Raw genomic sequence first — 144,179 nt, forward strand, 5'->3', positions numbered from 1 at the left:
TATAAGCCCACAAATGTGTAACTGGACTACTTCTTTAAAGTGACACCAGATCCGGTGACCTTTGGGACATGGTTTGACCCACTTAGGAATGTGCGATCATCATGAAACTTTCAGATCACTTACAACTCAATAGATTCTACCTTCTTGTAACGTTTCAGCCTGATTGGACCTTGTTTTCACACAAATGGACCCAGAATGATGTGAAATTGTGCTTCGTTTAACATAATTCTGGGTGCCATTTACAAACCATAAGTGCTAATGACTCCATTCCTTTTTGTAGTTGTAGGGGCTGTTGATTGGAGTACACTAAAACAAACCTGATCTCTCTAGGACATTCAGAAGCCAGGTTATAAAGCCACAAATGTGTAACTGGACTACTTCTTTAAAGTGACACCAGGCCCGGTGACCTTTGGGACATGGTTTGACCCACTTAGGAATGTGCGATCATCATGAAACGTTCATATCACTTACAACTCAATAGATTCTACCTTCTTGTAACGTTTCAGCCTGATTGGACCTTGTTTTCACACAAATGGACCCAGAATGATGTGAAATTGTGCTTCGTGCAACATAATTCTGGGTGCCATTTACAAACCATAAGTGCTAATGACTGAATTCTTTTTTGTGGTTGTAGGGGCTGTTGATTGGAGTGCACTAAAACAAATATGATCTCTCTAGGACATTCAGAAGCCAAGTTATAAGCCCACAAATGTGTAACTGGACTACTTCTTTAAAGTGACACCAGATCCGGTGACTTTTGGGACATGGTTTGACCCACTTAGGAATGTGCGATCATCATGAAACGTTCAGATCACTTACAACTCAATAGATTCTACCTTCTTGTAACGTTTCAGCCTGATTGGACATTGTTTTCACACAAATGGACCCAGAATGATGTGAAATTGTGCTTCGTGCAACATAATTCTGGGTGCCATTTAAAAACCATAAGTGCTAATGACTCCATTCCTTTTTGTGGTTGTAGGGGCTGTTGATTGGAGTACACTAAAACAAACCTGATCTCTCTAGGAAATTCAGAAGCCAAGTTATAAGCCCACAAATGTGTAACTGGACTACTTCTTTAAATTGACACCAGATCCGGTGACCTCTGGGACATGGTTTGACCCCCTTAGGAATGTGCGATCATCATGAAACGTTCAGATCACTTACAACTCAATAGATTCTACCTTCTTGTAACGTTTCAGCCTGATTGGACCTTGTTTTCACACAAATGGACCCAGAATGATGTGAAATTGTGCTTCGTGCAACATAATTCTGGGTGCCATTTAAAAACCATAAGTGCTAATGACTCCATTCCTTTTTGAGGTAATATGGGCTGTTAATTGGAGTACTCTAAAACAAACCTGAACTCTCTAGGATATTCAGAAGCCAAGTTATAAGCCCACAAATGTGTAACTGGACTACTTCTTTAAAGTGACACCAGATCCGGTGACCTTTAGGACATGGTTTGACCCCCTTAGGAAAGTGCTATCGTCATGAAACGTTCAGATCACTTACAACTCAATAGATTCTACCTTCCTGTAACGTTTCAGCCTGATTGGACCTTGTTTTCACACAAATGAACCCAGAATGATGTGAAATTGTGCTTTGTGCAACATAATTCTGGGTGCCATTTAAAAACCATAAGTGCTAATGACTCCATTCCTTTTTGGGGTAATGGGGGCTGTTAATTGGAGTACTCTAAAACAAACCTGACCTCTATAGGATATTCAGAAGCCAAGTTATAAGCCCACAAAGGTGTAACTGGACTACTTCTTTAAAGTGACACCAGGCCCGGTGACCTTTGGGACATGGTTTGACCCCCTATAGGAATGTGATATCATCATGAAACTTTCAGATCACTTACAACTCAACAGATTCTACCTTCTTGTAACGTTTCAGCCTGACTGGACCTTGTTTTCACACAAATGGACCCAGAATGATGTGAAATTGTGCTTCGTGCAACATAATTCTGGGTGCCATTTAAAAGCCATAAGTGCTAATGACTCCATTCCTTTTTGAGGTTGTAGGGGCTGTTGATTGGAGTACACTAAAACAAACCTGATCTCTCTAGGACATTCAGAAGCCAAGTTATAAGCCCACAAATGTGTAACTGGACTACTTCTTTAAATTGACACCAGATCCGGTGACCTCTGGGACATGGTTTGACCCCCTTAGGAAAGTGCTATCATCATGAAACGTTCAGATCACTTACAACTCAATAGATTCTACCTTCCTGTAACGTTTCAGCCTGATTGGACCTTGTTTTCACACAAATGAACCCAGAATGATGTGAAATTGTGCTTTGTGCAACATAATTCTGGGTGCCATTTAAAAACCATAAGTGCTAATGACTCCATTCCTTTTTGTGGTTGTAGGGGCTGTTTATTGAAGTACACTAAAACAAGCCTGACCTCTCTAGGACATTCAGAAGCCAAGTTATAAGCCCACAAAGGTGTAACTGGACTACTTCTTTAAAGTGGCACCAGGCCCGGTGACCTTTGGGACATGGTTTGACCCCCTTTGGAATGTGCTATCATCATGAAACGTTCAGATCACTTACAACTCAATAGATTCTACCTTCCTGTAACGTTTCAGCCTGATTGGACCTTGTTTTCACACAAATGAACCCAGAATGATGTGAAATTGTGCTTCGTGCAACATAATTCTGGGTGCCATTTAAAAACCATAAGTGCTAATGACTCCATTCCTTTTTGTGGTTGTAGGGGCTGTTGATTGGAGTACACTAAAACAAACCTGATCTCTCTCGAACATTCAGAAGCCAAGTTATAAGCCCACAAATGTGTAACTGGACTACTTTTTTAAATTGACACCGATCCGGTGACCTTTGGGACATGGTTTTACCTCCTTAGGAAAGTGCTATCATCATGAAACGTTCACATCACTTACAACTCAATAGATTCTACATTCTTGTAACGTTTCAGCCTGATTGGACCTTGTTTTCATACAAATGGACCCAGAATGATGTGAAATTGTGCTTCGTGCAACATAATTCTGGGTGCCATTTACAAACCATAAGTTCTAATGACTCCATTCTTTTTTGTGGTTGTAGGGGCTGTTGATTGGAGTACACTAAAACAAACCTGATCTCTCTAGGACATTCAGAAGCCAAGTTATAAGCCCACAAATGTGGAACTGGACTACTTCTTTAAAGTGACACCAGGCCCAGTGACCTTTGGGACATGGTTTGACCCCCTGTAGGAATGTGCGATCATCATGAAACGTTCAGATCACTTACAACTCAATAGATTCTACCTTCTTGTAACGTTTCAGCCTGATTGGACCTTGTTTTCACACGAATGGACCCAGAATGATGTGAAATTGTGCTTCGTGCCACATAATTCTGGGTGCCATTTACAAACCATAAGTGCTAATGACTCTATTCCTTTTTGTGGTTGTAGGGGCTGTTGATTGGAGTACACTAAAACAAACCTGATCTCTCTAGGACATTCAGAAGCCAAGTTATAAGCCCACAAATGTGTAACTGGACTACTTCTTTAAAGTGACACCAGATCCGGTGACCTTTGGTACATGGTTTGACCCACTTAGGAATGTGCGATCATCATGAAACGTTCAGATCACTTACAACTCGATAGATTCTACCTTCTTGTAACGTTTCAGCCTGATTGGACCTTGTTTTCACCCAAATGGACCCAGAATGATGTGAAATTGTGCTTCGTGCAACATAATTCTGGGTGCCATTTAAAAACCATAAGTGCTAATGACTCCATTCCTTTTTGAGGTAATAGGGGCTGTTAATTGGAGTACTATAAAACAAACCTGACCTCTCTAGGATATTCAGAAGCCAAGTTATAAGCCCACAAATGTGTAACTGGACTACTTCTTTAAAGTGACACCAGATCCGGTGACCTTTAGGACATGGATTGACACCCTTAGGAAACTGCTATCATCATGAAACGTTCAGATCACTTACAACTCAATAGATTCTACCTTCCTGTAACGTTTCAGCCTGATTGGACCTTGTTTTCACACAAATGAACCCAGAATGATGTGAAATTGTGCTTTGTGCAACATAATTCTGGGTGCCATTTAAAAACCATAAGTGCTAATGACTCCATTCCTTTTTGGGGTAATGGGGGCTGTTAATTGGAGTACTCTAAAACAAACCTGACCTCTTTAGGATATTCAGAAGCCAGGTTATAAGCCCACAAATGTGTAACTGGACTACTTCTTTAAATTGACAACAGATCCGGTGACCTCTGGGACATGGTTTGACCCCCTTAGGAAAGTGCTATCATCATGAAATGTTCAGATCACTTACAACTCAATAGATTCTACCGTCCTGTAACGTTTCAGCCTGACTGGACCTTGTTTTCACACAAATGGACCCAGAATGATGTGAAATTGTGCTTCGTGCAACATAATTCTGGGTGCCATTTAAAAACCATAATTGCTAATGACTCCATTCCTTTTTGTGGTTGTAGGGGCTGTTGATTGGAGTACACTAAAACAAACCTGATCTCTCTAGGACATTCAGAAGCCAAGTTATAAGCCCACAAATGTGTAACTGGACTACTTCTTTAAATTGACAACAGATCCGGTGACCTCTGGGACATGGTTTGACCCCCTTAGGAAAGTGCTATCATCATGAAATGTTCAGATCACTTACAACTCAATAGATTCTACCTTCCTGTAACGTTTCAGCCTGATTGGACCTTGTTTTCACACAAATGAACCCAGAATGATGTGAAATTGTGCTTCGTGCAACATAATTCTGGGTGCCATTTACAAACCATAAGTGCTAATGACTCCATTCCTTTTTGTGGTTGTAGGGGATGTTGATTGGAGTACACTAAAACAAACCTGATCTCTCTAGGAAATTCAGAAGCCAAGTTATAAGCCCACAAAGGTGTAACTGGACTACTTCTTTAAAGTGACACCAGGCCCGGTGACCTTTGGGACATGGTTTGACCCCCTATAGGAATGTGCAATCATCATGAAACATTCAGATCACTTACAACTCAATAGATTCTACCTTCTTGTAACGTTTCAGCTTGATTGGACCTTGTTTTCACACAAATGGACCCAGAATGATGTGAAATTGTGCTTCGTGCAACATAATTCTGGGTGCCATTTACAAACCATAAGTGCTAATGACTCCATTCCTTTTTGTGGTTGTAGGGGCTGTTGATTGGAGTACATAAAACAAACCTGATCTGTCTAGGACATTCAGAAGCCAAGTTATAAGCCCACAAATGTGTAACTGGACTACTTCTTTAAAGTGACACCAGATCTGGTGACCTTTGGGACATGGTTTGACCCACTTAGGAATGTGCGATCATCATGAAACGTTCAGATCACTTACAACTCAATAGATTCTACCTTCTTGTAACGTTTCAGCCTGATTGGACCTTGTTTTCACACAAATGGACCCAGAATGATGTGAAATTGTGCTTCGTACAACATAATTCTGGGTGCCATTTACAAACCATAAGTGCTAATGACTCCATTCCTTTTTCTGGTTGTAGGGGCTGTTGATTGGAATACACTAAAACAAACCTGATCTCTCTAGGACATTCAGAAGCCAAGTTATAAGCCCACAAAGGTGTAACTGGACTACTTCTTTAAAGTGACACCAGGCCCGGTGACCTTTGGGACATGGTTTGACCCCCTATAGGAATGTGCGATCATCATGAAATGTTCAGATCACTTACAACTCAATAGATTCTACCTTCTTGTAACGTTTCAGCCTGAATGGACCTTGTTTTCAAACAAATGGACCCAGAATGATGTGAAATTGTGCTTCGTGCAACATAATTCTGGGTGCCATTTACAAACCATAAGTGCTAATGACTCCATTCCTTTTTGTGGTTGTATGGGCTGTTGATTGGAGTACACTAAAACAAACCTGATCTCTCTAGGACATTCAGAAGCCAAGTTATAAGCCCACAAATGTGTAACTGGACTACTTCTTTAAAGTGACACCAGATCCGGTGACCTTTGGGACATGGTTTGACCCACTTAGGAATGTGCGATCATCATGAAACTTTCAGATCACTTACAACTCAATAGATTCTACCTTCTTGTAACGTTTCAGCCTGATTGGACCTTGTTTTCACACAAATGGACCCAGAATGATGTGAAATTGTGCTTCGTTTAACATAATTCTGGGTGCCATTTACAAACCATAAGTGCTAATGACTCCATTCCTTTTTGTAGTTGTAGGGGCTGTTGATTGGAGTACACTAAAACAAACCTGATCTCTCTAGGACATTCAGAAGCCAGGTTATAAAGCCACAAATGTGTAACTGGACTACTTCTTTAAAGTGACACCAGGCCCGGTGACCTTTGGGACATGGTTTGACCCACTTAGGAATGTGCGATCATCATGAAACGTTCATGTCACTTACAACTCAATAGATTCTACCTTCTTGTAACGTTTCAGCCTGATTGGACCTTGTTTTCACACAAATGGACCCAGAATGATGTGAAATTGTGCTTCGTGCAACATAATTCTGGGTGCCATTTACAAACCATAAGTGCTAATGACTGAATTCTTTTTTGTGGTTGTAGGGGCTGTTGATTGGAGTGCACTAAAACAAATATGATCTCTCTAGGACATTCAGAAGCCAAGTTATAAGCCCACAAATGTGTAACTGGACTACTTCTTTAAAGTGACACCAGATCCGGTGACTTTTGGGACATGGTTTGACCCACTTAGGAATGTGCGATCATCATGAAACGTTCAGATCACTTACAACTCAATAGATTCTACCTTCTTGTAACGTTTCAGCCTGATTGGACATTGTTTTCACACAAATGGACCCAGAATGATGTGAAATTGTGCTTCGTGCAACATAATTCTGGGTGCCATTTAAAAACCATAAGTGCTAATGACTCCATTCCTTTTTGAGGTAATAGGGGCTGTTAATTGGAGTACTCTAAAACAAACCTGACCTCTTTAGGATATTCAGAAGCCAAGTTATAAGCCCACAAAGGTGTAACTGGACTACTTCTTTAAAGTGACACCAGGCCCGGTGACCTTTGGGACATGGTTTGACCCCCTATAGGAATGTGCGATCATCATGAAACTTTCAGATCACTTACAACTCAACAGATTCTACCTTCTTGTAACGTTTCAGCCTGACTGGACCTTGTTTTCACACAAATGGACCCAGAATGATGTGAAATTGTGCTTCGTGCAACATAATTCTGGGTGCCATTTAAAAACCATAAGTGCTAATGACTCCATTCCTTTTTGTGGTTGTAGGGGCTGTTGATTGGAGTACACTAAAACAAACCTGATCTCTCTAGGAAATTCAGAAGCCAAGTTATAAGCCCACAAATGTGTAACTGGACTACTTCTTTAAATTGACACCAGATCCGGTGACCTCTGGGACATGGTTTGACCCCCTTAGGAATGTGCGATCATCATGAAACGTTCAGATCACTTACAACTCAATAGATTCTACCTTCTTGTAACGTTTCAGCCTGATTGGACCTTGTTTTCACACAAATGGACCCAGAATGATGTGAAATTGTGCTTCGTGCAACATAATTCTGGGTGCCATTTAAAAACCATAAGTGCTAATGACTCCATTCCTTTTTGGGGTAATGGGGGCTGTTAATTGGAGTACTCTAAAACAAACCTGACCTCTGTAGGATATTCAGAAGCCAAGTTATAAGCCCACAAAGGTGTAACTGGACTACTTCTTTAAAGTGACACCAGGCCCGGTGACCTTTGGGACATGGTTTGACCCCCTATAGGAATGTGATATCATCATGAAACTTTCAGATCACTTACAACTCAACAGATTCTACCTTCTTGTAACGTTTCAGCCTGACTGGACCTTGTTTTCACACAAATGGACCCAGAATCATGTGAAATTGTGCTTCGTGCAACATAATTCTGGGTGCCATTTAAAAGCCACAAGTGCTAATGACTCCATTCCTTTTTGAGGTTGTAGGGGCTGTTGATTGGAGTACACTAAAACAAACCTGATCTCTCTAGGACATTCAGAAGCCAAGTTATAAGCCCACAAATGTGTAACTGGACTACTTCTTTAAATTGACACCAGATCCGGTGACCTCTGGGACATGGTTTGACCCCCTTAGGAAAGTGCTATCATCATGAAACGTTCAGATCACTTACAACTCAATAGATTCTACCTTCCTGTAACGTTTCAGCCTGATTGGACCTTGTTTTCACACAAATGAACCCAGAATGATGTGAAATTGTGCTTTGTGCAACATAATTCTGGGTGCCATTTAAAAACCATAAGTGCTAATGACTCCATTCCTTTTTGTGGTTGTAGGGGCTGTTTCTTGAAGTACACTAAAACAAGCCTGACCTCTCTAGGACATTCAGAAGCCAAGTTATAAGCCCACAAAGGTGTAACTGGACTACTTCTTTAAAGTGGCACCAGGCCCGGTGACCTTTGGGACATGGTTTGACCCCCTTTGGAATGTGCTATCATCATGAAACGTTCAGATCACTTACAACTCAATAGATTCTACCTTCCTGTAACGTTTCAGCCTGATTGGACCTTGTTTTCACACAAATGAACCCAGAATGATGTGAAATTGTGCTTCGTGCAACATAATTCTGGGTGCCATTTAAAAACCATAAGTGCTAATGACTCCATTCCTTTTTGTGGTTGTAGGGGCTGTTGATTGGAGTACACTAAAACAAACCTGATCTCTCTCGAACATTCAGAAGCCAAGTTATAAGCCCACAAATGTGTAACTGGACTACTTTTTTAAATTGACACCGATCCGGTGACCTTTGGGACATGGTTTTACCTCCTTAGGAAAGTGCTATCATCATGAAACGTTCACATCACTTACAACTCAATAGATTCTACCTTCTTGTAACGTTTCAGCCTGATTGGACCTTGTTTTCATACAAATGGACCCAGAATGATGTGAAATTGTGCTTCGTGCAACATAATTCTGGGTGCCATTTACAAACCATAAGTTCTAATGACTCCATTCTTTTTTGTGGTTGTAGGGGCTGTTGATTGGAGTACACTAAAACAAACCTGATCTCTCTAGGACATTCAGAAGCCAAGTTATAAGCCCACAAATGTGTAACTGGACTACTTCTTTAAAAGTGACACCAGGCCCGGTGACCTTTGGGACATGGTTTGACCCCCTGTAGGAATGTGCGATCATCATGAAACGTTCAGATCACTTACAACTCAATAGATTCTACCTTCTTGTAACGTTTCAGCCTGATTGGACCTTGTTTTCACACGAATGGACCCAGAATGATGTGAAATTGTGCTTCGTGCCACATAATTCTGGGTGCCATTTACAAACCATAAGTGCTAATGACTCTATTCCTTTTTGTGGTTGTAGGGGCTGTTGATTGGAGTACACTAAAACAAACCTGATCTCTCTAGGACATTCAGAAGCCAAGTTATAAGCCCACAAATGTGTAACTGGACTACTTCTTTAAAGTGACACCAGATCCGGTGACCTTTGGTACATGGTTTGACCCACTTAGGAATGTGCGATCATCATGAAACGTTCAGATCACTTACAACTCGATAGATTCTACCTTCTTGTAACGTTTCAGCCTGATTGGACCTTGTTTTCACCCAAATGGACCCAGAATGATGTGAAATTGTGCTTCGTGCAACATAATTCTGGGTGCCATTTAAAAACCATAAGTGCTAATGACTCCATTCCTTTTTGAGGTAATAGGGGCTGTTAATTGGAGTACTATAAAACAAACCTGACCTCTCTAGGATATTCAGAAGCCAAGTTATAAGCCCACAAATGTGTAACTGGACTACTTCTTTAAAGTGACACCAGATCCGGTGACCTTTAGGACATGGATTGACACCCTTAGGAAACTGCTATCATCATGAAACGTTCAGATCACTTACAACTCAATAGATTCTACCTTCCTGTAACGTTTCAGCCTGATTGGACCTTGTTTTCACACAAATGAACCCAGAATGATGTGACATTGTGCTTTGTGCAACATAATTCTGGGTGCCATTTAAAAACCATAAGTGCTAATGACTCCATTCCTTTTTGGGGTAATGGGGGCTGTTAATTGGAGTACTCTAAAACAAACCTGACCTCTTTAGGATATTCAGAAGCCAAGTTATAAGCCCACAAAGGTGTAACTGGACTACTTCTTTAAAGTGACACCAGGCCCGGTGACCTTTGGGACATGGTTTGACCCCCTGTAGGAATGTGCGATCATCATGAAACGTTCAGATCACTTACAACTCAATAGATTCTACCTTCTTGTAACGTTTCAGCCTGATTGGACCTTGTTTTCACACGAATGGACCCAGAATGATGTGAAATTGTACTTCGTGCCACATAATTCTGGGTGCCATTTACAAACCATAAGTGCTAATGACTCTATTCCTTTTTGTGGTTGTAGGGGCTGTTGATTGGAGTACACTAAAACAAACCTGATCTCTCTAGGACATTCAGAAGCCAAGTTATAAGCCCACAAATGTGTAACTGGACTACTTCTTTAAATATACACTGATCCAGTGACCTTTGGGACATGGTTTGACCCCCTATAGGAAAGTGCTATCATCATGAAACGTTCAGATCACTTACAACTCAATAGATTCTACCTTCCTGTAACGTTTCAGCCTGATTGGACCTTGTTTTCACACAAATGAACCCAGAATGATGTGAAATTGTGCTTCGTGCAACATAATTCTGGGTGCCATTTAAAAACCATAAGTTCTAATGACTCCATTCCTTTTTGGGGTAATGGGGGCTGTTAATTGGAGTACTCTAAATTAAACCTGACCTCTCTAGGATATTCAGAAGCCAAGTTATAAGCCCACAAAGGTGTAACTGGACTACTTCTTTAAAGTGACACCAGGCCCGGTGACCTTTGGGACATGGTTTGACCCCCTTAGGAATGTGCGATCATCATGAAACGTTCAGATCACTTACAACTCAATAGATTCTACCTTCTTGTAACGTTTCAGCCTGATTGGACCTTGTTTTCACACAAATGGACCCAGAATGATGTGAAATTGTGCTTCATGCAACATAATTCTGGGTGCCATTTACAAACCATAATGACTCCATTCCTTTTTGTGGTTGTAGGGGCTGTTGATTGGAGTACACTAAAACAAACCTGATCTCTCTAGGACATTCAGAAGCCAAGTTATAAGCCCACAAATGTGTAACTGGACTACTTCTTTAAAGTGACACCAGGCCCGGTGACCTTTGGGACATGGTTTGACCCCCTATAGGAATGTGCGATCATCATGAAACGTTCATATCACTTAAAACTCAATTGATTCTACCTTCTTGTAACGATTCAGCCTGATTGGACCTTGTTTTCACACAAATGAACCCAGAATGATGTGAAATTGTGCTTTGTGCAACATAATTCTTGGTGCCATTTAAAAACCATAAGTGCTAATGACTCCATTCCTTTTTGGGGTAATGGGGGCTGTTAATTGGAGTACTCTAAAACAAACCTGACCTCTGTAGGATATTCAGAAGCCAAGTTATAAGCCCACAAAGGTGTAACTGGACTACTTCTTTAAAGTGACACCAGGCCCGGTGACCTTTGGGACATGGTTTGACCCCCTATAGGAATGTGCGATCATCATGAAACTTTCAGATCACTTACAACTCAACAGATTCTACCTTCTTGTAACGTTTCAGCCTGACTGGACCTTGTTTTCACACAAATGGACCCAGAATGATGTGAAATTGTGCTTCGTGCAACATAATTCTGGGTGCCATTTAAAAGCCATAAGTGCTAATGACTCCATTCCTTTTTGTGGTTGTAGGGGCTGTTGATTGGAGTACACTAAAACAAACCTGATCTCTCTAGGACATTCAGAAGCCAAGTTATAAGCCCACAAATGTGTAACTGGACTACTTCTTTAAATTGACACCAGATCCGGTGACCTCTGGGACATGGTTTGACCCCCTTAGGAAAGTGCTATCATCATGAAACGTTCAGATCACTTACAACTCAATAGATTCTACCTTCCTGTAACGTTTCAGCCTGATTGGACCTTGTTTTCACACAAATGAACCCAGAATGATGTGAAATTGTGCTTTGTGCAACATAATTCTGGGTGCCATTTAAAAACCATAAGTGCTAATGACTCCATTCCTTTTTGTGGTTGTAGGGGCTGTTTATTGAAGTACACTAAAACAAGCCTGACCTCTCTAGGACATTCAGAAGCCAAGTTATAAGCCCACAAAGGTGTAACTGGACTACTTCTTTAAAGTGGCACCAGGCCCTGTGACCTTTGGGACATGGTTTGACCCCCTTAGGAATGTCCTATCATCATGAAACGTTCAGATCACTTACAACTCAATAGATTCTACCGTCCTGTAACGTTTCAGCCTGACTGGACCTTGTTTTCACACAAATGGACCCAGAATGATGTGAAATTGTGCTTTGTGCAACATAATTCTGGGTGCCATTTAAAAACCATAAGTGCTAATGACTCCATTCCTTTTTGGGGTAATGGGGGCTGTTAATTGGAGTACTCTAAAACAAACCTGACCTCTTTAGGATATTCAGAAGCCAGGTTATAAGCCCACAAATGTGTAACTGGACTACTTCTTTAAATTGACAACAGATCCGGTGACCTCTGGGACATGGTTTGACCCCCTTAGGAAAGTGCTATCATCATGAAACGTTCAGATCACTTACAACTCAATAGATTCTACCGTCCTGTAACGTTTCAGCCTGACTGGACCTTGTTTTCACACAAATGGACCCAGAATGATGTGAAATTGTGCTTCGTGCCACATAATTCTGGGTGCCATTTAAAAACCATAAGTGCTAATGACTCCATTCCTTTTTGTGGTTGTAGGGGCTGTTGATTGGAGTACACTAAAACAAACCTGATCTCTCTAGGACATTCAGAAGCCAAGTTATAAGCCCACAAATGTGTAACTGGACTACTTCTTTAAATTGACAACAGATCCGGTGACCTCTGGGACATGGTTTGACCCCCTTAGGAAAGTGCTATCATCATGAAACATTCAGATCACTTACAACTCAAAGATTCTACCTTCATGTAACGTTTCAGCCTGATTGGACCTTGTTTTCACACAAATGGACCCAGAATGATGTGAAATTGTGCTTCGTGCAACATAATTCTGGGTGCCATTTAAAAACCATAAGTGCTAATGACTCCATTCCTTTTTGTGGCTGTAGGGGCTGTTGATTGGAGTACACTAAAACAAGCCTGACCTCTCTAGGACATTCAGAAGCCAAGTTATAAACCCACAAATGTGTAACTGGACTACTTCTTTAAAGTGACACCAGGCCCGGTGACCTTTGGGACATGGTTTGACCCCCTATAGGAATGTGCGATCATCATGAAACGTTCAGATCACTTACAACTGAATAGATTCTACTTTCTTGTAACGTTTCAGCCTGAATGGACCTTGTTTTCACACAAATGGACCCAGAATGATGTGAAATTGTGCTTCGTGCAACATAATTCTGGGTGCCATTTACAAACCATAAGTGCTAATGACTCCATTCCTTTTTGTGGTTGTAGGGGCTGTTGATTGGAGTACTCTGAAACAAACCTGATCACTCTAGGACATTCAGATGCCAAGTTATAAGCCCACAAATGTGTAACTGGACTACTTCTTTAAATTGACACCGATCCGGTGACCTAAGGGACATGGTTTGACAACCCTTAGGAAAGTGCTATCATCATGAAAAGTTCAGATCACTTACAACTCAATAGATTCTACCTTCCTGTAACGTTTCAGCCTGATTGGACCTTGTTTTCACACAAATGAACCCAGAATGATGTGAAATTGTGCTTCGTGCAACATAATTCTGGGTGCCATTTACAAACCATAAGTGCTAATGACTCCATTCCTTTTTGTGGTTGTAGGGGCTGTTGATTGGAGTACACTAAAACAAACCTGATCTCTCTAGGACATTCAGAAGCCAAGTTATAAGCCCACAAAGGTGTAACTGGACTACTTCTTTAAAGTGACACCAGGCCCGGTGACCTTTGGGACATGGTTTGACCCCCTATAGGAATGTGCGATCATCATGAAATGTTCAGATCACTTACAACTCAATAGATTCTACCTTCTTGTAACGTTTCAGCCTGATTGGACCTTGTTTTCACACAAATGGACCCAGAATGATGTGAAATTGTGCTTCGTGCAACATAATTCTGGGTGCCATTTACAAACCATAAGTGCTGACTCCATTCCTTTTTGTGGTTGTAGGGGCTCTTGATTGGAGTACACTAAAACAAACCTGATCTCTCTAGGACATTCAGAAGCCAAGTTATAAGCCCACAAATGTGTAACTGGACTACTTCTTTAAATTGACACCAGATCCGGTGACCTCTGGGACATGGTTTGACCCCCTTAGGAAAGTGCTATCATCATGAAACGTTCAGATCACTTACAACTCAATAGATTCTACCTTCCTGTAACGTTTCAGCCTGATTGGACCTTGTTTTCACACAAATGAACCCAGAATGATGTGAAATTGTGCTTTGTGCAACATAATTCTGGGTGCCATTTAAAAACCATAAGTGCTAATGACTCCATTCCTTTTTGTGGTTGTAGGGGCTGTTTATTGAAGTACACTAAAACAAGCCTGACCTCTCTAGGACATTCAGAAGCCAAGTTATAAGCCCACAAAGGTGTAACTGGACTACTTCTTTAAAGTGGCACCAGGCCCTGTGACCTTTGGGACATGGTTTGACCCCCTTAGGAATGTCCTATCATCATGAAACGTTCAGATCACTTACAACTCAATAGATTCTACCGTCCTGTAACGTTTCAGCCTGACTGGACCTTGTTTTCACACAAATGGACCCAGAATGATGTGAAATTGTGCTTTGTGCAACATAATTCTGGGTGCCATTTAAAAACCATAAGTGCTAATGACTCCATTCCTTTTTGGGGTAATGGGGGCTGTTAATTGGAGTACTCTAAAACAAACCTGACCTCTTTAGGATATTCAGAAGCCAGGTTATAAGCCCACAAATGTGTAACTGGACTACTTCTTTAAATTGACAACAGATCCGGTGACCTCTGGGACATGGTTTGACCCCCTTAGGAAAGTGCTATCATCATGAAACGTTCAGATCACTTACAACTCAATAGATTCTACCGTCCTGTAACGTTTCAGCCTGACTGGACCTTGTTTTCACACAAATGGACCCAGAATGATGTGAAATTGTGCTTCGTGCCACATAATTCTGGGTGCCATTTAAAAACCATAAGTGTTAATGACTCCATTCCTTTTTGTGGTTGTAGGGGCTGTTGATTGGAGTACACTAAAACAAACCTGATCTCTCTAGGACATTCAGAAGCCAAGTTATAAGCCCACAAATGTGTAACTGGACTACTTCTTTAAATTGACAACAGATCCGGTGACCTCTGGGACATGGTTTGACCCCCTTAGGAAAGTGCTATCATCATGAAACATTCAGATCACTTACAACTCAAAGATTCTACCTTCATGTAACGTTTCAGCCTGATTGGACCTTGTTTTCACACAAATGGACCCAGAATGATGTGAAATTGTGCTTCGTGCAACATAAATCTGGGTGCCATTTAAAAACCATAAGTGCTAATGACTCCATTCCTTTTTGTGGCTGTAGGGGCTGTTGATTGGAGTACACTAAAACAAGCCTGACCTCTCTAGGACATTCAGAAGCCAAGTTATAAACCCACAAATGTGTAACTGGACTACTTCTTTAAAGTGACACCAGGCCCGGTGACCTTTGGGACATGGTTTGACCCCCTATAGGAATGTGCGATCATCATGAAACGTTCAGATCACTTACAACTGAATAGATTCTACTTTCTTGTAACGTTTCAGCCTGAATGGACCTTGTTTTCACACAAATGGACCCAGAATGATGTGAAATTGTGCTTCGTGCAACATAATTCTGGGTGCCATTTACAAACCATAAGTGCTAATGACTCCATTCCTTTTTGTGGTTGTAGGGGCTGTTGATTGGAGTACTCTGAAACAAACCTGATCACTCTAGGACATTCAGATGCCAAGTTATAAGCCCACAAATGTGTAACTGGACTACTTCTTTAAATTGACACCGATCCGGTGACCTAAGGGACATGGTTTGACAACCCTTAGGAAAGTGCTATCATCATGAAAAGTTCAGATCACTTACAACTCAATAGATTCTACCTTCCTGTAACGTTTCAGCCTGATTGGACCTTGTTTTCACACAAATGAACCCAGAATGATGTGAAATTGTGCTTCGTGCAACATAATTCTGGGTGCCATTTACAAACCATAAGTGCTAATGACTCCATTCCTTTTTGTGGTTGTAGGGGCTGTTGATTGGAGTACACTAAAACAAACCTGATCTCTCTAGGACATTCAGAAGCCAAGTTATAAGCCCACAAAGGTGTAACTGGACTACTTCTTTAAAGTGACACCAGGCCCGGTGACCTTTGGGACATGGTTTGACCCCCTATAGGAATGTGCGATCATCATGAAATGTTCAGATCACTTACAACTCAATAGATTCTACCTTCTTGTAACGTTTCAGCCTGATTGGACCTTGTTTTCACACAAATGGACCCAGAATGATGTGAAATTGTGCTTCGTGCAACATAATTCTGGGTGCCATTTACAAACCATAAGTGCTGACTCCATTCCTTTTTGTGGTTGTAGGGGCTCTTGATTGGAGTACACTAAAACAAACCTGATCTCTCTAGGACATTCAGAAGCCAAGTTATAAGCCCACAAATGTGTAACTGGACTACTTCTTTAAAGTGACACCAGATCTGGTGACCTTTGGGACATGGTTTGACCGCCTATAGGAATGTGCGATCATCATGAAATGTTCAGATCACTTACAACTCAATAGATTCTACCTTCTTGTAACGTTTCAGCCTGAATGGACCTTGTTTTCAAACAAATGGACCCAGAATGATGTGAAATTGTGCTTCGTGCAACATAATTCTGGGTGCCATTTACAAACCATAAGTGCTAATGACTCCATTCCTTTTTGTGGTTGTATGGGCTGTTGATTGGAGTACACTAAAACAAACCTGATCTCTCTAGGACATTCAGAAGCCAAGTTATAAGCCCACAAATGTGTAACTGGACTACTTCTTTAAAGTGACACCAGATCCGGTGACCTTTGGGACATGGTTTGACCCACTTAGGAATGTGCGATCATCATGAAACTTTCAGATCACTTACAACTCAATAGATTCTACCTTCTTGTAACGTTTCAGCCTGATTGGACCTTGTTTTCACACAAATGGACCCAGAATGATGTGAAATTGTGCTTCGTTTAACATAATTCTGGGTGCCATTTACAAACCATAAGTGCTAATGACTCCATTCCTTTTTGTAATTGTAGGGGCTGTTGATTGGAGTACACTAAAACAAACCTGATCTCTCTAGGACATTCAGAAGCCAGGTTATAAAGCCACAAATGTGTAACTGGACTACTTCTTTAAAGTGACACCAGGCCCGGTGACCTTTGGGACATGGTTTGACCCCCTATAGGAATGTGCGATCATCATGAAACGTTCATATCACTTACAACTCAATTGATTCTACCTTCTTGTAATGTTTCAGCCTGATTGGACCTTGTTTTCACACAAATGGACCCAGAATGATGTGAAATTGTGCTTCGTGCAACATAATTCTGGGTGCCATTTACAAACCATAAGTGCTAATGACTGAATTATTTTTTGTGGTTGTAGGGGCTGTTGATTGGAGTGCACTAAAACAAACCTGATCTCTCTAGGACATTCAGAAGCCAAGTTATAAGCCCACAAATGTGTAACTGGACTACTTCTTTAAAGTGACACCAGATCCGGTGACTTTTGGGACATGGTTTGACCCACTTAGGAATGTGCGATCATCATGAAACGTTCAGATCACTTACAACTCAATAGATTCTACCTTCTTGTAACGTTTCAGCCTGATTGGACATTGTTTTCACACAAATGGACCCAGAATGATGTGAAATTGTGCTTCGTGCAACATAATTCTGGGTGCCATTTAAAAACCATAAGTGCTAATGACTCCATTCCTTTTTGAGGTAATAGGGGCTGTTAATTGGAGTACTCTAAAACAAACCTGACCTCTTTAGGATATTCAGAAGCCAAGTTATAAGCCCACAAATGTGTAACTGGACTACTTCTTTAAAGTGACACCAGGGCCGGTGACCTTTGGGACATGGTTTGACCCCCTATAGGAATGTGCGATCATCATGAAACTTTCAGATCACTTACAATTCAACAGATTCTACCTTCCTGTAACGTTTCAGCCTGATTGGACCTTGTTTTCACACAAATGGACCCAGAATGATGTGAAATTGTGCTTCGTTTAACATAATTCTTGGTGCCATTTACAAACCATAAGTGCTAATGACTCCATTCCTTTTTGTGGTTGTAGGGGCTGTTGATTGGAATACACTAAAACAAACCTGATCTCTCTAGGACATTCAGAAGCCAAGTTATAAGCCCACAAAGGTGTAACTGGACTACTTCTTTAAAGTGACACCAGGCCCGGTGACCTTTGGGACATGGTTTGACCGCCTATAGGAATGTGCGATCATCATGAAATGTTCAGATCACTTACAACTCAATAGATTCTACCTTCTTGTAACGTTTCAGCCTGAATGGACCTTGTTTTCAAACAAATGGACCCAGAATGATGTGAAATTGTGCTTCGTGCAACATAATTCTGGGTGCCATTTACAAACCATAAGTGCTAATGACTCCATTCCTTTTTGTGGTTGTATGGGCTGTTGATTGGAGTACACTAAAACAAACCTGATCTCTCTAGGACATTCAGAAGCCAAGTTATAAGCCCACAAATGTGTAACTGGACTACTTCTTTAAAGTGACACCAGATCCGGTGACCTTTGGGACATGGTTTGACCCACTTAGGAATGTGCGATCATCATGAAACTTTCAGATCACTTACAACTCAATAGATTCTACCTTCCTGTAACGTTTCAGCCTGATTGGACCTTGTTTTCACACAAATGAACCCAGAATGATTTGAAATTGTGCTTTGTGCAACATAATTCTGGGTGCCATTTAAAAACCATAAGTGCTAATGACTGAATTATTTTTTGTGGTTGTAGGGGCTGTTGATTGGAGTGCACTAAAACAAACCTGATCTCTCTAGGACATTCAGAAGCCAAGTTATAAGCCCACAAATGTGTAACTGGACTACTTCTTTAAAGTGACACCAGATCCGGTGACTTTTGGGACATGGTTTGACCCACTTAGGAATGTGCGATCATCATGAAACGTTCAGATCACTTACAACTCAATAGATTCTACCTTCTTGTAACGTTTCAGCCTGATTGGACATTGTTTTCACACAAATGGACCCAGAATGATGTGAAATTGTGCTTCGTGCAACATAATTCTGGGTGCCATTTAAAAACCATAAGTGCTAATGACTCCATTCCTTTTTGAGGTAATAGGGGCTGTTAATTGGAGTACTCTAAAACAAACCTGACCTCTTTAGGATATTCAGAAGCCAAGTTATAAGCCCACAAAGGTGTAACTGGACTACTTCTTTAAAGTGACACCAGGGCCGGTGACCTTTGGGACATGGTTTGACCCCCTATAGGAATGTGCGATCATCATGAAACTTTCAGATCACTTACAACTCAACAGATTCTACCTTCTTGTAACGTTTCAGCCTGACTGGACCTTGTTTTCACACAAATGGACCCAGAATGATGTGAAATTGTGCTTCGTGCAACATAATTCTGGGTGCCATTTAAAAACCATAAGTGCTAATGACTCCATTCCTTTTTGAGGTAATAGGGGCTGTTAATTGGAGTACTCTAAAACAAACCTGACCTCTTTAGGATATTCAGAAGCCAAGTTATAAGCCCACAAAGGTGTAACTGGACTACTTCTTTAAAGTGACACCAGGGCCGGTGACCTTTGGGACATGGTTTGACCCCCTATAGGAATGTGCGATCATCATGAAACTTTCAGATCACTTACAACTCAACAGATTCTACCTTCTTGTAACGTTTCAGCCTGACTGGACCTTGTTTTCACACAAATGGACCCAGAATGATGTGAAATTGTGCTTCGTGCAACATAATTCTGGGTGCCATTTAAAAACCATAAGTGCTAATGACTCCATTCCTTTTTGTGGTTGTAGGGGCTGTTGATTGGAGTACACTAAAACAAACCTGATCTCTCTAGGAAATTCAGAAGCCAAGTTATAAGCCCACAAATGTGTAACTGGACTACTTTTTTAAATTGACACCGATCCGGTGACCTTTGGGACATGGTTTTACCTCCTTAGGAAAGTGCTATCATCATGAAACGTTCAGATCACTTACAACTCAATAGATTCTACCTTCCTGTAACGTTTCAGCCTGATTGGACCTTGTTTTCACACAAATGAACCCAGAATGATGTGAAATTTTGCTTCGTGCCACATAATTCTGGGTGCCATTTACAACCCATAAGTGCTAATGACTCCATTCCTTTTTGTGGCTGTAGGGGCTGTTTATTGGAGTACACTAAAACAAGCCTGACCTCTCAAGGACATTCAGAAGCCAAGTTATAAGCCCACAAAGGTGTAACTGGACTACTTCTTTAAAGTGACACCAGGCCCGGTGACCTTTGGGACATGGTTTGACCCCCTATAGGAATGTGCGATCATCATGAAACGTTCAGATCACTTACAACTCAATAGATTCTACCTTCTTGTAACGTTTCAGCCTGAATGGACCTTGTTTTCACACAAATGGACCCAGAATGATGTGAAATTGTGCTTCGTGCATCATAATTCTTGGTGCCATTTACAAACCATAAGTCCTAATGACTCCATTCCTCTTTGTGGTTGTAGGGGCTGTTGATTGTAGTACTCTGAAACAAACCTGATCACTCTAGGACATTCAGAAGCCAAGTTATAAGCCCACAAATGTGTAACTGGACTACTTCTTTACATTAACACCAGGCCCGGTGACCTTTGGGACATGGTTTGACCCCCTTAGGAATGTGCGATCATCATGAAACGTTCAGATCACTTACAACTCAATAGATTCTACCTTCTTGTAACGATTCAGCCTGATTGGACCTTGTTTTCACACAAATGGACCCAGAATGATGTGAAATTGTGCTTCATGCAACATAATTCTGGGTGCCATTTACAAACCATAATGACTCCATTCCTTTTTGTGGTTGTAGGGGCTGTTGATTGGAGTACACTAAAACAAACCTGATCTCTCTAGGACATTCAGAAGCCAAGTTATAAGCCCACAAAGGTGTAACTGGACTACTTCTTTAAAGTGACACCAGGCCCGGTGACCTTTGGGACATGGTTTGACCCCCTATAGGAATGTGCGATCATCATGAAACGTTCATATCACTTAAAACTCAATTGATTCTACCTTCTTGTAACGATTCAGCCTGATTGGACCTTGTTTTCACACAAATGAACCCAGAATGATGTGAAATTGTGCTTTGTGCAACATAATTCTGGGTGCCATTTAAAAACCATAAGTGCTAATGACTCCATTCCTTTTTGGGGTAATGGGGGCTGTTAATTGGAGTACTCTAAAACAAACCTGACCTCTGTAGGATATTCAGAAGCAGAGTTATAAGACCACAAAGGTGTAACTGGAATACTTCTTTAAAGTGACACCAGGCCCGGTGACCTTTGGGACATGGTTTGACCCCCTATAGGAATGTGCGATCATCATGAAACTTTCAGATCACTTAAAACTCAACAGATTCTACCTTCTTGTAACGTTTCAGCCTGACTGGACCTTGTATTCACACAAATGGACCCAGAATGATGTGAAATTGTGCTTCGTGCAACATAATTCTGGGTGCCATTTAAAAGCCATAAGTGCTAATGACTCCATTCCTTTTTGTGGTTGTAGGGGCTGTTGATTGGAGTACACTAAAACAAACCTGATCTCTCTAGGACATTCAGAAGCCAAGTTATAAGGCCACAAATGTGTAACTGGACTACTTCTTTAAATTGACACCAGATCCGGTGACCTCTGGGACATGGGTTGACCCCCTTAGGAAAGTGCTATCATCATGAAACGTTCAGATCACTTACAACTCAATAGATTCTACCTTCCTGTAACGTTTCAGCCTGATTGGACCTTGTTTTCACACAAATGAACCCAGAATGATGTGAAATTGTGCTTTGTGCAACATAATTCTGGGTGCCATTTAAAAACCATAAGTGCTAATGACTCCATTCCTTTTTGTGGTTGTAGGGGCTGTTTATTGAAGTACACTAAAACAAGCCTGACCTCTCTAGGACATTCAGAAGCCAAGTTATAAGCCCACAAAGGTGTAACTGGACTACTTCTTTAAAGTGGCACCAGGCCCGGTGACCTTTGGGACATGGTTTGACCCCCTTAGGAATGTCCTATCATCATGAAACGTTCAGATCACTTACAACTCAATAGATTCTACCGTCCTGTAACGTTTCAGCCTGACTGGACCTTGTTTTCACACAAATGGTCCCAGAATGATGTGAAATTGTGCTTTGTGCAACATAATTCTGGGTGCCATTTAAAAACCATAAGTGCTAATGACTCCATTCCTTTTTGGGGTAATGGGGGCTGTTAATTGGAGTACTCTAAAACAAACCTGACCTCTTTAGGATATTCAGAAGCCAGGTTATAAGCCCACAAATGTGTAACTGGACTACTTCTTTAAATTGACAACAGATCCGGTGACCTCTGGGACATGGTTTGACCCCCTTAGGAAAGTGCTATCATCATGAAACGTTCAGATCACTTACAACTCAATAGATTCTACCGTCCTGTAACGTTTCAGCCTGACTGGACCTTGTTTTCACACAAATGGACCCAGAATGATGTGAAATTGTGCTTCGTGCAACATAATTCTGGGTGCCATTTAAAAACCATAAGTGCTAATGACTCCATTCCTTTTTGTGGCTGTAGGGGCTGTTGATTGGAGTACACTAAAACAAGCCTGACCTCTCTAGGACATTCAGAAGCCAAGTTATAAGCCCACAAATGTGTAACTGGACTACTTCTTTAAAGTGACACCAGGCATGGTGAACTTTGGGACATGGTTTGACCCCCTATAGGAATGTGCGATCATCATGAAACGTTCAGATCACTTACAACTGAATAGATTCTACTTTCTTGTAACGTTTCAGCCTGAATGGACCTTGTTTTCACACAAATGGACCCAGAATGATGTGAAATTGGGCTTCGTGCAACATAATTCTGGGTGCCATTTACAAACCATAAGTGCTAATGACTCCATTCCTTTTTGTGGTTGTAGGGGCTGTTGATTGGAGTACTCTGAAACAAACCTGATCACTCTAGGACATTCAGATGCCAAGTTATAAGCCCACAAATGTGTAACTGGACTACTTCTTTAAATTGACACCAGGCCCGGTGACCTTTGGGACATGGTTTGACCCCCTATAGGAATGTGCGATCATCATGAAACGTTCAGATCACTTACAACTCAATAGATTCTACCTTCTTGTAACGTTTCAGCCTGATTGGACCTTGTTTTCACACAAATGGACCCAGAATGATGTGAAATTGTGCTTCGTGCAACATAATTCTGGGTGCCATTTACAAACCATAAGTGCTAATGACTCCATTCCTTTTTGTGGTTGTAGGGGCTGTTGATTGGAGTACAATAAAACAAACCTGATCTCTCTAGGACATTCAGAAGCCAAGTTATAAGCCCACAAATGTGTAACTGGACTACTTCTTTAACCCTTTGATGCATAATGGTCACTACAGTGGACAGGTACTCAAAATTGTTATTTATTTATTTTTCCTATTAAGCACAGCTGTTGAAGACTTTATTGCATTTGAGCCCCTCCATTTGGACTTCAGTAAGTCAAGCCAACACATTTCATGTTCAGAATGCACGCTGCCCACTGAGGTGGACATGTAATAAATTATTTGTAAATTATTAAATGTTACAAAAATTTGTTTCATTCACACAAAGATGAATGAAAAAAAATTGTTAAAAAAATCATGGTTGAACATTTCATAATTCATGCATCAAAGGGTTAAAGTGACACCAGATCTGGTGACCTTTGGGACATGGTTTGACCCACTTAGGAATGTGCGATCATCATGAAACGTTCAGATCACTTACAACTCAATAGATTCTACCTTCTTGTAACGTTTCAGCCTGATTGGACCTTGTTTTCACACAAATGGACCCAGAATGATGTGAAATTGTGCTTCGTGCAACATAATTCTGGGTGCCATTTACAAACCATAAGTGCTAATGACTCCATTCCTTTTTGTGGTTGTAGGGGCTGTTGATTGGAATACACTAAAACAAACCTGATCTCTCTAGGACATTCAGAAGCCAAGTTATAAGCCCACAAAGGTGTAACTGGACTACTTCTTTAAAGTGACACCAGGCCCGGTGACCTTTGGGACATGGTTTGACCCCCTATAGGAATGTGCGATCATCATGAAACGTTCAGATCACTTACAACTCAATAGATTCTACCGTCCTGTAACGTTTCAGCCTGACTGGACCTTGTTTTCACACAAATGGACCCAGAATGATGTGAAATTGTGCTTTGTGCAACATAATTCTGGGTGCCATTTAAAAACCATAAGTGCTAATGACTCCATTCCTTTTTGGGGTAATGGGGGCTGTTAATTGGAGTACTCTAAAACAAACCTGACCTCTTTAGGATATTCAGAAGCCAGGTTATAAGCCCACAAATGTGTAACTGGACTACTTCTTTAAATTGACAACAGATCCGGTGACCTCTGGGACATGGTTTGACCCCCTTAGGAAAGTGCTATCATCATGAAACGTTCAGATCACTTACAACTCAATAGATTCTACCGTCCTGTAACGTTTCAGCCTGACTGGACCTTGTTTTCACACAAATGGACCCAGAATGATGTGAAATTGTGCTTCGTGCAACATAATTCTGGGTGCCATTTAAAAACCATAAGTGCTAATGACTCCATTCCTTTTTGTGGTTGTAGGGGCTGTTGATTGGAGTACACTAAAAAAAAACCTGATCTCTCTAGGACATTCAGAAGCCAAGTTTTAAGCCCACAAATGTGTAACTGGACTACTTCTTTAAATTGACAACAGATCCGGTGACCTCTGGGACATGGTTTGGCCCCCTTAGGAAAGTGCTATCATCATGAAACATTCAGATCACTTACAACTCAAAGATTCTACCTTCATGTAACGTTTCAGCCTGATTGGACCTTGTTTTCACACAAATGGACCCAGAATGATGTGAAATTGTGCTTCGTGCAACATAATTCTGGGTGCCATTTAAAAACCATAAGTGCTAATGACTCCATTCCTTTTTGTGGCTGTAGGGGCTGTTGATTGGAGTACACTAAAACAAGCCTGACCTCTCTAGGACATTCAGAAGCCAAGTTATAAGCCCACAAATGTGTAACTGGACTACTTCTTTAAAGTGACACCAGGCCCGGTGAACTTTGGGACATGGTTTGACCCCCTATAGGAATGTGCGATCATCATGAAACGTTCAGATCACTTACAACTGAATAGATTCTACTTTCTTGTAACGTTTCAGCCTGAATGGACCTTGTTTTCACACAAATGGACCCAGAATGATGTGAAATTGTGCTTCGTGCAACATAATTCTGGGTGCCATTTACAAACCATAAGTGCTAATGACTCCATTCCTTTTTGTGGTTGTAGGGGCTGTTGATTGGAGTACTCTGAAACAAACCTGATCACTCTAGGACATTCAGATGCCAAGTTATAAGCCCACAAATGTGTAACTGGACTACTTCTTTAAAGTGACACCAGGCCCGGTGACCTTTGGGACATGGTTTGACCCCCTATAGGAATGTGCGATCATCATGAAACGTTCAGATCACTTACAACTCAAAGATTCTACCTTCATGTAACGTTTCAGCCTGATTGGACCTTGTTTTCACACAAATGGACCCAGAATGATGTGAAATTGTGCTTCGTGCAACATAATTCTGGGTGCCATTTAAAAACCATAAGTGCTAATGACTCCATTCCTTTTTGTGGCTGTAGGGGCTGTTGATTGGAGTACACTAAAACAAGCCTGACCTCTCTAGGACATTCAGAAGCCAAGTTATAAGCCCACAAATGTGTAACTGGACTACTTCTTTAAAGTGACACCAGGCCCGGTGAACTTTGGGACATGGTTTGACCCCCTATAGGAATGTGCGATCATCATGAAACGTTCAGATCACTTACAACTGAATAGATTCTACTTTCTTGTAACGTTTCAGCCTGAATGGACCTTGTTTTCACACAAATGGACCCAGAATGATGTGAAATTGTGCTTCGTGCAACATAATTCTGGGTGCCATTTACAAACCATAAGTGCTAATGACTCCATTCCTTTTTGTGGTTGTAGGGGCTGTTAATTGGAGTACACTAAAACAAACCTGATCTCTCTAGGACATTCAGAAGCCAAGTTATAAGCCCACAAATGTGTAACTGGACTACTTCTTTAAAGTGACACCAGATCTGGTGACCTTTGGGACATGGTTTGACCCACTTAGGAATGTGCGATCATCATGAAATGTTCAGATCACTTACAACTCAATAGATTCTACCTTCTTGTAACGTTTCAGCCTGATTGGACCTTGTTTTCACACAAATGGACCCAGAATGATGTGAAATTGTGCTTCGTGCAACATAATTCTGGGTGCCATTTACAAACCATAAGTGCTAATGACTCCATTCCTTTTTGTGGTTGTAGGGGCTGTTGATTGGAGTACACTAAAACACACCTGATCTCTCTAGGACATTCAGAGGCCAAGTTATAAGCCCACAAAGGTGTAACTGGACTACTTCTTTAAAGTGACACCAGATCCGGTGACCTTTGGGACATGGTTTGACCCACTTAGGAATGTGCGATCATCATGAAACTTTCAGATCACTTACAACTCAATAGATTCTACCTTCTTGTAACGTTTCAGCCTGATTGGACCTTGTTTTCACACAAATGGACCCAGAATGATGTGAAATTGTGCTTCGTTTAACATAATTCTGGGTGCCATTTACAAACCATAAGTGCTAATGACTCCATTCCTTTTTGTAGTTGTAGGGGCTGTTGATTGGAGTACACTAAAACAAACCTGATCTCTCTAGGACATTCAGAAGCCAGGTTATAAAGCCACAAATGTGTAACTGGAGTACTTCTTTAAAGTGACACCAGGCCCGGTGACCTTTGGGACATGGTTTGACCCCCTATAGGAATGTGCGATCATCATGAAACGTTCATATAACTTACAACTCAATAGATTCTACCTTCTTGTAACGTTTCAGCCTGATTGGACCTTGTTTTCACACAAATGGACCCAGAATGATGTGAAATTGTGCTTCGTGCAACATAATTCTGGGTGCCATTTACAAACCATAAGTGCTAATGACTGAATTCTTTTTTGTGGTTGTAGGGGCTGTTGATTGGAGTGCACTAAAACAAACCTGATCTCTCTAGGACATTCAGAAGCCAAGTTATAAGCCCACAAAGGTGTAACTGGACTACTTCTTTAAAGTGACACCAGGGCCGGTGACCTTTGGGACATGGTTTGACCCCCTATAGGAATGTGCGATCATCATGAAACTTTCAGATCACTTACAACTCAACAGATTCTACCTTCTTGTAACGTTTCAGCCTGACTGGACCTTGTTTTCACACAAATGGACCCAGAATCATGTGAAATTGTGCTTCGTGCAACATAATTCTGGGTGCCATTTAAAAACCATAAGTGCTAATGACTCCATTCCTTTTTGAGGTAATAGGGGCTGTTAATTGGAGTACTCTAAAACAAACCTGACCTCTTTAGGATATTCAGAAGCCAAGTTATAAGCCCACAAAGGTGTAACTGGACTACTTCTTTAAAGTGACACCAGGGCCGGTGACCTTTGGGACATGGTTTGACCCCCTATAGGAATGTGCGATCATCATGAAACTTTCAGATCACTTACAACTCAACAGATTCTACCTTCTTGTAACGTTTCAGCCTGACTGGACCTTGTTTTCACACAAATGGACCCAGAATGATGTGAAATTGTGCTTCGTGCAACATAATTCTGGGTGCCATTTAAAAACCATAAGTGCTAATGACTCCATTCCTTTTTGTGGTTGTAGGGGCTGTTAATTGGAGTACACTAAAACAAACCTGATCTCTCTAGGAAATTCAGAAGCCAAGTTATAAGCCCACAAATGTGTAACTGGACTACTTTTTTAAATTGACACCGATCCGGTGACCTTTGGGACATGGTTTTACCTCCTTAGGAAAGTGCTATCATCATGAAACGTTCAGATCACTTACAACTCAATAGATTCTAACTTCCTGTAACGTTTCAGCCTGATTGGACCTTGTTTTCACACAAATGAACCCAGAATGATGTGAAATTTTGCTTCGTGCCACATAATTCTGGGTGCCATTTACAACCCATAAGTGCTAATGACTCCATTCCTTTTTGGGGTAATGGGGGCTGTTAATTGGAGTACTCTAAATTAAACCTGACCTCTCTAGGATATTCAGAAGCCAAGTTATAAGCCCACAAAGGTGTAACTGGACTACCTCTTTAAATTGACACCAGGCCCGGTGACCTTTGGGACATGGTTTGACCCCCTTAGGAATGTGCGATCATCATGAAACGTTCAGATCCCTTACAACTCAATATATTCTACATTCTTGTAACGTTTCAGCCTGATTGGACCTTGTTTTCACACAAATGGACCCAGAATGATGTGAAATTGTGCTTCGTGCAACATAATTCTGGGTGCCATTTACAAACCATAAGTGCTAATGACTCCATTCCTTTTTGTGGCTGTAGGGGCTGTTTATTGGAGTACACTAAAACAAGCCTGACCTCTCAAGGACATTCAGAAGCCAAGTTATAAGCCCACAAAGGTGTAACTGGACTACTTATTTAAAGTGACACCAGGCCCGGTGACCTTTGGGACATGGTTTGACCCCCATAGGAATGTGCGATCATCATGAAACGTTCAGATCACTTACAACTCAATAGATTCTACCTTCTTGTAACGTTTCAGCCTGAATGGACCTTGTTTTCACACAAATGGACCCAGAATGATGTGAAATTGTGCTTCGTGCATCATAATTCTGGGTGCCATTTACAAACCATAAGTCCTAATGACTCCATTCCTTTTTGTGGTTGTAGGGGCTGTTAATTGTAGTACTCTGAAACAAACCTGATCACTCTAGGACATTCAGAAGCCAAGTTATAAGCCCACAAATGTGTAACTGGACTACTTCTTTACATTGACACCAGGCCCGTTGACCTTTGGGACATGATTTGACCCCCTATAGGAATGTGCGATCATCATGAAACGTTCATATCACTTACAACTCAATAGATTCTACCTTCTTGTAACGTTTCAGCCTGATTGGACCTTGATTTTAACATATATGGACCCAGAATGATGTGAAATTGTGCTTCGTGCAACATAATTCTGGGTGCCATTTACAAACCATAAGTTCAAATGACTCCATTCTTTTTTGTGGTTGTAGGGGTAGTTGATTGGAGTACACTAAAACAAACCTGATCTCTCTAGGACATTCAGAAGCCAAGTTATAAGCCCACAAATGTGTAACTGGACTACTTCTTTAAAGTGACACCAGATCCGGTGACCTTTGGGACATGGTTTGACCCACTTAGGAATGTGCGATCATCATGAAACGTTCAGATCACTTACAACTCAATAGATTCTACCTTCTTGTAACGTTTCAGCCTGATTGGACCTTGTTTTCACCCAAATGGACCCAGAATGATGTGAAATTGTGCTTCTTGCAACATCATTCTGGGTGCCATTTAAAAACCATAAGTGCTAATGACTCCATTCCTTTTTGAGGTAATAGGGGCTGTTAATTTGAGTACTCTAAAACAAACCTGACCTCTCTAGGACATTCAGAAGCCAAGTTATAAGCCCACAAATGTGTAACTGGACTACTTCTTTAAAGTGACACCAGATCCGGTGACCTTTAGGACATGGATTGACACCCTTAGGAAAGTGCTATCATCACGAAACGTTCATATCACTTACAACTCAATAGATTCTACCTTCCTGTAACGTTTCAGCCTGATTGGACCTTGTTTTCACACAAATGAACCCAGAATGATGTGAAATTGTGCTTTGTGCAACATAATTCTGGGTGCCATTTAAAAACCATAAGTGCTAATGACTCCATTCCTTTTTGGGGTAATGAGGGCTGTTAATTATAGTAATCTAAAATTAACCTGACCTCTTTAGGATATTCAGAAGCCAGGTTATAAGCCCACAAATGTGTAACTGGACTACTTCTTTAAATTGACAACCGATCCGGTGACCTCTGGGACATGGTTTGACCCCCTTAGGAAAGTGCTATCATCATGAAACATTCAGATCACTTACAACTCAAAGATTCTACCTTCCTGTAACGTTTCAGCCTGATTGGACCTTGTTTTCACACAAATGGACCCAGAATGATGTGAAATTGTGCTTCGTGCAACATAATTCTGGGTGCCATTTAAAAACCATAAGTGCTAATGACTCCATTCCTTTTTGTGGCTGTAGGGGCTGTTGATTGGAGTACACTAAAACAAGCCTGACCTCTCTAGGACATTCAGAAGCCAAGTTATAAGCCCACAACTGTGTAACTGGACTACTTCTTTAAAGTGACACCAGGCCCGGTGACCTTTGGGACATGGTTTGACCCCCTATAGGAATGTGCGATCATCATGAAACGTTCAGATCACTTACAACTCAATAGATTCTACTTTCTTGTAACGTTTCAGCCTGAATGGACCTTGTTTTCACACAAATGGACCCAGAATGATGTGAAATTGTGCTTCGTGCAACATAATTCTGGGTGCCATTTACAAACCATAAGTGCTAATGACTCCATTCCTTTTTGTGGTTGTAGGGGCTGTTGATTGGAGTACTCTGAAACAAACCTGATCACTCTAGGACATTCAGAAGCCAAGTTATAAGCCCACAAATGTGTAACTGGACTACTTCTTTAAATTGACACCGATCCGGTGACCTTTGGGACATGGTTTGACCCCCTTAGGAAAGTGCTATCATCATGAAAAGTTCAGATCACTTACAACTCAATAGATTCTACCTTCCTGTAACGTTTCAGCCTGATTGGACCTTGTTTTCACACAAATGAACCCAGAATGATGTGAAATTGTGCTTCGTGCAACATAATTCTGGGTGCCATTTACAAACCATAAGTGCTCATGACTCCATTCCTTTTTGTGGTTGTAGGGGCTGTTGATTGGAGTACACTAAAACAAACCTGATCTCTCTAGGACATTCAGAAGCCAAGTTATAAGCCCACAAAGGTGTAACTGGACTACTTCTTTAAAGTGACACCAGGCCCGGTGACCTTTGGGACATGGTTTGACCCCCTATAGGAATGTGCGATCATCATGAAACGTTCAGATCACTTACAACTCAATAGATTCTACCTTCTTGTAACGTTTCAGCCTGATTGGACCTTGTTTTCACACAAATGGACCCAGAATGATGTGAAATTGTGCTTCGTGCAACATAATTCTGGGTGCCATTTACAAACCATAAGTGCTAATGACTCCATTCCTTTTTGTGGTTGTAGGGGCTGTTGATTGGAGTACACTAAAACAAACCTGATCTCTCTAGGACATTCAGAAGCCAAGTTATAAGCCCACAAATGTGTAACTGGACTACTTCTTTAAAGTGACACCAGATCCGGTGACCTTTGGGACATGGTTTGACCCACTTAGGAATGTGCGATCATCATGAAACGTTCAGATCACTTACAACTCAATAGATTCTACCTTCTTGTAACGTTTCAGCCTGATTGGACATTGTTTTCACACAAATGGACCCAGAATGATGTGAAATTGTGCTTCGTGCAACATAATTCTGGGCGCCATTTACAAACCATAAGTGCTAATGACTCCATTCCTTTTTGTGGCTGTAGGGGCTGTTTATTGGAGTACACTAAAACAAGCCTGACCTCTCAAGGACATTCAGAAGCCAAGTTATAAGCCCACAAAGGTGTAACTGGACTACTTATTTAAAGTGACACCAGGCCCGGTGACCTTTGGGACATGGTTTGACCCCCTATAGGAATGTGCGATCATCATGAAACGTTCAGATCACTTACAACTCAATAGATTCTACCTTCTTGTAACGTTTCAGCCTGAATGGACCTTGTTTTCACACAAATGGACCCAGAATGATGTGAAATTGTGCTTCGTGCATCATAATTCTGGGTGCCATTTACAAACCATAAGTCCTAATGACTCCATTCCTTTTTGTGGTTGTAGGGGCTGTTAATTGTAGTACTCTGAAACAAACCTGATCACTCTAGGACATTCAGAAGCCAAGTTATAAGCCCACAAATGTGTAACTGGACTACTTCTTTACATTGACACCAGGCCCGTTGACCTTTGGGACATGATTTGACCCCCTATAGGAATGTGCGATCATCATGAAACGTTCATATCACTTACAACTCAATAGATTCTACCTTCTTGTAACGTTTCAGCCTGATTGGACCTTGATTTTAACATATATGGACCCAGAATGATGTGAAATTGTGCTTCGTGCAACATAATTCTGGGTGCCATTTACAAACCATAAGTTCAAATGACTCCATTCTTTTTTGTGGTTGTAGGGGTAGTTGATTGGAGTACACTAAAACAAACCTGATCTCTCTAGGACATTCAGAAGCCAAGTTATAAGCCCACAAATGTGTAACTGGACTACTTCTTTAAAGTGACACCAGATCCGGTGACCTTTGGGACATGGTTTGACCCACTTAGGAATGTGCGATCATCATGAAACGTTCAGATCACTTACAACTCAATAGATTCTACCTTCTTGTAACGTTTCAGCCTGATTGGACCTTGTTTTCACCCAAATGGACCCAGAATGATGTGAAATTGTGCTTCTTGCAACATCATTCTGGGTGCCATTTAAAAACCATAAGTGCTAATGACTCCATTCCTTTTTGAGGTAATAGGGGCTGTTAATTTGAGTACTCTAAAACAAACCTGACCTCTCTAGGATATTCAGAAGCCAAGTTATAAGCCCACAAATGTGTAACTGGACTACTTCTTTAAAGTGACACCAGATCCGGTGACCTTTAGGACATGGATTGACACCCTTAGGAAAGTGCTATCATCACGAAACGTTCATATCACTTACAACTCAATAGATTCTACCTTCCTGTAACGTTTCAGCCTGATTGGACCTTGTTTTCACACAAATGAACCCAGAATGATGTGAAATTGTGCTTTGTGCAACATAATTCTGGGTGCCATTTAAAAACCATAAGTGCTAATGACTCCATTCCTTTTTGGGGTAATGAGGGCTGTTAATTATAGTAATCTAAAATTAACCTGACCTCTTTAGGATATTCAGAAGCCAGGTTATAAGCCCACAAATGTGTAACTGGACTACTTCTTTAAATTGACAACCGATCCGGTGACCTCTGGGACATGGTTTGACCCCCTTAGGAAAGTGCTATCATCATGAAACATTCAGATCACTTACAACTCAAAGATTCTACCTTCCTGTAACGTTTCAGCCTGATTGGACCTTGTTTTCACACAAATGGACCCAGAATGATGTGAAATTGTGCTTCGTGCAACATAATTCTGGGTGCCATTTAAAAACCATAAGTGCTAATGACTCCATTCCTTTTTGTGGCTGTAGGGGCTGTTGATTGGAGTACACTAAAACAAGCCTGACCTCTCTAGGACATTCAGAAGCCAAGTTATAAGCCCACAACTGTGTAACTGGACTACTTCTTTAAAGTGACACCAGGCCCGGTGACCTTTGGGACATGGTTTGACCCCCTATAGGAATGTGCGATCATCATGAAACGTTCAGATCACTTACAACTCAATAGATTCTACTTTCTTGTAACGTTTCAGCCTGAATGGACCTTGTTTTCACACAAATGGACCCAGAATGATGTGAAATTGTGCTTCGTGCAACATAATTCTGGGTGCCATTTACAAACCATAAGTGCTAATGACTCCATTCCTTTTTGTGGTTGTAGGGGCTGTTGATTGGAGTACTCTGAAACAAACCTGATCACTCTAGGACATTCAGAAGCCAAGTTATAAGCCCACAAATGTGTAACTGGACTACTTCTTTAAATTGACACCGATCCGGTGACCTTTGGGACATGGTTTGACCCCCTTAGGAAAGTGCTATCATCATGAAAAGTTCAGATCACTTACAACTCAATAGATTCTACCTTCCTGTAACGTTTCAGCCTGATTGGACCTTGTTTTCACACAAATGAACCCAGAATGATGTGAAATTGTGCTTCGTGCAACATAATTCTGGGTGCCATTTACAAACCATAAGTGCTAATGACTCCATTCCTTTTTGTGGTTGTAGGGGCTGTTGATTGGAGTACACTAAAACAAACCTGATCTCTCTAGGACATTCAGAAGCCAAGTTATAAGCCCACAAAGGTGTAACTGGACTACTTCTTTAAAGTGACACCAGGCCCGGTGACCTTTGGGACATGGTTTGACCCCCTATAGGAATGTGCGATCATCATGAAACGTTCAGATCACTTACAACTCAATAGATTCTACCTTCTTGTAACGTTTCAGCCTGATTGGACCTTGTTTTCACACAAATGGACCCAGAATGATGTGAAATTGTGCTTCGTGCAACATAATTCTGGGTGCCATTTACAAACCATAAGTGCTAATGACTCCATTCCTTTTTGTGGTTGTAGGGGCTGTTGATTGGAGTACACTAAAACAAACCTGATCTCTCTAGGACATTCAGAAGCCAAGTTATAAGCCCACAAATGTGTAACTGGACTACTTCTTTAAAGTGACACCTGATCTGGTGACCTTTGGGACATGGTTTGACCCACTTAGGAATGTGCGATCATCATGAAACATTCAGATCACTTACAACTCAATAGATTCTACCTTCTTGTAACGTTTCAGCCTGATTGGACCTTGTTTTCACACAAATGGACCCAGAATGATGTGAAATTGTGCTTCGTGCAACATAATTCTGGGTGCCATTTACAAACCATAAGTGCTAATGACTCCATTCCTTTTTGTGGATGTAGGGGCTGTTGATTGGAATACACTAAAACAAACCTGATCTCTCTAGGACATTCAGAAGCCAAGTTATAAGCCCACAAAGGTGTAACTGGACTACTTCTTTAAAGTGACACCAGGCCCGGTGACCTTTGGGACATGGTTTGACCCCCTATAGGAATGTGCGATCATCATGAAATGTTCAGATTACTTACAACTCAATAGATTCTACCTTCTTGTAACGTTTCAGCCTGAATGGACCTTGTTTTCAAACAAATGGACCCAGAATGATGTGAAATTGTGCTTCGTGCAACATAATTCTGGGTGCCATTTACAAACCATAAGTGCTAATGACTGAATTCTTTTTTGTGGTTGTAGGGGCTGTTGATTGGAGTGCACTAAAACAAACCCGATCTCTCTAGGACATTCAGAAGCCAAGTTATAAGCCCACAAATGTGTAACTGGACTACTTCTTTAAAGTGACACCAGATCCGGTGACTTTTGGGACATGGTTTGACCCACTTAGGAATGTGCGATCATCATGAAACGTTCAGATCACTTACAACTCAATAGATTCTACCTTCTTGTAACGTTTCAGCCTGATTGGACATTGTTTTCACACAAATGGACCCAGAATGATGTGAAATTGTGCTTCGTGCAACATAATTCTGGGTGCCATTTAAAAACCATAAGTGCTAATGACTCCATTCCTTTTTGAGGTAATAGGGGCTGTTAATTGGAGTACTCTAAAACAAACCTGACCTCTTTAGGATATTCAGAAGCCAAGTTATAAGCCCACAAAGGTGTAACTGGACTACTTCTTTAAAGTGACACCAGGGCCGGTGACCTTTGGGACATGGTTTGACCCCCTATAGGAATGTGCGATCATCATGAAACTTTCAGATCACTTACAACTCAACAGATTCTACCTTCTTGTAACGTTTCAGCCTGACTGGACCTTGTTTTCACACAAATGGACCCAGAATGATGTGAAATTGTGCTTCGTGCAACATAATTCTGGGTGCCATTTAAAAACCATAAGTCCTAATGACTCCATTCCTTTTTGTGGTTGTAGGGGCTGTTAATTGTAGTACTCTGAAACAAACCTGATCACTCTAGGACATTCAGAAGCCAAGTTATAAGCCCACAAATGTGTAACTGGACTACTTCTTTACATTGACACCAGGCCCGTTGACCTTTGGGACATGATTTGACCCCCTATAGGAATGTGCGATCATCATGAAACGTTCATATCACTTACAACTCAATAGATTCTACCTTCTTGTAACGTTTCAGCCTGATTGGACCTTGATTTTAACATATATGGACCCAGAATGATGTGAAATTGTGCTTCGTGCAACATAATTCTGGGTGCCATTTACAAACCATAAGTTCAAATGACTCCATTCTTTTTTGTGGTTGTAGGGGTAGTTGATTGGAGTACACTAAAACAAACCTGATCTCTCTAGGACATTCAGAAGCCAAGTTATAAGCCCACAAATGTGTAACTGGACTACTTCTTTAAAGTGACACCAGATCCGGTGACCTTTGGGACATGGTTTGACCCACTTAGGAATGTGCGATCATCATGAAACGTTCAGATCACTTACAACTCAATAGATTCTACCTTCTTGTAACGTTTCAGCCTGATTGGACCTTGTTTTCACCCAAATGGACCCAGAATGATGTGAAATTGTGCTTCTTGCAACATCATTCTGGGTGCCATTTAAAAACCATAAGTGCTAATGACTCCATTCCTTTTTGAGGTAATAGGGGCTGTTAATTTGAGTACTCTAAAACAAACCTGACCTCTCTAGGATATTCAGAAGCCAAGTTATAAGCCCACAAATGTGTAACTGGACTACTTCTTTAAAGTGACACCAGATCCGGTGACCTTTAGGACATGGATTGACACCCTTAGGAAAGTGCTATCATCACGAAACGTTCATATCACTTACAACTCAATAGATTCTACCTTCCTGTAACGTTTCAGCCTGATTGGACCTTGTTTTCACACAAATGAAGCCAGAATGATGTGAAATTGTGCTTTGTGCAACATAATTCTGGGTGCCATTTAAAAACCATAAGTGCTAATGACTCCATTCCTTTTTGGGGTAATGAGGGCTGTTAATTATAGTAATCTAAAATTAACCTGACCTCTTTAGGATATTCAGAAGCCAGGTTATAAGCCCACAAATGTGTAACTGGACTACTTCTTTAAATTGACAACCGATCCGGTGACCTCTGGGACATGGTTTGACCCCCTTAGGAAAGTGCTATCATCATGAAACATTCAGATCACTTACAACTCAAAGATTCTACCTTCCTGTAACGTTTCAGCCTGATTGGACCTTGTTTTCACACAAATGGACCCAGAATGATGTGAAATTGTGCTTCGTGCAACATAATTCTGGGTGCCATTTAAAAACCATAAGTGCTAATGACTCCATTCCTTTTTGTGGCTGTAGGGGCTGTTGATTGGAGTACACTAAAACAAGCCTGACCTCTCTAGGACATTCAGAAGCCAAGTTATAAGCCCACAACTGTGTAACTGGACTACTTCTTTAAAGTGACACCAGGCCCGGTGACCTTTGGGACATGGTTTGACCCCCTATAGGAATGTGCGATCATCATGAAACGTTCAGATCACTTACAACTCAATAGATTCTACTTTCTTGTAACGTTTCAGCCTGAATGGACCTTGTTTTCACACAAATGGACCCAGAATGATGTGAAATTGTGCTTCGTGCAACATAATTCTGGGTGCCATTTACAAACCATAAGTGCTAATGACTCCATTCCTTTTTGTGGTTGTAGGGGCTGTTGATTGGAGTACTCTGAAACAAACCTGATCACTCTAGGACATTCAGAAGCCAAGTTATAAGCCCACAAATGTGTAACTGGACTACTTCTTTAAATTGACACCGATCCGGTGACCTTTGGGACATGGTTTGACCCCCTTAGGAAAGTGCTATCATCATGAAAAGTTCAGATCACTTACAACTCAATAGATTCTACCTTCCTGTAACGTTTCAGCCTGATTGGACCTTGTTTTCACACAAATGGACCCAGAATGATGTGAAATTGTGCTTCGTGCAACATAATTCTGGGTGCCATTTACAAACCATAAGTGCTAATGACTCCATTCCTTTTTGTGGTTGTAGGGGCTGTTGATTGGAGTACACTAAAACAAACCTGATCTCTCTAGGACATTCAGAAGCCAAGTTATAAGCCCACAAATGTGTAACTGGACTACTTCTTTAAAGTGACACCTGATCTGGTGACCTTTGGGACATGGTTTGACCCACTTAGGAATGTGCGATCATCATGAAACATTCAGATCACTTACAACTCAATAGATTCTACCTTCTTGTAACGTTTCAGCCTGATTGGACCTTGTTTTCACACAAATGGACCCAGAATGATGTGAAATTGTGCTTCGTGCAACATAATTCTGGGTGCCATTTACAAACCATAAGTGCTAATGACTCCATTCCTTTTTGTGGATGTAGGGGCTGTTGATTGGAATACACTAAAACAAACCTGATCTCTCTAGGACATTCAGAAGCCAAGTTATAAGCCCACAAAGGTGTAACTGGACTACTTCTTTAAAGTGACACCAGGCCCGGTGACCTTTGGGACATGGTTTGACCCCCTATAGGAATGTGCGATCATCATGAAATGTTCAGATTACTTACAACTCAATAGATTCTACCTTCTTGTAACGTTTCAGCCTGAATGGACCTTGTTTTCAAACAAATGGACCCAGAATGATGTGAAATTGTGCTTCGTGCAACATAATTCTGGGTGCCATTTACAAACCATAAGTGCTAATGACTGAATTCTTTTTTGTGGTTGTAGGGGCTGTTGATTGGAGTGCACTAAAACAAACCCGATCTCTCTAGGACATTCAGAAGCCAAGTTATAAGCCCACAAACGTGTAACTGGACTACTTCTTTAAAGTGACACCAGATCCGGTGACTTTTGGGACATGGTTTGACCCACTTAGGAATGTGCGATCATCATGAAACGTTCAGATCACTTACAACTCAATAGATTCTACCTTCTTGTAACGTTTCAGCCTGATTGGACATTGTTTTCACACAAATGGACCCAGAATGATGTGAAATTGTGCTTCGTGCAACATAATTCTGGGTGCCATTTAAAAACCATAAGTGCTAATGACTCCATTCCTTTTTGAGGTAATAGGGGCTGTTAATTGGAGTACTCTAAAACAAACCTGACCTCTTTAGGATATTCAGAAGCCAAGTTATAAGCCCACAACTGTGTAACTGGACTACTTCTTTAAAGTGACACCAGGCCCGGTGACCTTTGGGACATGGTTTGACCCCCTATAGGAATGTGCGATCATCATGAAACGTTCAGATCACTTACAACTCAATAGATTCTACTTTCTTGTAACGTTTCAGCCTGACTGGACCTTGTTTTCACACAAATGGACCCAGAATGATGTGAAATTGTGCTTCGTGCAACATAATTCTGGGTGCCATTTAAAAACCATAAGTGCTAATGACTCCATTCCTTTTTGTGGTTGTAGGGGCTGTTGATTGGAGTACACTAAAACAAACCTGATCTCTCTAGGAAATTCAGAAGCCAAGTTATAAGCCCACAAATGTGTAACTGGACTACTTCTTTAAATTGACACCAGATCCGGTGACCTCTGGGACATGGTTTGACCCCCTTAGGAAAGTGCTATCATCATGAAACGTTCAGATCACTTACAACTCAATAGATTCTACCTTCCTGTAACGTTTCAGTCTGATTGGACCTTGTTTTCACACAAATGAACCCAGAATGATGTGAAATTGTGCTTCGTGCAACATAATTCTGGGTGCCATTTATAAACCATAAATGCTAATGACTCCATTCCTTTTTGTGGTTGTAGGGGCTGTTTATTGAAGTACACTAAAACAAGCCTGACCTCTCTAGGACATTCAGAAGCCAAGTTATAAGCCCACAAAGGTGTAACTGGACTACTTCTTTAAAGTGACACCAGGCCCGGTGACCTTTGGGACATGGTTTGACCCACTTAGGAATGTGCGATCATCATGAAACGTTCAGATCACTTACAACTCAATAGATTCTACCTTCTTGTAACGTTTCAGCCTGATTGGACCTTGTTTTCACACAAATGGACCCGGAATGATGTGAAATTGTGCTTCGTGCAACATAATTCTGGGTGCCATTTAAAAACCATAAGTGCTAATGACTCCATTACTTTTTGAGGTAATATGGGCTGTTAAATGGAGTACTCTAAAACAAACCTGACCTCTCTAGGATATTCAGAAGCCAAGTTATAAGCCCACAAATGTGTAACTGGACTACTTCTTTAAAGTGACACCAGATCCGGTGACCTTTAGGACATGGTTTGACCCCCTTAGGAAAGTGCTATCATCATGAAACGTTCAGATCACTTACAACTCAATAGATTCTACCTTCCTGTAACGTTTCAGCCTGATTGGACCTTGTTTTCACACAAATGAACCCAGAATGATGTGAAATTGTGCTTTGTGCAACATAATTCTGGGTGCCATTTAAAAACCATAAGTGCTAATGACTCCATTCCTTTTTGGGGTAATGGGGGCTGTTAATTGGAGTACTCTAAAACAAACCTGACCTCTGTAGGATATTCAGAAGCCAAGTTATAAGCCCACAAAGGTGTAACTGGACTACTTCTTTAAAGTGACACCAGGCCCGGTGACCTTTGGGACATGGTTTGACCCCCTATAGGAATGTGATATCATCATGAAACTTTCAGATCACTTACAACTCAACAGATTCTACCTTCTTGTAACGTTTCAGCCTGACTGGACCTTGTTTTCACACAAATGGACCCAGAATGATGTGAAATTGTGCTTCGTGCAACATAATTCTGGGTGCCATTTAAAAGCCATAAGTGCTAATGACTCCATTCCTTTTTGTGGTTGTAGGGGCTGTTGATTGGAGTACACTAAAACAAACCTGATCTCTCTAGGACATTCAGAAGCCAAGTTATAAGCCCACAAATGTGTAACTGGACTACTTCTTTAAATTGACACCAGATCCGGTGACCTCTGGGACATGGTTTGACCCCCTTAGGAAAGTGCTATCATCATGAAACGTTCAGATCACTTACAACTCAATAGATTCTACCTTCCTGTAACGTTTCAGCCTGATTGGACCTTGTTTTCACACAAATGAACCCAGAATGATGTGAAATTGTGCTTTGTGCAACATAATTCTGGGTGCCATTTAAAAACCATAAGTGCTAATGACTCCATTCCTTTTTGTGGTTGTAGGGGCTGTTTATTGAAGTACACTAAAACAAGCCTGACCTCTCTAGGACATTCAGAAGCCAAGTTATAAGCCCACAAAGGTGTAACTGGACTACTTCTTTAAAGTGGCACCAGGCCCGGTGACCTTTGGGACATGGTTTGACCCCCTTTGGAATGTGCTATCATCATGAAACGTTCAGATCACTTACAACTCAACAGATTCTACCTTCTTGTAACGTTTCAGCCTGACTGGACCTTGTTTTCACACAAATGGACCCAGAATGATGTGAAATTGTGCTTCGTGCAACATAATTCTGGGTGCCATTTACAAACCATAAGTGCTAATGACTCCATTCCTTTTTGTGGATGTAGGGGCTGTTGATTGGAATACACTAAAACAAACCTGATCTCTCTAGGACATTCAGAAGCCAAGTTATAAGCCCACAAAGGTGTAACTGGACTACTTCTTTAAAGTGACACCAGGCCCGGTGACCTTTGGGACATGGTTTGACCCCCTATAGGAATGTGCGATCATCATGAAATGTTCAGATTACTTACAACTCAATAGATTCTACCTTCTTGTAACGTTTCAGCCTGAATGGACCTTGTTTTCAAACAAATGGACCCAGAATGATGTGAAATTGTGCTTCGTGCAACATAATTCTGGGTGCCATTTACAAACCATAAGTGCTAATGACTGAATTCTTTTTTGTGGTTGTAGGGGCTGTTGATTGGAGTGCACTAAAACAAACCCGATCTCTCTAGGACATTCAGAAGCCAAGTTATAAGCCCACAAATGTGTAACTGGACTACTTCTTTAAAGTGACACCAGATCCGGTGACTTTTGGGACATGGTTTGACCCACTTAGGAATGTGCGATCATCATGAAACGTTCAGATCACTTACAACTCAATAGATTCTACCTTCTTGTAACGTTTCAGCCTGATTGGACATTGTTTTCACACAAATGGACCCAGAATGATGTGAAATTGTGCTTCGTGCAACATAATTCTGGGTGCCATTTAAAAACCATAAGTGCTAATGACTCCATTCCTTTTTGAGGTAATAGGGGCTGTTAATTGGAGTACTCTAAAACAAACCTGACCTCTTTAGGATATTCAGAAGCCAAGTTATAAGCCCACAAAGGTGTAACTGGACTACTTCTTTAAAGTGACACCAGGGCCGGTGACCTTTGGGACATGGTTTGACCCCCTATAGGAATGTGCGATCATCATGAAACTTTCAGATCACTTACAACTCAACAGATTCTACCTTCTTGTAACGTTTCAGCCTGACTGGACCTTGTTTTCACACAAATGGACCCAGAATGATGTGAAATTGTGCTTCGTGCAACATAATTCTGGGTGCCATTTAAAAACCATAAGTGCTAATGACTCCATTCCTTTTTGTGGTTGTAGGGGCTGTTGATTGGAGTACACTAAAACAAACCTGATCTCTCTAGGAAATTCAGAAGCCAAGTTATAAGCCCACAAATGTGTAACTGGACTACTTCTTTAAATTGACACCAGATCCGGTGACCTCTGGGACATGGTTTGACCCCCTTAGGAAAGTGCTATCATCATGAAACGTTCAGATCACTTACAACTCAATAGATTCTACCTTCCTGTAACGTTTCAGTCTGATTGGACCTTGTTTTCACACAAATGAACCCGGAATGATGTGAAATTTTGCTTCGTGCCACATAATTCTGGGTGCCATTTACAACCCATAAGTGCTAATGACTCCATTCCTTTTTGGGGTAATGGGGGCTGTTAATTGGAGTACTCTAAATTAAACCTGACCTCTCTAGGATACTCAGTAGCAGAGTTATAAGCCCACAAAGGTGTAACTGGACTACTTCTTTAAAGTGACACCAGGCCCGGTGACCTTTGGGACATGGTTTGACCCCCTTAGGAATGTGCGATCATCATGAAACGTTCAGATCACTTACAACTCAATAGATTCTACCTTCTTGTAACGTTTCAGCCTGATTGGACCTTGTTTTCACACAAATGGACCCAGAATGATGTGAAATTTTGCTTCGTGCAACATAATTCTGGGTGCCATTTACAAACCATAAGTGCTAATGACTCCATTCCTTTTTGTGGTTGTAGGGGCTGTTGATTGTAGTACTCTGAAACAAACCTGATCACTCTAGGACATTCAGAAGCCAAGTTATAAGCCCACAAATGTGTAACTGGACAACTTATTTACATTGACACCAGGCCCGTTGACCTTTGGGACATGGTTTGACCCCCTATAGGAATGTGCGATCATCATGAAACGTTCATATCACTTACAACTCAATAGATTCTACCTTCTTGTAACGTTTCAGCCTGATTGGACCTTGTTTTCACACAAATGGACCCAGAATGATGTGAAATTGTGCTTCGTGCAACATAATTCTGGGTGCCATTTACAAACCATAAGTTCTAATGACTCCATTCTTTTTTGTGGTTGTAGGGGCTGTTGATTGGAGTACACTAAAACAAACCTGATCTCTCTAGGACATTCAGAAGCCAAGTTATAAGCCCACAAATGTGTAACTGGACTACTTCTTTAAAGTGACACCAGATCCGGTGACCTTTGGTACATGGTTTGACCCACTTAGGAATGTGCGATCATCATGAAACGTTCAGATCACTTACAACTCAATAGATTCTACCTTCTTGTAACGTTTCAGCCTGATTGGACCTTGTTTTCACCCAAATGGACGCAGAATGATGTGAAATTGTGCTTCGTGCAACATAATTCTGGGTGCCATTTAAAAACCATAAGTGCTAATGACTCCATTCCTTTTTGAGGTAATAGGGGCTGTTAATTGGAGTACTCTAAAACAAACCTGACCTCTCTAGGATATTCAGAAGCCAAGTTATAAGCCCACAAATGTGTAACTGGACTACTTCTTTAAAGTGACACCAGATCCGGTGACCTTTAGGACATGGATTGACACCCTTAGGAAACTGCTATCATCATGAAACGTTCAGATCACTTACAACTCAATAGATTCTACCTTCCTGTAACGTTTCAGCCTGATTGGACCTTGTTTTCACACAAATGAACCCAGAATGATGTGAAATTGTGCTTTGTGCAACATAATTCTGGGTGCCATTTAAAAACCATAAGTGCTAATGACTCCATTCCTTTTTGGGGTAATGGGGGCTGTTAATTGGAGTACTCTAAAACAAACCTGACCTCTTTGGGATATTCAGAAGCCAAGTTATAAGCCCACAAAGGTGTAACTGGACTACTTCTTTAAAGTGACACCAGGCCCGGTGACCTTTGGGACATGGTTTGACCACCTGTAGGAATGTGCGATCATCATGAAACGTTCAGATCACTTACAACTCAATAGATTATACCTTCTTGTAAAGTTTCAGCCTGATTGGACCTTGTTTTCACACAAATGGACCCAGAATGATGTGAAATTGTGCTTCGTGCCACATAATTCTGGGTGCCATTTACAAACCATAAGTGCTAATGACTCCATTCCTTTTTGTGGTTGTAGGGGCTGTTGATTGGAGTACACTAAAACAACCCTGATCTCTCTAGGACATTCAGAAGCCAAGTTATATGCCCACAAATGTGTAACTGGACTACTTCTTTAAATTGACACCGATCCAGTGACCTTTGGGACATGGTTTGACCCCCTATAGGAAAGTGCTATCATCATGAAACGTTCAGATCACTTACAACTCAATAGATTCTACCTTCCTGTAACGTTTCAGCCTGATTGGACCTTGTTTTCACACAAATGAACCCAGAATGATGTGAAATTGTGCTTCGTGCAACATAATTCTGGGTGCCATTTAAAAACCATAAGTTCTAATGACTCCATTCCTTTTTGGGGTAATGGGGGCTGTTAATTGGAGTACTCTAAATTAAACCTGACCTCTCTAGGATATTCACAAGCCAAGTTATAAGCCCACAAAGGTGTAACTGGACTACTTCTTTAAAGTGACACCAGGCCCGGTGACCTTTGGGACATGGTTTGACCCCCTTAGGAATGTGCGATCATCATGAAACGTTCAGATCACTTACAACTCAATAGATTCTACTTTCTTGTAACGTTTCAGCCTGATTGGACCTTGTTTTCACACAAATGGACCCAGAATGATGTGAAATTGTGCTTCATGCAACATAATTCTGGGTGACATTTACAAACCATAATGACTCCATTCCTTTTTCTGGTTGTAGGGGCTGTTGATTGGAGTACACTAAAACAAGCCTGACCTCTCTAGGACATTCAGAAGCCAAGTTATAAGCCCACAAATGTGTAACTGGACTACTTCTTTAAAGTGACACCAGGCCCGGTGACCTTTGGGACATGGTTTGACCCCCTATAGGAATGTGCGATCATCATGAAACGTTCAGATCACTTACAACTCAATAGATTCTACTTTCTTGTAACGTTTCAGCCTGAATGGACCTTGTTTTCACACAAATGGACCCAGAATGATGTGAAATTGTGCTTCGTGCAACATAATTCTGGGTGCCATTTACAAACCATAAGTGCTAATGACTCCATTCCTTTTTGTGGTTGTAGGGGCTGTTGATTGGAGTACTCTGAAACAAACCTGATCACTCTAGGACATTCAGAAGCCAAGTTATAAGCCCACAAATGTGTAACTGGACTACTTCTTTAAATTGACACCGATCCGGTGACCTTTGGGACATGGTTTGACCCCCTTAGGAAAGTGCTATCATCATGAAACGTTCAGATCACTTACAACTCAATAGATTCTACCTTCCTGTAACGTTTCAGCCTGATTGGACCTTGTTTTCACACAAATGAACCCAGAATGATGTGAAATTGTGCTTCGTGCAACATAATTCTGGGTGCCATTTACAAACCATAAGTGCTAATGACTCCATTCCTTTTTGTGGTTGTAGGGGCTGTTGATTGGAGTACAATAAAACAAACCTGACCTCTCTAGGACATTCAGAAGCCAAGTTATAAGCCCACAAAGGTGTAACTGGACTACTTCTTTAAAGTGACACCAGGCCCGGTGACCTTTGGGACATGGTTTGACCCCCTATAGGAATGTGCGATCATCATGAAACGTTCAGATCACTTACAACTCAATAGAGTCTACCTTCTTGTAACGTTTCAGCCTGATTGGACCTTGTTTTCACACAAATGGACCCAGAATGATGTGAAATTGTGCTTCGTGCAACATAATTCTGGGTGCCATTTACAAACCATAAGTGCTAATGACTCCATTCCTTTTTGTGGTTGTAGGGGCTGTTGATTGGAGTACACTAAAACAAACCTGATCTCTCTAGGACATTCAGAAGCCAAGTTATAAGCCCACAAATGTGTAACTGGACTACTTCTTTAAATTGACACCAGATCCGGTGACCTTTGGGACATGGTTTGACCCCCTTAGGAAAGTGCTATCATAATGAAACGTTCAGATCACTTACAACTCAATAGATTCTACCTTCCTGTAATGTTTCAGCCTGATTGGACCTTGTTTTCACACAAATGAACCCAGAAATATTTGAAATTGTGCTTCGTGCAACATAATTCTGGGTGCCATTTACAAACCATAATGACTCCATTCCTTTTTGTGGTTGTAGGGGCTGTTGATTGGAGTACACTAAAACAAACCTGATCTCTCTAGGAAATTCAGAAGCCAAGTTATAAGCCCACAAATGTGTAACTGGACTACTTCTTTAAATTGACACCAGATCCGGTGACCTCTGGGACATGGTTTGACCCCCTTAGGAAAGTGCTATCATCATGAAACGTTCAGATCACTTACAACTCAATAGATTCTACCTTTCTGTAACGTTTCAGTCTGATTGGACCTTGTTTTCACACAAATGAACCCAGAATGATGTGAAATTGTGCTTCGTGCAACATAATTCTGGGTGCCATTTAAAAACCATAAGTGCTAATGACTCCATTCCTTTTTGTGGTTGTAGGGGCTGTTTATTGAAGTACACTAAAACAAGCCTGACCTCTCTAGGACATTCAGAGGCCAAGTTATAAGCCCACAAACGTGTAACTGGACTACTTCTTTAAAGTGACACCAGATCCGGTGACTTTTGGGACATGGTTTGACCCACTTAGGAATGTGCGATCATCATGAAACGTTCAGATCACTTACAACTCAATAGATTCTACCTTCTTGTAACGTTTCAGCCTGATTGGACCTTGTTTTCACACAAATGGACCCAGAATGATGTGAAATTGTGCTTCGTGCAACATAATTCTGGGTGCCATTTAAAAACCATAAGTGCTAATGACTCCATTCCTTTTTGAGGTAATATGGGCTGTTAATTGGAGTACTCTAAAACAAACCTGACCTCTCTAGGATATTCAGAAGCCAAGTTATAAGCCCACAAATGTGTAACTGGACTACTTCTTTAAAGTGACACCAGATCCGGTGACCTTTAGGACATGGTTTGACCCCCTTAGGAAAGTGCTATCATCATGAAACGTTCAGATCACTTACAACTCAATACATTCTACCTTCCTGTAACGTTTCAGCCTGATTGGACCTTGTTTTCACACAAATGAACCCAGAATGATGTGAAATTGTGCGTTGTGCAACATAATTCTGGGTGCCATTTAAAAACCATAAGTGCTAATGACTCCATTCCTTTTTGGGGTAATGGGGGCTGTTGATTGGAGTACTCTAAAACAAACCTGACCTCTGTAGAATATTCAGAAGCCAAGTTATAAGCCCACAAAGGTGTAACTGGACTACTTCTTTAAAGTGACACAACTCAACAGATTCTACCTTCTTGTAACGTTTCAGCCTGACTGGACCTTGTTTTCACACAAATGGACCCAGAATGATGTGAAATTGTGCTTCGTGCAACATAATTCTGGGTGCCATTTAAAAGCCATGAGTGCTAATGACTCCATTCCTTTTTGTGGTTGTAGGGGCTGTTGATTGGAGTACACTAAAACAAACCTGATCTCTCTAGGACATTCAGAAGCCAAGTTATAAGCCCACAAATGTGTAACTGGACTACTTCTTTAAATTGACCCCAGATCCGGTGACCTCTGGGACATGGTTTGACCCCCTTAGGAAAGTGCTATCATCATGAAACGTTCAGATCACTTACAACTCAATAGATTCTACCTTCCTGTAACGTTTCAGCCTGATTGGACCTTGTTTTCACACAAATGGACCCAGAATGATGTGAAATTGTGCTTCGTGCAACATAATTCTGGGTGCCATTTAAAAACCATAAGTGCTAATGACTCCATTCCTTTTTGTGGCTGTAGGGGCTGTTGATTGGAGTACACTAAAACAAGCCTGACCTCTCTAGGACATTCAGAAGCCAAGTTATAAGCCCACAAATGTGTAACTGGACTACTTCTTTAAAGTGACACCAGGCCCGGTGACCTTTGGGACATGGTTTGACCCCCTATAGGAATGTGCGATCATCATGAAACGTTCAGATCACTTACAACTCAATAGATTCTACTTTCTTGTAACGTTTCAGCCATAATGGACCTCTTTTTCACACAAATGGACCCAGAATGATGTGAAATTGTGCTTCGTGCAACATAATTCTGGGTGCCATTTACAAACCATAAGTGCTAATGACTCCATTCCTTTTTGTGGTTGTAGGGGCTGTTGATTGGAGTACTCTGAAACAAACCTGATCACTCTAGGACATTCAGAAGCCAAGTTATAAGCCCACAAATGTGTAACTGGACTACTTCTTTAAATTGACACCGATCCGGTGACCTTTGGGACATGGTTTGACCCCCTTAGGAAAGTGCTATCATCATGAAACGTTCAGATCACTTACAACTCAATAGATTCTACCTTCCTGTAACGTTTCAGCCTGATTGGACCTTGTTTTCACACAAATGAACCCAGAATGATGTGAAATTGTGCTTCGTGCAACATAATTCTGGGTGCCATTTACAAACCATAAGTGCTAATGACTCCATTCCTTTTTGTGGTTGTAGGGGCTGTTGATTGGAGTACACTAAAACAAACCTGATCTCTCTAGGACATTCAGAAGCCAAGTTATAACCCCACAAAGGTGTAACTGGACTACTTCTTTAAAGTGACACCAGGCCCGGTGACCTTTGGGACATGGTTTAACCCCCTATAGGAATGTGCGATCATCATGAAACGTTCAGATCACTTACAACTCAATAGATTCTACCTTCTTGTAACGTTTCAGCCTGATTGGACCTTGTTTTCACACAAATGGACCCAGAATGATGTGAAATTGTGCTTCGTGCAACATAATTCTGGGTGCCATTTACAAACCATAAGTGCTAATGACTCCATTCCTTTTTGTGGTTGTAGGGGCTGTTGATTGGAGTACACTAAAACAAACCTGATCTCTCTAGGACATTCAGAAGCCAAGTTATAAGCCCAGAAATGTGTAACTGGAGTACTTCTTTAAATTGACACCAGATCCGGTGACCTTTGGGACATGGTTTGACCCCCTTAGGAAAGTGCTATCATAATGAAACGTTCAGATCACTTACAACTCAATAGATTCTACCTTCCTGTAATGTTTCAGCCTGATTGGACCTTGTTTTCACACAAATGAACCCAGAAATATTTGAAATTGTGCTTCGTGCAACATAATTCTGGGTGCCATTTACAAACCATAATGACTCCATTCCTTTTTGTGGTTGTAGGGGCTGTTGATTGGAGTACTCTAAAAAAACCTGACCTCTTTAGGATATTCAGAAGCCAGGTTATAAGCCCACAAACGTGTAACTGGACTACTTCTTTAAATTGACAACAGATCCGGTGACCTCTGGGACATGGTTTGACCCCCTTAGGAAAGTGCTATCATCATGAAACGTTCAGATCACTTACAACTCAATAGATTCTACCTTCTTGTAACGTTTCAGCCTGAATGGACCTTGTTTTCACACAAATGGACCCAGAATGATATGAAATTGTGCTTCGTGCAACATAATTCTGGGTGCCATTTAAAAACCATAAGTGCTAATGACTCCATTCCTTTTTGTGGTTGTAGGGGCTGTTGATTGGAGTACACTGAAACAAACCTGATCTCTCTAGGAAATTCAGAAGCCAAGTTATAAGCCCACAAATGTGTAACTGGACTACTTCTTTAAATTGACACCAGATCCGGTGACCTCTGGGACATGGTTTGACCCCCTTAGGAAAGTGCTATCATCATGAAACGTTCAGATCACTTACAACTCAATAGATTCTACCTTCCTGTAACGTTTCAGTCTGATTGGACCTTGTTTTCACACAAATGAACCCAGAATGATGTGAAATTGTGCTTCGTGCAACATAATTCTGGGTGCCATTTAAAAACCATAAGTGCTAATGACTCCATTCCTTTTTGTGGTTGTAGGGGCTGTTTATTGAAGTACACTAAAACAAGCCTGACCTCTCTAGGACATTCAGAAACCAAGTTATAAGCCCACAAATGTGTAACTGGACTACTTCTTTAAAGTGACACCAGATCCGGTGACTTTTGGGACATGGTTTGACCCACTTAGGAATGTGCGATCATCATGAAACGTTCAGATCACTTACAACTCAATAGATTCTACCTTCTTGTAACGTTTCAGCCTGATTGGACCTTGTTTTCACACAAATGGACCCAGAATGATGTGAAATTGTGCTTCGTGCAACATAATTCTGGGTGCCATTTAAAAACCATAAGTGCTAATGACTCAATTCCTTTTTGAGGTAATATGGGCTGTTAATTAGAGTACTCTAAAACAAACCTGACCTCTCTAGGATATTCAGAAGCCAAGTTATAAGCCCACAAATGTGTAACTGGACTACTTCTTTAAAGTGACACCAGATCCGGTGACCTTTAGGACATGGTTTGACCCCCTTAGGAAAGTGCTATCATCATGAAACGTTCAGATCACTTACAAATCAATAGATCCTACCTTCCTGTAACGTTTCAGCCTGATTGGACCTTGTTTTCACACAAATGAACCCAGAATGATGTGAAATTGTGCTTTGTGCAACATAATTCTGGGTGCCATTTAAAAACCATAAGTGCTAATGACTCCATTCCTTTTTGGGGTAATGGGGGCTGTTAATTGGAGTACTCTAAAACAAACCTGACCTCTGTAGGATATTCAGAAGCCAAGTTATAAGCCCACAAAGGTGTAACTGGACTACTTCTTTAAAGTGACACCAGGCCCGGTGACCTTTGGGACATGGTTTGACCCCCTTAGGAAAGTGCTATCATCATGAAACGTTCAGATCACTTACAACTCAATAGATTCTACCTTCCTGTAACGTTTCAGCCTGATTGGACCTTGTTTTCACACAAATGAACCCAGAATGATGTGAAATTGTGCTTTGTGCAACATAATTCTGGGTGCCATTTAAAAACCATAAGTGCTAATGACTCCATTCCTTTTTGTGGTTGTAGGGGCTGTTTATTGAAGTACACTAAAACAAGCCTGACCTCTCTAGGACATTCAGAAGCCAAGTTATAAGCCCACAAAGGTGTAACTGGACTACTTTTTTAAATTGACACCGATCCGGTGACCTTTGGGACATGGTTTTACCTCCTTAGGAAAGTGCTATCATCATGAAACGTTCAGATCACTTACAACTCAATAGATTCTACCTTCCTGTAACGTTTCAGCCTGATTGGACCTTGTTTTCACACAAATGAACCCGGAATAATGTGAAATTTTGCTTCGTGCCACATAATTCTGGGTGCCATTTACAAGCCATAAGTGCTAATGACTCCATTCCTTTTTGGGGTAATGGGGGCTGTTAATTGGAGTACTCTAAATTAAACCTGACCTCTCTAGTATATTCAGAAGCAGAGTTATAAGCCCACAAAGGTGTAACTGGACTACTTCTTTAAAGTGACACCAGGCCCGGTGACCTTTGGGACATGGTTTGACCCCCTTAGGAATGTGCGATCATCATGAAACATTCAGATCACTTACAACTCAATAGATTCAACCTTCTTGTAACGTTTCAGCCTGATTGGACCTTGTTTTCACACAAATGGACCCAGAATGATGTGAAATTGTGCTTCGTGCAACATAATTCTGGGCGCCATTTACAAACCATAAGTGCTAATGACTCCATTCCTTTTTGTGGCTGTAGGGGCTGTTTATTGGAGTACACTAAAACAAGCCTGACCTCTCTAGGACATTCAGAAGCCAAGTTATAAGCCCACAAAGGTGTAACTGGACTACTTATTTAAAGTGACACCAGGCCCGGTGACCTTTGGGACATGGTTTGACCCCCTATAGGAATGTGCGATCATCATGAAACATTCAGATCACTTACAACTCAATAGATTCTACCTTCTTGTAACGTTTCAACCTGAATGGACCTTGTTTTCACACAAATGGACCCAGAATGATGTGAAATTGTGCTTTGTGCATCATAAATCTGGGTGCCATTTACAAACCATAAGTGCTAATGACTCCATTCCTTTTTGTGGTTGTAGGGGCTGTTGATTGTAGTACTCTGAAACAAACCTGATCACTCTGGGACATTCAGAAGCCAAGTTATAAGCCCACAAATGTGTAACTGGACAACTTATTTACATTGACACCAGGCCCGTTGACCTTTGGGACATGGTTTGACCCCCTATAGGAATGTGCGATCATCATGAAACGTTCAGATCACTTACAACTCAATAGATTCTACCTTCCTGTAACGTTTCAGCCTGATTGGACCTTGTTTTCACACAAATGAACCCAGAATGATGTGAAATTGTGCTTTGTGCAACATAATTCTGGGTGCCATTTAAAAACCATAAGTGCTAATGACTCCATTCCTTTTTGGGGTAATGGGGGCTGTTAATTGGAGTACTCTAAAACAAACCTGACCTCTGTAGGATATTCAGAAGCCAAGTTATAAGCCCACAAAGGTGTAACTGGACTACTTCTTTAAAGTGACACAACTCAACAGATTCTACCTTCTTGTAACGTTTCAGCCTGACTGGACCTTGTTTTCACACAAATGGACCCAGAATGATGTGAAATTGTGCTTCGTGCAACATAATTCTGGGTGCCATTTAAAAGCCATAAGTGCTAATGACTCCATTCCTTTTTGTGGTTGTAGGGGCTGTTGATTGGAGTACACTAAAACAAACCTGATCTCTCTAGGACATTCAGAAGCCAAGTTATAAGCCCACAAATGTGTAACTGGACTACTTCTTTAAATTGACCCCAGATCCGGTGACCTCTGGGACATGGTTTGACCCCCTTAGGAAAGTGCTATCATCATGAAACGTTCAGATCACTTACAACTCAATAGATTCTACCTTCCTGTAACGTTTCAGCCTGATTGGACCTTGTTTTCACACAAATGGACCCAGAATGATGTGAAATTGTGCTTCGTGCAACATAATTCTGGGTGCCATTTAAAAACCATAAGTGCTAATGACTCCATTCCTTTTTGTGGCTGTAGGGGCTGTTGATTGGAGTACACTAAAACAAGCCTGACCTCTCTAGGACATTCAGAAGCCAAGTTATAAGCCCACAAATGTGTAACTGGACTACTTCTTTAAAGTGACACCAGGCCCGGTGACTTTTGGGACATGGTTTGACCCCCTATAGGAATGTGCGATCATCATGAAACGTTCAGATCACTTACAACTCAATAGATTCTACTTTCTTGTAACGTTTCAGCCTGAATGGACCTCTTTTTCACACAAATGGACCCAGAATGATGTGAAATTGTGCTTCGTGCAACATAATTCTGGGTGCCATTTACAAACCATAAGTGCTAATGACTCCATTCCTTTTTGTGGTTGTAGGGGCTGTTGATTGGAGTACTCTGAAACAAACCTGATCACTCTAGGACATTCAGAAGCCAAGTTATAAGCCCACAAATGTGTAACTGGACTACTTCTTTAAATTGACTCAAGACTCAAGACTCAAGACTCAAGACAACTTTATTAGTCCCCGAGGGGCAATTCGAGACAGCATTGTGAAGCAGCCGGCACTAAAATCTCTAAATTCTAAAAACACATCCAAATTACACATTTGTAAAACCCATAAAAACCTATATACACAATCATATCATAAACTCACATGTGAATGACCAACAATGATTAAAACTTTGGCTCACTCACACACACACACACACACACACACACACACACACACACACACACACACACACACACACATGTAACTATATGCACGCACACATACAAGTAATGCACACGCCCCCTATCTGCACTGAGAATTAAGAAGAAGCACAGCTCTGGGAACAAAGGAACTTCTCCTCCTCTGTGTTTTACAGCATGGGCATCGAAGTCGGCGTTTGGAGGGCAGCCACTCGAAAACAGTATGAAGAGGGTGTGATGGGTCTTTAATGATTTTCTGTGCTAAACTTCCTGTATGCTGGTCACATTGAGAAGTTAAGCTTCGCAGTGGTAGTCCAATGATCCGAGAGCACACCTTGACGGTGCTTTGTAGACGGCTTCTATACTGCAGGCTGACAGAATAAAACCAACAGGGGATGGAAAATGTGATAACACTCTCTATAAAAGAATAATAGAAAGTCTGTAAAATGTCCTTCCTGACTCTAAATGAATTCAACTTCCTCAGGAGGTAGAGTCGTTGCTGGCACCTTCTGAGGATGTCCTCGGTGTTGGAAGCAAATTTCAGGAGGTGATCAATGGTGGTCCCTAGATATTTATACTCTTCAACCAGCTCCACTGGCTGTCCATGAATGATAGTGGAGGCAGCGGTAACCAGCGCTCTCTGTTTGTTTGAGAAGGACACCACCATCTCCTTGGTTTTGGTCACATTCAGCTCCAGGCATGCAGTGTCACACCAATCCACAAACTTCTGCAGGACCTGCCCGTGGTAAACAGTAGGGCCTGACAGAAGAGACAGGAGCACAGTGTCATCAGCATATTTTACCATGTAACTGTCAGGCTGGATCGATCTACAGTCATCTGTGTAGAGAATGAAGAGTAGAGGAGACAACACGCAGCCTTGTGGGGTGCCAGTAGAGGTGTAAAGAAGGTCCGAGAGAGTGTTGTTAACCAGAACTCTTTGTGATCTGTTAGTTAAGAAATCCAGGATCCATAGGATTATCTGATCATCCAGGTGAAAAAGAGAAGTGAGCTTGCCAGCCAGGATGTGAGGTTGTAGGGTGTTAAACGCTGAAGAGAAGTCAACAAACAGCAGTCTAGCTGAAGAGTTTGGGATCTCCAGATGTCGGTGAACCATGTCTAAGAGGAATGTTTTTGCATCATCAACACTTCTCCCTTTCCGATACGCAAACTGAAGTGGATCTAACTGAGGGTGTAAGGCTCTGATAATGTGATGTTTCAAGATCCTCTCCATAGCCTTCATCGGTAAAGAGGTCAAAGCCACAGGTCGAAGATCATTGAGAGCCTTAACCCTGCTGGTCTTGGGGATGGGTATGACCGTAGAGTGCTTCCAGAGCTGGGGAACTGTACTTGTATCCATGGAACTCTGGAACAAGGTCTGAAACACACCCCCTAGTTGCTGTGCACAGTTTCTGAGAACTCTGCCGCTGATGTGGTCTGGGCCAGGTGCACTTTTCTCCTTAGTCTGCTTAAGAGCTTTCACAACCTCCTGCATGGTAAATTTAAATCTGAATGCAGGGTTCCCAGGGTTTAATTTAGATTTTATTTCCTGGAGCTGGACGTGATTATCAGACTCGAACCGAGTATAAAAAGAGTTGAGATCATCAGGCAGAGATGTCGGTGTGCTGCTCTCCACCTGAATTGACCTGCCACTAGGTGTTGCTATTGCTGTATTTGCTGAGGCCATGGTCTTCAAACCCAGCCAAGCGGAGCAGAGGTTTCCCTCCGTGAACTTTTCCTCCACTTTATCTTTGTATTTTAATTTGGCCATTTTTATGGCTCGCTTGACCTCTCTGTTGATTTCCTTTTTCTCATGTTCAGAACCTGTGAAGAAAATCTTTTTTTTCTTATTTAAGATTTCTTTCAGTTCTTTAGTTATCCACGGTTTATTGTTGGGAAAGATGGAAACTGTTTTGGATGGAATAATACTGTCGACACAGAAGGAGATGTATGAGGAAACTGTGTCAACCTGCTCATCTATATTGCTGGATGTGGAAAGTAGGCTATTCCAGTCTGTAGATTCAAAGCATTCTTTTAGATTAGAGATGCCTTCCTCTGTCCATTGTTTGATATCTTTAACAGTCTTTTTAACTCTTTTGATCACTGGAATGTATGCTGGGGCGAGCAGAATAGCCAAATGATCAGCAGAGCCAAGGGGGGGGAGAGGAAAAGCTCTGTAAGCATCCTGGACCGAACCATAACATTTGTCGAGGATCTTACCCATTCTGGTGGGGCACCTGATATATTGCTGATAGCCTTTCAGGGTCTTATCAACAAGACAGTGATTGAAGTCACCCAGAATAAATTTGGGAGAGTCTGGTGATAACTGTTCAATTTTGTTTAACACAGTAGAAATGTGTTTGGTTGCTGTAGAGGCATTAGCTTTTGGATGAATGTAGACCAGCATGATAAAAAGCTGAGGAAATTCTCTCGGGAGATAAAAAGGGCGAAGGGAAACGACCAAGAGTTCAATGTCTGTGGAACATAGCTGTTCCCTCACTACAATAGTGGAACACCATTGAGTGTTTATATAGAGACATACTCCGCCGCCATGTTGTTTGCCTGTGAGCTCACGGCTCCGATCTAGGCGTATTGGGGGGCTAAAACCATCAATGTGTAGCGAATCATCACTAACGTTCTCATTTAACCATGTTTCAGTAAATGCAAGGATTGAAGCAGTCCTATATTCATGCATATGATTGACATTAGCTTGTAGCTCATCTGTTTTGTTACAGAGAGAGCGCACGTTGGCCAAAATGATGGAAGGGAGGGCCCGCTGTTTAAGAGTCTCTCTTTTGAGTCTGGCTCTAACACCACCTTTCTTCCTTCCCCTTCTGGTTACCTTATTGTATGTAGGTCTTTGCTGGTTGGAGAAGTTTTTGCGAATGATTTCTTTTGGAAAGCAGTCCGTGTTTGTCATGATGTGGGTTTGTAATCCAAGTTGCACCAGCTGGTCTCTGTGGTAGATGAGGCGCGGTCCGTCAGGTAGCTGACTTCTAACAGCAGACACAATCTCATAAGAGATGAGGCAAAATGTGCCTACAATTGCCAGGATCCTCAGAATATCCATTCCAGAAGAAGTTGTAGTCCAGAGTAAGGAGTCAGCGGAGTAAGAGGGATAAAAAGGGAAGCCAGGTAAGTAAACAAAGCTTCAGCTAGTGCCTGAGCCAGGCTACATTTAGCATCCAGGAAGATCCGGTGACCTTTGGGACATGGTTTGACCCCCTTAGGAAAGTGCTATCATCATGAAACGTTCAGATCACTTACAACTCAATAGATTCTACCTTCCTGTAACGTTTCAGCCTGATTGGACCTTGTTTTCACACAAATGAACCCAGAATGATGTGAAATTGTGCTTCGTGCAACATAATTCTGGGTGCCATTTACAAACCATAAGTGCTAATGACTCCATTCCTTTTTGTGGTTGTAGGGGCTGTTGATTGGAGTACACTAAAACAAACCTGATCTCTCTAGGACATTCAGAAGCCAAGTTATAACCCCACAAAGGTGTAACTGGACTACTTCTTTAAAGTGACACCAGGCCCGGTGACCTTTGGGACATGGTTTAACCCCCTATAGGAATGTGCGATCATCATGAAACGTTCAGATCACTTACAACTCAATAGATTCTACCTTCTTGTAACGTTTCAGCCTGATTGGACCTTGTTTTCACACAAATGGACCCAGAATGATGTGAAATTGTGCTTCGTGCAACATAATTCTGGGTGCCATTTACAAACCATAAGTGCTAATGACTCCATTCCTTTTTGTGGTTGTAGGGGCTGTTGATTGGAGTACACTAAAACAAACCTGATCTCTCTAGGACATTCAGAAGCCAAGTTATAAGCCCAGAAATGTGTAACTGGAGTACTTCTTTAAATTGACACCAGATCCGGTGACCTTTGGGACATGGTTTGACCCCCTTAGGAAAGTGCTATCATAATGAAACGTTCAGATCACTTACAACTCAATAGATTCTACCTTCCTGTAATGTTTCAGCCTGATTGGACCTTGTTTTCACACAAATGAACCCAGAAATATTTGAAATTGTGCTTCGTGCAACATAATTCTGGGTGCCATTTACAAACCATAATGACTCCATTCCTTTTTGTGGTTGTAGGGGCTGTTGATTGGAGTACTCTAAAAAAAACCTGACCTCTTTAGGATATTCAGAAGCCAAGTTATAAGCCCACAAAGGTGTAACTGGACTACTTCTTTAAAGTGACAACAGATCCGGTGACCTCTGGGACATGGTTTGACCCCCTTAGGAAAGTGCTATCATCATGAAACGTTCAGATCACTTACAACTCAATAGATTCTACCTTCTTGTAACGTTTCAGCCTGAATGGACCTTGTTTTCACACAAATGGACCCAGAATGATATGAAATTGTGCTTCGTGCAACATAATTCTGGGTGCCATTTAAAAACCATAAGTGCTAATGACTCCATTCCTTTTTGTGGTTGTAGGGGCTGTTGATTGGAGTACACTAAAACAAACCTGATCTCTCTAGGAAATTCAGAAGCCAAGTTATAAGCCCACAAATGTGTAACTGGACTACTTCTTTAAATTGACACCAGATCCGGTGACCTCTGGGACATGGTTTGACCCCCTTAGGAAAGTGCTATCATCATGAAACGTTCAGATCACTTACAACTCAATAGATTCTACCTTCCTGTAACGTTTCAGTCTGATTGGACCTTGTTTTCACACAAATGAACCCAGAATGATGTGAAATTGTGCTTCGTGCAACATAATTCTGGGTGCCATTTAAAAACCATAAGTGCTAATGACTCCATTCCTTTTTGTGGTTGTAGGGGCTGTTTATTGAAGTACACTAAAACAAGCCTGACCTCTCTAGGACATTCAGAAACCAAGTTATAAGCCCACAAATGTGTAACTGGACTACTTCTTTAAAGTGACACCAGATCCGGTGACTTTTGGGACATGGTTTGACCCACTTAGGAATGTGCGATCATCATGAAACGTTCAGATCACTTACAACTCAATAGATTCTACCTTCTTGTAACGTTTCAGCCTGATTGGACCTTGTTTTCACACAAATGGACCCAGAATGATGTGAAATTGTGCTTCGTGCAACATAATTCTGGGTGCCATTTAAAAACCATAAGTGCTAATGACTCAATTCCTTTTTGAGGTAATATGGGCTGTTAATTGGAGTACTCTAAAACAAACCTGACCTCTCTAGGATATTCAGAAGCCAAGTTATAAGCCCACAAATGTGTAACTGGACTACTTCTTTAAAGTGACACCAGATCCGGTGACCTTTAGGACATGGTTTGACCCCCTTAGGAAAGTGCTATCATCATGAAACGTTCAGATCACTTACAAATCAATAGATTCTACCTTCCTGTAACGTTTCAGCCTGATTGGACCTTGTTTTCACACAAATGAACCCAGAATGATGTGAAATTGTGCTTTGTGCAACATAATTCTGGGTGCCATTTAAAAACCATAAGTGCTAATGACTCCATTCCTTTTTGGGGTAATGGGGGCTGTTAATTGGAGTACTCTAAAACAAACCTGACCTCTGTAGGATATTCAGAAGCCAAGTTATAAGCCCACAAAGGTGTAACTGGACTACTTCTTTAAAGTGACACCAGGCCCGGTGACCTTTGGGACATGGTTTGACCCCCTTAGGAAAGTGCTATCATCATGAAACGTTCAGATCACTTACAACTCAATAGATTCTACCTTCCTGTAACGTTTCAGCCTGATTGGACCTTGTTTTCACACAAATGAACCCAGAATGATGTGAAATTGTGCTTTGTGCAACATAATTCTGGGTGCCATTTAAAAACCATAAGTGCTAATGACTCCATTCCTTTTTGTGGTTGTAGGGGCTGTTTATTGAAGTACACTAAAACAAGCCTGACCTCTCTAGGACATTCAGAAGCCAAGTTATAAGCCCACAAAGGTGTAACTGGACTACTTCTTTAAAGTGGCACCAGGCCCGGTGACCTTTGGGACATGGTTTGACCCCCTTTGGAATGTGCTATCATCATGAAACGTTCAGATCACTTACAACTCAATAGATTCTACCTTCTTGTAACGTTTCAGCCTGATTGGACCTTGTTTTCACACAAATGAACCCAGAATGATGTGAAATTGTGCTTCGTGCAACATAATTCTGGGTGCCATTTAAAAACCATAAGTGCTAATGACTCCATTCCTTTTTGTGGTTGTAGGGGCTGTTGATTGGAGTACACTAAAACAAACCTGATCTCTCTAGGACATTCAGAAGCCAAGTTATAAGCCCACAAATGTGTAACTGGACTACTTTTTTAAATTGACACCGATCCGGTGACCTTTGGGACATGGTTTTACCTCCTTAGGAAAGTGCTATCATCATGAAACGTTCAGATCACTTACAACTCAATAGATTCTACCTTCCTGTAACGTTTCAGCCTGATTGGACCTTGTTTTCACACAAATGAACCCGGAATAATGTGAAATTTTGCTTCGTGCCACATAATTCTGGGTGCCATTTACAAGCCATAAGTTCTAATGACTCCATTCCTTTTTGGGGTAATGGGGGCTGTTAATTGGAGTACTCTAAATTAAACCTGACCTCTCTAGTATATTCAGAAGCAGAGTTATAAGCCCACAAAGGTGTAACTGGACTACTTCTTTAAAGTGACACCAGGCCCGGTGACCTTTGGGACATGGTTTGACCCCCTTAGGAATTTGCGATCATCATGAAACGTTCAGATCACTTACAACTCAATAGATTCAACCTTCTTGTAACGTTTCAGCCTGATTGGACCTTGTTTTCACACAAATGGACCCAGAATGATGTGAAATTGTGCTTCGTGCAACATAATTCTGGGCGCCATTTACAAACCATAAGTGCTAATGACTCCATTCCTTTTTGTGGCTGTAGGGGCTGTTTATTGGAGTACACTAAAACAAGCCTGACCTCTCTAGGACATTCAGAAGCCAAGTTATAAGCCCACAAAGGTGTAACTGGACTACTTATTTAAAGTGACACCAGGCCCGGTGACCTTTGGGACATGGTTTGACCCCCTATAGGAATGTGCGATCATCATGAAACATTCAGATCACTTACAACTCAATAGATTCTACCTTCTTGTAACGTTTCAACCTGAATGGACCTTGTTTTCACACAAATGGACCCAGAATGATGTGAAATTGTGCTTTGTGCATCATAAATCTGGGTGCCATTTACAAACCATAAGTGCTAATGACTCCATTCCTTTTTGTGGTTGTAGGGGCTGTTGATTGTAGTACTCTGAAACAAACCTGATCACTCTGGGACATTCAGAAGCCAAGTTATAAGCCCACAAATGTGTAACTGGACAACTTATTTACATTGACACCAGGCCCGTTGACCTTTGGGACATGGTTTGACCCCCTATAGGAATGTGCGATCATCATGAAACGTTCAGATCACTTACAACTCAATAGATTCTACCTTCCTGTAACGTTTCAGCCTGATTGGACCTTGTTTTCACACAAATGAACCCAGAATGATGTGAAATTGTGCTTTGTGCAACATAATTCTGGGTGCCATTTAAAAACCATAAGTGCTAATGACTCCATTCCTTTTTGGGGTAATGGGGGCTGTTAATTGGAGTACTCTAAAACAAACCTGACCTCTTTAGGATATTCAGAAGCCAAGTTATAAGCCCACAAAGGTGTAACTGGACTACTTCTTTAAAGTGACACCAGGCCCGGTGACCTTTGGGACATGGTTTGACCACCTGTAGGAATGTGCGATCATCATGAAACGTTCAGATCACTTACAACTCAATAGATTATACCTTCTTGTAAAGTTTCAGCCTGATTGGACCTTGTTTTCACACAAATGGACCCAGAATGATGTGAAATTGTGCTTCGTGCCACATAATTCTGGGTGCCATTTACAAACCATAAGTGCTAATGACTCCATTCCTTTTTGTGGTTGTAGGGGCTGTTGATTGGAGTACACTAAAACAACCCTGATCTCTCTAGGACATTCAGAAGCCAAGTTATATGCCCACAAATGTGTAACTGGACTACTTCTTTAAATTGACACCGATCCAGTGACCTTTGGGACATGGTTTGACCCCCTATAGGAAAGTGCTATCATCATGAAACGTTCAGATCACTTACAACTCAATAGATTCTACCTTCCTGTAACGTTTCAGCCTGATTGGACCTTGTTTTCACACAAATGAACCCAGAATGATGTGAAATTGTGCTTCGTGCAACATAATTCTGGGTGCCATTTAAAAACCATAAGTTCTAATGACTCCATTCCTTTTTGGGGTAATGGGGGCTGTTAATTGGAGTACTCTAAATTAAACCTGACCTCTCTAGGATATTCACAAGCCAAGTTATAAGCCCACAAAGGTGTAACTGGACTACTTCTTTAAAGTGACACCAGGCCCGGTGACCTTTGGGACATGGTTTGACCCCCTTAGGAATGTGCGATCATCATGAAACGTTCAGATCACTTACAACTCAATAGATTCTACCTTCTTGTAACGTTTCAGCCTGATTGGACCTTGTTTTCACACAAATGGACCCAGAATGATGTGAAATTGTGCTTCATGCAACATAATTCTGGGTGCCATTTACAAACCATAATGACTCCATTCCTTTTTCTGGTTGTAGGGGCTGTTGATTGGAGTACACTAAAACAATCCTGATCTCTCTAGGACATTCAGAAGCCAAGTTATAAGCCCACAAATGTGTAACTGGACTACTTCTTTAAATTGACAACAGATCCGGTGACCTCTGGGACATGGTTTGACCCCCTTAGGAAAGTGCTATCATCATGAAACGTTCAGATCACCTACAACTCAAAGATTCTACCTTCCTGTAACGTTTCAGCCTGATTGGACCTTGTTTTCACACAAATGGACCCAGAATGATGTGAAATTGTGCTTCGTGCAACATAATTCTGGGTGCCATTTACAAACCATAAGTGCTAATGACTCCATTCCTTTTTGTGGCTGTAGGGGCTGTTGATTGGAGTACACTAAAACAAGCCTGACCTCTCTAGGACATTCAGAAGCCAAGTTATAAGCCCACAAATGTGTAACTGGACTACTTCTTTAAAGTGACACCAGGCCCGGTGACCTTTGGGACATGGTTTGACCCCCTATAGGAATGTGCGATCATCATGAAACGTTCAGATCACTTACAACTCAATAGATTCTACTTTCTTGTAACGTTTCAGCCTGAATGGACCTTGTTTTCACACAAATGGACCCAGAATGATGTGAAATTGTGCTTCGTGCAACATAATTCTGGGTGCCATTTACAAACCATAAGTGCTAATGACTCCATTCCTTTTTGTGGTTGTAGGGGCTGTTGATTGGAGCACTCTGAAACAAACCTGATCACTCTAGGACATTCAGAAGCCAAGTTATAAGCCCACAAATGTGTAACTGGACTACTTCTTTAAATTGACACCGATCCGGTGACCTTTGGGACATGGTTTGACCCCCTTAGGAAAGTGCTATCATCATGAAACGTTCAGATCACTTACAACTCAATAGATTCTACCTTCCTGTAACGTTTCAGCCTGATTGGACCTTGTTTTCACACAAATGAACCCAGAATGATGTGAAATTGTGCTTCGTGCAACATAATTCTGGGTGCCATTTACAAACCATAAGTGCTAATGACTCCATTCCTTTTTGTGGTTGTAGGGGCTGTTGATTGGAGTACAATAAAACAAACCTGACCTCTCTAGGACATTCAGAAGCCAAGTTATAAGCCCACAAAGGTGTAACTGGACTACTTCTTTAAAGTGACACCAGGCCCGGTGACCTTTGGGACATGGTTTGACCCCCTATAGGAATGTGCGATCATCATGAAACGTTCAGATCACTTACAACTCAATAGATTCTACCTTCTTGTAACGTTTCAGCCTGATTGGACCTTGTTTTCACACAAATGGACCCAGAATGATGTGAAATTGTGCTTCGTGCAACATAATTCTGGGTGCCATTTACAAACCATAAGTGCTAATGACTCCATTCCTTTTTGTGGTTGTAGGGGCTGTTGATTGGAGTACACTAAAACAAACCTGATCTCTCTAGGACATTCAGAAGCCAAGTTATAAGCCCACAAATGTGTAACTGGACTACTTCTTTAAATTGACACCAGATCCGGTGACCTTTGGGACATGATTTGACCCCCTTAGGAAAGTGCTATCATAATGAAACGTTCAGATCACTTACAACTCAATAGATTCTACCTTCCTGTAATGTTTCAGCCTGATTGGACCTTGTTTTCACACAAATGAACCCAGAAATATTTGAAATTGTGCTTCGTGCAACATAATTCTGGGTGCCATTTACAAACCATAATGACTCCATTCCTTTTTGTGGTTGTAGGGGCTGTTGATTGGAGTACACTAAAACAAACCTGATCTCTCTAGGAAATTCAGAAGCCAAGTTATAAGGCCACAAATGTGTAACTGGACTACTTCTTTAAATTGACACCAGATCCGGTGACCTCTGGGACATGGTTTGACCCCCTTAGGAAAGTGCTATCATCATGAAACGTTCAGATCACTTACAACTCAATAGATTCTACCTTCCTGTAACGTTTCAGTCTGATTGGACCTTGTTTTCACACAAATGAACCCAGAATGATGTGAAATTGTGCTTCGTGCAACATAATTCTGGGTGCCATTTAAAAACCATAAGTGCTAATGACTCCATTCCTTTTTGTGGTTGTAGGGGCTGTTTATTGAAGTACACTAAAACAAGCCTGACCTCTCTAGGACATTCAGAAGCCAAGTTATAAGCCCACAAATGTGTAACTGGACTACTTCTTTAAAGTGACACCAGATCCGGTGACTTTTGGGACATGGTTTGACCCACTTAGGAATGTGCGATCATCATGAAACGTTCAGATCACTTACAACTCAATAGATTCTACCTTCTTGTAACGTTTCAGCCTGATTGGACCTTGTTTTCACACAAATGGACCCAGAATGATGTGAAATTGTGCTTCGTGCAACATAATTCTGGGTGCCATTTAAAAACCATAAGTGCTAATGACTCCATTCCTTTTTGAGGTAATATGGGCTGTTAATTGGAGTACTCTAAAACAAACCTGACCTCTCTAGGATATTCAGAAGCCAAGTTATAAGCCCACAAATGTGTAACTGGACTACTTCTTTAAAGTGACACCAGATCCGGTGACCTTTAGGACATGGTTTGACCCCCTTAGGAAAGTGCTATCATCATGAAACGTTCAGATCACTTACAACTCAATACATTCTACCTTCCTGTAACGTTTCAGCCTGATTGGACCTTGTTTTCACACAAATGAACCCAGAATGATGTGAAATTGTGCTTTGTGCAACATAATTCTGGGTGCCATTTAAAAACCATAAGTGCTAATGACTCCATTCCTTTTTGGGGTAATGGTGGCTGTTAATTGGAGTACTCTAAAACAAACCTGACCTCTGTAGGATATTCAGAAGCCAAGTTATAAGCCCACAAAGGTGTAACTGGACTACTTCTTTAAAGTGACACAACTCAACAGATTCTACCTTCTTGTAACGTTTCAGCCTGACTGGACCTTGTTTTCACACAAATGGACCCAGAATGATGTGAAATTGTGCTTCGTGCAACATAATTCTGGGTGCCATTTAAAAGCCATAAGTGCTAATGACTCCATTCCTTTTTGTGGTTGTCGGGGCTGTTGATTGGAGTACACTAAAACAAACCTGATCTCTCTAGGACATTCAGAAGCCAAGTTATAAGCCCACAAATGTGTAACTGGACTACTTCTTTAAATTGACCCCAGATCCGGTGACCTCTGGGACATGGTTTGACCCCCTTAGGAAAGTGCTATCATCATGAAACGTTCAGATCACTTACAACTCAATAGATTCTACCTTCCTGTAACGTTTCAGCCTGATTGGACCTTGTTTTCACACAAATGGACCCAGAATGATGTGAAATTGTGCTTCGTGCAACATAATTCTGGGTGCCATTTAAAAACCATAAGTGCTAATGACTCCATTCCTTTTTGTGGCTGTAGGGGCTGTTGATTGGAGTACACTAAAACAAGCCTGACCTCTCTAGGACATTCAGAAGCCAAGTTATAAGCCCACAAATGTGTAACTGGACTACTTCTTTAAAGTGACACCAGGCCCGGTGACCTTTGGGACATGGTTTGACCCCCTATAGGAATGTGCGATCATCATGAAACGTTCAGATCACTTACAACTCAATAGATTCTACTTTCTTGTAACGTTTCAGCCTGAATGGACCTCTTTTTCACACAAATGGACCCAGAATGATGTGAAATTGTGCTTCGTGCAACATAATTCTGGGTGCCATTTACAAACCATAAGTGCTAATGACTCCATTCCTTTTTGTGGTTGTAGGGGCTGTTGATTGGAGTACTCTGAAACAAACCTGATCACTCTAGGACATTCAGAAGCCAAGTTATAAGCCCACAAATGTGTAACTGGACTACTTCTTTAAATTGACACCGATCCGGTGACCTTTGGGACATGGTTTGACCCCCTTAGGAAAGTGCTATCATCATGAAACGTTCAGATCACTTACAACTCAATAGATTCTACCTTCCTGTAACGTTTCAGCCTGATTGGACCTTGTTTTCACACAAATGAACCCAGAATGATGTGAAATTGTGCTTCGTGCAACATAATTCTGGGTGCCATTTACAAACCATAAGTGCTAATGACTCCATTCCTTTTTGTGGTTGTAGGGGCTGTTGATTGGAGTACACTAAAACAAACCTGATCTCTCTAGGACATTCAGAAGCCAGGTTATAACCCCACAAAGGTGTAACTGGACTTCTTCTTTAAAGTGACACCAGACCCGGTGACCTTTGGGACATGGTTTAACCCCCTATAGGAATGTGCGATCATCATGAAACGTTCAGATCACTTACAACTCAATAGATTCTACCTTCTTGTAACGTTTCAGCCTGATTGGACCTTGTTTTCACACAAATGGACCCAGAATGATGTGAAATTGTGCTTCGTGCAACATAATTCTGGGTGCCATTTACAAACCATAAGTGCTAATGACTCCATTCCTTTTTGTGGTTGTAGGGGCTGTTGATTGGAGTACACTAAAACAAACCTGATCTCTCTAGGACATTCAGAAGCCAAGTTATAAGCCCAGAAATGTGTAACTGGAGTACTTCTTTAAATTGACACCAGATCCGGTGACCTTTGGGACATGGTTTGACCCCCTTAGGAAAGTGCTATCATAATGAAACGTTCAGATCACTTACAACTCAATAGATTCTACCTTCCTGTAATGTTTCAGCCTGATTGGACCTTGTTTTCACACAAATGAACCCAGAAATATTTGAAATTGTGCTTCGTGCAACATAATTCTGGGTGCCATTTACAAACCATAATGACTCCATTCCTTTTTGTGGTTGTAGGGGCTGTTGATTGGAGTACTCTAAAAAAACCTGACCTCTTTAGGATATTCAGAAGCCAGGTTATAAGCCCACAAACGTGTAACTGGACTACTTCTTTAAATTGACAACAGATCCGGTGACCTCTGGGACATGGTTTGACCCCCTTAGGAAAGTGCTATCATCATGAAACGTTCAGATCACTTACAACTCAATAGATTCTACCTTCTTGTAACGTTTCAGCCTGAATGGACCTTGTTTTCACACAAATGGACCCAGAATGATATGAAATTGTGCTTCGTGCAACATAATTCTGGGTGCCATTTAAAAACCATAAGTGCTAATGACTCCATTCCTTTTTGTGGTTGTAGGGGCTGTTGATTGGAGTACACTAAAACAAACCTGATCTCTCTAGGAAATTCAGAAGCCAAGTTATAAGCCCACAAATGTGTAACTGGACTACTTCTTTAAATTGACACCAGATCCGGTGACCTCTGGGACATGGTTTGACCCCCTTAGGAAAGTGCTATCATCATGAAACGTTCAGATAACTTACAACTCAATAGATTCTACCTTCCTGTAAAGTTTCAGTCTGATTGGACCTTGTTTTCACACAAATGAACCCAGAATGATGTGAAATTGTGCTTCGTGCAACATAATTCTGGGTGCCATTTAAAAACCATAAGTGCTAATGACTCCATTCCTTTTTGTGGTTGTAGGGGCTGTTTATTGAAGTACACTAAAACAAGCCTGACCTCTCTAGGACATTCAGAAACCAAGTTATAAGCCCACAAATGTGTAACTGGACTACTTCTTTAAAGTGACACCAGATCCGGTGACTTTTGGGACATGGTTTGACCCACTTAGGAATGTGCGATCATCATGAAACGTTCAGATCACTTACAACTCAATAGATTCTACCTTCTTGTAACGTTTCAGCCTGATTGGACCTTGTTTTCACACAAATGGACCCAGAATGATGTGAAATTGTGCTTCGTGCAACATAATTCTGGGTGCCATTTAAAAACCATAAGTGCTAATGACTCAATTCCTTTTTGAGGTAATATGGGCTGTTAATTGGAGTACTCTAAAACAAACCTGACCTCTCTAGGATATTCAGAAGCCAAGTTATAAGCCCACAAATGTGTAACTGGACTACTTCTTTAAAGTGACACCAGATCCGGTGACCTTTAGGACATGGTTTCACCCCCTTAGGAAAGTGCTATCATCATGAAACGTTCAGATCACTTACAACTCAATAGATTCTACCTTCCTGTAACGTTTCAGCCTGATTGGACCTTGTTTTCACACAAATGAACCCAGAATGATGTGAAATTGTGCTTTGTGCAACATAATTCTGGGTGCCATTTAAAAACCATAAGTGCTAATGACTCCATTCCTTTTTGGGGTAATGGGGGCTGTTAATTGGAGTACTCTAAAACAAACCTGACCTCTGTAGGATATTCAGAAGCCAAGTTATAAGCCCACAAAGGTGTAACTGGACTACTTCTTTAAAGTGACACCAGGCCCGGTGACCTTTGGGACATGGTTTGACCCCCTTAGGAAAGTGCTATCATCATGAAACGTTCAGATCACTTACAACTCAATAGATTCTACCTTCCTGTAACGTTTCAGCCTGATTGGACCTTGTTTTCACACAAATGAACCCAGAATGATGTGAAATTGTGCTTTGTGCAACATAATTCTGGGTGCCATTTAAAAACCATAAGTGCTAATGACTCCATTCCTTTTTGTGGTTGTAGGGGCTGTTTATTGAAGTACACTAAAACAAGCCTGACCTCTCTAGGACATTCAGAAGCCAAGTTATAAGCCCACAAAGGTGTAACTGGACTACTTTAAAGTGGCACCAGGCCCGGTGACCTTTGGGACATGGTTTGACCCCCTTTGGAATGTGCTATCATCATGAAACGTTCAGATCACTTACAACTCAATAGATTCTACCTTCCTGTAACGTTTCAGCCTGATTGGACCTTGTTTTCACACAAATGAACCCAGAATGATGTGAAATTGTGCTTCGTGCAACATAATTCTGGGTGCCATTTAAAAACCATAAGTGCTAATGACTCCATTCCTTTTTGTGGTTGTAGGGGCTGTTGATTGGAGTACACTAAAACAAACCTGATCTCTCTAGGACATTCAGAAGCCAAGTTATAAATCCACAAATGTGTAACTGGACTACTTTTTTAAATTGACACCGATCCGGTGACCTTTGGGACATGGTTTTACCTCCTTAGGAAAGTGCTATCATCATGAAACGTTCAGATCACTTACAACTCAATAGATTCTACCTTCCTGTAACGTTTCAGCCTGATTGGACCTTGTTTTCACACAAATGAACCCGGAATAATGTGAAATTTTGCTTCGTGCCACATAATTCTGGGTGCCATTTACAAGCCATAAGTGCTAATGACTCCATTCCTTTTTGGGGTAATGGGGGCTGTTAATTGGAGTACTCTAAATTAAACCTGACCTCTCTAGTATATTCAGAAGCAGAGTTATAAGCCCACAAAGGTGTAACTGGACTACTTCTTTAAAGTGACACCAGGCCCGGTGACCTTTGGGACATGGTTTGACCCCCTTAGGAATGTGCGATCATCATGAAACGTTCAGATCACTTACAACTCAATAGATTCAACCTTCTTGTAACGTTTCAGCCTGATTGGACCTTGTTTTCACACAAATGGACCCAGAATGATGTGAAATTGTGCTTCGTGCAACATAATTCTGGGCGCCATTTACAAACCATAAGTGCTAATGACTCCATTCCTTTTTGTGGCTGTAGGGGCTGTTTATTGGAGTACACTAAAACAAGCCTGACCTCTCTAGGACATTCAGAAGCCAAGTTATAAGCCCACAAAGGTGTAACTGGACTACTTATTTAAAGTGACACCAGGCCCGGTGACCTTTGGGACATGGTTTGACCCCCTATAGGAATGTGCGATCATCATGAAACATTCAGATCACTTACAACTCAATAGATTCTACCTTCTTGTAACGTTTCAACCTGAATGGACCTTGTTTTCACACAAATGGACCCAGAATGATGTGAAATTGTGCTTTGTGCATCATAAATCTGGGTGCCATTTACAAACCATAAGTGCTAATGACTCCATTCCTTTTTGTGGTTGTAGGGGCTGTTGATTGTAGTACTCTGAAACAAACCTGATCACTCTGGGACATTCAGAAGCCAAGTTATAAGCCCACAAATGTGTAACTGGACAACTTATTTACATTGACACCAGGCCCGTTGACCTTTGGGACATGGTTTGACCCCCTATAGGAATGTGCGATCATCATGAAACGTTCATATCACTTACAACTCAATAGATTCTACCTTCTTGTAACGTTTCAGCCTGATTGGACCTTGTTTTCACACAAATGGACCCAGAATGATGTGAAATTGTGCTTCGTGCAACATAATTCTGGGTGCCATTTACAAACCATAAGTTCTAATGACTCCATTCTTTTTTGTGGTTGTAGGGGCTGTTGATTGGAGTACACTAAAACAAACCTGATCTCTCTAGGACATTCAGAAGCCAAGTTATAAGCCCACAAATGTGTAACTGGACTACTTCTTTAAAGTGACACCAGATCCGGTGACCTTTGGTACATGGTTTGACCCACTTAGGAATGTGCGATCATCATGAAACGTTCAGATCACTTACAACTCAATAGATTCTACCTTCTTGTAACGTTTCAGCCTGATTGGACCTTGTTTTCACCCAAATGGACCCAGAATGATGTGAAATTGTGCTTCGTGCAACATAATTCTGGGTGCCATTTAAAAACCATAAGTGCTAATGACTCCATTCCTTTTTGAGGTAATAGGGGCTGTTAATTGGAGTACTCTAAAACAAACCTGACCTGTCTAGGATATTCAGAAGCCAAGTTATAAGCCCACAAATGTGTAACTGGACTACTTCTTTAAAGTGACACCAGATCCGGTGACCTCTAGGACATGGATTGACACCCTTAGGAAACTGCTATCATCATGAAACGTTCAGATCACTTACAACTCAATAGATTCTACCTTCCTGTAACGTTTCAGCCTGATTGGACCTTGTTTTCACACAAATGAACCCAGAATGATGTGAAATTGTGCTTTGTGCAACATAATTCTGGGTGCCATTTACAAACCATAAGTGCTAATGACTCCATTCCTTTTTGTGGTTGTAGGGGCTGTTGATTGGAGTACACTAAAACAAACCTGATCTCTCTAGGACATTCAGAAGCCAAGTTATAAGCCCACAAATGTGTAACTGGACTACTTTTTTAAATTGACACCGATCCGGTGACCTTTGGGACATGGTTTTACCTCCTTAGGAAAGTGCTATCATCATGAAACGTTCAGATCACTTACAACTCAATAGATTCTACCTTCCTGTAACGTTTCAGCCTGATTGGACCTTGTTTTCACACAAATGAACCCGGAATAATGTGAAATTTTGCTTCGTGCCACATAATTCTGGGTGCCATTTACAAGCCATAAGTGCTAATGACTCCATTCCTTTTTGGGGTAATGGGGGCTGTTAATTGGAGTACTCTAAATTAAACCTGACCTCTCTAGGATATTCAGAAGCAGAGTTATAAGCCCACAAAGGTGTAACTGGACTACTTCTTTAAAGTGACACCAGGCCCGGTGACCTTTGGGACATGGTTTGACCCCCTTAGGAATGTGCGATCATCATGAAACGTTCAGATCACTTACAACTCAATAGATTCTACCTTCTTGTAATGTTTCAGCCTGATTGGACCTTGTTTTCACACAAATGGACCCAGAATGATGTGAAATTGTGCTTCGTGCAACATAATTCTGGGCGCCATTTACAAACCATAAGTGCTAATGACTCCATTCCTTTTTGTGGCTGTAGGGGCTGTTTATTGGAGTACACTAAAACAAGCCTGACCTCTCTAGGACATTCAGAAGCCAAGTTATAAGCCCACAAAGGTGTAACTGGACTACTTATTTAAAGTGACACCAGGCCCGGTGACCTTTGGGACATGGTTTGACCCCCTATAGGAATGTGCAGTCATCATGAAACATTCAGATCACTTACAACTCAATAGATTCTACCTTCTTGTCACGTTTCAACCTGAATGGACCTTGTTTTCACACAAATGGACCCAGAATGATGTGAAATTGTGCTTCGTGCATCATAAATCTGGGTGCCATTTACAAACAATAAGTGCTAATGACTCCATTCCTTTTTGTGGTTGTAGGGGCTGTTGATTGTAGTACTCTGAAACAAACCTGATCACTCTGGGACATTCAGAAGCCAAGTTATAAGCCCACAAATGTGTAACTGGACAACTTATTTACATTGACACCAGGCCCGTTGACCTTTGGGACATGGTTTGACCCCCTATAAGAATGTGCGATCATCATGAAACGTTCATATCACTTACAACTCAATAGATTCTACCTTCCTGTAATGTTTCAGCCTGATTGGACCTTGTTTTCACACAAATTAACCCAGAAATATTTGAAAATGTGCTTCGTGCAACATAATTCTGGGTGCCATTTACAAACCATAATGACTCCATTCCTTTTTGTGGTTGTAGGGGCTGTTGATTGGAGTACTCTAAAAAAACCTGACCTCTTTAGGATATTCAGAAGCCAGGTTATAAGCCCACAAATGTGTAACTGGACTACTTCTTTAAATTGACAACAGATCCGGTGACCTCTGGGACATGGTTTGACCCCCTTAGGAAAGTGCTATCATCATGAAACGTTCAGATCACTTACAACTCAATAGATTCTACCTTCTTGTAACGTTTCAGCCTGAATGGACCTTGTTTTCACACAAATGGACCCAGAATGATGTGAAATTGTGCTTCGTGCAAAATAATTCTGGGTGCCATTTAAAAACCATAAGTGCAAATGACTCCATTCCTTTTTGTGGTTGTAGGGGCTGTTGATTGGAGTACACTAAAACAAACCTGATCTCTCTAGGAAATTCAGAAGCCAAGTTATAAGCCCACAAATGTGTAACTGGACTACTTCTTTAAATTGACACCAGATCCGGTGACCTCTGGGACATGGTTTGACCCCCTTAGGAAAGTGCTATCATCATGAAACGTTCAGATCACTTACAACTCAATAGATTCTACCTTCCTGTAACGTTTCAGCCTGATTGGACCTTGTTTTCACACAAATGAACCCAGAATGATGTGAAATTGTGCTTTGTGCAACATAATTCTGGGTGCCATTTAAAAACCATAAGTGCTAATGACTCCATTCCTTTTTGGGGTAATGGGGGCTGTTAATTGGAGTACTCTAAAACAAACCTGACCTCTGTAGGATATTCAGAAGCCAAGTTATAAGCCCACAAAGGTGTAACTGGACTACTTCTTTAAAGTGACACCAGGCCCGGTGACCTTTGGGACATGGTTTGACCCCCTTAGGAAAGTGCTATCATCATGAAACGTTCAGATCACTTACAACTCAATAGATTCTACCTTCCTGTAACGTTTCAGCCTGATTGGACCTTGTTTTCACACAAATGAACCCAGAATGATGTGAAATTGTGCTTTGTGCAACATAATTCTGGGTGCCATTTAAAAACCATAAGTGCTAATGACTCCATTCCTTTTTGTGGTTGTAGGGGCTGTTTATTGAAGTACACTAAAACAAGCCTGACCTCTCTAGGACATTCAGAAGCCAAGTTATAAGCCCACAAAGGTGTAACTGGACTACTTCTTTAAAGTGGCACCAGGCCCGGTGACCTTTGGGACATGGTTTGACCCCCTTTGGAATGTGCTATCATCATGAAACGTTCAGATCACTTACAACTCAATAGATTCTACCTTCCTGTAACGTTTCAGCCTGACTGGACCTTTTTTTCACACAAATGAACCCAGAATGATGTGAAATTGTGCTTCGTGCAACATAATTCTGGGTGCCATTTAAAAACCATAAGTGCTAATGACTCCATTCCTTTTTGTGGTTGTAGGGGCTGTTGATTGGAGTACACTAAAACAAACCTGATCTCTCTAGGACATTCAGAAGCCAAGTTATAAGCCCACAAATGTGTAACTGGACTACTTTTTTAAATTGACACCGATCCGGTTACCTTTGGGACATGGTTTTACCTCCTTAGGAAAGTGCTATCATCATGAAACGTTCAGATCACTTACAACTCAATAGATTCTACCTTCCTGTAACGTTTCAGCCTGATTGGACCTTGTTTTCACACAAATGAACCCGGAATAATGTGAAATTTTGCTTCGTGCCACATAATTCTGGGTGCCATTTACAAGCCATAAGTGCTAATGACTCCATTCCTTTTTGGTGTAATGGGGGCTTTTAATTGGAGTACTCTAAATTAAACCTGACCTCTCTAGGATATTCAGAAGCAGAGTTATAAGCCCACAAAGGTGTAACTGGACTACTTCTTTAAAGTGACACCAGGCCCGGTGACCTTTGGGACATGGTTTGACCCCCTTAGGAATGTGCGATCATCATGAAACGTTCAGATCACTTACAACTCAATAGATTCAACCTTCTTGTAACGTTTCAGCCTGATTGGACCTTGTTTTCACACAAATGGACCCAGAATGATGTGAAATTGTGCTTCGTGCAACATAATTCTGGGCGCCATTTACAAACCATGAGTGCTAATGACTCCATTCCTTTTTGTGGCTGTAGGGGCTGTTTATTGGAGTACACTAAAACAAGCCTGACCTCTCTAGGACATTCAGAAGCCAAGTTATAAGCCCACAAAGGTGTAACTGGACTACTTATTTAAAGTGACACCAGGCCCGGTGACCTTTGGGACATGGTTTGACCCCCTATAGGAATGTGCGATCATCATGAAACATTCAGATCACTTACAACTCAATAGATTCTACCTTCTTGTAACGTTTCAACCTGAATGGACCTTGTTTTCACACAAATGGACCCAGAATGATGTGAAATTGTGCTTTGTGCATCATAAATCTGGGTGCCATTTACAAACCATAAGTGCTAATGACTCCATTCCTTTTTGTGGTTGTAGGGGCTGTTGATTGTAGTACTCTGAAACAAACCTGATCACTCTGGGACATTCAGAAGCCAAGTTATAAGCCCACAAATGTGTAACTGGACAACTTATTTACATTGACACCAGGCCCGTTGACCTTTGGGACATGGTTTGACCCCCTATAGGAATGTGCGATCATCATGAAACGTTCATATCACTTACAACTCAATAGATTCTACCTTCTTGTAACGTTTCAGCCTGATTGGACCTTGTTTTCACACAAATGGACCCAGAATGATGTGAAATTGTGCTTCGTGCAACATAATTCTGGGTGCCATTTACAAACCATAAGTTCTAATGACTCCATTCTTTTTTGTGGTTGTAGGGGCTGTTGATTGGAGTACACTAAAACAAACCTGATCTCTCTAGGACATTCAGAAGCCAAGTTATAAGCCCACAAATGTGTAACTGGACTACTTCTTTAAAGTGACACCAGATCCGGTGACCTTTGGTACATGGTTTGACCCACTTAGGAATGTGCGATCATCATGAAACGTTCAGATCACTTACAACTCAATAGATTCTACCTTCTTGTAACGGTTCAGCCTGATTGGACCTTGTTTTCACCCAAATGGACCCAGAATGATGTGAAATTGTGCTTCGTGCAACATAATTCTGGGTGCCATTTAAAAACCATAAGTGCTAATGACTCCATTCCTTTTTGAGGTAATAGGGGCTGTTAATTGGAGTACTCTAAAACAAACCTGACCTCTCTAGGATATTCAGAAGCCAAGTTATAAGCCCACAAATGTGTAACTGGACTACTTCTTTAAAGTGACACCAGATCCGGTGACCTCTAGGACATGGATTGACACCCTTAGGAAACTGCTATCATCATGAAACGTTCAGATCACTTACAACTCAATAGATTCTACCTTCCTGTAACGTTTCAGCCTGATTGGACCTTGTTTTCACACAAATGAACCCAGAATGATGTGAAATTGTGCTTTGTGCAACATAATTCTGGGTGCCATTTACAAACCATAAGTGCTAATGACTCCATTCCTTTTTGTGGTTGTAGGGGCTGTTGATTGGAGTACACTAAAACAAACCTGATCTCTCTAGGACATTCAGAAGCCAAGTTATAAGCCCACAAATGTGTAACTGGACTACTTTTTTAAATTGACACCGATCCGGTGACCTTTGGGACATGGTTTTACCTCCTTAGGAAAGTGCTGTCATCATGAAACGTTCAGATCACTTACAACTCAATAGATTCTACCTTCCTGTAACGTTTCAGCCTGATTGGACCTTGTTTTCACACAAATGAACCCGGAATAATGTGAAATTTTGCTTCGTGCCACATAATTCTGCGTGCCATTTACAAGCCATAAGTGCTAATGACTCCATTCCTTTTTGGGGTAATGGGGGCTGTTAATTGGAGTACTCTAAATTAAACCTGACCTCTCTAGGATATTCAGAAGCAGAGTTATAAGCCCACAAAGGTGTAACTGGACTACTTCTTTAAAGTGACACCAGGCCCGGTGACCTTTGGGACATGGTTTGACCCCCTTAGGAATGTGCGATCATCATGAAACGTTCAGATCACTTACAACTCAATAGATTCAACCTTCTTGTAACGTTTCAGCCTGATTGGACCTTGTTTTCACACAAATGGACCCAGAATGATGTGAAATTGTGCTTCGTGCAACATAATTCTGGGCGCCATTTACAAACCATAAGTGCTAATGACTCCATTCCTTTTTGTGGCTGTAGGGGCTGTTTATTGGAGTACACTAAAACAAGCCTGACCTCTCTAGGACATTCAGAAGCCAAGTTATAAGCCCACAAAGGTGTAACTGGACTACTTATTTAAAGTGACACCAGGCCCGGTGACCTTTGGGACATGGTTTGACCCCCTATAGGAATGTGCGATCATCATGAAACATTCAGATCACTTACAACTCAATAGATTCTACCTTCTTGTCACGTTTCAACCTGAATGGACCTTGTTTTCACACAAATGGACCCAGAATGATGTGAAATTGTGCTTCGTGCATCATAAATCTGGGTGCCATTTACAAACAATAAGTGATAATGACTCCATTCCTTTTTGTGGTTGTAGGGGCTGTTGATTGTAGTACTCTGAAACAAACCTGATCACTCTGGGACATTCAGAAGCCAAGTTATAAGCCCACAAATGTGTAACTGGACAACTTATTTACATTGACACCAGGCCCGTTGACCTTTGGGACATGGTTTGACCCCCTATAGGAATGTGCGATCATCATGAAACGTTCATATCACTTACAACTCAATAGATTCTACCTTCTTGTAACGTTTCAGCCTGATTGGACCTTGTTTTCACACAAATGGACCCAGAATGATGTGAAATTGTGCTTCGTGCAACATAATTCTGGGTGCCATTTACAAACCATAAGTTCTAATGACTCCATTCTTTTTTGTGGTTGTAGGGGCTGTTAATTGGAGTACTCTAAATTAAACCTGACCTCTCTAGGATATTCAGAAGCAGAGTTATAAGCCCACAAAGGTGTAACTGGACTACTTCTTTAAAGTGACACCAGGCCCGGTGACCTTTGGGACATGGTTTGACCCCCTTAGGAATGTGCGATCATCATGAAACGTTCAGATCACTTACAACTCAATAGATTCTACCTTCTTGTAACGTTTCAGCCTGATTGGACCTTGTTTTCACACAAATGGACCCAGAATGATGTGAAATTGTGCTTCGTGCAACATAATTCTGGGCGCCATTTACAAACCATAAGTGCTAATGACTCCATTCCTTTTTGTGGCTGTAGGGGCTGTTTATTGGAGTACACTAAAACAAGCCTGACCTCTCTAGGACATTCAGAAGCCAAGTTATAAGCCCACAAAGGTGTAACTGGACTACTTATTTAAAGTGACACCAGGCCCGGTGACCTTTGGGACATGGTTTGACCCCCTATAGGAATGTGCGATCATCATGAAACGTTCAAATCACTTACAACTCAATAGATTCTACCTTCTTGTAACGTTTCAACCTGAATTGACCTTGTTTTCACACAAATGGACCCAGAATGATGTGAAATTGTGCTTCGTGCATCATAAATCTGGGTGCCATTTACAAACCATAAGTGCTAATGACTCCATTCCTTTTTGTGGTTGTAGGGGCTGTTGATTGTAGTACTCTGAAACAAACCTGATCACTCTGGGACATTCAGAAGCCAAGTTATAAGCCCACAAATGTGTAACTGGACAACTTATTTACATTGACACCAGGCCCGTTGACCTTTGGGACATGGTTTGACCCCCTATAGGAATGTGCGATCATCATGAAACGTTCATATCACTTACAACTCAATAGATTCTACCTTCTTGTAACGTTTCAGCCTGATTGGACCTTGTTTTCACACAAATGGACCCAGAATGATGTGAAATTGTGCTTCGTGCAACATAATTCTGGGTGCCATTTACAAACCATAAGTTCTAATGACTCCATTCTTTTTTGTGGTTGTAGGGGCTGTTGATTGGAGTACACTAAAACAAACCTGATCTCTCTAGGACATTCAGAAGCCAAGTTATAAGCCCACAAATGTGTAACTGGACTACTTCTTTAAAGTGACACCAGATCCGGTGACCTTTGGTACATGGTTTGACCCACTTAGGAATGTGCGATCATCATGAAACGTTCAGATCACTTACAACTCAATAGATTCTACCTTCTTGTAACGTTTCAGCCTGATTGGACCTTGTTTTCACCCAAATGGACCCAGAATGATGTGAAATTGTGCTTCGTGCAACATAATTCTGGGTGCCATTTAAAAACCATAAGTGCTAATGACTCCATTCCTTTTTGAGGTAATATGGGCTGTTAATTGGAGTACTCTAAAACAAACCTGACCTCTCTAGGATATTCAGAAGCCAAGTTATAAGCCCACAAATGTGTAACTGGACTACTTCTTTAAAGTGACACCAGATCCGGTGACCTTTAGGACATGGTTTGACCCCCTTAGGAAAGTGCTATCATCATGAAACGTTCAGATCACTTACAACTCAATAGATTCTACCTTCCTGTAACGTTTCAGCCTGATTGGACCTTGTTTTCACACAAATGAACCCAGAATGATGTGAAATTGTGCTTTGTGCAACATAATTCTGGGTGCCATTTAAAAACCATAAGTGCTAATGACTCCATTCCTTTTTGGGGTAATGGGGGCTGTTAATTGGAGTACTCTAAAACAAACCTGACCTCTGTAGGATATTCAGAAGCCAAGTTATAAGCCCACAAAGGTGTAACTGGACTACTTCTTTAAAGTGACACAACTCAACAGATTCTACCTTCTTGTAACGTTTCAGCCTGACTGGACCTTGTTTTCACACAAATGGACCCAGAATGATGTGAAATTGTGCTTCGTGCAACATAATTCTGGGTGCCATTTAAAAGCCATATGCTAATGACTCCATTCCTTTTTGTGGTTGTAGGGGCTGTTGATTGGAGTACACTAAAACAAACCTGATCTCTCTAGGACATTCAGAAGCCAAGTTATAAGCCCACAAATGTGTTACTGGACTACTTCTTTAAATTGACACCAGATCCGGTGACCTCTGGGACATGGTTTGACCCCCTTAGGAAAGTGCTATCATCATGAAACGTTCAGATCACTTACAACTCAATAGATTCTACCTTCCTGTAACGTTTCAGCCTGATTGGACCTTGTTTTCACACAAATGGACCCAGAATGATGTGAAATTGTGCTTCGTGCAACATAATTCTGGGTGCCATTTAAAAACCATAAGTGCTAATGACTCCATTCCTTTTTGTGGCTGTAGGGGCTGTTGATTGGAGTACACTAAAACAAGCCTGACCTCTCTAGGACATTCAGAAGCCAAGTTATAAGCCCACAAATGTGTAACTGGACTACTTCTTTAAAGTGACACCAGGCCCGGTGACCTTTGGGACATGGTTTGACCCCCTATAGGAATGTGCGATCATCATGAAACGTTCAGATCACTTACAACTCAATAGATTCTACTTTCTTGTAACGTTTCAGCCTGCATGGACCTCTTTTTCACACAAATGGACCCAGAATGATGTGAAATTGTGCTTCGTGCAACATAATTCTGGGTGCCATTTACAAACCATAAGTGCTAATGACTCCATTCCTTTTTGTGGTTGTAGGGGCTGTTGATTGGGGTACTCTGAAACAAACCTGATCACTCTAGGACATTCAGAAGCCAAGTTATAAGCCCACAAATGTGTAACTGGACTACTTCTTTAAATTGACACCGATCCGGTGACCTTTGGGACATGGTTTGACCCCCTTAGGAAAGTGCTATCATCATGAAACGTTCAGATCACTTACAACTCAATAGATTCTACCTTCCTGTAACGTTTCAGCCTGATTGGACCTTGTTTTCACACAAATGAACCCAGAATGATGTGAAATTGTGCTTCGTGCAACATAATTCTGGGTGCCATTTACAAACCATAAGTGCTAATGACTCCATTCCTTTTTGTGGTTGTAGGGGCTGTTGATTGGAGTACACTAAAACAAACCTGATCTCTCTAGGACATTCAGAAGCCAAGTTATAAGCCCACAAAGTTGTAACTGGACTACTTCTTTAAAGTGACACCAGGCCCGGTGACCTTTGGGACATGGTTTGACCCCCTATAGGAATGTGCGATCATCATGAAACGTTCAGATAACTTACAACTCAATAGATTCTACCTTCTTGTAACGTTTCAGCCTGATTGGACCTTGTTTTCACACAAATGGACCCAGAATGATGTGAAATTGTGCTTCGTGCAACATAATTCTGGGTGCCATTTACAAACCATAAGTGCTAATGACTCCATTCCTTTTTGTGGTTGTAGGGGCTGTTGATTGGAGTACACTAAAACAAACCTGATCTCTCTAGGACATTCAGAAGCCAAGTTATAAGCCCACAAATGTGTAACTGGAGTACTTCTTTAAATTGACACCAGATCCGGCGACCTTTGGGACATGGTTTGACCCCCTTAGGAAAGTGCTATCATAATGAAACGTTCAGATCACTTACAACTCAATAGATTCTACCTTCCTGTAATGTTTCAGCCTGATTGGACCTTGTTTTCACACAAATGAACCCAGAAATATTTGAAATTGTGCTTAGTGCAACATAATTCTGGGTGCCATTTACAAACCATAATGACTCCATTCCTTTTTGTGGTTGTAGGGGCTGTTGATTGGAGTACTCTAAAAAAACCTGACCTCTTTAGGATATTCAGAAGCCAGGTTATAAGCCCACAAATGTGTAACTGGACTACTTCTTTAAATTGACAACAGATCCGGTGACCTCTGAGACATGGTTTGACCCCCTTAGGAAAGTGCTATCATCATGAAACGTTCAGATCACTTACAACTCAATAGATTCTACCTTCTTGTAACGTTTCAGCCTGAATGGACCTTGTTTTCACACAAATGGACCCAGAATGATGTGAAATTGTGCTTCGTGCAACATAATTCTGGGTGCCATTTAAAAACCATAAGTGCTAATGACTCCATTCCTTTTTGTGGTTGTAGGGGCTGTTGATTGGAGTACACTAAAACAAACCTGATCTCTCTAGGAAATTCAGAAGCCAAGTTATAAGCCCACAAATGTGTAACTGGACTACTTCTTTAAATTGACACCTGATCCGGTGACCTCTGGGACATGGTTTGACCCCCTTAGGAAAGTGCTATCATCATGAAACGTTCAGATCACTTACAACTCAATAGATTCTACCTTCCTGTAACGTTTCAGTCTGATTGGACCTTGTTTTCACACAAATGAACCCAGAATGATGTGAAATTGTGCTTCGTGCAACATAATTCTGGGTGCCATTTAAAAACCATAAGTGCTAATGACTCCATTCCTTTTTGTGGTTGTAGGGGCTGTTTATTGATGTACACTAAAACAAGCCTGACCTCTTTAGGACATTCAGAAGCCAAGTTATAAGCCCACAAATGTGTAACTGGACTACTTCTTTAAAGTGACACCAGATCCGGTGACTTTTGGGACATGGTTTGACCCACTTAGGAATGTGCGATCATCATGAAACGTTCAGATCACTTACAACTCAATAGATTCTACCTTCTTGTAACGTTTCAGCCTGATTGGACCTTGTTTTCACACAAATGGACCCAGAATGATGTGAAATTGTGCTTCGTGCAACATAATTCTGGGTGCCATTTAAAAACCATAAGTGCTAATGACTCCATTCCTTTTTGAGGTAATATGGGCTGTTAATTGGAGTACTCTAAAACAAACCTGACCTCTCTAGGATATTCAGAAGCCAAGTTATAAGCCCACAAATGTGTAACTGGACTACTTCTTTAAAGTGACACCAGATCCGGTGACCTTTAGGACATGGTTTGACCCCCTTAGGAAAGTGCTATCATCATGAAACGTTCAGATCACTTACAACTCAATAGATTCTACCTTCCTGTAACGTTTCAGCCTGATTGGACCTTGTTTTCACACAAATGAACCCAGAATGATGTGAAATTGTGCTTTGTGCAACATAATTTTGGGTGCCATTTAAAAACCATAAGTGCTAATGACTCCATTCCTTTTTGGGGTAATGGGGGCTGTTAATTGGAGTACTCTAAAACAAACCTGACCTCTGTAGGATATTCAGAAGCCAAGTTATAAGCCCACAAAGGTGTAACTGGACTACTTCTTTAAAGTGACACCAGGCCCGGTGACCTTTGGGACATGGTTTGACCCCCTATAGGAATGTGATATCATCATGAAACTTTCAGATCACTTACAACTCAACAGATTCTACCTTCTTGTAACGTTTCAGCCTGACTGGACCTTGTTTTCACACAAATGGACCCAGAATGATGTGAAATTGTGCTTCGTGCAACATAATTCTGGGTGCCATTTAAAAGCCATAAGTGCTAATGACTCCATGCCTTTTTGTGGTTGTAGGGGCTGTTGATTGGAGTACACTAAAACAAACCTGATCTCTCTAGGACATTCAGAAGCCAAGTTATAAGCCCACAAATGTGTAACTGGACTACTTCTTTAAATTGACACCAGATCCGGTGACCTCTGGGACATGGTTTGACCCCCTTAGGAAAGTGCTATCATCATGAAACGTTCAGATCACTTACAACTCAATAGATTCTACCTTCCTGTAACGTTTCAGCCTGATTGGACCTTGTTTTCACACAAATGAACCCAGAATGATGTGAAATTGTGCTTTGTGCAACATAATTCTGGGTGCCATTTAAAAACCATAAGTGCTAATGACTCCATTCCTTTTTGTGGTTGTAGGGGCTATTTATTGAAGTACACTAAAACAAGCCTGACCTCTCTAGGACATTCAGAAGCCAAGTTATAAGCCCACAAAGGTGTAACTGGACTACTTCTTTAAAGTGGCACCAGGCCCGGTGACCTTTGGGACATGGTTTGACCCCCTTTGGAATGTGCTATCATCATGAAACGTTCAGATCACTTACAACTCAATAGATTCTACCTTCCTGTAACGTTTCAGCCTGATTGGACCTTGTTTTCACACAAATGAACCCAGAATGATGTGAAATTGTGCTTCGTGCAACATAATTCTGGGTGCCATTTAAAAACCATAAGTGCTAATGACTCCATTCCTTTTTGTGGTTGTAGGGGCTGTTGATTGGAGTACACTAAAACAAACCTGATCTCTCTAGGACATTCAGAAGCCAAGTTATAAGCCCACAAATGTGTAACTGGACTACTTTTTTAAATTGACACCGATCCGGTGACCTTTGGGACATGGTTTTACCTCCTTAGGAAAGTGCTATCATCATGAAACGTTCAGATCACTTACAACTCAATAGATTCTACCTTCCTGTAACGTTTCAGCCTGATTGGACCTTGTTTTCACACAAATGAACCCGGAATGATGTGAAATTTTGCTTCGTGCCACATAATTCTGGGTGCCATTTACAACCCATAAGTGCTAATGACTCCATTCCTTTTTGGGGTAATGGGGGCTGTTAATTGGAGTACTCTAAATTAAACCTGACCTCTCTAGGATATTCAGAAGCAGAGTTATAAGCCCACAAAGGTGTAACTGGACTACTTCTTTAAAGTGACACCAGGCCCGGTGACCTTTGGGACATGGTTTGACCCCCTTAGGAATGTGCGATCATCATGAAACGTTCAGATCACTTACAACTCAATAGATTCTACCTTCTTGTAACATTTCAGCCTGATTGGACCTTGTTTTCACACAAATGGACCCAGAATGATTTGAAATTGTGCTTCATGCAACATAATTCTGGGCGCCATTTACAAACCATAAGTGCTAATGACTCCATTCCTTTTTGTGGCTGTAGGGGCTGTTTATTGGAGTACACTAAAACAAGCCTGACCTCTCTAGGACATTCAGAAGCCAAGTTATAAGCCCACAAAGGTGTAACTGGACTACTTATTTAAAGTGACACCAGGCCCGGTGACCTTTGGGACATGGTTTGACCCCCTATAGGAATGTGCGATCATCATGAAACGTTCAGATCACTTACAACTCAATAGATTCTACCTTCTTGTAATGTTTCAACCTGAATGGACCTTTTTTCACACAAATGGACCCAGAATGATGTGAAATTGTGCTTCGTGCATCATAAATCTGGGTGCCATTTACAAACCATAAGTGCTAATGACTCCATTCCTTTTTGTGGTTGTAGGGGCTGTTGATTGTAGTACTCTGAAACAAACCTGATCACTCTGGGACATTCAGAAGCCAAGTTATAAGCCCACAAATGTGTAACTGGACAACTTATTTACATTGACACCAGGCCCGTTGACCTTTGGGACATGGTTTGACCCCCTATAGGAATGTGCGATCATCATGAAACGTTCATATCACTTACAACTCAATAGATTCTACCTTCTTGTAACGTTTCAGCCTGATTGGACCTTGTTTTCACACAAATGGACCCAGAATGATGTGAAATTGTGCTTCGTGCAACATAATTCTGGGTGCCATTTACAAACCATAAGTTCTAATGACTCCATTCTTTTTTGTGGTTGTAGGGGCTGTTGATTGGAGTACACTAAAACAAACCTGATCTCTCTAGGACATTCAGAAGCCAAGTTATAAGCCCACAAATGTGTAACTGGACTACTTCTTTAAAGTGACACCAGATCCGGTGACCTTTGGTACATGGTTTGACCCACTTAGGAATGTGCGATCATCATGAAACGTTCAGATCACTTACAACTCATTAGATTCTACCTTCTTGTAACGTTTCAGCCTGATTGGACCTTGTTTTCACCCAAATGGACCCAGAATGATGTGAAATTGTGCTTTGTGCAACATAATTCTGGGTGCCATTTAAAAACCATAAGTGCTAATGACTCCATTCCTTTTTGAGGTAATAGGGGCTGTTAATTGGAGTACTCTAAAACAAACCTGACCTCTCTAGGATATTCAGAAGCCAAGTTATAAGCCCACAAATGTGTAACTGGACTACTTCTTTAAAATGACACCAGATCCGGTGACCTCTAGGACATGGATTGACACCCTTAGGAAACTGCTATCATCATGAAACGTTCAGATCACTGACAACTCAATAGATTCTACCTTCCTGTAACGTTTCAGCCTGATTGGACCTTGTTTTCACACAAATGAACCCAGAATGATGTGAAATTGTGCTTTGTGCAACATAATTCTGGTTGCCATTTAAAAACCATAAGTGCTAATGACTCCATTCCTTTTTGGGGTAATGGGGGCTGTTAATTGGAGTACTCTAACACAAACCTGACCTCTTTAGGATATTCAGAAGCCAAGTTATAAGCCCACAAAGGTGTAACTGGACTACTTCTTTAAAGTGACACCAGGCCCGGTGACCTTTGGGACATGGTTTGACCACCTGTAGGAATGTGCGATCATCATGAAACGTTCAGATCACTTACAACTCAATAGATTCTACCTTCTTGTAACGTTTCAGCCTGATTGGACCTTGTTTACACACAAATGGACCCAGAATGATGTGAAATTGTGCTTCGTGCCACATAATTCTGGGTGCCATTTACAAACCATAAGTGCTCATGACTCCATTCCTTTTTGTGGTTGTAGGGGCTGTTGATTGGAGTACACTAAAACAAACCTGATCTCTCTAGGACATTCAGAAGCCAAGTTATATGCCCACAAATGTGTAACTGGACTACTTCTTTAAATTGACACCGATCCAGTGACCTTTGGGACATGGTTTGACCCCCTATAGGAAAGTGCTATCATCATGAAACGTTCAGATCACTTACAACTCAATAGATTCTACCTTCTTGTAACGTTTCAGCCTGATTGGACCTTGTTTTCACACAAATGAACCCAGAATGATGTGAAATTGTGCTTCGTGCCACATAATTCTGGGTGCCATTTACAAACCATAAGTGCTAATGACTCCATTCCTTTTTGTGGTTGTAGGGGCTGTTGATTGGAGTACACTAAAACAAACCTGATCTCTCTAGGACATTCAGAAGCCAAGTTATATGCCCACAAATGTGTAACTGGACTACTTTTTTAAATTGACACCGATCCGGTGACCTTTGGGACATGGTTTTACCTCCTTAGGAAAGTGCTATCATCATGAAACGTTCAGATCACTTACAACTCAATAGATTCTACCTTCCTGTAACGTTTCAGCCTGATTGGACCTTGTTTTCACACAAATGAACCTGGAATGATGTGAAATTTTGCTTCGTGCCACATAATTCTGGGTGCCATTTACAACCCATAAGTGCTAATGACTCCATTCCTTTTTGGGGTAATGGGGGCTGTTAATTGGAGTACTCTAAATTAAACCTGACCTCTCTAGGATATTCAGAAGAAGAGTTATAAGCCCACAAAGGTGTAACTGGACTACTTCTTTAAAGTGACACCAGGCCCGGTGACCTTTGGGACATGGTTTGACCCCCTTAGGAATGTGCGATCATCATGAAACGTTCAGATCACTTACAACTCAATAGATTCTACCTTCTTGTAACGTTTCAGCCTGATTGGACCTTGTTTTCACACAAATGGACCCAGAATGATGTGAAATTGTGCATCGTGCAACATAATTCTGGGCGCCATTTACAAACCATAAGTGCTAATGACTCCATTCCTTTTTGTGGCTGTAGGGGCTGTTTATTGGAGTACACTAAAACAAGCCTGACCTCTCTAGGACATTCAGAAGCCAAGTTATAAGCCCACAAAGGTGTAACTGGACTACTTATTTAAAGTGACACCAGGCCCGGTGACCTTTGGGACATGGTTTGACCCCCTATAGGAATGTGCGATCATCATGAACCGTTCAGATCACTTACAACTCAATAGATTCTACCTTCTTGTAACGTTTCAACCTGAATGGACCTTGTTTTCACACAAATGGACCCAGAATGATGTGAAATTGTGCTTCGTGCATCATAAATCTGGGTGCCATTTACAAACCATAAGTGCTAATGACTCCATTCCTTTTTGTGGTTGTAGGGGCTGTTGATTGTAGTACTCTGAAACAAACCTGATCACTCTGGGACATTCAGAAGCCAAGTTATAAGCCCACAAATGTGTAACTGGACAACTTATTTACATTGACACCAGGCCCGTTGACCTTTGGGACATGGTTTGACCCCCTATAGGAATGTGCGATCATCATGAAACGTTCATATCACTTACAACTCAATAGATTCTACCTTCTTGTAACGTTTCAGCCTGATTGGACCTTGTTTTCACACAAATGGACCCAGAATGATGTGAAATTGTGCTTCGTGCAACATAATTCTGGGTGCCATTTACAAACCATAAGTTCTAATGACTCCATTCTTTTTTGTGGTTGTAGGGGCTGTTGATTGGAGTACACTAAAACAAACCTGATCTCTCTAGGACATTCAGAAGCCAAGTTATAAGCCCACAAATGTGTAACTGGACTACTTCTTTAAAGTGACACCAGATCCGGTGACCTTTGGTACATGGTTTGACCCACTTAGGAATGTGCGATCATCATGAAACGTTCAGATCACTTACAACTCAATAGATTCTACCTTCTTGTAACGTTTCAGCCTGATTGGACCTTGTTTTCACCCAAATGGACCCAGAATGATGTGAAATTGTGCTTCGTGCAACATAATTCTGGGTGCCATTTAAAAACCATAAGTGCTAATGACTCCATTCCTTTTTGAGGTAATAGGGGCTGTTAATTGGAGTACTCTAAAACAAACCTGACCTCTCTAGGATATTCAGAAGCCAAGTTATAAGCCCACAAATGTGTAACTGGACTACTTCTTTAAAGTGACACCAGATCCGGTGACCTCTAGGACATGGATTGACACCCTTAGGAAACTGCTATCATCAGGAAACGTTCAGATCACTTACAACTCAATAGATTCTACCTTCCTGTAACGTTTCAGCCTGATTGGACCTTGTTTTCACACAAATGAACCCAGAATGATGTGAAATTGTGCTTTGTGCAACATAATTCTGGGTGCCATTTAAAATCATAAGTGCTAATGACTCCATTCCTTTTTGGGGTAATGGGGGCTGTTAATTGGAGTACTCTAACACAAACCTGACCTCTTTAGGATATTCAGAAGCAAAGTTATAAGCCCACAAAGGTGTAAGTGGACTACTTCTTTAAAGTGACACCAGGCCCGGTGACCTTTGGGACATGGTTTGACCACCTGTAGGAATGTGCGATCATCATGAAACGTTCAGATCACTTACAACTCAATAGATTCTACCTTCTTGTAACGTTTCAGCCTGATTGGACCTTGTTTTCACACAAATGGACCCAGAATGATGTGAAATTGTGCTTCGTGCCACATAATTCTGGGTGCCATTTACAAACCATAAGTGCTAATGACTCCATTCCTTTTTGTGGTTGTAGGGGCTGTTGATTGGAGTACACTAAAACAAACCTGATCTCTCTAGGACATTCAGAAGCCAAGTTATATGCCCACAAATGTGTAACTGGACTACTTCTTTAAATTGACACCGATCCAGTGACCTTTGGGACATGGTTTGACCCCCTATAGGAAAGTGCTATCATCATGAAACGTTCAGATCACTTACAACTCAATAGATTCTACCTTCCTGTAACGTTTCAGCCTGATTGGACCTTGTTTTCACACAAATGAACCCAGAATGATGTGAAATTGTGCTTCGTGCAACATAATTCTGGGTGCCTTTTAAAAACCACAAGTTCTAATGACTCCATTCCTTTTTGGGGTAATGGGGGCTGTTAATTGGAGTACTCTAAATTAAACCTGACCTCTCTAGGATATTCAGAAGCCAAGTTATAAGCCCACAAAGGTGTATCTGGACTACTTCTTTAAAGTGACACCAGGCCCGGTGACCTTTGGGACATGGTTTGACCCCCTATAGGAATGTGCGATCATCATGAAACGTTCAGATCACTTACAACTCAATAGATTCTACCTTCTTGTAACGTTTCAGCCTGATTGGACCTTGTTTTCACACAAATGGACCCAGAATGATGTGAAATTGTGCTTCATGCAACATAATTCTGGGTGCCATTTACAAACCATAATGACTCCATTCCTTTTAGTGGTTGTAGGGGCTGTTGATTGGAGTACACTAAAACAAACCTGATCTCTCTAGGACATTCAGAAGCCAAGTTATAAGCCCACAAAGGTGTAACTGGACTACTTCTTTAAAGTGACACCAGGCCCGGTGACCTTTGGGACATGGTTTGACCCCCTATAGGAATGTGCGATCATCATGAAACTTTCAGATCACTTACAACTCAATTGATTCTACCTCCTTGTAACGTTTCAGCCTGATTGGACCTTGTTTTCACACAAATGAACCCAGAATGATGTGAAATTGTGCTTTGTGCAACATAATTCTGGGTGCCATTTAAAAACCATAAGTGCTAATGACTCCATTCCTTTTTGGGGTAATGGGGGCTGTTAATTGGAGTACTCTAAAACAAACCTGACCTCTGTAGGATATTCAGAAGCCAAGTTATAAGCCCACAAAGGTGTAACTGGACTACTTCTTTAAAGTGACATCAGGCCCAGTGACCTTTGGGACATGGTTTGACCCCCTATAGGAATGTGCGATCATCATGAAACTTTCAGATCACTTACAACTCAACAGATTCTACCTTCTTATAACGTTTCAGCCTGACTGGACCTTGTTTTCACACAAATGGACCCAGAATGATGTGAAATTGTGCTTCGTGCAACATAATTCTGGGTGCCATTTAAAAGCCATAAGTGCTAATGACTCCATTCCTTTTTGTGGTTGTAGGGGCTGTTGATTGGAGTACACTAAAACAAACCTGATCTCTCTAGGACAGTCAGAAGCCAAGTTATAAGCCCACAAATGTGTAACTGGACTACTTCTTTAAATTGACACCAGATCCGGTGACCTCTGGGACATGGTTTGACCCCCTTAGGAAAGTGCAATCATCATGAAACGTTCAGATCACTTACAACTCAACAGATTCTACCTTCTTGTAACGTTTCAGCCTGATTGGACCTTGTTTTCACACAAATGAACCCAGAATGATGTGAAATTGTGCTTTGTGCAACATAATTCTGGGTGCCATTTAAAAACCATGTGCAACATAATTCTGGGTGCCATTTAAAAACCATAAGTGCTAATGACTCCATTCCTTTTTGTGGTTGTAGGGGCTGTTTATTGAAGAAGTACACTAAAACAAGCCTGACTTCTCTAGGACATTCAGAAGCCAAGTTATAAGCCCACAAAGGTGTAACTGGACTACTTCTTTAAAGTGGCACCAGGCCCGGTGACCTTTGGGACATGGTTTGACCCCCTTAGGAATGTGCTATCATCATGAAACTTTCAGATCACTTACAACTCAATAGATTCTCCCTTCTTGTAACGTTTCAGCCTGATTGGACCTTGTTTTCACACAAATGGACCCAGAATGATGTGAAATTGTGCTTCGTTTAACATAATTCTGGGTGCCATTTAATAACCATAAGTGCTAATGACTCCATTCCTTTTTGTAGTTGTAGGGGCTGTTGATTGGAGTACACTAAAACAAACCTGATCTCTCTAGGACATTCAGAAGCCAGGTTATAAAGCCACAAATGTGTAACTGGACTACTTCTTTAAAGTGACACCAGGCCCGGTGACCTTTGGGACATGGTTTGACCCACTTAGGAATGTGCGATCATCATGAAACGTTCATATCACTTACAACTCAATAGATTCTACCTTCTTGTAACGTTTCAGCCTGATTGGACCTTGTTTTCACACAAATGGACCCAGAATGATGTGAAATTGTGCTTCGTGCAACATAATTCTGGGTGCCATTTACAAACCATAAGTGCTAATGACTGAATTCTTTTTTGTGGTTGTAGGGGCTGTTGATTGGAGTGCACTAAAACAAACCTGATCTCTCTAGGACATTCAGAAGCCAAGTTATAAGCCCACAAATGTGTAACTGGACTACTTCTTTAAAGTGACACCAGATCCGGTGACTTTTGGGACATGGTTTGACCCACTTAGGAATGTGCTATCATCATGAAACGTTCAGATCACTTACAACTCAATAGATTCTACCTTCTTGTAACGTTTCAGCCTGATTGGACATTGTTTTCACACAAATGGACCCAGAATGATGTGAAATTGTGCTTCGTGCAACATAATTCTGGGTGCCATTTAAAAACCATAAGTGCTAATGACTCCATTCCTTTTTGAGGTAATAGGGGCTGTTAATTGGAGTACTCTAAAATTAACCTGACCTCTCTAGGATATTCAGAAGCCAAGTTATAAGCCCACAAATGTGTAACTGGACTACTTCTTTAAAGTGACACCAGATCCGGTGACCTTTAGGACATGGTTTGACCCCCTTAGGAAAGTGCTATCATCATGAAACGTTCAGATCACTTACAACTCAATAGATTCTACCTTCCTGTAACGTTTCAGCCTGATTGGACCTTGTTTTCACACAAATGAACCCAGAATGATGTGAAATTGTGCTTTGTGCAACATAATTCTGGGTGCCATTTAAAAACCATAAGTGCTAATGACTCCCTTCCTTTTTGGGGTAATGGGGGCTGTTAATTTGAGTACTCTAAAACAAACCTGACCTCTGTAGGATATTCAGAAGCCAAGTTATAAGCCCACAAAGGTGTAACTGGACTACTTCTTTAAAGTGACACCAGATCCGGTGACCTTTGGGACATGGTTTGACCCCCTATAGGAATGTGATATCATCATGAAACTTTCAGATCACTTACAACTCAACAGATTCTACCTTCTTGTAACGTTTCAGCCTGACTGGACCTTGTTTTCACACAAATGGACCCAGAATGATGTGAAATTGTGCTTCGTGCAACATAATTCTGGGTGCCATTTAAAAGCCATAAGTGCTAATGACTCCATTCCTTTTTGAGGTTGTAGGGGCTGTTGATTGGAGTACACTAAAACAAACCTGATCTCTCTAGGACATTCAGAAGCCAAGTTATAAGCCCACAAATGTGTAACTGGACTACTTCTTTAAATTGACACCAGATCCGGTGACCTCTGGGACATGGTTTGACCCCCTTAGGAAAGTGCTATCATCATGAAACGTTCAGATCACTTACAACTCAATAGATTCTACCTTCCTGTAACGTTTCAGCCTGATTGGACCTTGTTTTCACACAAATGAACCCAGAATGATGTGAAATTGTGCTTTGTGCAACATAATTCTGGGTGCCATTTAAAAACCATAAGTGCTAATGACTCCATTCCTTTTTGTGGTTGTAGGGGCTGTTTATTGAAGTACACTAAAACAAGCCTGACCTCTCTAGGACATTCAGAAGCCAAGTTATAAGCCCACAAAGGTGTAACTGGACTACTTCTTTAAAGTGGCACCAGGCCCGGTGACCTTTGGGACATGTTTTGACCCCCTTTGGAATGTGCTATCATCATGAAACGTTCAGATCACTTACAACTCAATAGATTCTACCTTCCTGTAACGTTTCAGCCTGATTGGACCTTGTTTTCACACAAATGAACCCAGAATGATGTGAAATTGTGCTTCGTGCAACATAATTCTGGGTGCCATTTAAAAACCATAAGTGCTAATGACTCCATTCCTTTTTGTGGTTGTAGGGGCTGTTGATTGGAGTACACTAAAACAAACCTGATCTCTCTCGGACATTCAGAAGCCAAGTTATAAGCCCACAAATGTGTAACTGGACTACTTTTTTAAATTGACACCGATCCGGTGACCTTTGGGACATGGTTTTACCTCCTTAGGAAAGTGCTATCATCATGAAACGTTCAAATCACTTACAACTCAATAGATTCTACCTTCTTGTAACGTTTCAGCCTGATTGGACCTTGTTTTCATACAAATGGACCCAGAATGATGTGAAATTGTGCTTCGTGCAACATAATTCTGGGTGCCATTTACAAACCATAAGTTCTAATGACTCTATTCTTTTTTGTGGTTGTAGGGGCTGTTGATTGGAGTACACTAAAACAAACCTGATCTCTCTAGGACATTCAGAAGCCAAGTTATAAGCCCACAAATGTGTAACTGGACTACTTCTTTAAAGTGACACCAGATCCGGTGACCTTTGGTACATGGTTTGACCCACTTAGGAATGTGCGATCATCATGAAACAGTCAGATCACTTACAACTCGATAGATTCTACCTTCTTGTAACGTTTCAGCCTGATTGGACCTTGTTTTCACACAAATGAACCCAGAATGATGTGAAATTGTGCTTTGTGCAACATAATTCTGGGTGCCATTTAAAAACCATAAGTGCTAATGACTCCATTCCTTTTTGGGGTAATGGGGGCTGTTAATTGGAGTACTCTAAAACAAACCTGACCTCTTTAGGATATTCAGAAGCCAAGTTATAAGCCCACAAAGGTGTAACTGGACTACTTCTTTAAAGTGACACCAGGCCCGGTGACCTTTGGGACATGGTTTGACCCCCTGTAGGAATGTGCGATCATCATGAAACGTTCAGATCACTTACAACTCAATAGATTCTACCTTCTTGTAACGTTTCAGCCTGATTGGACCTTGTTTTCACACGAATGGACCCAGAATGATGTGAAATTGTGCTTCGTGCCACATAATTCTGGGTGCCATTTACAAACCATAAGTGCAAATGACTCTATTCCTTTTTGTGGTTGTAGGGGCTGTTGATTGGAGTACACTAAAACAAACCTGATCTCTCTAGGACATTCAGAAGCCAAGTTATAAGCCCACAAATGTGTAACTGGACTACTTCTTTAAAGTGACACCAGATCCGGTGACCTTTGGTACATGGTTTGACCCACTTAGGAATGTGCGATCATCATGAAACGTTCAGATCACTTACAACTCGATAGATTCTACCTTCTTGTAACGTTTCAGCCTGATTGGACCTTGTTTTCACCCAAATGGACCCAGAATGATGTGAAATTGTGCTTCGTGCAACATAATTCTGGGTGCCATTTAAAAACCATAAGTGCTAATGACTCCATTCCTTTTTGAGGTAATAGGGGCTGTTGATTGGAGTACTATAAAACAAACCTGACCTCTCTAGGATATTCAGAAGCCAAGTTATAAGCCCACAAATGTGTAACTGGACTACTTCTTTAAAGTGACACCAGATCCGGTGACCTTTAGGACATGGATTGACACCCTTAGGAAACTGCTATCATCATGAAACGTTCAGATCACTTACAACTCAATAGATTCTACCTTCCTGTAACGTTTCAGCCTGATTGGACCTTGTTTTCACACAAATGAACCCAGAATGATGTGAAATTGTGCTTTGTGCAACATAATTCTGGGTGCCATTTAAAAACCATAAGTGCTAATGACTCCATTCCTTTTTGGGGTAATGGGGGCTGTTAATTGGAGTACTCTAAAACAAACCTGACCTCTTTAGGATATTCAGAAGCCAAGTTATAAGCCCACAAAGGTGTAACTGGACTACTTCTTTAAAGTGACACCAGGCCCGGTGACCTTTGGGACATGGTTTGACCCCCTGTAGGAATGTGCGATCATCATGAAACGTTCAGATCACTTACAACTCAATAGATTCTACCTTCTTGTAACGTTTCAGCCTGATTGGACCTTGTTTTCACACGAATGGACCCAGAATGATGTGAAATTGTACTTCGTGCCACATAATTCTGGGTGCCATTTACAAACCATAAGTGCTAATGACTCTATTCCTTTTTGTGGTTGTAGGGGCTGTTGATTGGAGTACACTAAAACAAACCTGATCTCTCTAGGACATTCAGAAGCCAAGTTATAAGCCCACAAATGTGTAACTGGACTACTTCTTTAAATATACACCGATCCAGTGACCTTTGGGACATGGTTTGACCCCCTATAGGAAAGTGCTATCATCATGAAACGTTCAGATCACTTACAACTCAATAGATTCTACCTTCCTGTAACGTTTCAGCCTGATTGGACCTTGTTTTCACACAAATGAAACCAGAATGATGTGAAATTGTGCTTCGTGCAACATAATACTGGGTGCCATTTAAAAACCATAAGTTCTAATGACTCCATTCCTTTTTGGGGTAATGGGGGATGTTAATTGGAGTACTCTAAATTAAACCTGACCTCTCTAGGATATTCAGAAGCCAAGTTATAAGCCCACAAAGGTGTAACTGGACTACTTCTTTAAAGTGACACCAGGCCCGGTGACCTTTGGGACATGGTTTGACCCCCTTAGGAATGTGCGATCATCATGAAACGTTCAGATCACTTACAACTCAATAGATTCTACCTTCTTGTAACGTTTCAGCCTGATTGGACCTTGTTTTCACACAAATGGACCCAGAATGATGTGAAATTGTGCTTCATGCAACATAATTCTGGGTGCCATTTACAAACCATAATGACTCCATTCCTTTTTGTGGTTGTAGGGGCTGTTGATTGGAGTACACTAAAACAAACCTGATCTCTCTAGGACATTCAGAAGCCAAGTTATAAGCCCACAAAGGTGTAACTGGACTACTTATTTAAAGTGACACCAGGCCCGGTGACCTTTGGGGCATGGTTTGACCCCCTATAGGAATGTGCGATCATCATGAAACGTTCATATCACTTAAAACTCAATTGATTCTACCTTCTTGTAACGATTCAGCCTGATTGGACCTTGTTTTCACACAAATGAACCCAGAATGATGTGAAATTGTGCTTTGTGCAACATAATTCTGGGTGCCATTTAAAAACCATAAGTGCTAATGACTCCATTCCTTTTTGGGGTAATGGGGGCTGTTAATTGGAGTACTCTAAAACAAACCTGACCTCTGTAGGATATTCAGAAGCCAAGTTATAAGCCCACAAAGGTGTAACTGGACTACTTCTTTAAAGTGACACCTGGCCCGGTGACCTTTGGGACATGGTTTGACCCCCTATAGGAATGTGCGATCATCATGAAACTTTCAGATCACTTACAACTCAACAGATTCTACCTTCTTGTAACGTTTCAGCCTGACTGGACCTTGTTTTCACACAAATGGACCCAGAATGATGTGAAATTGTGCTTCGTGCAACATAATTCTGGGTGCCATTTAAAAGCCATAAGTGCTAATGACTCCATTCCTTTTTGTGATTGTAGGGGCTGTTGATTGGAGTACACTAAAACAAACCTGATCTCTCTAGGACATTCAGAAGCCAAGTTATAAGCCCACAAATGTGTAACTGGACTACTTCTTTAAATTGACACCAGATCCGGTGACCTCTGGGACATGGTTTGACCCCCTTAGGAAAGTGCTATCATCATGAAACGTTCAGATCACTTACAACTCAATAGATTCTACCTTCCTGTAACGTTTCAGCCTGATTGGACCTTGTTTTCACACAAATGAACCCAGAATGATGTGAAATTGTGCTTTGTGCAACATAATTCTGGGTGCCATTTAAAAACCATAAGTGCTAATGACTCCATTCCTTTTTGTGGTTGTAGGGGCTGTTTATTGAAGTACACTAAAACAAGCCTGACCTCTCTAGGACATTCAGAAGCCAAGTTATAAGCCCACAAAGGTGTAACTGGACTACTTCTTTAAAGTGGCACCAGGCCCGGTGACCTTTGGGACATGGTTTGACCCCCTTAGGAATGTCCTATCATCATGAAACGTTCAGATCACTTACAACTCAATAGATTCTACCTTCCTGTAACGTTTCAGCCTGATTGGACCTTGTTTTCACACAAATGAACCCAGAATGATGTGAAATTTTGCTTCGTGCCACATAATTCTGGGTGCCATTTACAACCCATAAGTGCTAATGACTCCATTCCTTTTTGGGGTAATGGGGGCTGTTAATTGGAGTACTCTAAATTAAACCTGACCTCTCTAGGATATTCAGAAGCCAAGTTATAAGCCCACAAATGTGTAACTGGACCACTTCTTTAAATTTACACCGATCCAGTGACCTTTGGGACATGGTTTGACCCCCTATAGGAAAGTGCTATCATCATGAAACGTTCAGATCACTTACAACTCAATAGATTCTACCTTCCTGTAACGTTTCAGCCTGATTGGACCTTGTTTTCACACAAATGAACCCAGAATGATGTGAAATTGTGCTTCGTGCAACATAATTCTGGGTGCCATTTAAAAACCATAAGTGCTAATGACTCCATTCCTTTTTGTGGTTGTAGGGGCTGTTGATTGGAGTACACTAAAACAAACCTGATCTCTCTCGGACATTCAGAAGCCAAGTTATAAGCCCACAAATGTGTAACTGGACTACTTTTTTAAATTGACACCGATCCGGTGACCTTTGGGACATGGTTTTACCTCCTTAGGAAAGTGCTATCATCATGAAACGTTCACATCACTTACAACTCAATAGATTCTACCTTCTTGTAACGTTTCAGCCTGATTGGACCTTGTTTTCATACAAATGGACCCAGAATGATGTGAAATTGTGCTTCGTGCAACATAATTCTGGGTGCCATTTACAAACCATAAGTTCTAATGACTCCATTCTTTTTTGTGGTTGTAGGGGCTGTTGATTGGAGTACACTAAAACAAACCTGATCTCTCTAGGACATTCAGAAGCCAAGTTATAAGCCCACAAATGTGTAACTGGACTACTTCTTTAAAGTGACACCAGATCCGGTGACCTTTGGTACATGGTTTGACCCACTTAGGAATGTGCGATCATCATGAAACAGTCAGATCACTTACAACTCGATAGATTCTACCTTCTTGTAACGTTTCAGCCTGATTGGACCTTGTTTTCACACAAATGAACCCAGAATGATGTGAAATTGTGCTTTGTGCAACATAATTCTGGGTGCCATTTAAAAACCATAAGTGCTAATGACTCCATTCCTTTTTGGGGTAATGGGGGCTGTTAATTGGAGTACTCTAAAACAAACCTGACCTCTTTAGGATATTCAGAAGCCAAGTTATAAGCCCACAAAGGTGTAACTGGACTACTTCTTTAAAGTGACACCAGGCCCGGTGACCTTTGGGACATGGTTTGACCCCCTGTAGGAATGTGCGATCATCATGAAACGTTCAGATCACTTACAACTCAATAGATTCTACCTTCTTGTAACGTTTCAGCCTGATTGGACCTTGTTTTCACACGAATGGACCCAGAATGATGTGAAATTGTGCTTCGTGCCACATAATTCTGGGTGCCATTTACAAACCATAAGTGCTAATGACTCTATTCCTTTTTGTGGTTGTAGGGGCTGTTGATTGGAGTACACTAAAACAAACCTGATCTCTCTAGGACATTCAGAAGCCAAGTTATAAGCCCACAAATGTGTAACTGGACTACTTCTTTAAAGTGACACCAGATCCGGTGACCTTTGGTACATGGTTTGACCCACTTAGGAATGTGCGATCATCATGAAACGTTCAGATCACTTACAACTCGATAGATTCTACCTTCTTGTAACGTTTCAGCCTGATTGGACCTTGTTTTCACCCAAATGGACCCAGAATGATGTGAAATTGTGCTTCGTGCAACATAATTCTGGGTGCCATTTAAAAACCATAAGTGCTAATGACTCCATTCCTTTTTGAGGTAATAGGGGCTGTTGATTGGAGTACTATAAAACAAACCTGACCTCTCTAGGATATTCAGAAGCCAAGTTATAAGCCCACAAATGTGTAACTGGACTACTTCTTTAAAGTGACACCAGATCCGGTGACCTTTAGGACATGGATTGACACCCTTAGGAAACTGCTATCATCATGAAACGTTCAGATCACTTACAACTCAATAGATTCTACCTTCCTGTAACGTTTCAGCCTGATTGGACCTTGTTTTCACACAAATGAACCCAGAATGATGTGAAATTGTGCTTTGTGCAACATAATTCTGGGTGCCATTTAAAAACCATAAGTGCTAATGACTCCATTCCTTTTTGGGGTAATGGGGGCTGTTAATTGGAGTACTCTAAAACAAACCTGACCTCTTAAGGATATTCAGAAGCCAAGTTATAAGCCCACAAAGGTGTAACTGGACTACTTCTTTAAAGTGACACCAGGCCCGGTGACCTTTGGGACATGGTTTGACCCCCTGTAGGAATGTGCGATCATCATGAAACGTTCAGATCACTTACAACTCAATAGATTCTACCTTCTTGTAACGTTTCAGCCTGATTGGACCTTGTTTTCACACGAATGGACCCAGAATGATGTGAAATTGTACTTCGTGCCACATAATTCTGGGTGCCATTTACAAACCATAAGTGCTAATGACTCTATTCCTTTTTGTGGTTGTAGGGGCTGTTGATTGGAGTACACTAAAACAAACCTGATCTCTCTAGGACATTCAGAAGCCAAGTTATAAGCCCACAAATGTGTAACTGGACTACTTCTTTAAATATACACCGATCCAGTGACCTTTGGGACATGGTTTGACCCCCTATAGGAAAGTGCTATCATCATGAAACGTTCAGATCACTTACAACTCAATAGATTCTACCTTCCTGTAACGTTTCAGCCTGATTGGACCTTGTTTTCACACAAATGAAACCAGAATGATGTGAAATTGTGCTTCGTGCAACATAATACTGGGTGCCATTTAAAAACCATAAGTTCTAATGACTCCATTCCTTTTTGGGGTAATGGGGGATGTTAATTGGAGTACTCTAAATTAAACCTGACCTCTCTAGGATATTCAGAAGCCAAGTTATAAGCCCACAAAGGTGTAACTGGACTACTTCTTTAAAGTGACACCAGGCCCGGTGACCTTTGGGACATGGTTTGACCCCCTTAGGAATGTGCGATCATCATGAAACGTTCAGATCACTTACAACTCAATAGATTCTACCTTCTTGTAACGTTTCAGCCTGATTGGACCTTGTTTTCACACAAATTGACCCAGAATGATGTGAAATTGTGCTTCATGCAACATAATTCTGGGTGCCATTTACAAACCATAATGACTCCATTCCTTTTTGTGATTGTAGGGGCTGTTGATTGGAGTACACTAAAACAAACCTGATCTCTCTAGGACATTCAGAAGCCAAGTTATAAGCCCACAAATGTGTAACTGAACTACTTCTTTAAATTGACACCAGATCCGGTGACCTCTGGGACATGGTTTGACCCCCTTAGGAAAGTGCTATCATCATGAAACGTTCAGATCACTTACAACTCAATAGATTCTACCTTCCTGTAACGTTTCAGCCTGATTGGACCTTGTTTTCACACAAATGAACCCAGAATGATGTGAAATTGTGCTTTGTGCAACATAATTCTGGGTGCCATTTAAAAACCATAAGTGCTAATGACTCCATTCCTTTTTGTGGTTGTAGGGGCTGTTTATTGAAGTACACTAAAACAAGCCTGACCTCTCTAGGACATTCAGAAGCCAAGTTATAAGCCCACAAAGGTGTAACTGGACTACTTCTTTAAAGTGGCACCAGGCCCGGTGACCTTTGGGACATGGTTTGACCCCCTTAGGAATGTCCTATCATCATGAAACGTTCAGATCACTTACAACTCAATAGATTCTACCTTCCTGTAACGTTTCAGCCTGATTGGACCTTGTTTTCACACAAATTAACCCAGAATGATGTGAAATTTTGCTTCGTGCCACATAATTCTGGGTGCCATTTACAACCCATAAGTGCTAATGACTCCATTCCTTTTTGGGGTAATGGGGGCTGTTAATTGGAGTACTCTAAATTAAACCTGACCTCTCTAGGATATTCAGAAGCCAAGTTATAAGCCCACAAATGTGTAACTGGACCACTTCTTTAAATTTACACCGATCCAGTGACCTTTGGGACATGGTTTGACCCCCTATAGGAAAGTGCTATCATCATGAAACGTTCAGATCACTTACAACTCAATAGATTCTACCTTCCTGTAACGTTTCAGCCTGATTGGACCTTGTTTTCACACAAATGAACCCAGAATGATGTGAAATTGTGCTTCGTGCAACATAATTCTGGGTGCCATTTAACTCCATTCCTTTTTTTGGTTGTAGGGGCTGTTGATTGGAGTACACTAAAAAAAAACCTGATCTCTCTAGGATATTCAGAAGCCAGGTTATAAGCCCACAAATGTGTAACTGGACTACTTCTTTAAATTGACACCAGATCCGGTGACCTCTGGGACATGGGTTGACCCCCTTAGGAAAGTGCTATCATCATGAAACGTTCAGATCACTTACAACTCAATAGATTCTACCTTCCTGTAACGTTTCAGCCTGATTGGACCTTGTTTTCACACAAATGAACCCAGAATGATGTGAAATTGTGCTTTGTGCAACATAATTCTGGGTGCCATTTAAAAACCATAAGTGCTAATGACTCCATTCCTTTTTGTGGTTGTAGGGGCTGTTTATTGAAGTACACTAAAACAAGCCTGACCTCTCTAGGACATTCAGAAGCCAAGTTATAAGCCCACAAATGTGTAACTGGACTACTTCTTTAAATTGACAACAGATCCGGTGACCTCTGGGACATGGTTTGACCCCCTTAGGAAAGTGCTATCATCATGAAACATTCAGATCACTTACAACTCAAAGATTCTACCTTCATGTAACGTTTCAGCCTGATTGGACCTTGTTTTCACACAAATGGACCCAGAATGATGTGAAATTGTGCTTCGTGCAACATAATTCTGGGTGCCATTTAAAAACCATAAGTGCTAATGACTCCATTCCTTTTTGTGGCTTTAGGGGCTGTTGATTGGAGTACACTAAAACAAGCCTGACCTCTCTAGGACATTCAGAAGCCAAGTTATAAGCCCACAAATGTGTAACTGGACTACTTCTTTAAAGTGACACCAGGCCCGGTGAACTTTGGGACATGGTTTGACCCCCTATAGGAATGTGCGATCATCATGAAACGTTCAGATCACTTACAACTGAATAGATTCTACTTTCTTGTAACGTTTCAGCCTGAATGGACCTTGTTTTCACACAAATGGACCCAGAATGATGTGAAATTGTGCTTCGTGAAACATAATTCTGGGTGCCATTTACAAACCATAAGTGCTAATGACTCCATTCCTTTTTGTGGTTGTAGGGGCTGTTGATTGGAGTACTCTGAAACAAACCTGATCACTCTAGGACATTCAGATGCCAAGTTATAAGCCCACAAATGTGTAACTGGACTACTTCTTTAAATTGACACCAGGCCCGGTGACCTTTGGGACATGGTTTGACCCCCTATAGGAATGTGCGATCATCATGAAACGTTCAGATCACTTACAACTCAATAGATTCTACCTTCTTGTAACGTTTCAGCCTGATTGGACCTTGTTTTCACACAAATGGACCCAGAATGATGTGAAATTGTGCTTCGTGCAACATAATTCTGGGTGCCATTTACAAACCATAAGTGCTAATGACTCCATTCCTTTTTGTGGTTGTAGGGGCTGTTGATTGGAGTACAATAAAACAAACCTGATCTCTCTAGGACATTCAGAAGCCAAGTTATAAGCCCACAAATGTGTAACTGGACTAATTCTTTAAAGTGACACCAGATCTGGTGACCTTTGGGACATGGTTTGACCCACTTAGGAATGTGCGATCATCATGAAACGTTCAGATCACTTACGACTCAATAGATTCTACCTTCTTGTAACGTTTCAGCCTGATTGGACCTTGTTTTCACACAAATGGACCCAGAATGATGTGAAATTGTGCTTCGTGCAACATAATTCTGGGTGCCATTTACAAACCATACGTGCTAATGACTCCATTCCTTTTTGTGGTTGTAGGGGCTGTTGATTGGAGTACTCTGAAACAAACCTGATCACTCTAGGACATTCAGATGCCAAGTTATAAGCCCACAAATGTGTAACTGGACTACTTCTTTAAATTGACACCAGGCCCGGTGACCTTTGGGACATGGTTTGACCCCCTATAGGAATGTGCGATCATCATGAAACGTTCAGATCACTTACAACTCAATAGATTCTACCTTCTTGTAACGTTTCAGCCTGATTGGACCTTGTTTTCACACAAATGGACCCAGAATGATGTGAAATTGTGCTTCGTGCAACATAATTCTGGGTGCCATTTACAAACCATAAGTGCTAATGACTCCATTCCTTTTTGTGGTTGTAGGGGCTGTTGATTGGAATACACTAAAACAGACCTGATCTCTCTAGGACATTCAGAAGCCAAGTTATAAGCCCACAAAGGTGTAACTGGACTACTTCTTTAAAGTGACACCAGGCCCGGTGACCTTTGGGACATGGTTTGACCCCCTATAGGAATGTGCGATCATCATGAAACGTTCAGATCACTTACAACTCAATAGATTCTACCGTCCTGTAAAGTTTCAGCCTGACTGGACCTTGTTTTCACACAAATGGACCCAGAATGATGTGAAATTGTGCTTTGTGCAACATAATTCTGGGTGCCATTTAAAAACCATAAGTGCTAATGACTCCATTCCTTTTTGGGGTAATGGGGGCTGTTGATTGGAGTACACTAAAAAAAACCTGATCTCTCTAGGACATTCAGAAGCCAAGTTATAAGCCCACAAATGTGTAACTGGACTACTTCTTTAAATTGACAACAGATCCGGTGACCTCTGGGACATGGTTTGACCCCCTTAGGAAAGTGCTATCATCATGAAACATTCAGATCACTTACAACTCAAAGATTCTACCTTCATGTAACGTTTCAGCCTGATTGGACCTTGTTTTCACACAAATGGACCCAGAATGATGTGAAATTGTGCTTCGTGCAACATAATTCTGGGTGCCATTTAAAAACCATAAGTGCTAATGACTCCATTCCTTTTTGTGGTTCTAGGGGCTGTTGATTGGAGTACACTAAAAAAAACCTGATCTCTCTAGGACATTCAGAAGCCAAGTTATAAGCCCACAAATGTGTAACTGGACTACTTCTTTAAATTGACAACAGATCCGGTGACCTCTGGGACATGGTTTGACCCCCTTAGGAAAGTGCTATCATCATGAAACATTCAGATCACTTACAACTCAAAGATTCTACCTTCATGTAACGTTTCAGCCTGATTGGACCTTGTTTTCACACAAATGGACCCAGAATGATGTGAAATTGTGCTTCGTGCAACATAATTCTGGGTGCCATTTAAAAACCATAAGTGCTAATGACTCCATTCCTTTTTGTGGCTGTAGGGGCTGTTGATTGGAGTACACTAAAACAAGCCTGACCTCTCTAGGACATTCAGAAGCCAAGTTATAAGCCCACAAATGTGTAACTGGACTACTTCTTTAAAGTGACACCAGGCCCGGTGAACTTTGGGACATGGTTTGACCCCCTATAGGAATGTGCGATCATCATGAAACGTTCAGATCACTTACAACTGAATAGATTCTACTTTCTTGTAACGTTTCAGCCTGAATGGACCTTGTTTTCACACAAATGGACCCAGAATGATGTGAAATTGTGCTTCGTGCAACATAATTCTGGGTGCCATTTACAAACCATAAGTGCTAATGACTCCATTCCTTTTTGTGGTTGTAGGGGCTGTTGATTGGAGTACTCTGAAACAAACCTGATCACTCTAGGACATTCAGATGCCAAGTTATAAGCCCACAAATGTGTAACTGGACTACTTCTTTAAATTGACACCAGGCCCGGTGACCTTTGGGACATGGTTTGACCCCCTATAGGAATGTGCGATCATCATGAAACGTTCAGATCACTTACAACTCAATAGATTCTACCTTCTTGTAACGTTTCAGCCTGATTGGACCTTGTTTTCACACAAATGGACCCAGAATGATGTGAAATTGTGCTTCGTGCAACATAATTCTGGGTGCCATTTACAAACCATAAGTGCTAATGACTCCATTCCTTTTTGTGGTTGTAGGGGCTGTTGATTGGAGTACACTAAAACAAACCTGATCTCTCTAGGACATTCAGAAGCCAAGTTATAAGCCCACAAATGTGTAACTGGACTACTTCTTTAAAGTGACACCAGATCTGGTGACCTTTGGGACATGGTTTGACCCACTTAGGAATGTGCGATCATCATGAAACGTTCAGATCACTTACAACTCAATAGATTCTACCTTCTTGTAACGTTTCAGCCTGATTGGACCTTGTTTTCACACAAATGGACCCAGAATGATGTGAAATTGTGCTTCGTGCAACATAATTCTGGGTGCCATTTACAAACCATAAGTGCTAATGACTCCATTCCTTTTTGTGGTTGTAGGGGCTGTTGATTGGAATACACTAAAACAAACCTGATCTCTCTAGGACATTCAGAAGCCAAGTTATAAGCCCACAGAGGTGTACCTGGACTACTTCTTTAAAGTGACACCAGGCCCGGTGACCTTTGGGACATGGTTTGACCACCTATAGGAATGTGCGATCATCATGAAATGTTCAGATCACTTACAACTCAATAGATTCTACCTTCTTGTAACGTTTCAGCCTGAATGGACCTTGTTTTCAAACAAATGGACCCAGAATGATGTGAAATTGTGCTTCGTGCAACATAATTCTGGGTGCCATTTACAAACCATAAGTGCTAATGACTCCATTCCTTTTTGTGGTTGTATGGGCTGTTGATTGGAGTACACTAAAACACACCTGATCTCTCTAGGACATTCAGAGGCCAAGTTATAAGCCCACAAAGGTGTAACTGGACTACTTCTTTAAAGTGACACCAGATCCGGTGACCTTTGGGACATGGTTTGACCCACTTAGGAATGTGCGATCATCAGGAAACTTTCAGATCACTTACAACTCAATAGATTCTACCTTCTTGTAACGTTTCAGCCTGATTGGACCTTGTTTTCACACAAATGGACCCAGAATGATGTGAAATTGTGCTTCGTTTAACATAATTCTGGGTGCCATTTACAAACCATAAGTGCTAATGACTCCATTCCTTTTTGTAGTTGTAGGGGCTGTTGATTGGAGTACACTAAAACAAACCTGATCTCTCTAGGACATTCAGAAGCCAGGTTATAAAGCCACAAATGTGTAACTGGACTACTTCTTTAAAGTGACACCAGGCCCAGTGACCTTTGGGACATGGTTTGACCCCCTATAGGAATGTGCGATCATCATGAAACGTTCATATCACTTACAACTCAATAGATTCTACCTTCTTGTAACGTTTCAGCCTGATTGGACCTTGTTTTCACACAAATGGACCCAGAATGATGTGAAATTGTGCTTCGTGCAACATAATTCTGGGTGCCATTTACAAACCATAAGTGCTAATGACTGAATTCTTTTTTGTGGTTGTAGGGGCTGTTGATTGGAGTGCACTAAAACAAACCTGATCTCTCTAGGACATTCAGAAGCCAAGTTATAAGCCCACAAATGTGTAACTGGACTACTTCTTTAAAGTGACACCAGATCCGGTGACTTTTGGGACATGGTTTGACCCACTTAGGAATGTGCGATCATCATGAAACGTTCAGATCACTTACAACTCAATAGATTCTACCTTCTTGTAACGTTTCAGCCTGATTGGACATTGTTTTCACACAAATGGACCCAGAATGATGTGAAATTGTGCTTCGTGCAACATAATTCTGGGTGCCATTTAAAAACCATAAGTGCTAATGACTCCATTCCTTTTTGAGGTAATAGGGGCTGTTAATTGGAGTACTCTAAAACAAACCTGACCTCTTTAGGATATTCAGAAGCCAAGTTATAAGCCCACAAAGGTGTAACTGGACTACTTCTTTAAAGTGACACCAGGGCCGGTGACCTTTGGGACATGGTTTGACCCCCTATAGGAATGTGCGACCATCATGAAACTTTCAGATCACTTACAACTCAACAGATTCTACCTTCTTGTAACGTTTCAGCCTGACTGGACCTTGTTTTCACACAAATGGACCCAGAATGATGTGAAATTGTGCTTCGTGCAACATAATTCTGGGTGCCATTTAAAAACCATAAGTGCTAATGACTCCATTCCTTTTTGAGGAAATAGGGGCTGTTAATTGGAGTACTCTAAAACAAACCTGACCTCTTTAGGATATTCAGAAGCCAAGTTATAAGCCCACAAAGGTGTAACTGGACTACTTCTTTAAAGTGACACCAGGGCCGGTGACCTTTGGGACATGGTTTGACCCCCTATAGGAATGTGCGATCATCATGAAACTTTCAGATCACTTACAACTCAACAGATTCTACCTTCTTGTAACGTTTCAGCCTGACTGGACCTTGTTTTCACACAAATGGACCCAGAATGATGTGAAATTGTGCTTCGTGCAACATAATTCTGGGTGCCATTTAAAAACCATAAGTGCTAATGACTCCATTCCTTTTTGTGGTTGTAGGGGCTGTTGATTGGAGTACACTAAAACAAACCTGATCTCTCTAGGACATTCAGAAGCCAAGTTATAAGCCCACAAATGTGTAACTGGACTACTTCTTTAAAGTGACACCAGATCCGGTGACCTTTGGGACATGGTTTGACCCACTTAGGAATGTGCGATCATCATGAAACGTTCAGATCACTTACAACTCAATAGATTCTACCTTCTTGTAACGTTTCAGCCTGATTGGACCTTGTTTTCACCCAAATGGACCCAGAATGATGTGAAATTGTGCTTCTTGCAACAGCATTCTGGGTGCCATTTAAAAACCATAAGTGCTAATGACTCCATTCCTTTTTGAGGTAATAGGGGCTGTTAATTTGAGTACTCTAAAACAAACCTGACCTCTCTAGGATATTCAGAAGCCAAGTAATAAGCCCACAAATGTGTAACTGGACTACTTCTTTAAAGTGACACCAGATCCGGTGACCTTTAGGACATGGATTGACACCCTTAGGAAAGTGCTATCATCACGAAACGTTCAGATCACTTACAACTCAATAGATTCTACCTTCCTGTAACGTTTCAGCCTGATTGGACCTTGTTTTCACACAAATGAACCCAGAATGATGTGAAATTGTGCTTTGTGCAACATAATTCTGGGTGCCATTTAAAAACCATAAGTGCTAATGACTCCATTCCTTTTTGGGGTGTTGAGGGTCTGACCTCATGAGGAAATTACTATGCAGTGATTTTCTCCAAAATGACTGTGCTTAAATTGCTCTGAAAAGCAAATAATCACATCAGCGCCAAGAAACTTCATTTCCCATGATGCTTTGCACACGGAAGCATTGGGATGATGTCACCGCCTAATACCAGAAACACGTTCTGCGCATGTGCGGGAGGCGGGAGCTTGGAGCTTTCCCGCGACTTCAAAGACTATAAATCATGAATGAGACAAAGAAACCTCGTTCTTTTGCCCAGGATACCTGGCGGTGAGGACACGCTTGTCGAACGCTCCGACTTCTTTGAGCACGCGGAAGCTCTAAGAGCCAAGTTGAGCCCACGGGACCGCTGATCTGCTCGTTTCTGCCCCCCTCCAGCTGATGTTTGAGGACACAGAACCAGCGGAAGGAAACAACAACTCCATCCAGCTCTCAGAAACGCTGTAAGTTGTCAAACTCAGCCCAAAAGGAACTTCGTTTTCTTTGTGTCCAGCCGTGGAGAAACACTCGTGGAGCCAAACAACGGAGAAAGCATCAAACCGACGGATGACGCTGGAAACTGCGGAGAAAAACGGAGAACCGTCAAATCATAACAGCGGGGGACGCCTTGCTGCTTTGGTGATCAGAAAACTCATTTTTTTCTCTCCTTTTCTTCTCCCGTTTCCTCTATAGTCCAGAATAAGCAATAAACCGCGTCTATTGCTTAAAAAGTAGCTTCGTGTTTTCCTCTTTCGTTCCAAATTCGTCCTTCGGGTCATTTTGAAAGAATAAACTGCTTATTAATCATTGTTTGGTATCTTTAAATGTTCGGCCATGGCCAGGCTGATAAACTAAGGATATTAACTCGTGATTAATCTTTTGTGTTGTTGCATGATCTTTTGAAATGTTTTGAGTGATTTAAGGTTAAGTTACTACTGATTCTAAGTGCTTTCGAAGTTAAAGTGCAAGTTGCCACCCACACTTTAGCCAGACAAAGGGGTCAGCCATCTTGTATTCAAGACTCCATTTTGAATCCATACACACGCGCACACACACACACACACACACACACACACACACACACACACATACACACTACTCCTTTGTGAGAACATTTTATTGGTGCAGCCCGCGTGAGGCTTGGATACACAGAGATTTCTATCCGGCACAAACAAACAAATAAATCCAAAGAGCTTGAATTAAAAATAATCCGTTGTTCAGCCTTGAACCAGCAACAGAGTGGTGCTGATTTCGCTGAGCAGGAAGCTGCATCGAACTCTCACCAGTAACTCAGTGCTTCTTTAAAGGTGCAACGTGTAAATTAATTCTGGTTAACCTTTTAGGTTAAAATTCAGTTTTTCCTTAAAGGTGCAACGTGTAATTAATTCTGGCTAACCTTTTAGGTTAAAATTCAGTTCCTCATTAAAGGTGCAGCGTGTAAGTAATTCTGACTAACCCTTTTAGGCTAAAATTAACTGCTAATTTAGCGACTTTAACTCACAGTGGCTATTGTAACTAACTGAAACCTTCACTCAAAGACTGATAACACCTTGTTTGCTAATATTCTGAAGGAATAACTAGCATATTTAACACTGCAAGTGTTGTAAGACGTTGCTACGGCAACGCACCAGCTTTTGCTAAAATACTGAAAGGAATAGTATTTTAAGCATCAGTCACGGCATTCCGTGCAATCTTAAAACGCTAAAACCTGTGCGCACAAAGGTTAATTTAGTGTTTTTCTGCTACAAAGCTAGCAGTTGCTGCCCAAAAGGTGCAGCTTGAGCTATCTGCAGAAGCTCTACTAGGCTATTTTTGGTTCGGTTGTTAAAATGGAGGGACAGAGTAGTGAACTGACCAACTCCCGGCAACCAGGTGGCGCTGCGGCCCACGACTATGAACCTGGCCTACTTTCTGGACAAATATTGTCCAAACTGGTCGCGGTTGCTCGAGAACCCGACTACCCTTCTAGGGATTTCACTGAAGAACAGCGTAGCGACGAGCTAGAAGCTGTAATTGATCAAATAGAAAACCCGGATGGTACAAAACCAATCCAGGTTCACTTAGCTAAGTTAGCCTTGATCCTCTATCAGAGAGAACTCCAACATGATCGAGAGATCATGAAGCTCCAGAGCATGCTAGCTGAAAGGCAGCAAAATGGAAGGCAGAAGGATGACGAGGAGGAAGCCAGCACCGATTCTGGGGAAGATGGGGAGAAGACCCCGCCCCCTTCTGCTGATGACAACAGACAGTGGGAAGGGGGGGAACACCGTGACTCTGAGGCTGAGCCAGAGTGCTCTCCCACACCGGTACGAAAGCAAGCCGGCAAAGCCAACCAGGGTCCGCCCAGGACGATCGCCAAAGACCAATTGGTTCCCTCCACCCAAGGTAGCGAGGGACCGCCGTCCCGCCGTAAAGGTAGGCTACCTCCTGATACGGCTCCATACGATAATCAACAGTATGTGGTGTGGGACTCTCTGGACGGACGCACGCCGCAGGGGAGAGATGAAGCTTATCTGTCCCAACCGTCGGCCCCGTTCCCTACACACACTATAGGGCATTCAGGACCACCTAGGGGCCGAGGGCAGTTCGCCCTCGAACCCCAGGTTGGACCACCACCCTCATCTTCACGGCCTTCTCAATCAGTGAGAAGTCAACCAGCTGAGCGGCACCTCTATTTAGACCGCTCCCCCAGTCCACGAAGGGTGCAAGGTGCCGATTGGGGTTATGCACCCCAACCTGCACCTCAACCATCCACCCATCCTAGCTACTCCGGTATTCGGCATGCCGGTAACCAGCTGCAGGACAAAGCATCATACGCCAGTCCGTATCCGGACAAAGTGTATTACGCAGAAGCCCCAGTTGAAAGACGCAGGCTGCACTACGCAGACGGGCCCCGGGAGGAGGACCTCCCAAGACACCCACGTGACGTGCCAGCAGCCCGCCACAGCATGCCAGACCCCAATTTGGGTCCCAGGAGTCAACATTGGGAGCCCAGAGCACACCAGCGATATCCAGCGCCTTCTGAGACAGACCGTGGGTCAGAGTCAGAGGATGACGCGCCGTACCGTGAGTCAGGGCTCCGTGTACGTCAAATTGAATCGCTAGCTAAAGACATAGAACGCTTTGATCCTAACACCAATGAATCCAACGTTGACGATTATCTCAGGGAGATAGAACGTTGTCTGCTTGATCTTCCAGCACCTTCTTCAAGGGAAAAGCTCAAGCTAATTTGGAAAACCACATCTAGAACGGTGCACGGTTTCATGGAAACTCTACCACCTGACATTCGAGATCGGTACTCCTCGCTCTGCCGAGCGTTGAGAGATGAATACGCCACGTATGCAGACTCCGCGTCAGCTACAATGGGGGCCTTCTCCATCAAACACGGGAGAAACGAACCCCCCAGAGAATATTATCGCCGACTCAAAAGTGCTTATTTCCAAGGTCGAAACGGCCCTGGGCTCGAGGAAGACCCTGCCTTCAGATCCCTGTTCATTCACAACCTGCACGAGTGTGTTCGCTCCGAAGTCTCAATGTATTGTCGGATGAAAAAACTGACAACTCAGGAGATTAGGAGATACGCTCAACAGGCTTGGGAAGCCGGCGGAAAGCCCCAAAAGCCTGACGCACATCACCGCGTCATGCACCTAGCTCCCGACGCCGAGCCGCGTTTGGAGCTCGAAGGCATAGAAGCTCCACCCACTAAGCCAAAATCTGCTAAACCTAGACCTGTTAAACCGCGAGAGCAGTCCCAATCTCCTCAACAGGGGAAGGGGGGTGCTGATTGGCCGCCTAGGTCTGGACAATCAGACAGGAAGTGGCCCAACCAAAACCAACGGCAGGCAGGTCGGAACAGTGGAAGGTTTAAGGAGCGCCGCCCACAGGTAGGTCCCGAACACAAGTCCGCAGGTGAGTACTTGACCAAAGCCGACCTCCAGGAGATGTTTCAGCAGTTCCTAGCTAAACAGAAGGAACAGCTGAGATCTGCAGAAGAAACCCTTGCACCAAAGTCGTCTTCTAAGAAGCCAGACTCAGAGCCAACGTCCGCATGACTAGGCGTGGCTCAACCCCCCAGCGTGGCCAGGACTTACCTGATCAGTTGGGGAAACACTACTGGTAGACCACAGGAGTCTCCTGAAATCTACCCCCCAGAGAAACCAGATACTAAATTTCTGAAGTTCCTTGGTGACTTAACAAACCATGATCATGCTCGCCGTTTGTACTGTAGCACCAATCTAGGTGGATGCATACAAGTTGATGCTCTGCTGGATACCGGCTCAGAAATCACCCTGATGTGCTCCACATTGTTCCATCGCGTGTCTGACACCATGCGGTCGCTCGGGAAACCAGTCCAGGTTGAACCTTGTGACCTGAAAATCACCAGCTACACCCAGACCCGGGAGTGTATCACTCACCGGGCGTGGCTGGATATCACCTTCCAAGACATGACTCTGGTTCACCCGTTTTATGTCTGCCAGCTAGACACTGAACCACTTCTCATTGGTCAGGACCTGCTTGAACGTCTAGCTCCCCTCATCGACTGCCAGAAGGGTCAACTGTGGGCCCAGGTGGACACACCTAAGCCCTGGAACCCAGATAGCAGCCGACCATCCTCCATTCTTGAGGTCAGCATAAGTGAGCCGCAAAACCCTTGTTCCAAGGTCATGCCCCTCCCTACGGCTCCCACAGACGATGTCCGCCTGCAAAGGCATGAAACCGCTCCTGGAACTCCGTTCCGCACACATTCATCTTTTCTCTGCTCGCTGAAGAACGTCAGCCTGCAGCCATATGCACCACACATAGTTGGTGGTCTTACCATCAACTGCACCCACATCTCAGATGCTCGCCTTGCTCTTTGGTCTGAAAAGTCAGCCATCAGCCAGCAGACGTTTGAACACCTGCGTCAGAAGGACCCCCTTCTGGTCAGTGTGACACGTAGCCATCGGCTTTTGTCACCTACTTGGCCGCAGAGGCTCCTGAAAGCGCCAGAGGTCTGCTCTCTGACTATCCAACTTGGAGCAAGACAGCTCACACATACATTCAGCATCATACCACAGCTTGATCCACCTGCACTCATTGGAGCAGATCTGCTGGTTCGACTAGGTGCCCAGCTGGACACTTGCAATCAAGTCCTTTGGGCCCGGGCCACACCATCCTCTGAGCCTGGCTCAGAAGGCCGTGAACACTTGCTGTCCGGACAGACCATTCCACAGGCCTGCCGTGCAGTGGTTGAGGCCAGCACGGTTCTGCCCCCACTGGTCAAAGGAGTGTCTGTTCGTCTGACTCTGATGAAGCATCAGAAGCTGCCAGGCACACAGGCCTTCTTCCAGCCATCACCACACTTCTTGGAGCTCAACTTAGCCGTCTGTGGCACGCCACTCTTGGAGCTGAACAATCGTTCTGCTTACTTGTTGGTCGAAAATCCGACCCGGAGTCCTATCCACATGCCGGCAGGAAAGCCCTTGGGCATGCTGATAGATAGCTCATTCCATGACTTCGAACTTTCAGTCCCCGTGATCGGACAACTTCCGTTGTTCTTGAACGACAGACAGGTTGGTGCAGACACATTCAGTACTTTCCCTTCACAAATGATAACCATCAAGCGGCATGAAGCCCTTCCTGAGGAACCCATTTGCAGTGCAACCTTAGATACTGACAGCGGTCAGTGTCTAACGGTTTTTGCAATAAATACTCAACCCTCTGAGTCACCGGTTGAAAGCCCGGAACACCAGAGACCCTCCTCCTCTGAACCTTATGACGGCTTCGAGGCCGAAGTCAGCCAGCAGCTTGACAAAGCGGATGCGCTGGAGTCAGAGGAGCAGAGAGCAGCGCTTAGAAGCCTGTTCTATGAGTTTCAGTCCATCTTATCCAGGGACTCCCTGGACTGTGGACTCACAAACCTGCACACGGTTCGCATTCCGACGAACCCGAATGCCCCTCCTACTTTTGTACGTCAGTACAAGATTCCCCTCGCTGCTTATGAGTCGATCCAGGAGATCCTCGATCAGCTGAAGGAGAAAAACATCATCAGAGAGTGTAACTCCACTTACAACTCTCCCATCTGGCCGGTTCTGAAACCGACTGGGAAATGGCGTCTCACCATAGACTATCGTGCACTGAACAAACAAGTACCTCTCTCCAGGTGGCCTATGATCCATTTAGATCAGGAGCTAGCCAGAGTCAGAGATGCTCGTTTCTTCTCTACGGTTGACGTAGCCAACGGCTTCTGGACCATGAAGGTTGAGCCGGCGGACCAGTATAAACTGGCTTTCTCCTTTGGAAATCGCCAATATACTTGGAACCGCTGCCCCTTTGGCTACTCTAACTCACCTGCTGAGTTCAACATCTTCCTCCACAAAGCCATGTCAGATGCTGCTTCCAGAGGGAACCTCATATATGTCGATGACATCTTGATGAGGAGTCGAACCTTCGAGGAGCACCTGGCCGAACTCCGTCACGTGCTGCAACAGCTCGCTGACGCCGGAGCTAAATTGGCGATTGTCAAGGGACAGTGGTGTCGAACCAAAGTGGAGTATGTTGGACTGCTGGTTGGCCCTAATGGAGTCGAGCCCCAAGCGGGACGCATTAGAGCCATTCAGGACATCAAAGCCCCAGCTAATCTGACTGAACTCAGGAGCTTCCTCGGAGTCTGCAACTACTCCAGGCAGTTCATTGAGGAGTACGCTGAAACAGCGAGGCCCCTCACTGAGCTGCTTCGGAACGACACACCTTTCGTGTGGGACAGACCCCAAGAACTCTCCTTCCAGTTCCTAAAACAGAAGTTGGCGTCCGCACCCTGTCTGGCTTACCCAGACAAGGATAAAGAGTTCTACATAGAGGCGACTTTCTCCTCTCACTGCCTGAGCGCTGCTTTGAAGCAGAAACACGACCAGGACATGAGAGTTGTGGCATACGCCAGCAAGCCTCTGAGCAAGGTGGAACTCCAGTTCTCAGACTGTGAGAGAGCCCTCCTCTCTACAGTCTGGGCTGTCGAACACTTTCGTAGTTACATCGGTGGACAGAAAGTGATCATTGAAACGTGTCATCAGCCTGTCACCTTCCTAAACAGCCAGCGACTGCGCGAAGGAAGAGTGTCAAACAGCCGCATTGCGACGTGGATGATGGTGCTCCAAGGATACAACATTGAGGTCAAGTATGGTCAGAACACCAAGCTAGCGCTAGGACAAGGGCTAGCAGGCTGCCAGCACTGTGACTCTGACTCCGTCATGGGCCCCCTGGACACACCTGCCGCAGTCTACCCAACCGCATCCAATCATCGCTACTTTGATGAGAATGTTTGCCAAGGGCTTCCGAAAGTTTACACTGACGGATGCGCCTACCTTCACGAAGGCCAGCTCCGTGCCGGGGTTGGAGTCGTTTGGGTGGACTGTGACACTAAGCAACCAAATCACTACCTGTTGGGCCAAAAGTCTAGTCAGTACGCCGAAATTGCTGCAGTGTTGATAACCCTCCAGCAGGCGGCAGCCTTGGACATCACTCAAATCGTCCTTTGCTCTGATTCAAACTACGCTAGACACAGCTTCATTTCTCACTTCCCCATGTGGAAGGAGAACCACATGAAAAACGCCAGGAACAGAGACGTGAAACACTCGGAGTTATTCCTAGCGTGTGATCTGCTCACCACTGAGAAAGGCATAATGGTCTACTGGAAAAAGGTCAAAGGTCACTCCAGGACCCTAGGTCCGGAGAAAGATGGTAATGACGAAGCGGACCGCCTTGCTAAGCTCGGTGCTGACCAGGGAACCTGCTGGGAATTCAAAGACGAGTGGCTTCCACCCAAGGCCGTTCACGAGGTCTGCGCGATTACTCGTCGCCATGCTAGCCAGGCAGACGAACCTCGGACCGTTGAGGTACCCGTGTTTCTAGGCAGAAAACCACAGGACGCGGACCTAGTCACCATGCAGGAACAAGATCCTGACCTGAAGCTCATCCGCGAGCTTCTCCAAAAGGGCCCGATGCCTGAACAACCGTCACCACCTACTGGCGCAAGCCGAGATTTGGTAACCCTGCATCGTCAACTCGCGCACCTGAAACTACAAAACGATTTGTTAGTTTACATGCGTGACGATCACAGCCCGCCGCGCTGGGTTGTTCCACTTGACCACAGAGGAGTCATGCTTGCCTACGCCCACGACACTCCGGTTGGAGGTCACCGCGGAGCAAAAGCTACCCTCGCGTCACTGACAGAAGTAGCATATTGGCCGTCGATGTCCAAGGACGTACACAGCTATGTCCAAGGCTGCCTCGTCTGTGCCCAGTTTCAACCCTCCCAGCCGCTTGCTAGAGCACCACTGCAACGCAGGGGAATAACCTTCCCTTGGTCCCACCTGCAGATCGACTGGGTTGGACCGGTTCCCAAATCAGCAAGAGGAAACAAATATATGCTAACTGTAACTTGCAGTTTCACAAAGTGGGTGGAATGCCTTCCAGCGCCAAACGATACAGCCGTCACAACCGCTGTACTGCTGATTAACCACGTTTTCAGTCGATGGGGACTTCCACTCTGCATTGACTCTGACCGGGGAACTCATTTCACATCCAGTGTAATGACGTCCCTGTTTGAACTTCTGGGAGTGGAAGTGAGATTCCACCTCCCCTATCACCCACAGTCATCCGGACAGGTCGAACGGATGAACCGCACGGTCGTCTCCATGCTCAAAAAGTGCGTCTGCTCCACGGGGAAGGACTGGGACGTCAAGCTCCCTCTGGTCCTGATGGCCATACGGTCCACTCCCCAGAGATCCACGGGGGTTACGCCCTTTGAGATGATGACCGGCAGACTGATGACTCTACCACTGCACCTCCTGTATCACCCAGAGGATGTCAGTGTTGCCACTGCCTATACCGCTCATCAGTATGTGGCAGACTTGAAAACACACCTCAGAGCTACGTTCGCGCACGCTCAGAAGAAACTGGAGACCAACGTAGAAGGCGCTAAAGCCTACTACGACCAAAAGACAACCAGCCGCGAATACGAGGTGGGTGACAAAGTATTCTACTTTCGGTTCGCCCAACCGGCACGCAAAGCTAAGAAGTTCCTGCCCTGCTGGTCAGGACCATTTGAGATCGTGGCAAAACTCTCTCCAGTTGCATACAGGTTACGCATCACCAAAGCGAGACAGGAGCCTGTCTACAAATGGGTGCATGCAAACCAAATCAAACCCTACGTCAAACCATCCCCGCGGGTACAGAGACCAGACTCCCCGCAGGAGGTAGACGTAGTCGCTACATAGTTCTATGCATGGAAATGGAAAAGGGGGGGAAGTGCACGTTTAACCCACTAACATGTACTAACCGACAAAGAACCAAGCCCCCCCCCCCCCCCGCCGTCATTTTCACTAACCAAGAGAAACTCCTCCTAAAACGCTAACAGGAAGTACTTACTAAAACCTTACAGGGTACTCTTGTAACTGTCAACCACATTCTGCTCTGATTAATGAATCTCTACGTGCAATCAAGACTTTGTCTGAAACCATACATCAGGATATTGTGTACACATGAGTGGTGAGAGATTTGATGCAGGATCTGCTCAGGGAAGTAAGTTCCACGCTGGACAGCTTGGTTGAAAGTCGTATTTCCCCGTACTTGGTACCACTGGACCTGCTCAAAGATAGCTTGACAGCTGCTACCCCTCTACTGTGCACCTTTCACAAATCCACCTAGCGTACAGCCTAGGTAGTGCAATTCCCATTCACGTTGATAAAAAAAATTAGAACTCGGTTTCCTGTTAAACGTTCCCATAATTGTGACACCTCACATCTATAGGTTTAAGTCGATGCTGAACATTGGTATTTGAAAGGACGGTAGGCATTTCCACTTTGAACTAGAAACCTGGCACTCCATCATCTCAACCTCGAACAGCATGACTCAGAGATTGAGATCATGGACGCTTTCCAGGGTTGTAACTTTGCCTTCGATTTAGAAATTGACCAACAATTACTGATTGAAGGAACCAAATTTGCTAAGTTCACACAAAACCCGCGTGAACTTACTTTGACGCCCAAGACGCTACATTGACACAGATTATACGACTTTAATCTGCACATTGGTCGCCCTGGGGATGGAATGGCTCATCACGGCCGTGATAGCTTATTCCGCCTACAGGCGTGTTAATAAACTCCAAGATAAGATGCACTTGCTCACCTACGGTGTGCCTCGTAACCGCGTTCGGGGAGACTCCAAGCGTGAATGTACCACACCTGTCTAAAGGGGGTGAGCAACATTTTCTTTGTTATTCTGTAAACCTAAGAGTAGTTCTCAATTTAGTCTACCTCACATTTTTATCTGAGTGTTGCATTATGTCACATTCTTTATAAGCTACACACTGAATGTATGACCTAAGAATGTATTTTATGAGACCTCAAGGTTGCTATGAATTTTCTTGGATGTTATATGTTATATGTTTTTTTTTTTTTTGGGTTTTCTGTATTTTTGTTTCTTACTTGGTCACATATTAACTAGTGGTTATGTGCCGGCCCAGCTCAGTCTGTCAATGACTCTGTCTGACACACCAGCACATTGTAGTACCTCTTAGTTTTATGGTCCTTGTTTTAGCCCAAAGACTGTCCTGATCCACCCTTTGGACCAAAAAGGGGGGAATCTTGGGACCACATAGGTCAATGCGCGTTTGCGAACTATGGACCTCGTACATCACCGCGTGCTCCATAAACTGAACTGTATGGCCGGCGGTGAGATGCCTTTGTGTCCACTCGTGGAGTTAACCGCCCACCGACCTTCCTCCTTCTACACTACTACCTCTCGCATGGACGACATCATCATTGCGTACCACCTGCGTGAGTGGCTTCTTCTCGTTATGCGCGTTGGGGACTATCCCGTTTCCTATCCTCTTTGTGCCTGACCAGGATCAAAGACCAAAGGCGCCAGGATCCAAGACAAAGACCAAAGACAAAGGCGTCCAAGGAGACCAACGTCCTAAGGGACAAACCCACCTGTGCTTCCGACAATCAAGTCGACCTACGTTCATGAGGAACAAACCCATCTGTGCTTCCGACGATCGAGCTTTGGGCGCGATCCCCGAAACCAAAAGGGGGAATGTTGAGGGTCTGACCTCATGAGGAAATTACTATGCAGTGATTTTCTCCAAAATGACTGTGCTTAAATTGCTCTGAAAAGCAAATAATCACATCAGCGCCAAGAAACTTCATTTCCCATGATGCTTTGCACACGGAAGCATTGGGATGATGTCACCGCCTAATACCAGAAACACGTTCTGCGCATGTGCGGGAGGCGGGAGCTTGGAGCTTTCCCGCGACTTCAAAGACTATAAATCATGAATGAGACAAAGAAACCTCGTTCTTTTGCCCAGGATACCTGGCGGTGAGGACACGCTTGTCGAACGCTCCGACTTCTTTGAGCACGCGGAAGCTCTAAGAGCCAAGTTGAGCCCACGGGACCGCTGATCTGCTCGTTTCTGCCCCCCTCCAGCTGATGTTTGAGGACACAGAACCAGCGGAAGGAAACAACAACTCCATCCAGCTCTCAGAAACGCTGTAAGTTGTCAAACTCAGCCCAAAAGGAACTTCGTTTTCTTTGTGTCCAGCCGTGGAGAAACACTCGTGGAGCCAAACAACGGAGAAAGCATCAAACCGACGGATGACGCTGGAAACTGCGGAGAAAAACGGAGAACCGTCAAATCATAACAGCGGGGGACGCCTTGCTGCTTTGGTGATCAGAAAACTCATTTTTTTCTCTCCTTTTCTTCTCCCGTTTCCTCTATAGTCCAGAATAAGCAATAAACCGCGTCTATTGCTTAAAAAGTAGCTTCGTGTTTTCCTCTTTCGTTCCAAATTCGTCCTTCGGGTCATTTTGAAAGAATAAACTGCTTATTAATCATTGTTTGGTATCTTTAAATGTTCGGCCATGGCCAGGCTGATAAACTAAGGATATTAACTCGTGATTAATCTTTTGTGTTGTTGCATGATCCTTTGAAATGTTTTGAGTGATTTAAGGTTAAGTTACTACTGATTCTAAGTGCTTTGGAAGTTAAAGTGCAAGTTGCCACCCACACTTTAGCCAGACAAAGGAGTCAGCCATCTTGTATTCAAGACTCCATTTTGAATCCATACACACGCACACACACTACTCCTTTGTGAGAACAAAGGACCCCATTCATACATCCTACATACACACAAAACACCTTGAACATTATTTTGAATATACATCCTTTTATTATATCACATGGTTATTATTCATTTATGCCACTGTTTATTCATTTGACAAATTGTTAATTAAACGTTATAAAATTCAGATTTTCGTCTCCAGTAGCTTTGTTGTGTCGAAGAGAAGTCTCTGCTCCAAGGATTCTACGAACTTCAAGAAAGACTGATAAGAGTTTTGGATTCAATTTTTCCCCGGAAAAAGGGGAATGGTGCCCCGTATATCTAAGAATATCTTAATTAATTAATAAATCAGTAAATATTCCCATATTTACAGAATTTATTGAAGAATCCAAAAGTAAGTTGAAGCTTACTAATTGTTCGCTCCTAATAACCCCAACAGGGGTAATGGGGGCTGTTAATTGGAGTAATCTAAAATTAACCTGACCTCTTTAGGATATTCAGAAGCCAGGTTATAAGCCCACAAATGTGTAACTGGACTACTTCTTTAAATTGACAACAGATCCGGTGACCTCTGGGACATGGTTTGACCCCCTTAGGAAAGTGCTATCATCATGAAACATTCAGATCACTTACAACTCAATAGATTCTACCGTCCTGTAACGTTTCAGCCTGACTGGACCTTGTTTTCACACAAATGGACCCAGAATGATGTGAAATTGTGCTTCGTGCAACATAATTCTGGGTGCCATTTAAAAACCATAAGTGCTAATGACTCCATTCCTTTTTGTGGTTGTAGGGGCTGTTGATTGGAGTACACTAAAACAAACCTGATCTCTCTAGGACATTCAGAAGCCAAGTTATAAGCCCACAAATGTGTAACTGGACTACTTCTTTAAATTGACAACCGATCCGGTGACCTCTGGGACATGGTTTGACCCCCTTAGGAAAGTGCTATCATCATGAAACATTCAGATCACTTAACACTCAAAGATTCTACCTTCCTGTAACGTTTCAGCCTGATTGGACCTTGTTTTCACACAAATGGACCCAGAATGATGTGAAATTGTGCTTCGTGCAACATAATTCTGGGTGCCATTTAAAAACCATAAGTGCTAATGACTCCATTCCTTTTTGTGGCTGTAGGGGCTGTTGATTGGAGTACACTAAAACAAGCCTGACCTCTCTAGGACATTCAGAAGCCAAGTTATAAGCCCACAACTGTGTAACTGGACTACTTCTTTAAAGTGACACCAGGCCCGGTGACCTTTGGGACATGGTTTGACCCCCTATAGGAATGTGCGATCATCATGAAACGTTCAGATCACTTACAACTCAATAGATTCTACTTTCTTGTAACGTTTCAGCCTGAATGGACCTTGTTTTCACACAAATGGACCCAGAATGATGTGAAATTGTGCTTCGTGCAACATAATTCTGGGTGCCATTTACAAACCATAAGTGCTAATGACTCCATTCCTTTTTGTGGTTGTAGGGGCTGTTGATTGGAGTACTCTGAAACAAACCTGATCACTCTAGGACATTCAGAAGCCAAGTTATAAGCCCACAAATGTGTAACTGGACTACTTCTTTAAATTGACACCGATCCGGTGACCTTTGGGACATGGTTTGACCCCCTTAGGAAAGTGCTATCATCATGAAAAGTTCAGATCACTTACAACTCAATAGATTCTACCTTCCTGTAACGTTTCAGCCTGATTGGACCTTGTTTTCACACAAATGAACCCAGAATGATGTGAAATTGTGCTTCGTGCAACATAATTCTGGGTGCCATTTACAAACCATAAGTGCTAATGACTCCATTCCTTTTTGTGGTTGTAGGGGCTGTTGATTGGAGTACACTAAAACAAACCTGATCTCTCTAGGACATTCAGAAGCCAAGTTATAAGCCCACAAAGGTGTAACTGGACTACTTCTTTAAAGTGACACCAGGCCCGGTGACCTTTGGGACATGGTTTGACCCCCTATAGGAATGTGCGATCATCATGAAACGTTCAGATCACTTACAACTCAATAGATTCTACCTTCTTGTAACGTTTCAGCCTGATTGGACCTTGTTTTCACACAAATGGACCCAGAATGATGTGAAATTGTGCTTCGTGCAACATAATTCTGGGTACCATTTACAAACCATAAGTGCTAATGACTCCATTCCTTTTTGTGGTTGTAGGGGCTGTTGATTGGAGTACACTAAAACAAACCTGATCTCTCTAGGACATTCAGAAGCCAAGTTATAAGCCCACAAATGTGTAACTGGACTACTTCTTTAAAAAGACACCTGATCTGGTGACCTTTGGGACATGGTTTGACCCACTTAGGAATGTGCGATCATCATGAAACGTTCAGATCACTTACAACTCAATAGATTCTACCTTCTTGTAACGTTTCAGCCTGAATGGACCTTGTTTTCACACAAATGGACCCAGAATGATGTGAAATTGTGCTTCGTGCAACATAATTCTGGGTGCCATTTACAAACCATAAGTGCTAATGACCCCATTCCTTTTTGTGGATGTAGGGGCTGTTGATTGGAATACACTAAAACAAACCTGATCTCTCTAGGACATTCAGAAGCCAAGTTATAAGCCCACAAAGGTGTAACTGGACTACTTCTTTAAAGTGACACCAGGCCCGGTGACCTTTGGGACATGGTTTGACCCCCTATAGGAATGTGCGATCATCATGAAATGTTCAGATCACTTACAACTCAATAGATTCTACCTTCTTGTAACGTTTCAGCCTGAATGGACCTTGTTTTCAAACAAATGGACCCAGAATGATGTGAAATTGTGCTTCGTGCAACATAATTCTGGGTGCCATTTACAAACCATAAGTGCTAATGACTCCATTCCTTTTTGTGGTTGTATGGGCTGTTGATTGGAGTACACTAAAACAAACCTTATCTCTCTAGGACATTCAGAAGCCAGGTTATAAAGCCACAAATGTGTAACTGGACTACTTCTTTAAAGTGACACCAGGCCCGGTGACCTTTGGGACATGGTTTGACCCCCTATAGGAATGTGCGATCATCATGAAACGTTCATATCACTTACAACTCAATAGATTCTACCTTCTTGTAACGTTTCAGCCTGATTGGACCTTGTTTTCACACAAATGGACCCAGAATGATGTGAAATTGTGCTTCTTGCAACATAATTCTGGGTGCCATTTACAAACCATAAGTGCTAATGACTGAATTCTTTTTTGTGGTTGTAGGGGCTGTTGATTGGAGTGCACTAAAACAAACCTGATCTCTCTAGGACATTCAGAAGCCAAGTTATAAGCCCACAAATGTGTAACTGGACTACTTCTTTAAAGTGACACCAGATCCGGTGACTTTTGGGACATGGTTTGACCCACTTAGGAATGTGCGATCATCATGAAACGTTCAGATCACTTACAACTCAATAGATTCTACCTTCTTGTAACGTTTCAGCCTGATTGGACATTGTTTTCACACAAATGGACCCAGAATGATGTGAAATTGTGCTTCGTGCAACATAATTCTGGGTGCCATTTAAAAACCATAAGTGCTAATGACTCCATTCCTTTTTGAGGTAATAGGGGCTGTTAATTGGAGTACTCTAAAACAAACCTGACCTCTTTAGGATATTCAGAAGCCAAGTTATAAGCCCACAAAGGTGTAACTGGACTACTTCTTTAAAGTGACACCAGGGCCGGTGACCTTTGGGACATGGTTTGACCCCCTATAGGAATGTGCGATCATAATGAAACTTTCAGATCACTTACAACTCAACAGATTCTACCTTCTTGTAACGTTTCAGCCTGACTGGACCTTGTTTTCACACAAATGGACCCAGAATGATGTGAAATTGTGCTTCGTGCAACATAATTCTGGGTGCCATTTAAAAACCATAAGTGCTAATGACTCCATTTCTTTTTGTGGTTGTAGGGGCTGTTGATTGGAGTACACTAAAACAAACCTGATCTCTCTAGGAAATTCAGAAGCCAAGTTATAAGCCCACAAATGTGTAACTGGACTACTTCTTTAAATTGACACCAGATCCGGTGACCTCTGGGACATGGTTTGACCCCCTTAGGAAAGTGCTATCATCATGAAACGTTCAGATCACTTACAACTCAATAGATTCTACCTTCCTGTAACGTTTCAGTCTGATTGGACCTTGTTTTCACACAAATGAACCCAGAATGATGTGAAATTGTGCTTCGTGCAACATAATTCTGGGTGCCATTTAAAAACCATAAATGCTAATGACTCCATTCCTTTTTGTGGTTGTAGGGGCTGTTTATTGAAGTACACTAAAACAAGCCTGACCTCTCTAGGACATTCAGAAGCCAAGTTATAAGCCCACAAATGTGTAACTGGACTACTTCTTTAAAGTGACACCAGATCCGGTGACCTTTAGGACATGGTTTGACCCCCTTAGGAAAGTGCTATCATCATGAAACGTTCAGATCACTTACAACTCAATAGATTCTACCTTCCTGTAACGTTTCAGCCTGATTGGACCTTGTTTTCACACAAATGAACCCAGAATGATGTGAAATTGTGCTTTGTGCAACATAATTCTGGGTGCCATTTAAAAACCATAAGTGCTAATGACTCCATTCCTTTTTGGGGTAATGGGGGCTGTTAATTGGAGTACTCTAAAACAAACCTGACCTCTGTAGGTTATTCAGAAGCCAAGTTATAAGCCCACAAAGGTGTAACTGGACTACTTCTTTAAAGTGACACTAGGCCCGGTGACCTTTGGGACATGGTTTGACCCCCTATAGGAATGTGATATCATCATGAAACTTTCAGATCACTTACAACTCAACAGATTCTACCTTCTTGTAACGTTTCAGCCTGACTGGACCTTGTTTTCACACAAATGGACCCAGAATGATGTGAAATTGTGCTTCGTGCAACATAATTCTGGGTGCCATTTAAAAGCCATAAGTGCTAATGACTCCATTCCTTTTTGTGGTTGTAGGGGCTGTTGATTGGAGTACACTAAAACAAACCTGATCTCTCTAGGACATTCAGAAGCCAAGTTATAAGCCCACAAATGTGTAACTGGACTACTTCTTTAAATTGACACCAGATCCGGTGACCTCTGGGACATGGTTTGACCCCCTTAGGAAAGTGCTATCATCATGAAACGTTCAGATCACTTACAACTCAATAGATTCTACCTTCCTGTAACGTTTCAGCCTGATTGGACCTTGTTTTCACACAAATGAACCCAGAATGATGTGAAATTGTGCTTTGTGCAACATAATTCTGGGTGCCATTTAAAAACCATAAGTGCTAATGACTCCATTCCTTTTTGTGGTTGTAGGGGCTGTTTATTGAAGTACACTAAAACAAGCCTGACCTCTCTAGGACATTCAGAAGCCAAGTTATAAGCCCACAAAGGTGTAACTGGACTACTTCTTTAAAGTGGCACCAGGCCCGGTGACCTTTGGGACATGGTTTGACCCCCTTTGGAATGTGCTATCATCATGAAACGTTCAGATCACTTACAACTCAATAGATTCTACCTTCCTGTAACGTTTCAGCCTGATTGGACCTTGTTTTCACACAAATGAACCCAGAATGATGTGAAATTGTGCTTCGTGCAACATAATTCTGGGTGCCATTTAAAAACCATAAGTGCTAATGACTCCATTCCTTTTTGTGGTTGTAGGGGCTGTTGATTGGAGTACACTAAAACAAACCTAATCTCTCTAGGACATTCAGAAGCCAAGTTATAAGCCAACAAATGTGTAACTGGACTACTTTTTTAAATTGACACCGATCCGGTGACCTTTGGGACATGGTTTTACCTCCTTAGGAAAGTGCTATCATCATGAAACGTTCAGATCACTTACAACTCAATAGATTCTACCTTCCTGTAACGTTTCAGCCTGATTGGACCTTGTTTTCACACAAATGGACCCAGAATGATGTGAAATTGTGCTTCGTGCAACATAATTCTGGGTGCCATTTACAAACCATAAGTTCTAATGACTCCATTCTTTTTTGTGGTTGTAGGGGCTGTTGATTGGAGTACACTAAAACAAACCTGATCTCTCTAGGACATTCAGAAGCCAAGTTATAACCCCACAAATGTGTAACTGGACTACTTCTTTAAAGTGACACCAGATCCGGTGACCTTTGGTACATGGTTTGACCCACTTAGGAATGTGCGATCATCATGAAACGTTCAGATCACTTACAACTCAATAGATTCTACCTTCTTGTAACGTTTCAGCCTGATTGGACCTTGTTTTCACCCAAATGGACGCAGAATGATGTGAAATTGTGCTTCGTGCAACATAATTCTGGGTGCCATTTAAAAACCATAAGTGCTAATGACTCCATTCCTTTTTGAAGTAATAGGGGCTGTTAATTGGAGTACTCTAAAACAAACCTGACCTCTCTAGGATATTCAGAAGCCAAGTTATAAGCCCACAAATGTGTAACTGGACTACTTCTTTAAAGTGACACCAGATCCGGTGACCTTTAGGACATGGATTGACACCCTTAGGAAACTGCTATCATCATGAAACGTTCAGATCACTTACAACTCAATAGATTCTACCTTCTTGTAACGTTTCAGCCTGATTGGACCTTGTTTTCACCCAAATGGACCCAGAATGATGTGAAATTGTGCTTCGTGCAACATAATTCTGGGTGCCATTTACAAACCATAAGTTCTAATGACTCCATTCTTTTTTGTGGTTGTAGGGGCTGTTGATTGGAGTACACTAAAACAAACCTGATCTCTCTAGGACATTCAGAAGCCAAGTTATAACCCCACAAATGTGTAACTGGACTACTTCTTTAAAGTGACACCAGATCCGGTGACCTTTGGTACATGGTTTGACCCACTTAGGAATGTGCGATCATCATGAAACGTTCAGATCACTTACAACTCAATAGATTCTACCTTCTTGTAGCGTTTCAGCCTGATTGGACCTTGTTTTCACCCAAATGGACGCAGAATGATGTGAAATTGTGCTTCGTGCAACATAATTCTGGGTGCCATTTAAAAACCATAAGTGCTAATGACTCCATTCCTTTTTGAAGTAATAGGGGCTGTTAATTGGAGTACTCTAAAACAAACCTGACCTCTCTAGGATATTCAGAAGCCAAGTTATAAGCCCACAAATGTGTAACTGGACTACTTCTTTAAAGTGACACCAGATCCGGTGACCTTTAGGACATGGATTGACACCCTTAGGAAACTGCTATCATCATGAAACGTTCAGATCACTTACAACTCAATAGATTCTACCTTCCTGTAACGTTTCAGCCTGATTGGACCTTGTTTTCACACAAATGAACCCAGAATGATGTGAAATTGTGCTTTGTGCAACATAATTCTGGGTGCCATTTAAAAACCATAAGTGCTAATGACTCCATTCCTTTTTGGGGTAATGGGGGCTGTTAATTGGAGTACTCTAAAACAAACCTGACCTCTTTAGGATATTCAGAAGCCAAGTTATAAGCCCACAAAGGTGTAACTGGACTACTTCTTTAAAGTGACACCAGGCCCGGTGACCTTTGGGACATGGTTTGACCACCTGTAGGAATGTGCGATCATCATGAAACGTTCAGATCACTTACAACTCAATAGATTCTACCTTCTTGTAAAGTTTCAGCCTGATTGGACCTTGTTTTCACACAAATGGACCCAGAATGATGTGAAATTGTGCTTCGTGCCACATAATTCTGGGTGCCATTTACAAACCATAAGTGCTAATGACTCCATTCCTTTTTGTGGTTGTAGGGGCTGTTGATTGGAGTACACTAAAACAACCCTGATCTCTCTAGGACATTCAGAAGCCAAGTTATATGCCCACAAATGTGTAACTGGACTACTTCTTTAAATTGACACCGATCCAGTGACCTTTGGGACATGGTTTGACCCCCTATAGGAAAGTGCTATCATCATGAAACGTTCAGATCACTTACAACTCAATAGATTCTACCTTCCTGTAACGTTTCAGCCTGATTGGACCTTGTTTTCACACAAATGAACCCAGAATGATGTGAAATTGTGCTTCGTGCAACATAATTCTGGGTGCCATTTAAAAACCATAAGTTCTAATGACTCCATTCCTTTTTGGGGTAATGGGGGCTGTTAATTGGAGTACTCTAAATTAAACCTGACCTCTCTAGGATATTCACAAGCCAAGTTATAAGCCCACAAAGGTGTAACTGGACTACTTCTTTAAAGTGACACCAGGCCCGGTGACCTTTGGGACATGGTTTGACCCCCTTAGGAATGTGCGATCATCATGAAACGTTCAGATCACTTACAACTCAATAGATTCTACCTTCTTGTAACGTTTCAGCCTGATTGGACCTTGTTTTCACACAAATGGACCCAGAATGATGTGAAATTGTGCTTCATGCAACATAATTCTGGGTGCCATTTACAAACCATAATGACTCCATTCCTTTTTCTGGTTGTAGGGGCTGTTGATTGGAGTACTCTAAAACAAACCTGACCTCTTTAGGATATTCAGAAGCCAGGTTATAAGCCCACAAATGTGTAACTGGACTACTTCTTTAAATTGACAACAGATCCGGTGACCTCTGGGACATGGTTTGACCCCCTTAGGAAAGTGCTATCATCATGAAACGTTCAGATCACTTACAACTCAATAGATTCTACCGTCCTGTAACGTTTCAGCCTGACTGGACCTTGTTTTCACACAAATGGACCCAGAATGATGTGAAATTGTGCTTCGTGCAACATAATTCTGGGTGCCATTTAAAAACCATAAGTGCTAATGACTCCATTCCTTTTTGTGGTTGTAGGGGCTGTTGATTGGAGTACACTAAAACAATCCTGATCTCTCTAGGACATTCAGAAGCCAAGTTATAAGCCCACAAATGTGTAACTGGACTACTTCTTTAAATTGACAACAGATCCGGTGACCTCTGGGACATGGTTTGACCCCCTTAGGAAAGTGCTATCATCATGAAACGTTCAGATCACCTACAACTCAAAGATTCTACCTTCCTGTAACGTTTCAGCCTGATTGGACCTTGTTTTCACACAAATGGACCCAGAATGATGTGAAATTGTGCTTCGTGCAACATAATTCTGGGTGCCATTTAAAAACCATAAGTGCTAATGACTCCATTCCTTTTTGTGGCTGTAGGGGCTGTTGATTGGAGTACACTAAAACAAGCCTGACCTCTCTAGGACATTCAGAAGCCAAGTTATAAGCCCACAAATGTGTAACTGGACTACTTCTTTAAAGTGACACCAGGCCCGGTGACCTTTGGGACATGGTTTGACCCCCTATAGGAATGTGCGATCATCATGAAACGTTCAGATCACTTACAACTCAATAGATTCTACTTTCTTGTAACGTTTCAGCCTGACTGGACCTTGTTTTCACACAAATGGACCCAGAATGATGTGAAATTGTGCTTCGTGCAACATAATTCTGGGTGCCATTTACAAACCATAAGTGCTAATGACTCCATTCCTTTTTGTGGTTGTAGGGGCTGTTGATTGGAGTACTCTGAACCAAACCTGATCACTCTAGGACATTCAGAAGCCAAGTTATAAGCCCACAAATGTGTAACTGGACTACTTCTTTAAATTGACACCGATCCGGTGACCTTTGGGATATGGTTTGACCCCCTTAGGAAAGTGCTATCATCATGAAACGTTCAGATCACTTACAACTCAATAGATTCTACCTTCCTGTAACGTTTCAGCCTGATTGGACCTTGTTTTCACACAAATGGACCCAGAATGATGTGAAATTGTGCTTCGTGCAACATAATTCTGGGTGCCATTTAGAAACCATAAGTTCTAATGACTCCATTCTTTTTTGTGGTTGTAGGGGCTGTTAATTGGAGTACTCTAAATTAAACCTGACCTCTCTAGGATATTCAGAAGCAGAGTTATAAGCCCACAAAGGTGTAACTGGACTACTTCTTTAAAGTGACACCAGGCCCGGTGACCTTTGGGACATGGTTTGACCCCCTTAGGAATGTGCGATCATCATGAAACGTTCAGATCACTTACAACTCAATAGATTCTACCTTCTTGTAACGTTTCAGCCTGATTGGACCTTGTTTTCACACGAATGGACCCAGAATGATGTGAAATTGTGCTTCGTGCAACATAATTCTGGGCGCCATTTACAAACCATAAGTGCTAATGACTCCATTCCTTTTTGTGGCTGTAGGGGCTGTTTATTGGAGTACACTAAAACAAGCCTGACCTCTCTAGGACATTCAGAAGCCAAGTTATAAGCCCACAAAGGTGTAACTGGACTACTTATTTAAAGTGACACCAGGCCCGGTGACCTTTGGGACATGGTTTGACCCCCTATAGGAATGTGCGATCATCATGAAACGTTCAAATCACTTACAACTCAATAGATTCTACCTTCTTGTAACGTTTCAACCTGAATTGACCTTGTTTTCACACAAATGGACCCAGAATGATGTGAAATTGTGCTTCGTGCATCATAAATCTGGGTGCCATTTACAAACCATAAGTGCTAATGACTCCATTCCTTTTTGTGGTTGTAGGGGCTGTTGATTGTAGTACTCTGAAACAAACCTGATCACTCTGGGACATTCAGAAGCCAAGTTATAAGCCCACAAATGTGTAACTGGACAACTTATTTACATTGACACCAGGCCCGTTGACCTTTGGGACATGGTTTGACCCCCTATAGGAATGTGCGATCATCATGAAACGTTCATATCACTTACAACTCAATAGATTCTACCTTCTTGTAACGTTTCAGCCTGATTGGACCTTGTTTTCACACAAATGGACCCAGAATGATGTGAAATTGTGCTTCGTGCAACATAATTCTGGGTGCCATTTACAAACCATAAGTTCTAATGACTCCATTCTTTTTTGTGGTTGTAGGGGCTGTTGATTGGAGTACACTAAAACAAACCTGATCTCTCTAGGACATTCAGAAGCCAAGTTATAAGCCCACAAATGTGTAACTGGACTACTTCTTTAAAGTGACACCAGATCCGGTGACCTTTGGTACATGGTTTGACCCACTTAGGAATGTGCGATCATCATGAAACGTTCAGATCACTTACAACTCAATAGATTCTACCTTCTTGTAACGTTTCAGCCTGATTGGACCTTGTTTTCACCCAAATGGACCCAGAATGATGTGAAATTGTGCTTCGTGCAACATAATTCTGGGTGCCATTTAAAAACCATAAGTGCTAATGACTCCATTCCTTTTTGAGGTAATATGGGCTGTTAATTGGAGTACTCTAAAACAAACCTGACCTCTCTAGGATATTCAGAAGCCAAGTTATAAGCCCACAAATGTGTAACTGGACTACTTCTTTAAAGTGACACCAGATCCGGTGACCTTTAGGACATGGTTTGACCCCCTTAGGAAAGTGCTATCATCATGAAACGTTCAGATCACTTACAACTCAATAGATTCTACCTTCCTGTAACGTTTCAGCCTGATTGGACCTTGTTTTCACACAAATGAACCCAGAATGATGTGAAATTGTGCTTTGTGCAACATAATTCTGGGTGCCATTTAAAAACCATAAGTGCTAATGACTCCATTCCTTTTTGGGGTAATGGGGGCTGTTAATTGGAGTACTCTAAAACAAACCTGACCTCTGTAGGATATTCAGAAGCCAAGTTATAAGCCCACAAAGGTGTAACTGGACTACTTCTTTAAAGTGACACAACTCAACAGATTCTACCTTCTTGTAACGTTTCAGCCTGACTGGACCTTGTTTTCACACAAATGGACCCAGAATGATGTGAAATTGTGCTTCGTGCAACATAATTCTGGGTGCCATTTAAAAGCCATATGCTAATGACTCCATTCCTTTTTGTGGTTGTAGGGGCTGTTGATTGGAGTACACTAAAACAAACCTGATCTCTCTAGGACATTCAGAAGCCAAGTTATAAGCCCACAAATGTGTAACTGGACTACTTCTTTAAATTGACACCAGATCCGGTGACCTCTGGGACATGGTTTGACCCCCTTAGGAAAGTGCTATCATCATGAAACGTTCAGATCACTTACAACTCAATAGATTCTACCTTCCTGTAACGTTTCAGCCTGATTGGACCTTGTTTTCACACAAATGGACCCAGAATGATGTGAAATTGTGCTTCGTGCAACATAATTCTGGGTGCCATTTAAAAACCATAAGTGCTAATGACTCCATTCCTTTTTGTGGCTGTAGGGGCTGTTGATTGGAGTACACTAAAACAAGCCTGACCTCTCTAGGACATTCAGAAGCCAAGTTATAAGCCCACAAATGTGTAACTGGACTACTTCTTTAAAGTGACACCAGGCCCGGTGACCTTTGGGACATGGTTTGACCCCCTATAGGAATGTGCGATCATCATGAAACGTTCAGATCACTTACAACTCAATAGATTCTACTTTCTTGTAACGTTTCAGCCTGCATGGACCTCTTTTTCACACAAATGGACCCAGAATGATGTGAAATTGTGCTTCGTGCAACATAATTCTGGGTGCCATTTACAAACCATAAGTGCTAATGACTCCATTCCTTTTTGTGGTTGTAGGGGCTGTTGATTGGGGTAATCTGAAACAAACCTGATCACTCTAGGACATTCAGAAGCCAAGTTATAAGCCCACAAATGTGTAACTGGACTACTTCTTTAAATTGACACCGATCCGGTGACCTTTGGGACATGGTTTGACCCCCTTAGGAAAGTGCTATCATCATGAAACGTTCAGATCACTTACAACTCAATAGATTCTACCTTCCTGTAACGTTTCAGCCTGATTGGACCTTGTTTTCACACAAATGAACCCAGAATGATGTGAAATTGTGCTTCGTGCAACATAATTCTGGGTGCCATTTACAAACCATAAGTGCTAATGACTCCATTCCTTTTTGTGGTTGTAGGGGCTGTTGATTGGAGTACACTAAAACAAACCTGATCTCTCTAGGACATTCAAAAGCCAAGTTATACGCCCACAAAGTTGTAACTGGACTACTTCTTTAAAGTGACACCAGGCCCGGTGACCTTTGGGACATGGTTTGACCCCCTATAGGAATGTGCGATCATCATGAAACGTTCAGATAACTTACAACTCAATAGATTCTACCTTCTTGTAACGTTTCAGCCTGATTGGACCTTGTTTTCACACAAATGGACCCAGAATGATGTGAAATTGTGCTTCGTGCAACATAATTCTGGGTGCCATTTACAAACCATAAGTGCTAATGACTCCATTCCTTTTTGTGGTTGTAGGGGCTGTTGATTGGAGTACACTAAAACAAACCTGATCTCTCTAGGACATTCAGAAGCCAAGTTATAAGCCCACAAATGTGTAACTGGAGTACTTCTTTAAATTGACACCAGATCCGGCGACCTTTGGGACATGGTTTGACCCCCTTAGGAAAGTGCTATCATAATGAAACGTTCAGATCACTTACAACTCAATAGATTCTACGTTCCTGTAATGTTTCAGCCTGATTGGACCTTGTTTTCACACAAATGAACCCAGAAATATTTGAAATTGTGCTTAGTGCAACATAATTCTGGGTGCCATTTACAAACCATAATGACTCCATTCCTTTTTGTGGTTGTAGGGGCTGTTGATTGGAGTACTCTAAAAAAACCTGACCTCTTTAGGATATTCAGAAGCCAAGTTATAAGCCCACAAATGTGTAACTGGAGTACTTCTTTAAATTGACACCAGATCCGGCGACCTTTGGGACATGGTTTGACCCCCTTAGGAAAGTGCTATCATAATGAAACGTTCAGATCACTTACAACTCAATAGATTCTACCTTCTTGTAACGTTTCAGCCTGAATGGACCTTGTTTTCACACAAATGGACCCAGAATGATCTGAAATTGTGCTTCGTGCAACATAATTCTGGGTGCCATTTAAAAACCATAAGTGCTAATGACTCCATTCCTTTTTGTGGTTGTAGGGGCTGTTGATTGGAGTACACTAAAACAAACCTGATCTCTCTAGGAAATTCAGAAGCCAAGTTATAAGCCCACAAATGTGTAACTGGACTACTTCTTTAAATTGACACCTGATCCGGTGACCTCTGGGACATGGTTTGACCCCCTTAGGAAAGTGCTATCATCATGAAACGTTCAGATCACTTACAACTCAATAGATTCTACCTTCCTGTAACGTTTCAGCCTGATTGGACCTTGTTTTCACACAAATGAACCCAGAATGATGTGAAATTGTGCTTTGTGCAACATAATTCTGGGTGCCATTTAAAAACCATAAGTGCTAATGACTCCATTCCTTTTTGGGGTAATGGGGGCTGTTAATTGGAGTACTCTAAAACAAACCTGACCTCTGTAGGATATTCAGAAGCCAAGTTATAAGCCCACAAAGGTGTAACTGGACTACTTCTTTAAAGTGACACCAGGCCCGGTGACCTTTGGGACATGGTTTGACCCCCTATAGGAATGTGATATCATCATGAAACTTTCAGATCACTTACAACTCAACAGATTCTACCTTCTTGTAACGTTTCAGCCTGACTGGACCTTGTTTTCACACAAATGGACCCAGAATGATGTGAAATTGTGCTTCGTGCAACATAATTCTGGGTGCCATTTAAAAGCCATAAGTGCTAATGACTCCATGCCTTTTTGTGGTTGTAGGGGCTGTTGATTGGAGTACACTAAAACAAACCTGATCTCTCTAGGACATTCAGAAGCCAAGTTATAAGCCCACAAATGTGTAACTGGACTACTTCTTTAAATTGACACCAGATCCGGTGACCTCTGGGACATGGTTTGACCCCCTTAGGAAAGTGCTATCATCATGAAACGTTCAGATCACTTACAACTCAATAGATTCTACCTTCCTGTAACGTTTCAGCCTGATTGGACCTTGTTTTCACACAAATGAACCCAGAATGATGTGAAATTGTGCTTTGTGCAACATAATTCTGGGTGCCATTTAAAAACCATAAGTGCTAATGACTCCATTCCTTTTTGTGGTTGTAGGGGCTGTTTATTGAAGTACACTAAAACAAGCCTGACCTCTCTAGGACATTCAGAAGCCAAGTTATAAGCCCACAAAGGTGTAACTGGACTACTTCTTTAAAGTGGCACCAGGCCCGGTGACCTTTGGGACATGGTTTGACCCCCTTTGGAATGTGCTATCATCATGAAACGTTCAGATCACTTACAACTCAATAGATTCTACCTTCCTGTAACGTTTCAGCCTGATCGGACCTTGTTTTCACACAAATGAACCCAGAATGATGTGAAATTGTGCTTCGTGCAACATAATTCTGGGTGCCATTTAAAAACCATAAGTGCTAATGACTCCATTCCTTTTTGTGGTTGTAGGGGCTGTTGATTGGAGTACACTAAAACAAACCTGATCTCTCTAGGACATTCAGAAGCCAAGTTATAAGCCCACAAATGTGTAACTGGACTACTTTTTTAAATTGACACCGATCCGGTGACCTTTGGGACATGGTTTTACCTCCTTAGGAAAGTGCTATCATCATGAAACGTTCAGATCACTTACAACTCAATAGATTCTACCTTCCTGTAACGTTTCAGCCTGATTGGACCTTGTTTTCACACAAATGAACCCGGAATGATGTGAAATTTTGCTTCGTGCCACATAATTCTGGGTGCCATTTACAACCCATAAGTGCTAATGACTCCATTCCTTTTTGGGGTAATGGGGGCTGTTAATTGGAGTACTCTAAATTAAACCTGACCTCTCTAGGATATTCAGAAGCAGAGTTATAAGCCCACAAAGGTGTAACTGGACTACTTCTTTAAAGTGACACCAGGCCCGGTGACCTTTGGGACATGGTTTGACCCCCTTAGGAATGTGCGATCATCATGAAACGTTCAGATCACTTACAACTCAATAGATTCTACCTTCTTGTAACGTTTCAGCCTGATTGGACCTTGTTTTCACCCAAATGGACCCAGAATGATTTGAAATTGTGCTTCGTGCAACATAATTCTGGGCGCCATTTACAAACCATAAGTGCTAATGACTCCATTCCTTTTTGTGGCTGTAGGGGCTGTTTATTGGAGTACACTAAAACAAGCCTGACCTCTCTAGGACATTCAGAAGCCAAGTTATAAGCCCACAAAGGTGTAACTGGACTACTTATTTAAAGTGACACCAGGCCCGGTGACCTTTGGGACATGGTTTGACCCCCTATAGGAATGTGCGATCATCATGAAACGTTCAGATCACTTACAACTCAATAGATTCTACCTTCTTGTAATGTTTCAACCTGAATGGACCTTTTTTCACACAAATGGACCCAGAATGATGTGAAATTGTGCTTCGTGCATCATAAATCTGGGTGCCATTTACAAACCATAAGTGCTAATGACTCCATTCCTTTTTGTGGTTGTAGGGGCTGTTGATTGTAGTACTCTGAAACAAACCTGATCACTCTGGGACATTCAGAAGCCAAGTTATAAGCCCACAAATGTGTAACTGGACAACTTATTTACATTGACACCAGGCCCGTTGACCTTTGGGACATGGTTTGACCCCCTATAGGAATGTGCGATCATCATGAAACGTTCATATCACTTACAACTCAATAGATTCTACCTTCTTGTAACGTTTCAGCCTGATTGGACCTTGTTTTCACACAAATGGACCCAGAATGATGTGAAATTGTGCTTCGTGCAACATAATTCTGGGTGCCATTTACAAACCATAAGTTCTAATGACTCCATTCTTTTTTGTGGTTGTAGGGGCTGTTGATTGGAGTACACTAAAACAAACCTGATCTCTCTAGGACATTCAGAAGCCAAGTTATAAGCCCACAAATGTGTAACTGGACTACTTCTTTAAAGTGACACCAGATCCGGTGACCTTTGGTACATGGTTTGACCCACTTAGGAATGTGCGATCATCATGAAACGTTCAGATCACTTACAACTCAATAGATTCTACCTTCTTGTAACGTTTCAGCCTGATTGGACCTTGTTTTCACCCAAATGGACCCAGAATGATGTGAAATTGTGCTTCGTGCAACATAATTCTGGGTGCCATTTAAAAACCATAAGTGCTAATGACTCCATTCCTTTTTGAGGTAATAGGGGCTGTTAATTGGAGTACTCTAAAACAAACCTGACCTCTCTAGGATATTCAGAAGCCAAGTTATAAGCCCACAAATGTGTAACTGGACTACTTCTTTAAAATGACACCAGATCCGGTGACCTCTAGGACATGGATTGACACCCTTAGGAAACTGCTATCATCATGAAACGTTCAGATCACTGACAACTCAATAGATTCTACCTTCCTGTAACGTTTCAGCCTGATTGGACCTTGTTTTCACACAAATGAACCCAGAATGATGTGAAATATTGCTTTGTGCAACATAATTCTGGGTGCCATTTAAAAACCATAAGTGCTAATGACTCCATTCCTTTTTGGGGTAATGGGGGCTGTTAATTGGAGTACTCTAACACAAACCTGACCTCTTTAGGATATTCAGAAGCCAAGTTATAAGCCCACAAAGGTGTAACTGGACTACTTCTTTAAAGTGACACCAGGCCCGGTGACCTTTGGGACATGGTTTGACCACCTGTAGGAATGTGCGATCATCATGAAACGTTCAGATCACTTACAACTCAATAGATTCTACCTTCTTGTAACGTTTCAGCCTGATTGGACCTTGTTTACACACAAATGGACCCAGAATGATGTGAAATTGTGCTTCGTGCCACATAATTCTGGATGCCATTTACAAACCATAAGTGCTAATGACTCCATTCCTTTTTGTGGTTGTAGGGGCTGTTGATTGGAGTACACTAAAACAAACCTGATCTCTCTAGGACATTCAGAAGCCAAGTTATATGCCCACAAATGTGTAACTGGACTACTTCTTTAAATTGACACCGATCCAGTGACCTTTGGGACATGGTTTGACCCCCTATAGGAAAGTGCTATCATCATGAAACGTTCAGATCACTTACAACTCAATAGATTCTACCTTCTTGTAACGTTTCAGCCTGATTGGACCTTGTTTTCACACAAATGAACCCAGAATGATGTGAAATTGTGCTTCGTGCCACATAATTCTGGGTGCCATTTACAAACCATAAGTGCTAATGACTCCATTCCTTTTTGTGGTTGTAGGGGCTGTCTATTGGAGTACACTAAAACAAACCTGATCTCTCTAGGACATTCAGAAGCCAAGTTATATGCCCACAAATGTGTAACTGGACTACTTTTTTAAATTGACACCGATCCGGTGACCTTTGGGACATGGTTTTACCTCCTTAGGAAAGTGCTATCATCATGAAACGTTCAGATCACTTACAACTCAATAGATTCTACCTTCCTGTAACGTTTCAGCCTGATTGGACCTTGTTTTCACACAAATGAACCTGGAATGATGTGAAATTTTGCTTCGTGCCACATAATTCTGGGTGCCATTTACAACCCATAAGTGCTAATGACTCCATTCCTTTTTGGGGTAATGGGGGCTGTTAATTGGAGTACTCTAAATTAAACCTGACCTCTCTAGGATATTCAGAAGAAGAGTTATAAGCCCACAAAGGTGTAACTGGACTACTTCTTTAAAGTGACACCAGGCCCGGTGACCTTTGGGACATGGTTTGACCCCCTATAGGAATGTGCGATCATCATGAAACGTTCAGATCACTTACAACTCAATAGATTCTACCTTCTTGTAACGTTTCAACCTGAATGGACCTTGTTTTCACACAAATGGACCCAGAATGATGTGAAATTGTGCTTCGTGCATCATAAATCTGGGTGCCATTTACAAACCATAAGTGCTAATGACTCCATTCCTTTTTGTGGTTGTAGGGGCTGTTGATTGTAGTACTCTGAAACAAACCTGATCACTCTGGGACATTCAGAAGCCAAGTTATAAGCCCACAAATGTGTAACTGGACAACTTATTTACATTGACACCAGGCCCGTTGACCTTTGGGACATGGTTTGACCCCCTATAGGAATGTGCGATCATCATGAAACGTTCATATCACTTACAACTCAATAGATTCTACCTTCTTGTAACGTTTCAGCCTGATTGGACCTTGTTTTCACACAAATGGACCCAGAATGATGTGAAATTGTGCTTCGTGCAACATAATTCTGGGTGCCATTTACAAACCATAAGTTCTAATGACTCCATTCTTTTTTGTGGTTGTAGGGGCTGTTGATTGGAGTACACTAAAACAAACCTGATCTCTCTAGGACATTCAGAAGCCAAGTTATAAGCCCACAAATGTGTAACTGGACTACTTCTTTAAAGTGACACCAGATCCGGTGACCTTTGGTACATGGTTTGACCCACTTAGGAATGTGCGATCATCATGAAACATTCAGATCACTTACTACTCAATAGATTCTACCTTCTTGTAACGTTTCAGCCTGATTGGACCTTGTTTTCACCCAAATGGACCCAGAATGATGTGAAATTGTGCTTCGTGCAACATAATTCTGGGTGCCATTTAAAAACCATAAGTGCTAATGACTCCATTCCTTTTTGAGGTAATAGGGGCTGTTAATTGGAGTACTCTAAAACAAACCTGACCTCTCTAGGATATTCAGAAGCCAAGTTATAAGCCCACAAATGTGTAACTGGACTACTTCTTTAAAGTGACACCAGATCCGGTGACCTCTAGGACATGGATTGACACCCTTAGGAAACTGCTATCATCAGGAAACGTTCAGATCACTTACAACTCAATAGATTCTACCTTCCTGTAACGTTTCAGCCTGATTGGACCTTGTTTTCACACAAATGAACCCAGAATGATGTGAAATTGTGCTTTGTGCAACATAATTCTGGGTGCCATTTAAAATCATAAGTGCTAATGACTCCATTCCTTTTTGGGGTAATGGGGGCTGTTAATTGGAGTACTCTAACACAAACCTGACCTCTTTAGGATATTCAGAAGCAAAGTTATAAGCCCACAAAGGTGTAACTGGACTACTTCTTTAAAGTGAGACCAGGCCCGGTGACCTTTGGGACATGGTTTGACCACCTGTAGGAATGTGCGATCATCATGAAACGTTCAGATCACTTACAACTCAATAGATTCTACCTTCTTGTAACGTTTCAGCCTGATTGGACCTTGTTTTCACACAAATGGACCCAGAATGATGTGAAATTGTGCTTCGTGCCACATAATTCTGGGTGCCATTTACAAACCATAATGACTCCATTCCTTTTAGTGGTTGTAGGGGCTGTTGATTGGAGTACACTAAAACAAACCTGATCTCTCTAGGACATTCAGAAGCCAAGTTATAAGCCCACAAAGGTGTAACTGGACTACTTCTTTAAAGTGACACCAGGCCCGGTGACCTTTGGGACATGGTTTGACCCCCTATAGGAATGTGCGATCATCATGAAACTTTCAGATCACTTACAACTCAATTGATTCTACCTCCTTGTAACGTTTCAGCCTGATTGGACCTTGTTTTCACACAAATGAACCCAGAATGATGTGAAATTGTGCTTTGTGCAACATAATTCTGGGTGCCATTTAAAAACCATAAGTGCTAATGACTCCATTCCTTTTTGGGGTAATGGGGGCTGTTAATTGGAGTACTCTAAAACAAACCTGACCTCTGTAGGATATTCAGAAGCCAAGTTATAAGCCCACAAAGGTGTAACTGGACTACTTCTTTAAAGTGACATCAGGCCCGGTGACCTTTGGGACATGGTTTGACCCCCTATAGGAATGTGCGATCATCATGAAACTTTCAGATCACTTACAACTCAACAGATTCTACCTTCTTGTAACGTTTCAGCCTGACTGGACCTTGTTTTCACACAAATGGACCCAGAATGATGTGAAATTGTGCTTCGTGCAACATAATTCTGGGTGCCATTTAAAAGCCATAAGTGCTAATGACTCCATTCCTTTTTGTGGTTGTAGGGGCTGTTGATTGGAGTACACTAAAACAAACCTGATCTCTCTAGGACAGTCAGAAGCCAAGTTATAAGCCCACAAATGTGTAACTGGACTACTTCTTTAAATTGACACCAGATCCGGTGACCTCTGGGACATGGTTTGACCCCCTTAGGAAAGTGCAATCATCATGAAACGTTCAGATCACTTACAACTCAACAGATTCTACCTTCTTGTAACGTTTCAGCCTGATTGGACCTTGTTTTCACACAAATGAACCCAGAATGATGTGAAATTGTGCTTTGTGCAACATAATTCTGGATGCCATTTAAAAACCATGTGCAACATAATTCTGGGTGCCATTTAAAAACCATAAGTGCTAATGACTCCATTCCTTTTTGTGGTTGTAGGGGCTGTTTATTGAAGAAGTACACTAAAACAAGCCTGACTTCTCTAGGACATTCAGAAGCCAAGTTATAAGCCCACAAAGGTGTAACTGGACTACTTCTTTAAAGTGGCACCAGGCCCGGTGACCTTTGGGACATGGTTTGACCCCCTTAGGAATGTGCTATCATCATGAAACTTTCAGATCACTTACAACTCAATAGATTCTACCTTCTTGTAACGTTTCAGCCTGATTGGACCTTGTTTTCACACAAATGGACCCAGAATGATGTGAAATTGTGCTTCGTTTAACATAATTCTGGGTGCCATTTACAAACCATAAGTGCTAATGACTCCATTCCTTTTTGTAGTTGTAGGGGCTGTTGATTGGAGTACACTAAAACAAACCTGATCTCTCTAGGACATTCAGAAGCCAGGTTATAAAGCCACAAATGTGTAACTGGACTACTTCTTTAAAGTGACACCAGGCCCGGTGACCTTTGGGACATGGTTTGACCCACTTAGGAATGTGCGATCATCATGAAACGTTCATATCACTTACAACTCAATAGATTCTACCTTCTTGTAACGTTTCAGCCTGATTGGACCTTGTTTTCACACAAATGGACCCAGAATGATGTGAAATTGTGCTTCGTGCAACATAATTCTGGGTGCCATTTACAAACCATAAGTGCTAATGACTGAATTCTTTTTTGTGGTTGTAGGGGCTGTTGATTGGAGTGCACTAAAACAAACCTGATCTCTCTAGGACATTCAGAAGCCAAGTTATAAGCCCACAAATGTGTAACTGGACTACTTCTTTAAAGTGACACCAGATCCGGTGACTTTTGGGACATGGTTTGACCCACTTAGGAATGTGCGATCATCATGAAACGTTCAGATCACTTACAACTCAATAGATTCTACCTTCTTGTAACGTTTCAGCCTGATTGGACATTGTTTTCACACAAATGGACCCAGAATGATGTGAAATTGTGCTTCGTGCAACATAATTCTGGGTGCCATTTAAAAACCATAAGTGCTAATGACTCCATTCCTTTTTGAGGTAATAGGGGCTGTTAATTGGAGTACTCTAAAATTAACCTGACCTCTTTAGGATATTCAGAAGCCAAGTTATAAGCCCACAAAGGTGTAACTGGACTACTTCTTTAAAGTGACACCAGGCCCGGTGACCTTTGGGACATGGTTTGACCCACTTAGGAATGTGCGATCATCATGAAACGTTCAGATCACTTACAACTCAATAGATTCTACCTTCTTGTAACGTTTCAGCCTGATTGGACATTGTTTTCACACAAATGGACCCAGAATGATGTGAAATTGTGCTTCGTGCAACATAATTCTGGGTGCCATTTAAAAACCATAAGTGCTAATGACTCCATTCCTTTTTGAGGTAATAGGGGCTGTTAATTGGAGTACTCTAAAATTAACCTGACCTCTTTAGGATATTCAGAAGCCAAGTTATAAGCCCACAAATGTGTAAACTGGACTACTTCTTTAAATTGACACCAGATCCGGTGACCTCTGGGACATGGTTTGACCCCCTTAGGAATGTGCGATCATCATGAAACGTTCAGATCACTTACAACTCAATAGATTCTACCTTCTTGTAACGTTTCAGCCTGATTGGACCTTGTTTTCACACAAATGGACCCAGAATGATGTGAAATTGTGCTTCGTGCAACATAATTCTGGGTGCCATTTAAAAACCATAAGTGCTA

This window comes from Nothobranchius furzeri, chromosome 7 (assembly GCF_043380555.1).
Source record: "Nothobranchius furzeri strain GRZ-AD chromosome 7, NfurGRZ-RIMD1, whole genome shotgun sequence".
NCBI classification, from domain to species: Eukaryota; Metazoa; Chordata; class Actinopteri; order Cyprinodontiformes; family Nothobranchiidae; genus Nothobranchius; species Nothobranchius furzeri.